We start from the raw sequence: 144,179 nt of genomic DNA, 5'->3' as shown, positions 1-144,179 counted from the left end.
CATCTTGTGGTTATGTGCCCCATCCAGGTCCCCATCTTGTGGCTATGTGCCCCATCCAGGTCCCCATGTTGTGGCTCTGGTCCCCATCTTGTGGCTCTGTGCCCCATCCAGGTCCCCATCTTGTGGCTATGTGCCCCATCCAGGTCCCCATCCTGTGGCTATGTGCCCCATCCAGGTCCCCATCTTGTGGCTATGTGCCCCATCCAGGTCCCCATCCTGTGGCTATGTGCCCCATCCAGGTCCCCATCCTGTGGCTATGTGCCCCATCCAGGTCCCCTCTTGTGGCTCTGTGCCCCATCCCGGTCCCCATGTTGTGGCTATGTGCCCCATCCAGGTCCCCTCTTGTGGCTCTGTGCCCCATCCCGGTCCCCATGTTGTGGCTATGTGCCCCCTGTGCTGTTCTTCACACACATAAAATAGAAAAAAAAAAAAGATGATTCTCACCTGTCCTCCGTTCCCTCGGCGGCCTTCCTGCAGATGTGGCCCGCAGGCACCACAGAGTCCGACCCCTTGACGATCCCGACCTGGTCCAGGAGGAGCCGCCGACAGCAGCGCTGCATTGCCGCACAGAGACTGTCTCCCAGCACAGCATTTTCAATGTCAGCCGCCGGCCAATCAGAGGCCAGCAGCTGACATCTGCATATGGCAATGACGTCATACTCGCTGCGCCGACACGCAGATATCAGCTGCTGGCCTCTGATTGGCCAGCGGCTGGCATTGGAAATGCAGTGCTGGGAAACAGTCTCTGTGTGGCAATGCAGCGCTGCTGTCGGCGGCTCCTCCTGGACCAGGTCGGGATCATCAAGGGGTCTGTGCCTGCGGGCCGCATAAAGCAGCCTCAGGGGCCGCATGCGGCCCGCGGGCCGCGTGTTTGAGACCCCTTATCTATAGTATAAATCCTTGTTATGGCATCACAGGATTTCAGTTTAATTATGTTAAAATAATAAATGATTTGTATACTTTCTGGCTAAAAGATGTTATTTGTTTGGAGAGGTATTCTTATTCAGGGAAAAGTATCCAGTATCCAGATCCAGAAAGACCATATAGAATAGTATTTCTTAAGAGAGCTGTTTCTTAACGCATAGGAATGTTCTAAAGAATTGTGAACTAACATTTTATCTATAATTTCTGAGATAGTAGGAACATTAACTGACTTCCATTTAGATTCAATAAGTAGCTTTGTTATAGCCAATATATGAATGGAAATATATTTTATCTTCTGTGGGAGTAAATTTGAGTCAAGAGATAGAAGGGCTAGTTGTGGTGAAATTTTAACTGTAGAGTTGTTGATTTTATTCAACAATTTAAAGATCTCTTTCCATATTAATGCAGCTTTAGAACATGTCCAAAAGATATGAAATACCATATTTTTCGGACTATAAGACGCACCGGACAATAAGACGCACCTAGGTTTTAGAGGAGGAAAAAAAAAAAAAAACTTAAGCAAAAAATGTGTTCATGATGCACTTTTAAGGGGGAGGGGGTCTTCTGCTGACACTGGTATAGGGGTAATGTTCCCCAATTCTGACAATATCCCCCATCCTGGTATATATGTCTCTCCCCTTCCTTTTATACGTGGTCCCCATCCCCATCCTGGTATGCCTGGCATCCCTCCATCCTGGTATGCATGGCACCCCTCATCCCTATCCTGGTATGCATGGCACCCCTCATCCCTGTCCTGGTATGCATGGCACCCCTCATCCCTGTCCTGGTATGCATGGCACCCCTAATCCCTATCCTGGTATGCATGGCACCCCTCATCCCTATCCTTGTATGCATGGCACCCCTCATCCCTATCCTTGTATGCATGGCACCCCTAATCCCTATCCTGGTATGAATGGCACAGCAATCCCCATCCTGGTATGCATGGCACCCCTAATCCCTATCCTGTTATGCATGGCACCCCTCATCCTTATCGTGGTATGTATGGCCCCTCATTCTAATCCTGGTATGTATTGCCCCCTCATCTTTATCCTGTTATGTATGCCGCCCTCAGCGTTATCCTGGTATGTATGGCCCCCTCATCTTTATCTTGTTATGTATGGCCCCCTCATCTTTATCCTGTTATGTATGCCCCCCTCAGCATTACCTTGGTATGTATGGCCCCCTCATCCTTACCCTGGTATGTATGGCCCCCTCATCCTTACCCTGGTATGTATGGCCCCCTCATCCTTATCCTAGTATGCATGGTCCCCCTAATCCCTATCATGCTGCACATTAAAAGAAAAACACTCCTACTTACCTTTCTTCTCTCCTCCAGCGCTTCGTCCTGCCTGCCCAAACTGATCTCTCCATGTGAGCCGCGCATGGCGTCACTACCATGCGCAAGGAGAGATCAGCTGCCGGAAGTCACTGCTCCCCACGCCGGTACTGTGTGCACGGGGAGCAGTGACTTCATGCTACTTCATAGCCGACACACAGCGTAGCCGCGCTGCGGCTCCTGCTGCTGCCGGGCTACCGCGTGTGCCCGCTTATTAAAGGACATGAATATTCACCCTCTCTCCATGCCCATGGGCGTGGAGAGAGGTTGAATATTCATGCCCTTTAACAGCGGGCACAGGCGATTCCGGCAACAGCAGGAGCCGCGCTGTGGCTACACTGTGTGCTGCTATTAAGGAGCGTGGGGAGCACTGAATATTCATTTTCTTTAGCAGCGGGGACAATGTAGGCTGCAGCGGGCGGCTGCTGCCTCCTGTTCCCCGCTCCTCCACTGCTACTGCTCCCCCCACACCCCACATATATATACACCCCCCCCCTCCAACATTCGGACTATAAGACGCACCCCCCATTTTCCTCCAAAATTTTGGAGGAAAAAAGGGCTTCTTATAGTCCGAAAAATACGGTAAGTTGGCTTTTTGTCCACAGTATCTCCAACATGAATCAGAGTAGTCCACCAAAGCTTTCTTTAGTCTGGCTGTACAATTCCTCTTCTGGAAGATTATGAAAAGTTTTTAGGGAGAGGAAGTTTATAATTGATTCGTTTTCTGCTATTTTCTGCTTTGAATAATAATATTAGCTTCAGAAGAAGCCTGGATATTTGGTAGGGCAATTCCCCCTTTTATTTTTGAATAGTAACATTTTTGCAATTCTCTGAAACTTTTTTTGCCATCTATAATTTGACAGTTGTTTATGAAGAGATTTAATCCATATTTCTGGGACTAGGATAGGAATTGTTCTGAAAATATACTGTAATTTAGGTAGTATAACAATTTTGTAGATAGTAATCCTACTCATCCACGAAGTGTTAGATTTATCAAAGTTACCAATGCTTATTTGGATTTGCTTTTGCAATATGTTTAAGTTCTCATCTAGGATTTTATGTAAAAGGTTAGTGAATTTGATTCCAAAATAGCGATTATGGGATTTTTCCATTAATTTTGTAAATTGATCATCTAAGAAAAAAATTAACATTTTTGATTTTTTTGCCATTTATTTTATAATTAGAAACCGCTGAAATTTCTTTGATATTTTGGGTAATAACTCTTAGTGAGTTGATAGGGTCAGTAATGGAAATGAACGTGTCAACCGCAAATAAACTAATTTTATGTTGTCTAAAATTAAGTGGGATTCCCTTTATGAGGTTGTTGGTTCTGGTAATTTCAGCAAAGGGTTCCATTATGAGATCAAATAAGGGTGGAGATAATGGACTTCCCTGACGTTTACCATTAGTAATAGTAAAGGTTTTAGAGAGTAAATTGTTAATTTGGATCTTTGCTGAAGGGCATGAATAAAGAGCAATAATAGTTTTAAGAATTTGTTCTTGAAATCCAAATTCGTTTAAAGTGGCGACCATGAAATCCCAGTTGATGCGAACAAATGCCTTTTCGGCTTCTAAAGATAGTAGTATGGAAGACAATTTTTGTTTTTCCACATATATAAGTAAATTTAAAAGTCTTCTTGTGTCATCTGAGGCTTGTCTTCCCTTAATAAAACCCTACTTTATCAGAATGAATTAGTATAGGCATAATTTTAATTAATCTTTCAGATATTAGCTTAGCGTATATTTTCAATGTCTGTATTTAGAAGAGATATCGGCCTTTGGTTCGACATCTCCTCAGAATTACTATTTTGTTTAGGTATAACAACAATGGTGGCTATTAGGGATTCATTTGAGAATAGGCCATTGTTGGTCGCTTGATATAACAGAAGTTAGGGGGTTAGAGAGATGATGTCTAAATAATTTATAATATTCGGTGGGTATTCATCAAGTCCGGGGGATTTATTTTCCTGTAATTTCTTGATGGCAATAACAGTTTTGTTAGTAGAGAAAGGGGAGTTTAATAATTTAATTTTCTCTGAGTTTAATTGCGGGAGTTCTTCTGAAAGGAAATTATTTATTCATTTAATATTTAATTGGGTAGTTTCTTTATCGTCTTTCAGATTGTATAGGGAAGAATAAAATGTAGCAAATTGTTCCACTATAGCTTGCTGGTGTATGTAGTTGATTCCATCTTGGATTTAAGTTCAGCTCTAAGATTTATTATGGCTAAGTGAGTTTTTTTCCGTCGGATTTTGTTGTTGTTTTGCCACTGCCTTGCTAATCTTTTGGGTGATTTTTTTAATATATTTTCTTTTGTTTTCCTTTTGTGTTGTGCATTGAGTTGGATAAGGATCCCTCTAAGTACTGCCTGATGGACATCTCAAATACTAGTATTTGCGGAATAAAATAATTATGTAACCACTTATGGTTAGACCTTTAAAATGAATTGACTCTGAGGGGTCTACTTTTCTTCCTTGTTCTGGATTATGACCATTCTCGGACATATTCCGTCCGTCCTTTGGGTCTTGAATAAGGTTGGCTTTTCCATTGAAGAAGACTATGAGTCTAGCAGAAAAACACCACTATACGAAATGTTATTCACTCTTAAGATGCTAGTTATGCCAGCAAAGGATTTTCCTAGCATATCTCTTTTGAGAAGTCCAGAAATATTTTTATTGACTGGTAAGGAGGAGGTAGATATTAATTTTTCTTTAGATAGTCCAGAAGGCGACCGGTCCTTAGTCTGGAAGAAATGTATTCTCGCAATCGCTTCTCTTGAAGTGTCTCCTGACAGAAAACGAGGTTTTGGTAGCCTATGGGCTCTGTCTGTTGTCAGTTCTGCATTAGGAACCGATGGTAGTGTTTTATATATTAAGTCTTTAATATATGGAGCCGGTTCTGACGGGGAAACATTCTCAAGTATTCCCCTAAATTTTAGATTGTTCCGCCTGTTGCGGTCCTCTAAATCTGTAAGTTTTAATTTTAGTGTTTTAACTTCGCTTTTAAGTAAACAATGATCCTTTTCCAAAGCGTATTGTCTGCCAGATATGGGGATTTTACTTTTTTATTTGTGTCATTGATTTTCTGATTAATATCTTTTCAGTATTGTATTTAGGCTTTGGAATCCATTGACCATAATTATGTTCAGTTGTTGAATGAAAGATGAATGGAGGTCTAGCAAGTATTTTTCTGATGGAGAAAGATTAACAGGTTTCTCTTTTATTATAATTGTGTTTGCGTTGTCACTATATCTATTAATGGGTATCAGAATAGGAGACATATCAGGAGAAGTTGTATGGTCCCTTTTAGGTCTATGTTTAGAGGGGGTCAAATTGGGAGATATGTCCTCTGAACCATCATCTGTTTCAGATGAGTGTAAGTCCTTTTTATTATCATTGTTACCCTTTATGCCACTTGCCTGCTTCTTTCTTTTATTCCTTGTATGAGATCCACCTAATGTGAACGATGTGTCCATATTAATAGGGGCAGTACGGGAAGTATATGTAATAATATTATCAGACAGTTCCTCATCTTTGCCTGTCATCATTTATCTTGGAGCTGCGCTGTATGCTCAGTATCCAGAAACTCTGCTATTAAACAGCGTGATTGCGGCCGTTGCTAGTGTCTGTCAAGAGGGATTCCCCAAGTGCAGGGACTTCTCCTGAGCTGGTAAGTAGCCCGGCTTCTGAATGACATTGGCGCTGCCCGCTCTATTGCTGGCACGGCGCTCCGTGTCATTAGTGAGGCGTGCGGTGCTGCGCCGGGGTAGAGGGAGTTTACTCTCTGCTGCTCTTCAGTGATTCCTGTCAGCGCTGGGCTTTTGCTTCCCACAGTGAGTTCCTTTCTTTTTACCTCAGGTGGAGGTAGTGGTCCCATTGGATCTTGATGGTGGGCCTCAGAGGTGGGTCCAGGAGTATCTTGAAGGTCCAGGGGGTTCTTCTTTTCTTTGTACAAGAAACAGTTGTTGCTCTAAACATTCTCTATCCATTTTTATTCCAGATGGATGTCAATGAAATTAAGAAATCTCTACAATCCAAATGAGAACAATGGATATGTCACAGCCCACATCAGAAGTCCTAGAATCATGGACTTTTCTTCCCTCCAAGGCCAAAATACTTTTGGTGCCAAATGATCTAAAATTTGCCTCAAACGCGACAAGCACAACAGCCGTTCACCTACCAAGGACGCCCTGGTGACTTTTCTAGCTCTCACCCACGTGAATATCGGTGGACTCCACGTTGTGCTCAAGTGTTCCTCCTCGAAACTGCGCATGAAGGAAACTCCGGCAGTTTTACTTCAGAGTGGCACTTTTTTATGATATTTTTCCATGAATAAAGAGTATTTCCAATTGTCTGTTTACAAGCTTTATAATTTTATGGTTGTTTTTTCTTTCCTTTTTTATTACGTCTTTTATCTTGGATTTTCTGAAATCTCTGTGCAGCTGAGTAACCCTTTCTTGTCCTTTCTGTTACCTTCTGAGACATACTATATGGATTTGGATCTCTGACTGGAAACGTTCATGTGCAAAGTACTGTTCATACAATGTGATGAAACGCTTTGCTTTTCACTGTACTTTACGAATGTGTTCCCTAAGAGAGAAAAGTATGGCGTTTACAGATAATTTGTGCCTTTTTTTAATGTTTGATTCCTGCAGAAACATAGTAGTTACAAGTTGGCCCTAACTACATTGGTGATCGGACCGGCCAGACGAAGCTTGTAGGGTAAGAACGCCCTTCTCCGGACGTCACCTGAGACAGGAGGTTAATAGGACTATTATAATAATAGAAAATGCAATAAAATAACTTAAAAAATAAACTTTATCATTTAGGTAGTACGGTTACATTTATTTTAAAGAGACAGGATGCAAATTAAAAATACAAAAAAAACGATTATCATTCTAGTAATGGAGGAGGAATTATAGATTTATGCTAAAAGTAAAATAAAGATGCAAATGGTTGGTGAGAAATAAGTGACCACATTGAATATTTCTTTAGATTCAGTAGTAATGGAATTCTAATTGGACAATACTTTACAATAGTTAAGTATGCATTACAAGGGATCGTAAATGTATTTTAAGATAGGGCTTTGGATTAGTTTACATTATCTTTCCAAGTAATGAAATAATAAGAAGCAATGAAGAAAGACAATGATTGTGAAAGCCAAGGCGTCCCTTGTTTACAAGCAGCTGAGATTTCTGAATTTCACTCTAGTGGTGACGTTTGGTACTGCGTGCAGCGTATTTGAAGCCACTGGATAGAGTACAACAGAGACCTCTAGTGGTACAAATTGTAAAAGACATGTTATACGAATGGCTATATTTTTAATTGCATGGTGCGCAAATGTTTAAATCAAAAACCGCAATATAAGTATATACTGTATTGATGTCCAACATGTTATAGAAAAAATGTATAACAAAGCCCAAAAATAAGCATTAATAATCATATTTGTAGACAAACTGGTTAAGATTCTACTCAAAATAGCTTCTTGTGTTGGAGGCGACAATTGTGTGGATTATTGGTGTTGCCATGAGGTCGGTGGCTGCACTTGTATTATTAGACTTGCCTCTTTAGGTTGCAAGAATGAAGAAGATGCTGAATATGTCTCATTTTCTGTCATCCTCGAGTGAACGCAAATGGGAAAGTATAGAAGATAAATCTAATGTGACATGTCTCTCCCATATTTATATGTGACGTTGCCCTTTCTCAAGCTGCACCCCACATGGGGTCTAAGAACCAGGACAAACACCTAGAAATCTGGGTGCTTGAGTGTTGTATGTATATATACAATAAAATGTCTTTAATTCAGCTTTGATGGGACCTGAGAGGTGACAGATGAACTAATACACTGGATTATTGGACTGCCATGTATATGTTGTGGATGAACTCTACCTAGAGAATCTCTAGGAAGAAAGTCCAATGTACAGGTCAGATGCCAGATAATCAGAACTTCTGGACTATCGGATGCCCGATTAAAGGGATTTTGCTGTATGTATTTATTTAATCATTTGTATGTAAAGTTAATGTGCAACCAAGTGATCTCAGTGAGAGCAGTGCATGGGGTTATAAGGAATTGGTGACATTTATATAGATGTAACCCATTTTGTATATCACGGTAAAACGACGCACTGGTTTCTGCCGTCACTCGCTGTTTCCGTAATTGGCAAATACCACAAGTCAGTGCAGACGATGTGAAGAGGTGGAAGATGACATTACTGCTGAGAGAGTTACGCTAGTTTCTCATAGCATGGAATGAATGTCCCATCATTACAACATGTTATACTTACAGGAACGTCATTGTGTTACCAGTGTATGTTCCTTATTATAAGTTACCACTTCACTGGAATTTATACTCATCACCCAAAACTAAGTGTGAATTATGTTTTACATTTTTTGCTCCCCTTCTCCTATTTTGAGCAAATAAAAATACAGTCTCTTGGCTCATACAATAGATTCCCTGCATATTTAGTGATGTTGTTTTTAACTTGGATTTTGATAATATCTCTGGTATTTATGTCTTGTCACTTGTCACTCTGTTGTAAGCTTCATAATGAAACAGAATGTTTTTTATATGGATGTGCTGTCATTGTGTGATTTATTTCTTCCATGAGCCGTGATGTGTCCAAATAGAATATCCAAACTATTCAGAAAGTGGCCGGACAAGGGGATTTGGAGGATGGTTACTAAAACAAAATGTAGATGATAGATAGATTAACAAAAAAAGGAGCTGGAAAAGCCTAAATATAGGCTCCAGCACACAGACTGCAACCCACCAAGCTATGGCACATAAGTAAGCGAAAAAGAGGGTAGCACTTTATAGAAAATTACTTAAAAAATGGTGTATTTATTGGCCCGTGTGAACAGGTGGAAATGCTTCAGCTCAAAAGCAAGTGGATTTTCAACGTAACTAAACAAGCCTCATCGGGTCTAAGAAATCTATTTAATAACTAGATGGTGGCCCGATTCTAATGCATCGGGTATTCTAGAATATGTATGCGTCCGACCGGGCGCGACTAATCAGCGAAGCAGTGTTTAAATGGGTTGTGCACTACTTTAAATTAACTGCCAAATGTATTCCCCCGGGGCCTCTAATGAATTTTGGAGGACCGGGGAGCGAAGCCGCCGGTGGGGGTACTTCTGCTGCCAGCAGCCGGGAGATGACCGGCTAGCACAGGGTGAGCGTGTGAGGGTGAGCATGTGAGGGTGAGCGTGGGAGCGTGTGAGGGTGAGCGTGGGAGCGGGTGAGCGTGGGAGGGTGAGAATGTGAGGGTGAACGGGTGAGGGTGAGCGTGTGAGGGTGAGCGTGGGAGCGTGTGAGGTTGAGTGTGGGAGCGTGAGAATGTGAGCGTGAGAAGGTGAGCGTGTGAGGGTGAGCGTGTGAGGGTGAGCATCAGAGCATGAGCATCAGAGCGTGAGCGTATGAGCATGAGCGCGAGCGTATGAGCGTGAGCGTATGAGCGTGAGCGTCCGAGGGTGAGCGTCCGAGGGTGAGCCGCTAACGGCCGCCATCTTGTTCTGAAATCCCGCGTCGCTGATTGGCCGTGGCCTGACCAATCAGCGACGTGGGATTTCCTGGACAGACAGACAGACAGACGGGATAAGACAATTATATATATTAGATGTGAACAGCTTGTATTGTGGAGTCTGCTCCACTTCAGAGTTATCACATATATTGGGAATAACCCTTTCCCGTCTAAGGTAGTTTTCACCTTCCTGACCAGGCCAAATTTTTTAAACCAATGTGCTATTTTATGTGGTAATAATTTTTTTCTTGACACATTGTATTTTATGTTAGTGGTAGATTTAGGTTAATATGATTGGCATTTATATTAAAGAAATAGAAATTTGATGCATATAGTTTGAAAAAATCTCCATTTTTGAACTTTGAAATTTTTATGTCCCTAAAAACTTTATTTTTGTGCCATACTGCAGAATTTTTTTAAATAAATAACATTTACCATATGTCTACTTTAAATAAGCTCTATTTTTAATTGATATTTTTTTGTTAGGGTTAAAAGTTTAGCAGTAATTTTTCTTTTTCTCAATGAGATTTCCAAACTCTCTTTTTTTAGGGGCCCTTTACACATTTGAAGTGATTTTGAGGGGCCTATGTCACGTGTACCCCTCAAGATATTCAAAACTGTATTGAGAAATTTTGTATACCCCACAGGGCTTCATGCTGTTAAATGAAAAATTACTTTTCATGCACAAAAATGTTATTTTAGCTCCCAATTTTGTCATTTCATTAACGGAGCAGAAGAAAATAGACAATTAATTTTGGGCCAACACCCCACATGTGGCTGGAAGATACTTTTTGGACAAACGGCAGGGCTTGAAAGGCAAGGAGCAAAATTTTACATTGGAGCACAATTTTGGCTGGAATAGATTCCATATGCCATGTCACATTTGCAGAGCTCCTGAGGTGCCCAAAGAACGGAAAGCCCCTATAAAAGGCCCCATGTTAGTTACTGCATTCCTCAAGGAATTCAACTAAGGCTATGCTGGCCATTTTAGATCCAAAGATGCTTCACAAAAGTTTATAACATTGGAACAAGAAAAATGTTTTCTATGTAAATGTTACTTTAGCCCCAAATGTCTCAGTACACTGAAATCCCATAAGAGGCTGAAACCTATTTTTGGGGCCCATAGCTGGGTTCAGAAGGAAAGGAGCGCTATTTGGCCTTTGTTAAGCTATTTTGGAAGAGATAGGCTATAAACATCATGTTACATTTGCGGAGCTCCTGAAGTGCTAAAATCCAAAACCTCCCACAATTACCCAAATTATAACAACTACACCCACTATGAATTCATTTAGGGGTGGGGTGAGCATCTTGAACCCACAGACATTTCAGAGAATTTTATAACACTAGGCCGTGAAAAAGAAAAAAACATTTTTTTCCACTGAGATGTTGAAGAAGCCACAAATTTTCATTTTTACAAGGGTAACGTTGAGTACATCAATACTCCATATGTGGTCGGAGACTACTCTTTGGGCTCAGAAGGGAAGAAGCGTTATAAAACTTTTGGCTCACAATTTTACCTGGAATAGATTGCAGATGACATGTCACATTTCAAGAGCCCATAAGGTGAGAAACCCACAAAAACTCCCATAATTTAACCCATTTTGGAAACTGTATCCCTCAAGGAATTAATTTCTGGGCGTAGTGAGCATCTTAAACCGGGTGACAAGTCACTAAACACTTGGAGGTGAAATTGAAGGATGACGTTTTTTCAACCAAAACGTTGGTTTAGCCCCAACGTTTTGCAAGGACAACAAGAAAAATTGGACCCTATAAATCATAATACAATTTTCTCCTGAAAATACAAATCTCCAGTATGTGGCCAGAATGGTTTGGGGTGCCATGTCACATCAGCAGAACGCCTGATGTACCAGAAAAGCAGAAACCCCCAAAGTGACCACATTAAAAAAAAAACTGTACCCTTCAATGAATTTAGAGGTATAGTGCACATGTTGACACCACATGTGTTTCACTGAATTTTATTAATTTATCAGCAGGAGATTATCACAGCCTGACTAGGTCTCATGTGCAGGCCAGTCAGGTTAATCTGTGTAACCCCGCCCCTACCACTGATTGGCAGTTTTCTGAAACTGTACAGTGTACATAGGAAGCTGCCAATCAGCGGTGGGGGAGGGGTTACATCGAGCTCAGCATTTATAGCGCTGCTATATCAACAGCAGATAAAGCATGGATTATATCAAAACTGTACCAAGCAGTCCAGTAAGTGATACATTGCTTGAATCAGGCTTTCTTGCCCTATATTATGCTGCTTTCAGATTACATAGCAAAAACCTGCCGTCAGATTCCCTTTAATAGTGTATATAAGTAATAAGTTGCTTGTAAACTAAAATTTGGCTATACTTTTTTGTTGGTGCCTTAAGTTTTATTCAGTTGAGGCTTCTCTGTGTACATTTAGAAGCACATTCATTTAGACTGGCGTTACGCACATAAGTTTTAATGAAGGGGCTTGCTGGAGTACAATGTGCCTTATTCATTAAGTAGAGTATGACTCTTAATGGACTAGGTGTATCTGATAACCAGCATGCGCTGTAGCCAAACGTGTCCTCCAATTAGTGACTGGAGTACACTTCTGGAGTAAGCTACACCACTAGAGTGGCATAATGTATCATGATTTGAGTAGCCGCGCCCCGTCTATATCCTGCACATTCTATCTCATAATAGTGGAGCTGGCGTTTATGCTAAACATTGCAACTTATTAAGGAGTAGTGATGAGCGAGCACTAAAATGCTCGGGTACTAGTTGCTCGAATCGAGCAATTTGGAATGCTCGAGTGCTCGACCCCAGCAACGAGCCCAATTTAAGTCTATGGGAAACTCGAGTATTTTTTCGGCGGCACCCCCCCCACCCCAGAGGTCTGCAGGGGGCCAAAAACTGTCCAAATCAATAGGAACAGTGCTCAAATGGCATGGGAACAGCATGGGGAAGACCCCTGGAAGCATCTCTGACTCCCAGGTCACTGCTGTGAACAATGTTGTCAGAGTATTACCCCACTTTTACGGATTCACAATGAAACATACAAAAACTAAACCAAAATGGATTTTCATGGGAAAAATGTCAAGGAACATCCTTTCCAAGGTAATGACTTGTATATCAGGCAAAATAAATAACCAAAAACAAAAATGCTCCTCAATGCGCCCTTGTGAATAGCTTCACTGACACACTGCTACAAACTGTAAATGGAAGACAATATTTTACACGCTCGCTACAAATGGCTGGATTTGTACCGCAGTTATATGTGATATGTCTGATGGACGCCTACTGTTTTAAATAGCGGGCTTGTAGTTTCCTATTATTCACAGCGACCATGTGTGAATAGCTTCACTGACACACTGCTACAAACTGTAAATGAAGGATAATATTTTCCACGTTCACTACACATTTCTGAATTTTTATCGCTGTAATATGGGATCACGTCTGATGATGGAAAAGATCTGGCTGTATTCTGCAGTGCTAACAAGCAAATGGAGAAATAAAATGGTGTACTCTGGATTGCTTTTTTAAGCAAATGATCAGGATTAACATAAAAAAAAATAGCTCTGGCCCCTGATATCTGGGGCTATGTCTACGGATATCTGTAACAGCAGGAGCAGACAGAACGTGCAGTGGACCCTCTTGTGCTGTGTACACTGCCACAAACCCTGCCTGCCTGCCTAACTCGTGCTATCAGGATTAATATATGCAGCTGGATTAGTTCTCAGAAGAACTGTTAGTTCAGATGGATATATATATATATATATACTCCTGGAGTACCACTACCTAGATGTAACTATTACACCGCCAATTCTCTCCCTCACACAGCAGGACCTCTCCTTACTCTGCCTGTTTCCGGGATAGACTTTGATGAGCATAGCGGCGCCCGGTCTTATATAGACTCGATGACGCTATTCGGCCAGCCAATCACTGTAAAGCCACAACCAACATGGCTACGACATTACAGTGTGTGGCAAACAATCCCTGCATGGTCATTGGCTCTCTAAAGAGAGCCAAACATGCAGGGCGGGGAACAGAGCTCCCGCCCGAGCAACCCCGAAAATACTCGCCGAGCAGGTCGAGCAGGGTGATGCTCGGGCGAGTACCGAGCAGTGGTGAGCACGCTCGCTCCAACATAAACCCCTTAATGAATCAAGCCCTTAGTCTATATAAGGGTTGTCCGCTACTAGGACCAACCCTTCTCAATTACTGTTTCCACGAAGTAAAGTAATAGCAGCTATACTCACCTCCGGTGGTGGCGCCATTCCAGCTGGATCACTGAGGGGCTCCCGCAGGAACTGAGCAGTCAATGTCTTTGATCCTAGCTGTTATCTTTAATTTCCCTCTTTGATGCCGCAACCTATAGTAACAGTGGCATCTAGGTTGTTAAATAAAGTTAGGGGGTTTCTTAGTCAATAAACCTACACAATGGCCCCCACAGCTGCAATGTTAAATCATGCCTCGCAGCATCGCGCAATGAAGCAACCAGGTTCACGTTCTGTATAGGGACTAAAATAAAAAAAGTAAAACAATAAAATAAAATGTTTATAAAAAAAAATAACATACATCCCTGTTCTTTGATGTGGACTTGGGAACTGAGCTGGCAGATGACGGCTGTGTTATTCAGCTATCATCTGCTTCTAACAGTAGTGAATGGAGGGAAGCTGCACCTGCGGCTGCTACACCCCCCCAGCATCTTAGTGCACGCTGCCTTAGATCTTATCTTTATGGCACAAGATAATGGAAATCTTTGACAATGATGATATCTTTTATAATGTAACCTCTGAATCTATTGTCTATTATTACCTTTTCTTGTCACATGTTATACCTACTATTGTCACTGACTTACCTTATAAGGTTATTACCTTGAAAGCCACATGTTATACCTACCTTTGCTATCAATGCTCCTTATGTGAAGGTACCTTTTGATACGATCTATGCTGGGTTTTTTACCATTATATTACCTGGCCGGCAGCTTACACTCACATTTGTGATACAATCTATGCTGGTTTAGGGATGTTAGTCTCCTTGCGGGATCTTTACCATCTCATCCTGCCTCTATAGCTGTCCTCTCCTATCCCCAACCCCTCCTCTCCTTTCCTTATTTATTGTCTTTGTATAACTTTAAATATCATTCAATAAAATTTATATTTTATGATACAAAATCCCTTTTATGTCATTTTGGGTCTACCAACAGGCGGATTGAGATACAAATAGGGGAGATTCTCCCCCTATATTTAACCTCTTCTTCCCAAAATAGATGACACGTAGGATTGCCATGACAGCCTTGGGTCTGCTGAACACGCCAGTGCTTGTCATGACAGTACTCCTTTGAACACCAGCCTATGGAGAGTAGGAGACTGTGATTTTTGATATATAAAGAACCAGGGCTGTCATCAGGAATTTCAACACCCCATTCTGGCAAAATTTTCGAGCCCCTTTGAAACTCCACCCCAGCTCCGCCTCCATCTCTTGAATCTTTCACACTCCCACCACCCAATCTTGGAAAAACTCCACTTCTGCACCACGTCCTTACCAATCACACATTAACAGTTCCCATCAAACACTATATCACATACATAGCCAGCAGCTTTTGTTTTGGCCAAAAGATTTTTTAAGCCTGCCACCACGACAAGGTACACTCCTTTGGCAGGGCCCTACTCTACTCTAACCTATTAAACATTTCTTAAAATATCCAATACTCTGTTTAGTGATATTTTTCTTTATTTTTCTTTAAGGGAATGTGTCACATACATTTTTAAACTAATTGAAATCATAGTTACATAGTTACATAGTTTATAAGGCTTAAAAAAGACAAGCGTCCATCCAGTTCAGCCTATTTCTTGTGCACTGCAGCTATTCCGCAGCGTTGATCCAGGGGAAGGCAAAAAAAAACCATGCGGTATAGGCCAATTTACATGATTGAGGAAAAATTCACTTCCCGACACCAATCTGGCAGTCAGACTAAATCCCTGGATTAATTAACTAAGCATAAGATGTAATTTTATTATTCTCAAGAAAGGCGTCCAGGCCTCTCTTAAACTCATTAAGTGAGTTGGACATCACCACTTCCTCTCCCAGAGAGTTCCAGAGTCTCACGGCTCTGACCGTAAAGAATCCCCTTCTATGCTGGTGCAGGAACCTCCTTTCCTCCAGACGCATAGTGTGCCCCCTCGTCTTTGTCACCATCCTTGGTATAAACAGGTCATGGGAGAGATCTCTGTACTGCCCCCTGATGTATTTATACATGTTTATGAGGTGTCCCCTAAGCCTTCTCTTTTCCAACGTAAATAGGCCTAATTTTGACAACCTCTCTGGGTATTCTAGTCCCTCCATTCCCTTTATTACCTTAGTCGCCCTCCTTTGTACCCTCTCTAGCTCCAATATGTCTTTCCTGAGCACCGGAGCCCAGAACTGTGCACAATATTCTAAGTGCGGCCTTACCAGCGCTTTATACAGAGGAAGAACAATGTTCTTATCAAATGCCCCTATTCCTCTTCTGATGCATGCCATGACTCTATTTGTCTTCGCAGCTGCTGCCTGACACTGGGCACTCCAATTTAATTTGCTATTAACCAAGACGCCCAGGTCCTTCTCCATGTCAGATTTCCCCAACGGTTTCCCATTTAATATGTATGGGTGACTGCTGTTTTTCTTTCCCATGTGCATGACCTTACATTTATCGGCATTGAACCCCATTTGCCATTTTTTGGCCCAACTCCCCAATTTATCTAAATCCTCCTGTAGCTGTGCCCTATCCTCATCTGTATTAACTACTTTACAAAGTTTAGTATCATCTGCAAATATTGCTATTTTACTATGCAACCCTTCCACTAGATCATTAATAAATATATTAAATAATATAGGGCCCAAGACAGACCCTTGAGGCACCCCGCTAGTAACCCTGACACACCCTGAGCTTACTCCATTGATAACCACCCTCTGCTTTCTATCACTCAGCCAGCTATTTACCCACTTGCACACATTATCCCCCAGACCAAGCATTCTCATTTTATATACCAACCTTTTGTGTGGCACGGTATCAAACGCTTTGGAGAAGTCAAGGTATACAACATCCACTGACTCTGCCCGGTCCAGCTGTGAGCTCACCTCCTCGTAGAAGGCCATCAGGTTTGTTTGGCAGGAGCGATCCCTCATGAATCCATGTTGATATGGAGTTAGACAGTTATTATCATTAAGATATTCTACAATAGCATCTCTAAGAAATCCTTCAAACAATTTACCCACAACAGACGTTAAGCTTACTGGTCTATAGTTCCCAGGGTCACTTTTAGACCCCTTTTTGAATATTGGTACCACATTTGCTTGGCGCCAGTCTAGTGGGGCAGTCCCTGTCCATAAAGAGTGCTTGAATATAAGATACAGCGGTCTGTCTATCACATTACTTAATTCTTTTAGTACCCGGGGGTGTATGCCATCTGGGCCTGGTGACTTGTCTATTTTGATATTATTTAGGCGTTTCTGAACTTACTCCTGGGTTAGGTGGGTGATATTTAGCGGAGGGTTTACTTTATCACTCTGCATTTCCTCCGATAAATTGTTTTCTTTTGTGAAAACAGTGGAGAAGAAGCTATTGAGTAGGTTTGCTTTACCCTCATCGCTCTCTATGATTTTACCCAGGTTATTTTTCAATGGACCAACTCCATCAGTTTTAATCCTTTTACTGTTTATAGAGTTAAAGAACAGTTTGGGATTCGTTTTACTTTCCTTGGCAATTAGTCTCTCTGTCTCCTCTTTTGCTATTCTTATTTGTTTCTTACAGATTTCGATTTTTTCCCTATAAGATATTAGCGCTTCCTCGCTGCCTTCTTGTTTAAGTTTACCGAAAGCCCTTTTTTTGTTTTTCATTGCCCTCCTGACTTCCTTATTTAGCCACATTGGCTTCCTCCTATTCCTAGCCCTTTAATTCCCATAAGGTATGTACCTTCTACAGTGACTGTCTAGGACTGTTTTGAAAATTTCCCATTTTCTATCCGTGCTCCTATTACTAAAGATACTATCCCAGTCTATAAGGTGAAGGGCATCTCTTAGCTGATCAAACTTTGCCCTCCTAAAGTTCAGTGTTTTTGTGACCCCCTTGCTGGGCACCCTACTGAAGCACATGTGGCATTTTATAATGTTGTGGTCACTATTTCCCAGGTGCCCCCCGACCTGCACCTCAGTTATTCTGTCTGGCCTGTTAGTTAATATTAAGTCTAAAAGGGCCGTCCCTCTAGTTGGTTCCTGCACAAGTTGTGACAAATAATTGTCTTTGATAATTGACAGAAACCTGTTTCCTTTCTGAGATCTACAGCTTTCGGTTTCCCAGTCTATGTCGGGGTAGTTGAAGTCCCCCATAATAATCACCTCGTTATTTTTTGGTACTTCGTCTATTTGTCTCATTAATAGACTTTCCGTGGCTTCTGCTATATTTGGTGGTTTATAACAGACTCCTATGATAATTTTATTATTGTTTTTTGCCCCATGTATCTCCACCCATAAGGACTCGACCTCCTCATTTCCCTCCCATACATCCTCCCGTATTGTAGGCTTTAGACACGTCTTTACATATAGACAGACTCCACCCCCTTTCCGATTTCTTCGATCCCTTCTAAACAGACTGTAACCCTGTCAGTTAACTGCCCAGTCATAGCTTTCATCTAACCATGTCTCGGTTATTCCCACTATGTCATAGTTACCTGTAGATATTTCTGCTTCCAGTTCATCCATCTTGTTTGTCAGGCTTCTGGCATTTGCTAGCACGCAGTTTACACGATTTTGTTTTGTTCCAATCTTCTCCCTGTGGATTGTATTAGAAATTTTCTTACCTCCTTTCCAAGTATCTTGTCTTGGAACTTCTTTGTCGCACTTCATATCTTTCATTAGTATGTTCTCTGGCTTCATGTTCGTGTCCGGCGTTTTTCTTCCCATCCCCTCTTCTTCTAGTTTAACGCCCTCCTGATGAGTGTTGCGAGTCTCCTGGCGAATGTGTGTTTCCCGGGTTTGTTGAGGTGTAGTCCGTCTCTGGCAAGGAGTCCGTCATAGAGGTAATTCACACCGTGGTCCAGGAATCCAAATCCTTGTTGTCTGCACCATCGTCTCAGCCAGTTGTTCACATCAAGGATCCTGTTCCATCTCCTGACGCCATGTCCGTCTACTGGAAGGATAGAAGAAAAAACTACCTGCGCATCCAGTTCTTTTACTTTCTTCCCCAATGCTTCAAAGTCCTTGCAGATTGTCGGTAGGTCCTTCTTTGCCGTGTCATTGGTGCCAACATGTATCAGAAGAAATGGGTGGACATCCTTGGAACTGATGAGCTTCGGTATCCTATCGGTAACATCCTTGATCTTAGCCCCTGGGAGGCAGCATACTTCTCTTGTGGTTATATCCGGTCTGCAGATATCTGCTTCTGTTCCTCTCAGTAGTGAATCTCCCACCACCACCACTCTTCTTCCCTTCTTGGCTGTCCTTTTTCTTGTCGCTTCTGGGTGTTTCTGGGTGCTCTTTTCTTTTTTGCTTGCTGGTAGTTCCTCATCCTTAGGTGTGCCATCTTCATCTTCATCCTCCACAAGTCCTTAAGCTGCCAGGATCAAGGTTGGCTCCACTGTGGGGAGCTGAGGCAGGAGCAGGACTGTGTTATACAGCCACACTTCTGCCGCAGATCTTGTAAGAGCCCTGACAGGACCTGCCTGATGATAATGTGTCCTATAGAGCAGGTCTTGGTACCGGACTGGCCTGTACATATTTACCACTAGCTGGGAACCAGTTACTTACTGTTACGGGTCTGGGTGGTGGAACCTCTGTGCCGAGGTGCAAGGAGGGACCCAGAGGGGCGTGACTAAGTATCCACCCGAACCGACCCTGGTCGCACGGCAGCAAACGACACCGTGACCAGGGAGGATCCGGGCTGAGGGACCAGGTGCTACTCTGGGGACGACCTTGTAAGAGAGCAGGTGGCTCCCACGGGTCAGATGGCTGGGACTGACCGGTATGGCGGATGGACACGGCAAGCAGGCGGAAGTCTCTGGTAGCAGACAGGTGGTCACAGTTCGAGGAAGCAGGGCAAGTAGCAGTCTTTAGGTTTACCAGGAAGGTGGTCACAGCAAGTGACGGCCGGGTCTCCAGGCAGGCTGGCAGGAAACAGGCAGGTGCTCCCAGGTGAGCAGGCAGACAGACGAGGCGGGTACCTGGCGGGTAACTGGTGGGCGCTCCTAGGTGAGCCGGCAGACAGACGAGGCAGGTAGCTGGCAGGTAACAGGTGGCCACGGCAAGTGACGGCTGAGCGGGTAAGAGTCTCTTGGCTGGCAGGCAGGTGGTCACGGCAAGTGACGGCTGAGCGGGTAAGAGTCTCTTGGCTGGCAGGCAGGTGGTCACGGCAAGTGATGGCAGAGCAGGTAAGAGTCTCTTGGCTGACAGGCAGGTGGTCACGGCAAGTGATGGCGTAGCCTCCAGGTAGGCTAGCAGGCGGGTAGCAGGTGAGTGCTCCCAGGTGAGCAGGCTAGCAAGTACGGCAGGTAGCAGGCAGGTAACTGGCAGGTGCTTCCTGGTCCGCAGGTGGACTTGCCCATAGACAGACTGGCGGATGCAGGAGACAGACTGTCGGGCTGAAGGGAAGACACGCAGGCAGACAGGACTGGTAGTCAGGCTGGAAACGGGACCTTAGGGCTGAAGCAGAGGTGAGTATGCTTTGCAAAAACTTTGCTCGGGCACCTCCATTTTGGAGAAGGTGCCTTATATATGGGAGGTCCTCCGCAAATTGGCCGGGGACTCCTTAGGACGGCGCGCGCGGTCCCTTTAAGAGAGGGGGAGTACGCGCGCGCGCCCTAAGCACACTGCCGGGGAAAGAGCGCGCGCCGGCAGCAGCGGGGAGAGAAGCGCTGGAGGACGCCGTGCCAGGAGTGGGGAGGTGAGAGGGAAGGCGTCTCTGCCTAGCAAGGGGCAGAGACGCCGATGCTACACTTACAAGGTCTAGTTTCGAATGTGTTTCCAGGATCTGTAGTTATCAGCATTTTATCCTTAAGGCCGAGTTATAATATCACTGTAACACTCTCGCCCTGTACCTGTATACCTGCCCTGTGTGCTGCACAAAAGTATATAACAAAATGTGTGTACACAGATATCTATCTCCTGAATGGTATTACTGCTAGATCTCCTGTACATAGAAATATGAGGTTCTTAGCGCACATTTTGAGCAAATTGTGCGAGCCCATCTGCCAACGTCAAGGCGACCTCTTCAGATGGGTCCCTACACTAACATTACACTAACTTACTAACTGGGACTAGTTTTTTGTATTATTATTATTACCACCATTTTTGCTATTTATTATTATTGCATTAATGCAATTAATTGTAACTGTTATAAAACTAATTAAAAAAATGTAATTCTAATTTTTTTTTATTATTCTTGTGATTCTAATAATGGTATTGCTAAAATCCCTATGCCTAAAGCTGTTGATCCAGAAGAAGGCAAAAACCCCAGGACACCTTCAGCCAATTTGTGTCACAGGGGAAAAATTCCTTCTTGACCCCGGGAAAAGGCGATCAGTCCTAGGACCTTGGATCAAACCTAATAATGTTATTACAAGTTATATAATATTACACTAATTATTGTACTACTGGAGTTATTTTAATTTGTTTTTATAAATCTATTTGATATGGTTATTATTACATTGTGCTATCTTATTACAGTATTATTCTTCTTTTCTATCACTACTAATACTGCCCTATACCTACAGTGTTGATCCAGAAGAAGGCAAAAACCCCAGGACACCTTCAGCCAATTTGTGTCGCAGGGGAAAAATTCCTTCTTGACCCCGGGAAAAGGCGATCAGTCCTAGGACCCTGGATCACACTGCTATTCTACCTACTACTATTACTACTGTTATTTTATTACTTTCTTACTATTATCACTAGTATTATTACTCATATTACACTAATACGGATATACTACCACTATATTACTACCATCCCTTTCCCCCTAGGGATCTTAAGGTGCAGTTCTGTCCTCCTCTTCCTATTCTGTCCTCCTCCTCTTCCATCCTCCTCCACTTCCATCCTCCTCCTCTTCCGTCCTCTTCCTCTTATGCCCTCCTCGTCTTCCGTCCTCCTTCTCTTCCGTCCTCCTCCTCTTCTGTCCGCCGCCTCTTCCGTCCTCCGCCTCTTCTGTCCTCCGCCTCTTCCGTCCTCCGCCTTTTCTGTCCTCCGCCTCTTCCGTCCTCCTCCTCTTACGTCCTCTTCCTCTTACGTCCTCCTCCTCTTACGTCCTCCTCCTCTTTCATCCTCCTCCTCTTCCGTCCTCCTTCTCTTCCGTCCTCCGCCTCTTCCGTCCTCCGCCTCTTCTGTCCTCTGCTTCTTCCATCCTCCGCCTCTTCCGTCCTCCGCCTCTTCCGTCCTCCTCCTCTTCCATCCTCCTCCTCTTCCGTCCTCCTCCTTTTCCGTCCTCCTCCTCTTCTGTCCTCCTCCTCTTCCATCCTCCGCCTCTTCCGTCCTCCGTCTCTTCCGTCCTCTTCCTCTTCCGTCCTCCTCCTGAGACGTAATAAATAGCATTAAAGCTGCAGTAATTGTTTATAATATATATATATATACACTGCTCAAAAAAATAAAGGGAACACTCAAATAACACATCCTAGATCTGAATGAATGAAATATCCTCATTGAATACTTTGTTCTGTACAAAGTTGAATGTGTTGACAACAAAATCACACAAAAATCATCAATGGAAATCAAATTTATTAATCAATGGAGGCCTGGATTCGGAGTCACCCCCAAAATTAAAGTGGAAAAACACACTACAGGCTGATCCAACTTTGATGTAATGTCCTTAAAACAAGTCAAAATGAGGCTCAGTATTGTGTGTGGCCTCCACGTGCCTGTATGACCTCCCTACAATGCCTGGACATGCTCCTGATGAGGTTGCGGATGGTCTCCTGTGGGATCTCCTCCCAGACCAGGACTAAAGCATCCGCCAACTCCTGGACAGTCTGTGGTGCAACATGACGTTGGTGGATGGAGTGAGACATGACGTCCCAGATGTGCTCAATGGGATTCAGGTCTGGGGAACGGGTGGGCCAGTCCATAGCTTCAATGCCTTCATCTTGCTGGAACTCCTGACACACTCCAGCCACATGAGGTCTGGAATTTGGCACAACCCCCATCTGTGGACGTCTGGCCCTCATCCCACTCTCATGGAGTCGGTTTCTAACCATTTGTGCAGACACATGCACATTTGTGGCCTGCTGGAGGTCATTTTGCATGGCTCTGGAAGTGCTCCTCCTGTTCCTCCTTGCACAAAGGCGGAGGTAGGGGTCCTGCTGCTGGGTTGTTGCCCTCCTATGGCCCCCTCCACGTCTCCTGGTGTACTGGCATGTCTCCTGGTAGCGCCTCCAGCCTCTGGACACTACGCTGACAGATGCAGCAAACCTTCTTGCCACAGCTCGCATTGATGTGCCATCCTGGATGAGCTGCACTACCTGAGCAACTTCTGTGGGTTGTAGAGTCCGTCTCATGCTACCACGAGTGTGAAAGCACAACCAACATTCAAAAGTGACCAAAACATCAGCCAGAAAGCATTGGTACTGAGATGTAGTCTGTGGTCCCCACCTGCAGAACCACTCCTTTATTGAGTGTGTCTTGATAATTGCCAATAATTTCCATCTATTGTCTATTCCATTTTCACAACAGCATGTGAAATTGATTGTCACTCAGTGTTGTTTCCTAAGTGGACAGTTTGATTTCACAGAAGTTTGATTTACTTGGAGTTATATTCTGTTGTTTAAGTGTTCCATTTATTTTTTTGAGCAGTGTGTATTTTCTCATGTCCATGTATTTACTACTAAAAGTAATTTTTTACATTTAGGTTTCATTAAGTGTTTTTCACTGGTTATTACAGACTTATTGTTTCCCTGCACATTCAAGTTTTGTGTTTTCTTTGGGCATAGATCAGCTAAAAGACACTCAGGAAAAAAAAAACAGATGAAAGATCTACACACTCTCCCTTAAGACTAAGGAGCTCACTGATAGATTCTCAGTTAGCTAATTTTGCAGCCAGGAATAGACAGTGCAGCACAGATGCTACAGAAGGCAACATTTTTAATAAAACTCAATAACGGAAATCAATTTTAGCCCCAAATACTTGCATTAAAGTAAAAAAAACAAATGGCCGCAAAGCAGGACAACCGCTTTAACTCCTTACCAACATCTGCTGTACATGTATGGTATAAGTCAGTAGCGGGTGTATGGAGAAGAGTCAGCTCGCCCCGTACATGGCAGATAATGGCTGTGACAAACAACCAGGACCTGCCTCTAAGAGCTGCGAGTGGAGCGAAGATCTGCCCACCACTGTTAACCTGTTCAGTGCTGCTGTCAATCTCTAACAGCAGCATTAACAGCGCGCCGGCATTGGGACGCATCGTTCCATGCGCCCACCGGCGCTCCTGTGACGCGATCACAGGCCGCAGATGGACTGCTATGACATCCGGGGGTCTGCTGAAGGCTCCGTGACTGTCATCATAAAGCTTCATTTGGGCTGTAAAGAAGACCGTGATTTTGCTATATGGAGCATTACTGTGGTATCGCTGTATATAGCACAAGCAATCAGATAATGTATACAAATGCAGTGAAAATTTAAAAAAAAAAAAGTTTAAAATATTAAAACCCCACACGTTCAGCTCACCTCCCACTAAAAATAAAGATAATAAAAATATACACATTTGTGGTATGGTCTCTTTCATAGAAATACAATCTATCCAAATATAAAAAACAAACGATCAGTGAACACAGAAAAAAATTCAAAAAGACAAAATTGCATTTTTTTCGTTCGCCACAATACTACAGAAACATGGGGAACAGTCAGCAGAGGGTTTGGTGATTGGCTCATATTGGCGATATACCCAGGGGCATTACTGGGCACAGGGAAGATTGGGAATGAATAGGATTGGCTGTTAGATATGTGATCTCTTCAATTAAAGGGGATGTCTAGTTGGAACAAGTTCTCACTGATCTCTGGATAGGTGATGACTCTTAGATCGGTGGGTTTGGCCGCTATGACCCAATCAGCAGAACAGCACTTATAGATAGAAGTGAGCGAAGTGCAAATGTTCAGCCGCCGGTCCGTTCATTCTCTATGGGGGGCGCTGTACTCAGCTTTCTCCTGCATAGAGAATGAATGGAGCGGTGGTCCGGGGAGGTACTAGCAGGGATTAGTTGGGTTCCCAGCAGATCTAGAAGTTGTCACTTATCATGTGTTGGGGAATAATGACTTCTCCTCTGATAAATGTGCTGATTCCTGTCAGTTGTGGTCGCTGAGTGCGTGTGATGGGATGTGGCTCCGTCCGTTATATTATATCACGTCTTATACCTATAATCTCGCTGATCGCAGGTGTCTGTCTTCACACTCAGATGAGATGGAACAAACTGACCATATAGGACTTTTTTTTTTTTCTTCAAATTCAAACCGAGCAATCCTATTGGCTGAGTATGAATGCAGTTACCATGGTGACAGAAGTAGCTGCAGATTTAAAGGGACAAGATACTAATATTGTACTAAAGTGTATGTTATTATATACTTCACATAACTGACTGGGTGCACCTTGGTGCTGGTGGGATGGCTTTTTTTTTTTAATCAAACAACATGTTTACTAAGTACCCTATATTATATATATTTCCTATTGCTTTTTACTTACTTATAGCAGGGTATATGTTCATATTGTTTCTATCCTAAGTTTGTCTATTTTCTAATAGATGGTGGCAAACTTCTTCCTGGCCTTTGAAGCACAGCTTTCAATTATTCCTGTCATAAACGAGGTAAAAAGCTTCGAGCCGAGCGCGATCAGACTCCTTCAGTCCCGCAGCAGGTAAATCTGTGAACATCGCCGGCACTCCTGCTGTTCCTAGTACCGATCCCTCTGAGCGGCTGTGCAGTAATGAAGGCAGGATTCACCCCAAACTTGCTCGTCTTTTTTTTCGATTTCCAGTTCTGGTAATTAGTGATACACATGTGTATATCCAGTGGTCAACTAAAAACCTGTGTATGGAAAATCAATTGTTTGCTGTATGCATCTCATTTGTAGGATGCACACTATTCATTTCAATATGGAGCGGAGTAGGAGGAGACTTTCATTACTGTCGCCCTTTACTTCCTCCCTGCTGATAGGAAATGCCATGCTGTTTGCTTGTGTCCTGTGATTACAGCAGCCTGCAACAGTTTTCAGCGTGCACTCCCCGGCTCAGGCATCAAGCAGTAAATGATAACATTAAAACGCTGCTACCCCTTTGTTAGTCACTTTTTTAACTTCTTCCCCCTTCTACGAATGCTATAGTCCGTTATTCTAGAACTGCTCTGAAAATGGTTCTCTCTGGAGTGTTGGGATTTGGGTTTAGGGTGGGTTATGGGAATTGAAGTTCAGATACTTTGTTCATATTTTTACTATGGAATTACTATGTCATGTATGTTATTTGAAAGATGAAATATTTGTAGTTGGAGTTTTTCAATAAAAATGATTTGATTAAAAATAAATATGAAATTAAAATTCCTCCCGTTCTTGAGAAAGCATAGGATTTTACTAAGAGGTAAATTGCACGTTCCTTGTTTTCCAGGCACTTTACATTTTTGCTAGTTTTGTGCGATTACACAATCCCTTTTATAGGCCAGTGCCAGTTGTACATCTCTCCCTAAACTCTTGTTCACACTATATTTTAAGCCAGTTTTCTTACATGGTTTCTAGATGTTGTCCAGCTTTGATAAATAATTAGTATTTATACTTTTGCTTTTAGATAGACTTGAAGAATGCAGATCCGGAAAGGGTGGAGAAACAAATTGAGAAGATGTTTGACGTTCCCGCTAGTGACTGTATCCGGGTACGATGCTCCAGATCAAAATCATTCCTGTAGGCAAATTTAACTCCGCTGTCTGCACCTTGTCTTTTTATTTTTTTCTACAAAATGTGGCTGGAAAAGGGGCAATGTAGCGAGGAATTTACATCAATTTTTGTGTTAAAAAAAAGCAAAAAACTTTTGTGACGCATCATTTTTGCGCAAAAATGTGCAGCTTCCTATTTTACAGCACTCTTGCAACTTTTAGAAATTGGGCTTGGTAAGCTACACAGGTCTAAGAACGACCCATTGGGGTTTTAGGTGTTAAAAAAATGATCATCTGAAAGATTTTGTGATCTGCGTTTACGTGATTGTAATAACAACATTAAAGCCCCATTCAGATGTACAGGTTTTATCTATGAGAAACTGAGCAGAACGATATATAGGTTTGTGGGAGAAGATTCAGTATAAATTGTAATTTATTCATTAGATTTGAGAGTCCTCAGTGGTTGATACCTTTAATGGCTAACTGAAAAGATGGTAACAAATTGCAAGCTTTCCAGACTACTCCGGCTTCTTCATCAGGCAGACCTGAGACCTGAGTAGTCTGGAAAGCCTGCAATTTGTTACCTTTTAATGGCTAACGGAAAAGATGGTATCAACCACTGAGGACTCTCAAATCTAAATACTCTTCTATCTACTGGCTAATACGGTACAAAGATAGATGTTTTTCCTGTATCAATTTATTCAGTGGAATCCTGCTGTTTGTACAGATGAGTCCAGTGGGCGGTCCTACTAGTGATTGACAGCTATCTTTGCCTGCATGGTCATACAGGGAACTGTCAATCACTTAGTAGGACCGCCCACTGGACTAGTGTACATACGGCAGGACTTTCACTGCATAAAATGCCAGTTTTGCTGACTCTCTTCCCACAGATTTGTCTATCAGTCTGATCAACTTCTCTGCTCTACAACATCCCCCTACAGATCTTATACCATTTCAACATGACAGGTTCCTTTAATCACCTGCAGATGACATAAGTAGCCATGTTCTGTGTGGCTTACGGAGGGGCTTGATTGCTTGTCAGCTTCAAACAGGTTTCATTTCTTCTGATTCGTTGTAGCCGAGTTCTAAACTGTATTAAGAAATTCATTTCTCTGTTTATTTCTATTAGATGTCGGGGAAGCTTGGAACAAACGTGGAAAGTGTTCTTCAAGAAGTTGTCAGGAGGCTTCCACCGTGAGTACGGACTAATGCGGCTCTATCCATCTTCTCTTTATTAAAGGGATCCTGTCACCTTGTAAAATGCTATGTACCTGCAGGTATAGGGTTAATCTGCAGATAAATATTGTTACAGTGCTGCCCGGCCGCCTTATTGATAGTGTAGGTACCGGGAGAAAATTAACTTCTTTCCTCCCTGCAGCCGCCGGCCTTCACTCATCGTTGTGCACGGAGCGGCTACAGTCTTGGATCACAGCACCGCTCGCTATATCAGGGGCGACGGCTGTAAACCCGGCCTGGATTTTGATTGACAGCTTGCTCCGCACAGATGCGCTGCAGAACCACTTAGAATCTGAGTGAAGGAGTAGTATGTTCACAGATAGAGAATATGGCTCATCCACGTGCAGATCCGCTCCACGTCCGATTACATATTTGTGGGAGAAACCCTAGTGGCAGCCTCATATTTCTGACATGGATCCTCTAGCACTATTTGTGAAACTGCGGCTCCCAGCATAACTTGATGAGAGACCGTCAGCCTGCTGGGACCTGTAGTTTCACTACAGCAGGAGTGTCACAAGCTGCGGACCTCTGCTCACCAGCACTGGTCGGCATTTTCAGCACGTGAACGTACGCTATGCTTTCTGGAGACACAAGGGTGTAGATAATTTTATCAAACCCTTGACTGTAAGTTTGCTGAACCCTAAGTGGATTATATTGTTCCCACAGTTTCAGTTTTGGACCATTTAAGGGGAATTTAAAGGGTTCTGGCCACTGATTTTCCTTAAAGGGGATCAGTATCCCTGTATGTCTTTGTATATACTTGATAAAGACCTATAACAGGTGGAAACGTTATGTGATGGCGGAATAAACTTTGTCTTTTGGAATTCATCACTCTGGACTGAACGCTGTTTACTTACCTTTATCCCCCTTAACAGGATGTCTTATTTTTGTGTTTTAGTCCCAAGATTGAAAAGGGCAGCCCTCTTAAAGCCCTGCTGTTTGACTCAACGTTTGATCACTACAGAGGCGTCGTAGCAGCATCGCCCTGTGTGGAGGTGACGTGTGTAAAGGCAATAAAATCGTGTCTGCCCACTCTGGCAAGTGCTATGAAGTCAATGAGGTTGGCATACTGACCACAGAGGAAGTGCCAGCCGAAAAACTAATTTTTTTTTAATAATTTTATTAGCCTTTCCCTCTGTCTTCACCAATCAGCCCTCTGTATTGATGATCAGATCAAAGATGTAGACAGGGATTGTCTCACGCTGCATCTCCTTCCTGATTGTATCACTGAGAAGACAGAAGCTGCCCCATCCCATTCTCCAAGAAATGCAGAACCCAATGCATCTGCTGTCTGTGATCCGCTTATTGTCAGAGGACATCATTAGGGACTGCATTTTCTCATTGCTTAAGAAATTGTTGGGGGATCCTGCTAATTGCTGAATATTAAAACTGCAGCACCGCTCCATTTAAAGCAGTGTTTCCCAAACTCCAGTCCTCATGGTCCCCAACAGGTCAGGTTTTCAGGATTTCCTCAGTATTACACATGTGATGAAAGTATCATCAAGGAATCAGGAATTCTCTCACCTGTGCAATACTATGGAAATCCTGAAGACATGACCTGTGGGGGGCCGTGAGGACTGGAGTTTGGGAAACACTGATTTTAAAGGGACTGTCAGCACAGAATGACTGTTGAAACCAAGTACAAGCGCTCCGTGAATCACGGCGTGGGCCAATCCTTTATATACACCTTCCCACCTGCTTGTTTTACTTCTGTCTCCTTCCTTCTCTGGTTCTATGAAGCCAGAGCTGTCAATCAAAGAAGAGGAGGGTGTGGATAGAGGGCAAACAAGCAGGTGGGAAGGTGTATATAAATGATTGGCCCCGTCATGAAGCACCAAGAGTTGGGACTTAGTTTGAACAGTCATTCTGTGCTGACAGTCCCTTTAGGTGGACGAGATCCAGATGCAGCTCATTTCACCGCGTAAGGCTGTGTGCCCACTATGCGTTTTTTAAGCGTTTCCGCAGTGGCAATTCCGCCGCAGGAACGCTTAAACGCTTGGTAGAAGGTCTGCAATGTTCCTCAATGATAATCCGCATGTGCTGTGCACATGCTGCGGAAATTTCCGCTGCGGATTATCATTGCGGAAAAATCCACAGCGCTACCAATTATTTTGCGTAAGCGCGGAGTTTTTGCCGCCATTGACTTGCATTGAATCGCTTAATATCCGCATGACTACATGTACACATGCGGATATTAAGCGATTCAATGTGCGGATGGTACCCGGGTCTGGAGAAGAGGAGACTCTCCTCCAGACCCGGGTACCATAGTTCCTGTTAAAAAACAAAGAATTTAAAATAAAAAATAAACCTTATACTCACCTTCTGATGGCCCCCGGTCTCCTTAGTGATGCGTCCTGGCTCCCCGGCGGCTCGCGATGGTCTAAAAGGACCTTTCATGACGTCATTTAGTCATGTGATGGGTCGCATCGGATAAGGAGACCGGGGGCCATTGGAAGGTGAGTGTAATGTTTTTTTTTATTTTTTACCATTTTTATTCTTTTTTTTAACTAACTTGGCCACACTATATAAAATCCATGACGGTTGCATGGATTTATATAGTGTGACCAAGTTGTCAAGCACTTTTCCATGTGATGCTAAAATCGTTTGGAAAGCGCTTGACAACCCGCATGCGAAATCGCATGTGCAAAACGCGTGACAAACGCTTGTCCCTGGCTGAAAAAAACGCATGTAAAATCCACATGCCAGGGAGATACAGAAACGTTCAGGAAAAAAACGGAGCATTTCTGCATCGTGGGCACACAGCCTTAGAGTGCCGCTGTGCAGGCAAAGACAACATCCCCCTCTTTCTGAGAATCAGTGGGGCTTGAAGGGGTACGGCTCCCCATCAGTTATAAAGCCATGTCATGTCATCAATCATATGAGTGTTATGTGGCAATGGCATTGTCTTGACAGCCAAGGATCCTACTGAAGGCCTCCATGTCTTCCATGATTGTACAACTATGAAGCCCGTCCCATAACTGGGATTAATATGAGATTGGTCATTTTACTCTACACTGTAGCGGTAAAGCGATTGGATGTTTTCGGTGACCTGAGCCTGCAAAGTTAAATTCTCCCGTTACATCATTTTTGGCTTCACCACATCTGTTCGTGTTAAAACTAAAAAAAATACCTTATAGAAATCCTATCGAGAGGATGATGGAATGAAAAAGAAAAAAAAAGATGAAACGGCAGAATCTCTGGAGTTTATTTTGTTCACTTTGCCTCACCAAGAAAAGTAATAAAAAGAGATCAGAAAATATTTATAAGAACTACAGCTCTAACTGCAAAAAAAGCCCAGATACAACGAATCTACTGGGAAAAAAAGCCCAGATACAACGAATCTACTGGGAAAAAAAGCCCAGATACAACGAATCTACTGAAAAAAAAGCCCAGATACAACGAATCTACTGGGAAAAAAGCCCAGATACAACGAATCTACTGGGAAAAAAGCCCAGATACAACGAATCTACTGGGAAAAAAGCCCAGATACAACGAATCTACTGGGAAAAAAGCCCAGATACAACGAATCTACTGGAAAAAAAAGTTTTATAGCTTTTAGAAGGCAAGGATAAAAAACAAATTGTAAAAGTGAAGATTATCCCACATGCACTTTGTCACCCAAGGATCTGCATAAACTGCAGCCGGCCCATCTCAGCACCACTTCTTTTGTTTCTTCTTTTTCCTTATTGCTTTCTGTGTCTTTTTAAAAGGGTTTTTCCATCATTTTTTTAAAGTAATTTTTTCCGATATCCAAAGCATTTAAAATTGTGTACGACCCTGTCATGGGCGTACCCAGGATCAAAACTAGGGGGGGCGCAAGCCATGGTCGTTCAGGTTGTAAAATTTTAAAACGAAAAAGGTGAATGAAATGAAAATTTTAAGAAAATTATCTGTAACTATAGAAGTGCTTTATTAGTTATTACAATTATTTGCTTGCAAAAAATTTTGATTTTTATTCTAATTACATGTCTTATACTAATATAATTTTTCTTGGGTTTGAAGAAAACTTGTTCAAAACTTTAGTTTCAGTCCAGTCCTGATTTTCCTTGAAGAATTTCCGATGGACGCTCATCAAACCCAATCCAGTCAGTCTGTCCTCTCCCTACTTCTGAGCCAGGTCTTTACCCTTCGAAGGGTACTGAAAGATCGTTCAACAATAGCTGTGGTGGACGGGAAAGCACTTAAAATGAAGAGTGCGTGCCTTGTTGCAGGGAAAAAAATATTAGCCTCCTCAAAAAGTGCAGCCACTTCAATGTCTTTAACCACCTATCCTTTCTCCAGGTCCGGACCGGTTCCTACTCCCAAGGCCCAGGCCCTTCCAAATTTCAATAATTACACAGTGAGGGGGTGTATTGTGTAATTTACACTGGCTGGCTGCCACAGTCACTGGCAGCCGGCCCACAGTAATAGGACAAGCCCTCCGCTCCGGCGGGATTCTCAGAGACAGGAAACAGGGGAGGCAGGCAGCGTGCTGTGTCAGCACGCCTCAGGAGTCAGGACCCTGATCAGGTGACATGCGGCGTGCTGTGTCACTCAGCATGCGTTAAAGGTAATCCCGGCCGGACCCCATGCAGTGACACTGTGCAGTTCCAACCGCCAGGTGCAGAGCAGAGCAGTCACCTGAAGCCGGCCGCAGAGGGAACTTTCGCTGGCCGCGACCGCCGGTGATCTAGGTGTGTGTGCGGCAGGGCCGGCTCCAGGTTTTTGTGGGCCCCGGCGAAAGAGTCTCAGTGGGCCCCTTTAACACATACCACGATTCATGATGCATAGATACCACAGAGAAATATATATATAGTACAATGCAAAGATTTCACTCCTTACATTACATGACAGATATCTATTGTAAATTCCACAATAGCTCAGAAACCAGCGAATCGCTCCACACAGTATACTGGCCCCCACAAAATGCTCCATACAGGATACTGGTCCCCATAAAATGCTCCATACAGGATACTGGCCCCCATATAATGCTCCATACAGAATACTGGCCCCCATATAACGCTCCATACAGAATACTGGCCCCCATATAACAGTCCATACAGAATACTGGCCCCCATATAACGCTCCATACAGAATACTGGCCCCCATAAAATGCTCCATACAGGATACTGGTTCCCATATAGTGCTCCATACAGGATACTGGCCCCCATATAACGATCCATACAGAATACTGGCCCCCATATAAAGTTCCATACAGAATACTGGCCCCCATATAACGCTCCAGACAGAATACTGGCTCCCATATAACTCTCCATACAGGATACTGGCCCCCATATAATGATCCATACAGGATATTGGTCCCCATATAACGCTCCATACAGAATACTGGCCCCCATATAACGCTCCATACAGAATACTGGCCCCCATATAACTCTCCATGCAGGCTGTTCCCCACACATAATGCCTCACGCAGGCTGTTACCCCCACATAATGCCCCACGCAGGCTGTTGCCCCCACATAATTCCCCATGCAGGCTGTTCCCCCCCCATATAATGCCCCATGTAGGATGTCACCCCCCTTATAATGCCCCATGCAGGATGACACACACCACCCTTCCTTATAATGCCCCATGCTAGATGTCACCCCCCCCCTCCCTTATAATGCCCCATGCAGGGTGACACACACACACCCTCCCTTATAATGCCCCATGCAGGATGTCACACACCACCTCCCTTATAATGCCCCATGCAGGATGTCACACACACCCCCTCCCTTACAATGCCCCATGCAGGATGTCACACACCCCCCTCCATTATACTGCCCCATGCAGGATGTCACACAACTACCCCATATAATGCCCCATGCAGGATGTCACACACCCACACCTCACCCCCCTACCTTACTGTATAATGCCCCATGCAGGATGTCACCCCCCCTCCCTTATAATGCCCCATGCAGGATGTCACACCCCCCTCCCTTATAATGCCTCCTGATGAAACTGTCGCAGCGGTGAAACGCGCGTCGAGGTAACAAGTGAGCCATCTAAGACCACATCCCTATGTCTACAGGTAATATACCTTTCCTTATTGTATACTCTGACATTGCCTTTATAATATTATCAATAGTATTATCTCTATTGGACCTAATATAGAGACTATAAGGAAGGAATTTACTAACTTTTCTATACTAAAAAATATTGTCTATTCCGAATTATAGATCTAGGGTAGAAACAAAATAGTGGTCTGGCTAATAGGTCCCTTCTAATAAACGTCTTGTACTAAAGTTTATGTCCTGTATCCATATGTATGAGAATATCTATACCATAACATATTTTAAAACTTTTGATAAAATAAACTTTTTCTGATATATAAATTACTGTTATCTATTGCTCCCTCCTTGCCTCTATAAGTACTTATAATGCCCCATGCAGGATGTCACCCCCCCTTATAATGCCCCATGCAGGATGTCACCCCCCCTCCCTTATAATGCCCCATGCAGGATGTCACACCCCCCGTCCTTATAATGCCCCATGCAGGATGTCACCCCCCCTTATAATGCCCCATGCAGGATGTCACACACACCCCCTCCCTTATAATGCCCCATGCAGGATGTCACCCCCCCTCCCTTATAATGCCCCATGCAGGATGTCACACACCCCCCTCCCTTATAATGCCTCATGCAGGATGACACACACCTCCCCTTCTTTATAATGCCCCATGCAGGATGTCACACCCCCCCTTATAATGCCCCATACAGGATGTCACACACACCCCTCCCTTATACTGCCCCATGCAGGATGTCACACAACTACCCCATGTAATATCCCATGCAGGATGTCACACACCCCCACCTCACCCCCATCCTTTATAATGCCCCATGCAGGATGTCACACACACCCCCCTCCCTTATCATGCCTCATGCAGGATGTCACACACACCCCCTCCCTTATAAAGCCCCATGCAGGATGTCACACACACAACCCCTCCCTTATAATGCCCCATGCAGGATGTCACACACACACCCCCTCCCTTATAATGCCCTATGCAGGATGACACCCCGCCTTCCTTATAATGCCCCATGCAGGATGTCACCCCCCCCTTATAATGCCCCATACAGGATGTCACACCCCCCCTCCCTTATACTGCCCCATGCAGGATGTCACTCAACTACCCCATATAATGCCCCATGCAGGATGTCACACACCCCCACCTCACCCCCTCCCTTATAATGCCCCATGCAGGATGTCACACACCCCCTCCCTTATAATTCCCCATGCAGGATGTCACACACAACCCCTCCCTTATAATGCCCCATGCAGGATGTCACACTCTGCCTGGCTTTAAGCCTGCGAAACCCATGGTGTTTGCAGGTGAGTTGAACCCTAATACAAATTAAATGGTCCCTGTACTTGATCTCATTCGATAGATAATGTGCAAAATCCCTTTATAAAGTTCAATTAAGTTGGAGTTACTTTTCAGGGGTTAGATAATCTAAAAGTGTCGGCCGCTAGGGTCTCCCTTCTGTCTAAGTGTAATTTGTCTCTAGCAGCAGAAACCCCCCTATATGGATTACCGGAAGTGGGGCTTGGCCTTTGTCTGTTTGCTCCTGCCTGTCAAGCTGTATATGCAGGCATAACAGAGATGCAGCCTTTCAGTTAATTGTAGGCATCTCATTAAGCAGTGTCGGAAGCAATGCATGCTGAGTAATGAGAGAAAGGATGTCCCGGGACCTATAGTATTGACAGAATGCTGATAACGAGAAATCGTCCACTCCAAAAGAGTGGATGGCAAGTTACAGAGCATGTGTATTGGTACTGTTCCAGGACATACTGTTTTATCTACAGTCCATTTAGAATCAAAACTCTGTTCTACATAATATTTTGCATGGAACAGAGTATTATGCCAATGTAACTACAACACGCATCGAAGTCAAAATCTAGGCAGAATTATACCTATAGCCCCCTCAGACTATGCAAAACACCAATTGAGCTTTAACAACTTCAGCTCAAGTGCTCAAAAACTGTGTAACGGGGTCGGAAAGCTATTGTACAGTATACAGTATATATTTTATTAGCGTAATATTAAAACCTGTATTACAAGAGCACTTAGTTCAAGATTCCGCCTCCAGATGGCGTGACATCAGAGATTAGACACATCTGCAAGAGCGTCCTCAACAATGAATATATAGTCAATCACAGGGACTAGACGTGTAATGTATTAGTACAACAGTATAACGAGTGTTGTGTAGAGATGAGCGAACCAGAACTGTAAAGTTTGGGGTTCATACCTAGTGTCCAATGCTGAACTCCGAACACTGACAAGTCCGTTTTAAGAGTGAGAGACCTCCTAGCCCTTACTACGACCATTTTACAGCATAAAAAAGTTTGTGTCTCTATTGACTTCTATGGGGTTTGGGTTCTGGTACCCGAACCGAACTTTGGACTAAAGTTTGGTCGAAACCGAACATCCACTGGGTTCGCTCATCCCTAGTGTAGTGTAAATTCTACATATTTTGCGCCTGAGTACCAGTAATGAGGAGATCCTTACCCATTATGTGCCTGCCACTCTCCTAAACACGCGTTTCACTTTTTTAGCTTCTTCAGAGGGACACAGTGAATAGAAAAGTCAACACACATTAAACTGGTAAACGAAAACTGCAACAGCCGGGGGCTGCTTTAGACCTCGGGCTCTCTCCTGGGAAAAGGCTTGTTCCTCAAGACGGAGGCTAACCGGTCCCCTGAGGCTGAGCGCGGGGTGGCGTCGCTCCCGGACACTTTGTGCACGTCCAGGGCGTACCACCCTCGCACCCCCTGGTGGCGAGAAAAGGTTACCGTATCGACGGGAAGAGTTTCCGGCCAGGGTGTCCTTTCTTCAGACGCGGCTCGACGTCCCGCCGGCTGACGAAGACGTCGTCCTGGTACTGGGGACATCAGATGAACCCCCACCCCGCATCATGGTGGAAGCGGACGACTTGGCCTTCCACTCAGGGACTGGGACGGGTGGCCTCTTCTTGACGAGCCCGGGATTTGGCAGCTTTGGTCCGTACCTCGAGGCGCTCGCAACGCTGCTCCCGTTGACGCTGCTCCCGAGCGAGCTGGAAAATCTGGTCGCTGCACCTCTGGCTCCTCCTCCGCACTTCAGCCCGGGTCTCCTGGGGGAAGCCCATCAGGTCACCCCCCTGATTTTCCCAGGCCCACTCTTCCGCCTCGGGCCTGGTTACTGCTGGTGCGGGTAGCAGGGTCAACACAGGTTGCTGCGGGTCCTCTACCAGGTTGGAGCCGGTGGATTCCTCTGCAGTTTCAGGCACCTCCGATTCAGGGTTTAGGCGGCATCGCAGATCCCCACTCATAGCTGCCGCTTGCAGCTCCGGAGCCAAAGCCTGCTCCCAGGTGGCCGCGTGGGGAATTACATACTCCGTCATGAGGTCCAGGATTGTCACGGTAGGCTCTGCAGCCGGGGCAGGGGTTGCACACTCACACGCCGCTGGGCCGCCCTCGACCTCTTTCACGGCGTCACTTTGTCCTGGGATCTCAACTCCTTGGCAGCGGTCCCGGATATGCAGCAGCATCTCCTCCCGCCACGCAGCCGTCGCCGCCTCCTGGGCCTCTCTCTGCCTTCTCAAGAGTCCCGGAGCTTCCTGCTGGAGAAATTCAAAATCTCCAGATGTGAGGATACTGCTGCCTCGTTCTCTGCCGGGTGAAGGGCCTGAACCGGGTTCAGAAGGTGCGTGGGTTTGCTCCCCAGAAGGGTCCATGTCTGCCTCTGACGAATGCCAAGCTCCGACTGCAATGGCCGCACCTTGTTGCTTTTCTTCTTCCTCCTCTTTCGGGGCGGTTCCTGGGCGGCATGCTAACAGGCCCGCCTTCGTTCAGACCATCCGGTTTGACGGGCATTACCCCGCGGACAGTCTCTGATGGAAGGGGCAGTCCACATTTTTGGCGCTAAGCGGGAGCCAAGCCCATGATGGGTGGCGTTCAAAGACAGTCTTTTCACAGCATTATGGAGCCTGTTCTTCTTGGGCGGTGTCATTTTAAGTGTAAAACAACAGTTCAAGGTGTAAGGCACACAGTACCCGGTAGCAATGGGTACTTCCTTCCTTTGCTGCGGGCACGATATCCTGCCGACTACGCCAGGTTGTGATGCCTCATGCTCGAAAAAAGCCCTTTAGTTTACCCTGGGTGATGGGGGACTCGGAGTCAGGTCCTGTGATGGAGAGATGGGGTGCAGCCGTGGCCCGAACCCGACCCGTGCTCAGGGCCGTCACATTAAAAAGGATGTTGTAGGCTCGTCCGGGTTGAGTGGCTGATTAACGACTACGCCACCTGTGGTGCCTGGTGAAGGGCCACCAGCGCCGCTGCAGTCCGCTGAGGCATGGTGTTATGGCGGCCAGAGTTATTACTACTCCCCACAGGCGGAGCAAGGCCTCAGGGCAGAGGGACAGGAGGATGGGAGTAGTAGTAGAGGGAGACGGGCGCCGCGTCTCGCGGTGTGGCGCAGAATAAACAGTCCGGAGGCCATAGGGGTGAACTTCCAAGGCTTTACTCACTTTAGAGATGGCAGAAGGAAGGCGACTCCCTGATCCCTGCGGAGTCCTGCGGTCTCCGAGTAAGTCCAGCATTCAGTCGGGACCCTACACCAGAGTGTTCCTGAACTACAGACCGAATCCTTTCCTGTCCGTGTGTGTGCAAATAGGCCGGGACTCCCTCTGAGCTCCTCTCAGAACAAGGGCACGGGTGGCAGCTCCGCTCCGTCCGATAACCGGTGGGATCCTCTGGGCCTACCGGGCTTTCCCGTCCAGGACGTAGAGTAGCAAGGTCGCTTGTCGGGGGCCGGTACCCCTCTTGCAGCCGGAGTCCCTCTGAATATATCAGCATGGCGAGGACAGGTGGTGTACACCGCTCCGTCTGCATCCTGCCTGGGATCCATTTGCTATGGAGCCACACTCTTTAGCTCCGGGCCTTCTTGGTCCTGGTCATTGGCCGGGTTGAGACATTCCTTGTCTACAACCTGCCCCTCGTCCCAAGGCTAAGGTACGAGGGCTGTGTCCCTTACCGATGCAGGCCCACACAGGATCTGCGCTCCGGGAGGGAGGTCACAGTTAGACACAGTATATGACAGCACAGAAGAACAGCCGAAAGACCAAGATGGCTTTTTATTAAATATGAAATTTAAAGTGTAACTAACTTGTAAGTCCTCCACCCTCACTCACTAACTGGTTCCCCTAACTCTTGGTTCCCCAGTCTCCCTGTAACCAGGGGAGCAGCACCTAGTGCATACTAGCTCCCTCTGGTGGAGAAATGTGGTGTTGGATGCAAAGGTTGGGTCACGACTATCACACTTTTCTTACCTCAGAGGAGGAACACTACACTCCATTAGAGAAGTGCAGCATCCCTGTGGCGGTCGAACCCTCAGGGGCGCCACAATACCAAACACTGCCCCCCAGGCACCAGATGTAACCCACTGTATCAATTCCTTTAAGGCTAAAGTTACAGCTATAGAATAGATTGACCTTGACAATTCAAGTGCTTTCTTGTGGGAAGTATGTGCACCTCCCGATCATTTCAGTGGAGAGCGACCATTCCCAGCCACCTCTATTGAGAATCCATGACAGACACAGGCGCTGTACACTCGCCTGTCACACTTTAGAAATCCTACTAATTCCTTGTAACAGCCAGGAACGCCTCCACGATTGGATTAGGAACGGTGATCACAGAGTAGATAAATGCCAGAGAAACTTTATTCTGCAGCTGCATTTTTCATCCCACTAGACTCGGCCTATTTTACAGAAGCCGAGATAATTGAGGAGAGATGTAAGGAAGGAACCTCACGATCCTCCAGGACTAGTCAGCTCAGAGCCGTGACGTGTGGACAATTCAGCTGCATACAAGCTGTATACAGGATACACACAAGCTGTATACAGGATACATACAAAACATATACAAGCTATATACAGGATACACACAAGCTGTATACAGGATACATACAAGCTGTATATAGGATACATACAAGCTGTAGACAGGATTCATACAAGCTATATACAGGATACACACAAGCTGTATACAGGATACATACAAGCTGTATACAGGATACACACAAGCTGTATACAGGATACACACAAGCTGTATACAGGATACATACAAAACATATACAAGCTATATACAGGATACACACAAGCTGTATACAGGATACATACAAGCTGTATACAGGATACACACAAGCTGTATACAGGATACACACAAGCTGTATACAGGATACACACAAGCTGTATACAGGATACATACAAAACATATACAAGCTATATACAGGATACACACAAGCTGTATACAGGATACATACAAGCTGTATACAGGATACACACAAGCTGTATACAGGATACACAGAAGCTGTATACAGGATACATACAAAACATATACAAGCTATATACAGGATACACACAAGCTGTATACAGGATACATACAAGCTGTATACAGGATACACACAAGCTGTATACAGAATACACACAAGCTGTATACAGGATACATACAAAACATATACAAGCTATATACAGGATACACACAAGCTGTATACAGGATACACACAAGCAGTATACAGGATACATACAAGACAAATACAAGCTATATACAGGATACACACAAGCTGTATACAGGATACATACAAGCTGTATACAGGATACACACAAGCTGTATACAGGATACACACAAGCTGTATACAGGATACATACAAAACATATACAAGCTGTATACAGGATACACACAAGCTGTATACAGGATACACACAAGACACATACAAGCTATATACAGGATACACACAAGCTGTATACAGGATACACACAAGCTGTATACAGGATACACACAAGCAGTATACAGGATACATACAAGACAAATACAAGCTATATACAGGATACACACAAGCTGTATACAGGATACATACAAGCTGTATACAGGATACACACAAGCTGTATACAGGATACACACAAGCTGTATACAGGATACATACAAAACATATACAAGCTATATACAGGATACACACAAGCTGTATACAGGATACACACAAGCTGTATACAGGATACACACAAGCTGTATACAGGATACATACAAAACATTTACAAGCTATATACAGGATACACACAAGCTGTATACAGGATGCACACAAGCTGTATACAGGATACACACAAGCTGTATACAGGATACATACAAGCTGTATACAGGATACACACAAGCTGCATACAGGATACACACAAGCTGTATACAGGATACATACAAAACATATACAAGCTATATACAGGATACACACAAGCTGTATACAGGATACACACAAGCTGTATACAGGATACACACAAGCAGTATACAGGATACATACAAGACAAATACAAGCTATATACAGGATACACACAAGCTGTATACAGGATACATACAAGCTGTATACAGGATACACACAAGCTGTATACAGGATACACACAAGCTGTATACAGGATACATACAAAACATATACAAGCTATATACAGGATACACACAAGCTGTATACAGGATACACACAAGCTGTATACAGGATACATACAAAACATATACAAGCTATATACAGGATACACACAAGCTGTATACAGGATGCACACAAGCTGTATACAGGATACACACAAGCTGTATACAGGATACATACAAGCTGTATACAGGATACATACAAGCTGTATACAGGATACACACAAGCTGTATACAGGATACACACAAGCTATATACAGGATATACACAAGCTGTATACAGGATGCACACAAGCTGTATACAGGATACATACAAGCTGTATACAGGATACATACAAGCTGTATACAGGATACACACAATCTGTATACAGGATATATTGAGGAGGAAACTAAAACCATGTCAGCGAGACTGAGGTCTAGGGGATATAAAAAATGGATGATCGATAGGGCTATATCTATAGCTACATCTAAAGATAGAGAGGGTTTGTTGACACAATCAGTAAAACATAGTTCCAACAAGGCGAAATCTTCATTAACTTTCTCTACGCCATATAGTGATCATTTTTACAACATTAAACAAATCTTTCTCAAGAACTTACCCATATTATATCAGGATGACAAATTGTCTAATATATTGGAAGCAGGCTGCAGGGTGGTTTCAAGGAAAGGTCAGGATCTACGCAATATGTTGTCACCCAGCGTATTTTTGGATAATAAAGTACAAAGTCCCACCTGGCTGAAATATGTCGGCATGTATAAATGTGGTGAAAATAGATGCTGTATGTGCAAATATGTCGCTATGGGTTCAAGTTTCTCTGATTTACATACAGGTAGAAAATATGACATAGAGTCTTATATACATTGTAACACCTCCCATGTTGTCTATATGGCAACTTGTGCCAGCTGTTCAGAATATTCTATAGGCCGCACTACCAGAGCCCTTAAGGCAAGAATATCAGAACATATTACAGGAGCAAATCCTGCCTCAAAATCCAAAAGGTTATCAGGTCTCTCCAAACATTTCAGAGAGGTACATGCGGGCAATATAAGCACATTAAATATTAGAGGCATAGAGAGAGTACCACGTCCCCATCGTGGCGGTAATTGGGAGAAAATGCTCCATAACAAAGAAAAATTGTGGATATTGAAATTAAATGCACGGATACTGCAAGGTATGAATTATAGATCAGATTTAATTTTTTTTATTGAATTATATATATACTTGCATTTATAATATTATATGCATATTCTGTTCTGTGCATCTATATGGCAAATTATTTACATAAAAGTTTTTTTGTTTTTTTTTCCTAAGTCTATGTCTGTATATTCTATGAGAATTTGTTGCACGCAAATCTTGTCTAAGTAGGAGTTAATATCCTAATGTGTATACTAATCTATCAAACATGCTTAGGGGTGGTCACAGTTTTTATTATAAATGTGTTGTTTTTTAATTCATTTGTATACTGACGATTAAGGGGCTGTGTCCTCGAAACGCGTCCAGTTGTTCCCCTCCTAGGGACATGTGATTTTTAATTTTTGGAATAAAGGATTTATCGCTTGTGGCACCGGATTTTACTTTTTCTATATATATACATGATACACACAAGCTGTATACAGGATACACACAAGCTGTATACAGGATACACACAAGCTGTATACAGGATACATACAAGACACATACAAGCTATATACAGGATACACACAAGCTGTATATAGGATACACACAACTTGTATACAGAATACACACAGGCTGTATACAGGATACACACAAGCTGTATACAGGATACACACAAGCTGTATACAGGATACATACAAGCTGTATACAGGATACACACAAGCTGTATACAGGATACACACAAGCAGTATACAGGATACATACAAGACACATACAAGCTATATACAGGATACACACAAGCTGTATACAGGATACACACAAGCTGTATACAGGATACACACAAGCTGTATACAGGATACACACAAGCAGTATACAGGATACATACAAGACACATACAAGCTATATACAGGATACACACAAGCTGTATACAGGATACACACAAGCTGTATACAGGATACACACAAGCTGTATACAGGATACACACAAGCAGTATACAGGATACATACAAGACACATACAAGCTATATACAGAATACACACAAGCTGTATACAGGATACACACAAGCTGTATACAGTATACACACAAGCTATATACACGATACACACAAGCAGCATACAGGATACATACAAGCTGTATACAGGATACACACAAGCTGTATACAGGATACACACAAGCTGTATACAGGATACACACAAGCTGTATACAGGATATACACAAGCTGTATACAGGATACACACAAGCTGTATACAGGATACACACAAGCTGTATACAGGATACATACAAGCTGTATACAGGATATACACAAGCTGTATACAGGATACACACAAGCTGTATACAGGATACACACAAGCAGCATACAGGATACATACAAGCTGTATACAGGATACACACAAGCTGTATACAGGATACACACAAGCTGTATACAGGATACATACAAGCTGTATACAGGATACACACAAGCTGTATACAGGATACACACAAGCTGTATACAGGATGCACACAAGCTGTATACAGGATACATAAGGCTGTATACAAGATACACACAAGCTGTATACAGGATACACACAAGCTGTATACAGGATACACACAAGCTATATACAAGCTATATACAGGATACACACAAGCTGTATACAGGATATACACAAGCTGTATACAGGATACATACAAGCTGTATACAGGATACATACAAGCTGTATACAGGATATACACAAGCTGTATACAGGATACATACAAGCTGTATACAGGATATACACAAGCTGTATACAGGATACATACAAGCTGTATACAGGATACACACAAGCTGTATACAGGATACATACAAGCTGTATACAGGATACACACAAGCTGTATACAGGATACATACAAGACACATACAAGCTATATACAGGATACACACAAGCTGTATACAGGATATACACAAGCTGTATACAGGATACATACAAGCTGTATACAGGATACATACAAGCTGTATACAGGATACACACAAGCTGTATACAGGATACACACAAGCTGTATATAGGATACATACAAGCTGTATACAGGATACACACGAGCTATATACAGGATACACACAAGCTATATACAGGATACATACAAAACATATACAAGCTATATACAGGATATACACAAGCTGTACACAGGATACACACAAGCTGTATACAGGATACACACAAGCTGTATACAGGATACACACAAGCTATATACAGGATACATACAAGATACATACAAGCTGTATACAGGATACACACAAGCTGTATACAGGACACACATAAGCTATATACAGGATACACACAAGCTGTATACAGGATACACACAAGCTGTATACAGGATACACACAAGCTGTATACAGGATACATACAAGCTGTATACAGGATACACACAAGCTGTATACAGGACACACACAAGCTGTACACAGGATACACACAAGCTGTATACAGGATACACACAAGCTATATACAGGATATACACAAGCTGTATACAGGATACATACAAGCTGTATACAGGATACACACAAGCTGTATACAGGATACACACAAGCTGCATACAGGATATACACAAGCTGTATACAGGATACATACAAGCTGTACACAGGATACACACAAGCTGTATACAGGATACACACAAGCTATATACAGGATATACACAAGCTGTATACAGGATACATACAAGCTGTATACAGGATACACACAAGCTGTATACAGGATACACACAAGCTGTATACAGGATACACACAAGCTGCATACAGGATACACACAAGCTGCATACAGGATACATACAAGCTGTATACAGGATACATACAAGCTGTATACAGGATACACACAAGCTATATACAGGATATACACAAGCTGTATACAGGATACACACAAGCTGTATAGAGGATACACACAAGCTGTATACAGGATACAAACAAGCTGTAGACAGGATATACACAAGCTGTAGACAGGATACACACAAGCTGTATACAGGATACATACAAGCTGTATACAGGATATACACAAGCTGTATACAGGATATACACAAGCTGTATACAGGATACACACAAGCTGTATACAGGATACATACAAGCTGTATACAGGATACACACAAGCTGTATACAGGATACATACAAGCTGTATACAGGATATACACAAGCTGTATACAGGATACACACAAGCTGTATACATGATACACACAAGCTGTATACAGGATTCATACAAGCTGTATATAGGATTCATACAAGCTGTATATAGGATACATACAAGCTGTATACAGGATACACACAAGCTGTATACAGGATACACACAAGCTGCATATAGGACACATACAAGTTGTATACAGGATACACACAAGCTGTACACAGGATACACACAAGCTGTATACAGGATACACACAAAGCTGTATACAAGATACACACAAGCTGTATACAGGATACACACAAGCTGTATACAGGATACATACAAGCTGTATACAGGATACACACAAGCTGTATACAGGATTCATACAAGCTGTATACAGGATACATACAAGCTGTATATAGGATACATACAAGCTGTAGACAGGATACACACAAGCTGTATACAGGATACATACAAGCTGTATATAGGACACATACAAGTTGTATACAGGATACACACAAGCTGTACACAGGATACACACAAGCTGTATACAGGATACACACAAGCTGTATACAGGATACACACAAGCTGTATACAGGATACATACAAGCTGTATACAGGATACACACAAGCTGTATACAGCATACATACAAAACACATACAAGCTATATACAGGATACACACAAGCTATATACAGGATACATAAAGCTGTATACAGGATACACACAAGCTGTATACAGGATACACACAAGCTATATACAGGATACACACAAGCTGTATACAGGATACATACAAGCTGTATACAGGATACACACAAGCTGTATACAGGATACACACAAGCTGTATATAGGATACACACAACTTGTATACAGAATACACACAGGCTGTATACAGGATACACACAAGCTGTATACAGGATACATACAAGACACATACAAGCTATATACAGGATACACACAAGCTGTATACAGGATACATACAAGTTGTATATAGGACACATACAAGTTGTATACAGGATACACACAAGCTGTACACAGGATACACACAAGCTGTACACAGGATACACACAAGCTGTATACAGGATACACACAAGCTGTATACAGGATACACACAAGCTGTATACAGCATACATACAAAACACATACAAGCTATATACAGGATACACACAAGCTGTATATAGGATACACACAACTTGTATACAGAATACACACAGGCTGTATACAGGATACACACAAGCTGTATACAGGATACATACAAGCTATATACAGGATACACACAAGCTGTATACAGGATACACACAAGCTGTATACAGGATACACACAAGCTGTATACAGGATATATACAATCTGCCTACAATTCACATATAAGCTGCATACAAGCTGTATACAGGATATACACAAGCTGTATACAGTATACACACAAGCTGTATACAGGATATACACAATCTGTATACAGGATACACACAAGCTGTATACAGGATATACACAAGCTGTATACAGGATTAGAGATGAGCGTTGTTCTACTCGAACTGTTCGCCAATCTCAAATTCGAGCTGTTTTGGGCGGTGTTCGAGCCGTTCGGCGAACACGAACAATTTGAGAAAAATTCGGCTGTTCGAGGTTATGTTCGATAACTGTTCGTGCACCAAAATCATAACTGGATTTTTTCTCAGTAATGATGAAAATTAATGTTAATACGCAGTTTGAGTGTACAGCGGGGTGGGGGGAGGGGCAGGGGATGGATCTCTGCAGGAACAATGAAGATCTTCATTTTTTTTTCTCTTTCCCGCATTTACAGTGGGGAGGTGCAATCTGTCAGCCTATCAGCAGCGCACACACGGAGCGAAGTGCTTTTTTTCACACAAGCAAGGGCATGTGTCATTGGCAGTGTATGTCACATGTCCTTGCCCTATAAGACCAAGCCATTTTCCCCGTCGCCACCATTTTCTCACTGCTGCAGCTGCGTGTTAGACGGCACCGCTGTTGCTGTGTGCGCTATACCTTGTTAATTTCAAGCCAATTTTCGCACAAATCTACAGATAGCTTGGGAGTAGGGAATAGTTGTGATTGCAGTCCTTTTAAGGACTAGGTTACAGCATTTCCTACGACTTTTATCAGGCAGGTCTGTGCTCTTAAATAGATAGGTTGTGGGAGTAAAGACTAATTGTAATTGGAGTCCTTTTCAGGACTAGGTTACATCAGTTCCTATCAGTTTTTGCCAGGCAGGTCTGTGCCAGTGCTGTGCAAGTTTTTTTCACAGCATTTGGCTGAATCTAGCAAAGCTAATCCTTTTTGGCCTATTGCAGAGTGTGTTAGTCAGTGGAGTAGCCTATCTGTGTTGCAAGATATGCCACCTGTGTATAGAATACCAATTTTTTTACTGCACCTAGTGAAGTAAAATCTTTTGGGCATATCATCATTCTATTAGTCCATCTATACTGACCTCCATCAGGTTGCAAACTGCATATATTTTTTTCTTCATCTACCTCTGAAAAAATATTGGGCTTCTAGCTGTGTGTGGGACTTGTTCTATTAATCCATCTATACAGACCTCCATCAGGTTGCAAACTGAATATATTTTTTTCTGCATCTACCTCTGAAAAAATATTGGGCTTCTAGCTGTGTGTGGGACTTGTTGTATTAGTCCATCTATACTGACCTCCATCAGGTTGCAAACTGAATATATTTTTTTCTGCATCTACCTCTGAAAAAATATTGGGCTTCTAGCTGTGTGTGGGACTTGTTCTATTAATCCATCTATACAGACCTCCATCAGGTTGCAAACTGAATATATTTTTTTCTGCATCTACCTCTGAAAAAATATTGGGCTTCTAGCTGTGTGTGGGACTTGTTGTATTAGTCCATCTATACTGACCTCCATCAGGTTGCAAACTGAATATATTTTTTTCTGCATCTACCCCTGAAAAAATATTGGGCTTCTAGCTGTGTGTGGGACTTGTTCTATTAATCCATCTATACAGACCTCCATCAGGTTGCAAACTGAATATATTTTTTTCTGCATCTACCTCTGAAAAAATATTGGGCTTCTAGCTGTGTGTGGGACTTGTTGTATTAGTCCATCTATACTGACCTCCATCAGGTTGCAAACTGAATATATTTTTTTCTGCATCTACCTCTGAAAAAATATTGGGCTTCTAGCTGTGTGTGGGACTTGTTCTATTAATCCATCTATACAGACCTCCATCAGGTTGCAAACTGAATATATTTTTTTCTGCATCTACCTCTGAAAAAATATTGGGCTTCTAGCTGTGTGTGGGACTTGTTGTATTAGTCCATCTATACTGACCTCCATCAGGTTGCAAACTGAATATATTTTTTTCTGCATCTACCTCTGAAAAAATATTGGGCTTCTAGCTGTGTGTGGGACTTGTTCTATTAATCCATCTATACAGACCTCCATCAGGTTGCAAACTGAATATATTTTTTTCTGCATCTACCTCTGAAAAAATATTGGGCTTCTAGCTGTGTGTGGGACTTGTTCTATTAATCCATCTATACAGACCTCCATCAGGTTGCAAACTGAATATATTTTTTTCTGCATCTACCTCTGAAAAAATATTGGGCTTCTAGCTATGTGTGGGACTTGTTCTATTAATCCATCTATACAGATCTCCATCAGGTTGCAAACTGAATATATTTTTTTCTGCATCTACCTCTGAAAAAATATTTGGCCTTTTAGCAGTGTGTGGGACTTTCTCTATTAGTCCATCTATACTGACCTCCATCAGGTTGCAAATTAAAAATAATTTTTATCTGCATCTAGCTCTGAAAAAATATTTGGCCTTCTAGCAGTGTGTGGGACTTTCTCTATTAGTCCATCTATACTGACCTCCATCAGGTTGCAAATTGAATATAATTTTTTTCTGCATCTAACCCAGCCAATAGTTTTGGCCTAATACCACAGTTTGGCCACTCAGCTCTGCTCGGTTCCCATCCATTGTTTTTTTGTGCAAACAACTCCAGAGTTGTGAATTAGTTAACCACCAAAATGAGTGGAAAAAGGCCTGCTGCTGGTGGAAAGGGGAATAGGCGTGTTGGGAAGGGGAAAAAAGGTTGTGTCCGTGGGGTAGGTGTTAAAGCAACAGTAACATCTGCAGAAGAAAGACCATCTTCCAGCCAAACTAAAATGTCTACTTCTTTTAGCGGACAATGTGATAAGATCCCTTTCTTACGGCCACGCCAATCGCTACAAATTCCAGATGAGGCACAAAAACAGCAGGTGCTTCAACGGATATCAAGTGCTCATTTAAGTGGGCTCTCCTCCACATCAACTTCAACATCACAAATACTCCAGTCCTCAAAGGTGTCACCCCAATCGCACTTGCTTCCTCACAGCTCCCAAATCTCCAGCTGCCCGTCTGAGTATGAGGTAGAGCAGATGGTTGAGTCTGCAGAGCTGTTTACTCATACTATAGCCTGGGAATCAGAGGTCGACTCCAGCGCTTCTGTGAATCCAGACGAGGAAATGATCTGCACTGATGCCCAGAATCTTTATGAGTCGGATCCAGGACCAGACGCAGAAGGTTCTGACCATAATGTAGACCCTCATTCCCAAACTGTAACTCCTGTTGGTGGAGACAATGAGGAAGACGATGATAAGACTCAAATACCTGATTGGAGCGACAACTTTAGTTTTTTGTCAGGGCAGGAACAGGTTGGCTCTGAGGACGACGGGTGTGATAACGCACAGGGTAATGATGATGAGGTTGGAGATCCCACTTACTGTCAACCCACAGTCAGCCAAGAGATGAGGTCAGCAGAGGAGGTGGAGGAAGATGCTAGTGACGACGAGGTCAGGTTGCGCCTTCCTGGACAGAGACGTAGTACTGGAAGCACGTCAACAACTGCATCCTCAAACACAACTCTGCCTCTCACCACAAGTCGTGGTGGCTCTTCAGGTCGCATGGGTGCTAAGCCTTGCATAGCCTGGGCATTTTTTCAGATCGATAAAGATGACCCAACTCGTGTTATCTGTAACATTTGTCAGCAAAAGCTAAGTAGAGGCCAAAAAATACATAGTTTGAGTACTTCATGCATGAACCGACACATGGACATGAAGCATAAGTTGCAGTGGGAAGCTCAGTGTGCTACAATGCGGCCTAGCCGGCCGGGCCAACCACCGTCTGCCATATCTTGTGCATCCGCGGCCTCTTCATCCTCTGTGACTGGGGGGACAGCAGTCACACCTGTTTTGGGGCGCAGACCTGCCACCTCTTTACCCGCAACAGCCAGCGTGATTGGCAGGTCATCATTTTCTTTGGAGGTGGTAACACCAGCTGGTGTTGAGCGCTGTCCGACATCGATAGCACCACCTTTGGATCAAGGCAACCTAACATGTCCGCCTGCATCTTCCTCACAGACCGGCAGTTTGCCGGGGACACCCTTATCAACCCCGTCTAAGCACAATAGCCAGCCCTCGGTCCCTCAGATGTGGACAAGTAAAAGACCATTTCCTCCTAGCCATGAGAAAGCTAAGAGGTTGAATTTCACCATCTGCAAGTTCTTGGCTACAGAAATGCTGCCTTTCCGCCTGGTGGACACAGAGGATTTTCGAGACCTTATGTCCGTCGCAGTGCCCCAGTACCAGATGCCCAGTCGGCACTACTTCTCAAAGAAAGGTGTGCCTGCGCTCCACCAGCATGTCGCACACAACATCACCGCTTCTTTGAGAAACTCTGTGTGTGACAGGGTGCATTTCACCACAGACACTTGGACGAGTAGGCATGGACAGGGGCGTTACATGTCGCTGACTGGGCACTGGGTAACTATGGTGACAGCAGGACAAGGGGCTGCTGTCCAAGTCTTGCCGTCCCCACGAGTTGTGCGTCAATCCTCTTTATGTCAAAGTTCCTCCACTGCTTCTGCCTCCTCAACCTCCTCTCGGTCTTCCACCTGCACCCAAAGCCTGTCTGGTCATGCCACAAGCTTTCTAACTGTGCAGAAGGGATCCTGCACACCTCCTTATTATGCTGGCAGTAGGGCTCAACGTCATCAGGCGGTTTTTACATTGAAATGTCTGGGAAATGTGAGTCACACAGCTGAGGAGTTGTGGTCAGCTCTGGAGAACCAATTTCATGAATGGTTGTCTCCACTGGACCTGAAACCAGGGAAGACCGTGTGCGACAATGCTGCAAACCTGGGTGCGGCCCTTCGCCGGGGCAATGTCACACACGTGCCTTGTATGGCTCACGTGTTGAACCTGGTTGTCCAGCAATTTTTAGCCCACTATCCCAGACTAGATGGCCTTCTGCAGAGGGCACGGTCGCTGTGTGCTCACTTTTGCCTTTCGCATCCCGCAGCTCAGCGACTTACATCTCTACAGAAGTCGTTGGGCCTGCCACTTCACCGGCTAAAATGCGATGTGCCTACCCGGTGGAATTCAACTCTGCACATGTTGCAGCGACTGTGGCAGCACCGACAAGCCCTGGTGCAATACGTTCTGACGTATAGCCTGGGCCAACGAGATCCAGAGGTGGGGCAAATCACGCTGGAGGAGTGGTCTCAGATCAGGGACCTATGCACCCTTCTGCACAGTTTTGAAATGGCGACGAAGATGTTTAGTGCTGACGATGCCATTATCAGCATGACTATTCCGGTGATTTACATGCTGGAGCACATGTTAAACAGAATTCGGAGTCAGGTGGTGGCACAAGAGGAGGTGGAGGAAGTAGAGGAGGAGGAGTTGTATGCGGAAGGGCTAACATCTGCAAGGTCCAGATGGTCGGCAGCACCAAGGCGGCAGGCATGTGAGGGTGGGGGAGATGGTTTTACCAGGGCGCATGGTAGCAGCCAAACTAGTGAGGAAGGTGCAGGAGCCCAGGAAGAAGTGGAGGACGAACTGATGGAAGACTCATCAGATGAGGGAGACCTTGATCACATTTCTGTTGTGCGAGGTTGGGAGGAGAGGACAGAGGAAGGAAGCATGATTGTTACCTCGCCACCAACTCAACAGGGACTTGGTGCTCCTGGATGCGCAACACACATGAGTGCCTTCTTGCTGCACTACCTGCAACATGACCCTCGAATTGTGAGAATTAGAAATAATCCTGACTACTGGGTTGCCACACTGTTAGATCCCCGGTACAAAAGTAAATTTGCAGAAATTATTCCTGCCATAGAAAGGGATGCACGCATGCAGGAGTATCAGCAGAGACTGTTGCAGAATCTTACATGTGCTTTTCCACAAAATACCAGTGGTGCACGTAGTGAATCTCACAGTTCCAACTTGCCAACCGTGGGACCGTCAAGTGTTCAGCACTCAAACCGTAACAGAACCACAGTATCTGCTGGTAACATCAATTTTGCGGAATCATTTCACCACTTTTTTAGCCCATCCTTTGCAAGGCCACAGGAGACAAGAAGTCTGACACATAGTCAACGCCTAGAGACGATGGTACAGGAGTATCTCCAAGTAAACAATGAAGCCACGACTGTGTCACTGGACCCTTGCTCTTTTTGGGCTTCCAATCTGGATAAATGGCCGGAGCTAGCCACTTACGCCTTGGAGATCTTGTCATGCCCCGCAGCCAGCGTTCTGTCTGAACGTGTGTTCAGCGCTGCTGGTGGTGTGCTGACAGATAAGCGCACGCGGCTCTCCACTGATAATGTAGACAGACTCACGTTCATAAAGATGAACAAATCATGGATCCGAAATGACTTTTCAACCCCTGTGTCATCCTGGGGAGAGTAAAAGCTTGATGATTGGTTAAAATCACCCTACCAACCGTTTTAAGCTTTCAAATTACTAATCATGTTTATCTGTATCTTGGCTGGAAAATAATTTGGGCTTTGTAGCAGTGTGCAGCACTGATTCTATTAGGCCATCTATAATAAGCTCCACCAGATTTAAAATTACTAATCATGTTTATCTGTATCTTGACTGGAAAATAATTTGGGCTTTGTAGCAGTGTGCAGTACTGATCCTATTAGGCCATCTATACTAAAGCTTCACCAGATTTAAAATTAATAATAATTTTTAGCTGCATCTAGCCCGGAAAATAATTTTGGGACTCCGAGATGCGCAAGACACATAAGTGCCTTCTTGCTGCACTACCTGCAGCATGACCCTCATATTGTCAGAATTCGAAGTAATCATGACTACTGGGTTGCCACACTCTTAGATCCCCCAAACTTTTCGATCAACCTTTTAATTTTAATAAAGACCAAAAAAATGGTCATTTTTGAAATTATAAGCATTAGCAGGTTGTTAGAAACTGAAATCAAACAGTTTTCCACTCAAAACTTTATTCTAGGTGATGTTACATTTTCACATAGGACCCCTTGTTCGAAAGGAGCTTCTGAACTCTCTCGTCCATTGAATTTGTCAGGTTTTGGATGGTTTCTGCTTCAATTGTTTTGCATGAGGACAGAATACCCTCCCAGAGCTGTTGCTTAGATGTGAACTGCCTCCCGCCATCATAGACACTCCTTTTAATGATGCTCCAAAGGTTCTGAATGGGGTAGAGGTCAGGGGAGCATGGGGGTCACACCATAAGTTTGTCCCCTTTTATGCCCATATCAGCCAGAGATGCAGATGTTTTATGTGCAGCATGAGATGGTGCATTATCATGCAGAAAAATGATCTTGCTGTGAAATACACGGTTCTTCTTCTTGAACCATGGCAGGAAGTGCTGTTTGAGAAAATCCACATACATTATGGAGTTCATCTTTAGCGCCTTCAGGGATCCTAAAGGGGCCGACAATCTCTCTCCCCATGATTCCAGCCCAAAACATTACTCCACCTCCTCCTTGTTGGCGCTGTAGCCGTGTTTGCGTGGGGTGTCCATCAACCAGCCATCCTCCACTCCATCCATCTGGACCATCGAGCGCTGCACTGCACTCATCCGTGAACAAAACAGTTTTGAAATCAGTCTTCATGTAATGTTTGGCCCACTGGAGCCATTTCTGCTTGTGTGAAGTGGATAGAGGAGGTCGACAGGATGGCGTATGCACAGCTGCAAACCTCTGAAGGACCCTGCATCTTGTTGTTCGGGGGACGTTGGAGGCACAAGCAGCTTCAAAAACTTGTCTGCTGCTATGACAAGGCTTTTTTGCCGCTGCTCTTTCAACCTGACGTAATTGCCTGTAGGAAAGAGTCCTCAATTTGCCCTTATCAGCACGCACACGTGTGTACTGTGAATCAGCTACATACTTCTTGATTGCCAAGACACTTCATCCTGATCATCGCACAATGTTGATTGTAGTCATGCCTTGACCTAAACACTCCACAATTTGTTGCTTCTCAGCAGCCGACACATCCTTTTTCTTTCCCATTTTGGCAGAAAATGTAGGCTGCTTAATAATGTGAGACAGCCTTCTTAAGTAGTCTTGCCTTTCATTGGACACACCTGCCAAACTAATTAGCACAGGTGTCTGCAATTGCTTACAGTGATATAAAGAGCCCTGATACACATCACCATCAATGAGTTTAACTGACAAACAAACAAATTCTTCCCTTATCACTCCTAAACACTTTTTGCATAATAATTTGGAACACAGTGTACATGTGCTTTTCCACAAAACACCAGTGGTTCACGTAGTGAATCTTACAGTTCTAACTTGCCAACCGTGGTCTGTATGGAGTTGTTCAATAAAGGGCCCAAAATTAAGATAACATAGATGGGAGAGGTCTCTATGAATAGGAATTCCTAAGTATTTGATACCCTGTGAGGGCCAGGCAAAGGGAAAGTTGGACTGGATGGAATCCTATATGGATTTGGGGAGGAAGACATCGAGGGCCTCAGACTTCGCTGCATTAATTTTAAAATTTGACCATGTAACAAAGTGATCTATTTCAGCCATAACAGCATGGATGGATATATGTGATTGAGTGATATATACTAGAACATCATCAGCAAATAGAGAGCACTTGTACTCGGTGCCTCCCACCTCAATCCACCTAATATTGGGGTTATGGCGAATTGATGAGAGCAGGTGCTCCGTCACTAGGATGTATAAGAGAGGGGACAGAGAACATCCCTGCCTTGTCCCATTGGTGATTGTGAAAGGTGATGAAAATGTTCTGACGCGCACCCTGGGCCTTGGGACACCCGGAGCCGGACCCTTTTTGGTGGATGCTGGTGGTTGTAGTCTCCGTGGCGGCAACCCGGTTCCGTGGCTCAGGGCGGTCAAACCAGTGGCGGAACTATTTATGTGGTTTTGATGTTTAAATGTCCGACTACGCCACCCGTGGATTGCGGTCAGAGTGAACCGCCGCTCCAGGGCAGACCGCTGAGGCTGGTGTTGTGGGTGCAGCAGAGCGTAGCATAACTCCCCACGGGAGGAGTATAGCCTCAGGGCAGTGTATGCGGAGGATGGGGGTGATGGTGCAGGGCAGCAGCAGTAATGACACGGAGTCAGTGATGCAGTCCAGGGCCTTTACTCACAGTTCTTATTATCCAGACCACGTCTGCAGGTAACGGCTGCCCACGTCGTACTGTGCTCACCAGGTGAGGGGCTCAGACAACTCCCAGATAACTTTGGAGTGCTTCACAGGACCCCCTTTGTGTGTCCTTTGTCTGGCCTTTCTTACCAACCCTTCTGTCCGGCTGCCTCGGGCCTCCTCTTGGTAAACTTGGCGCCAGTTTCCCTGACCCTATGTGGTGCCTTCCTAGCGGGTGTAGCGAGGGGCTGCGCCACATAAAATGTCACAGCCTCCTGTTTCTAGCTGAGGGTCGTTTCCTGCCTCCACTAGTTTCGGGGACCGGTCTCCCCTTTGGCCTGACCCCTCCACGCAGGTGGATTCGGGCGTGCGGTGGCGACTCGCCCGTCCGCACCCCTGAGATCCCTTCGTTCCTCGTTCCTGGAGCCTTCTCCGCTCCTCTTCCTTCCTTCTCCCTCTTCCAGGCCTGGGCCTCTGTTACTAGGCCCGCCTCCGGAGCAGAGCTCATGCAGAGCCCCTGCTCCCTGCCACTTCTGCTCAGACTTCTCTGCACTGAACTAAGATGGTGCCCACCTTTTATACTCCCTTCTCAATGCACCCAAGAACTGCTTCCTCCCTGCTCCTGCACTACAGGGTTCCCCTTCCTCAGTGTTCCCTCCCCCCACTCCAGCCAGGGACAGGGACTGTCGTGCCCATCTCAGGGGCATATTGGTCGCCCTGCCCCACGGCAATGTGGTGTAATGCATGCAGGTGTCGGGTCCTGATCCACACTACATCCTTACCTGAGAGTGAGATATCACACCTCTGGGTGAGGTGCAATACCTCTGTAGCAACCGAGCCCTCAGGGTGCTACAGTTCCATTTATCTTCAGCCTAGGTGACGTATTGCGATACAGGGCCGTGATTTTGGCTATAAAGGGGTCCCCTAGACCCCTACCCCAAGCTTTTTAAGAGAATCATATATGGCGTGCCAGGAGACTCTATGGAATGCTTTCTCAGCATCCAACGAGAGTATCTAATTACAAATTTTTAACTGCATCTAGCCCAGGAAATACTTTGTGCCTAGTAGCAGGGTCTGCTAGTCAGCGGATTATCCCAGCTGTTAAGCAAGCTACACCACCTGTAGTTTGGACACTTCATTTTTTCAAAGGAAATGCTTCGGGACCACGGGATACTCAGTGAAGAGCATCAGGAGGCACCCCAAGGCATAGGGGCTCGGACTGGCAGTAGGATGCCTTGCGGTGGACAGCCGAGCTCGATCCTTATAAAAGCTTTTTAACTGCAGCAGCTTTAGTGGACGCTACTGGAGCTGGAATTACGCGGCTGCTGGCATGAGACTTGCCCTCCAATAGATCCTTGTAAATGGATTTAAAGTGTATTTATTCAAATTAGAGAGACAATTTAAATTAAAAAGCTTAGAGCTGCCTCCACCACAGGGGGGCTCGCTCGACCCACCAGCGGACAGGCACCAGTATTGGGAGAGGGGGGCTGGCCGTCAGGGTTCACCGCGGCTCAGGCACAAACCCGGCGACATGGAGGTGGCACGGGCAGGAGCGGACTGAACGTGTCGGCTTCTCACTCTTTGGATTTTAGAAGGGCATGACATGCCTATATCTGTGTCTCCCCCTCATTTTACTCCTCCACCTCTTTTCTTTTCGCATGACTATATGTACTTGTCACTTTTCCATGTGTTAGTTGTGTCTTCTGAGCAGTTTGTCAGCTTTTGGACACCTTTGAAGGTGTTTTCTATGTGTTTCTATGTGTTTTTGTTTGCCTGCCATTGGTTTTAACGGTGTTCGAAGGTGTTCGACGAACAGTTCGACGAACAGTTCGGCGAACACACGGGTGTTCGACGAACCGAACCGAACTCGAACACTACGGGGGTGGCTCAACACTATACAGGATACATACAAGCTGTATACAGAATATATACAAGCTGTATACAAGCAGAGCTGAAGTGCAGGTTTATGTGGATTTTGCTGCCGTGAGTTTAGCTGGAAGAGCCCAGTATAATCCTCAGTGTCTCCGGCCTCAGGTCTATGTTCACACCACGTTCCTTAGACTCTCTGACATGTTGTTACCTGAAGCTTCTTTTGGGTGTTTTTCGGTCGTCTCCTGAGCATTTTCCCTTTAGTGTTTTTCCAGCAGTTTTTTTTATGGTTTTTCTCATGGTTTTTGTGGCGTTTTCTTTATTGTGGTTTTTCGGTCTCGTTCCACTGAAGAATGAAAAGACACTTGTGGTTTATTAACAATGAGAAAAGCCCAACCCCCCCGACATCTTCTGCTCCTTCTCCTGCCTTGTCCCGTATAGGCCGGAGCGGAGGACAGAGGAGCGGAGGACAGAGCGGAGGACGAGCTGAGGACGGAGCGGAAGACAGAAGAGCGGAGGCCGGAGCGGAGGACAGAGGAGCGGAGGACGGAGCGGAGGATGGAGGGGAGGCCGGAGCGGAGGATGGAGCGGAGGCCGGAGCGGAGGGCGGAGAGGAGGGCGGAGCGGAGGACGTAGAGGAGGGCGGAGAGGAGGACGTAGAGGAGGACGGAGCGGAGCCTGGAGGGGAGGCTGGAGCGGAGGACAGAAGAGCAGAGGCCGGAGCGGAGGACAGAGGAGCGGAGGACGGAGGGGAGGCCGGAGGGGAGGCCGGAGCGGAGGACAGAAGAGCGGAGGCCGGAGCGGAGGACAGAGGAGCGGAGGACGGAGCGGAGGACGGAGGGGAGGCCAGAGCGGAGGCCGGAGCGGAGGACAGAGGGGAGGCCAGACAGTAGGACGGAGGGGAGGAAGGAACGGAGGGCGGAGCGGAGGGCGGAGCTGAGGACGGAGGGGAGGCCGGAGGGGAGAACGGAGGGGAGGCCGGAGCGGAGGACAGAAGAGGGGAGGCCAGAGCGGAGGCCGGAGCGGAGGACGGAGGGGAGGCCGGAGCAGAGGAAAGAGCAGAGGACGGAGGGGAGGACGGAGCAGAGGCCGGAGGGGAGGCCGGAGGGAAGAACGGAGGGGAGAACGGAGGGGAGGCCGGAGCGGAGGACAGAAGAGGGGAGGCCGGAGCAGAGGACGGAGGGGAGGCCAGAGCGGAGGCCGGAGGGGAGGCCGGAGGGGAGGACGGAGCGGAGGCCGGAGGGGAGGCCGGAGGGGAGGCTGGAGCGGAGGACGGAGCGGAGGACGGAGGGGAGGACGGAGGGGAGGACGGAGGGGAGGACGGAGGGGAGGGCGGAGCGGAGGGCGGAGGGGAGGGCAGAGCGGAGGGCGGAGGGGAGGACAGAAGAGCGGAGGCCGGAGCGGAGGCCGGAGGGGAGGCCGGAGCGGAGGCCGGAGGGGAGGACAGAACGGAGGACGGAGGGGAGGAAGGAACGGAGGACGGAGGGGAGGAAGGAACGGAGGGCGGAGCGGAGGCCGGAGGGGAGGCCGGAGCGGAGGGCGGAGCGGAGGGCGGAGAGGAGGGCGGAGTGGAGGACGTAGAGGAGGACGTAGAGGAGGACGGAGGGGAGGCTGGAGGGGAGGACGAGTAGAGGACGGAGGGGAGGTCGGAACGGAGGACGTAGAGGAGGACGGAGGGGAGGCTGGAGTGGAGGACGGAGCGGAGGACGGAGGGGAGGACGGAGGGGAGGCCGGAGCGGAGGATGGAGGGGAGGCCAAAGTGGAGGACAGAAGAGCGGAGGACGGAGGGGAGGCCGGAGCGGAGGACGGAGCGGAGGACGGAGCGGAGGCCGGAGGGGAGGACGGAGGGGAGGACGGAGGGCGGAGCGGAGGGCGGAGGGGACACTTCTCTGATAAGAGACGTGTCTGAGCCGCCATGGGCCCCGCGAGGGAGTACAGAGACGCCGTCTATTCCTGGCAGCGGCCTCCGGCTTCCTCAGGGGCTTTCTGTGGCGGAATCCGCCTGTGAGAGGCGCAGTGTGAACACAGCCTTACTGGCAGACACTGCGAGACTCTGTGCCGGACACCACAATGTAACACGGGTATCCCCCGCTGAGAATAACCACAAGAGCCCAGCAGGGACACAGGAAACCCCGTGCTTTTATGTATCTTGGAGCCTACAGATTTACGTTACATAAGATAAAACAGATGAGACCCCCCAGGGATGAAATCCTATAACCCCCCCTATAAAGCGCAGCCAAGCTCCTCCCCTGTACAGTGATATCAGGACTATTATAGCGCTATTACAGGCGAGTAGGTAACGTGTCTCCAGCCAATAAGAGCGGCCCGTCCATTATCCAGATTACAGAGGTGCCGGGGCAGCGACCAATCAGGACGCGCTGATGACAGTTCTGGATCGGCGGTCCCGGCTTCCCGTCCGTGCTCTTTATCGGTGCCCGCTCCGCTCTCAGGAGCGGCTGTCAGGCGGTGTCTAGTAACCGTCTGTGAATACGTTCCCGGCTTCCCTGCCTGTTACGCTGCTGGTGGAGGGCGGTTTGTGTTATGGCGTCTTATTACCTCCGTTACATGACAAGCGCTGGTTTGTCAGCTGCCGTGAGACTACAACTCCCAGCATGCCCGCCTATGTCCTGATGGTGCTGGTGTGCCGGGAGCTGTAATGTCGCCATGTTGGCTCTCCTGTGGCTTACTCTAGTCTTGCGCTGCTGCTAGACACCAGTAGGGGGAGCCCTGTGCATAGGATTTCATATATGGGCTCTATAACCCAAGTCTGTTCCCCGGGCTCCCCCTGGTGGTGGATGCAGGTATAGCATGGGGCTGAATGATGAGCTGCTCTTCGCCCGGCTTCTGTAGTTAGAGAGAAACCTCCCTACTAATTCTCTGGGGTTTCCTCTTCTCCTTGTCTCTACAGTCTGTGGTAGTGCAGATGAATCATGTACTGCTAAATACATGGACCTGATGCATGAAGACTAGTGATGAGCGAGCATGCTCTCTACTGCTCGGTGCTCGCCCCAGCATCTCACTGCTCGAGATGCTCCACGCTCCCCGAGTATTTCCGGGGTTGCTCGGCGGGAGCTCGAGTCCCCTCCCTGCATGTTTGTTGCTCTTTACCGAGCTAATGAACATGCAGGGATTGCCTGTCACTCATTGTAATGCCGCGGCCATGTTGGTTGTGGCATTACAGTGATTGGCTGGCCGCACAGAGTCATCAGGTCTATATCAGACCTGGGGCCGCTGTGCTCGTCAGTCACTCCGGAATCAGACAGTGGAGGGAGAGCAGGTAGATCTGTGGCTCACACCGCCGAGCCTAAAGCCAGGCATGGACGTGTGTGACAATGGCCGGACCCTGGTGGCAGCTCTGAGGCGAGCTCACACACGTACCATGCCTGGCCCATGTGCTTAACCTCGTGGTTCAGCGCTGTCTCAAATCCTACCTGGAGCTGCCGGATCTGCTTGTTAAAGTGCGCCGCCTGTGTGCCCATTTTAGAAAATCACCTCCAGCTTCCGCCACCCTTGCCGTGTTTCCGCAGCGTTTGCAGCTTCCGGCTCATAGACTGGTGTGTGATGTCCCTACGCGTTGGAACTCTACACTGCAGATGTTGGGAAGGATTTGTGAGCAGAAGAGGGCAGTTGTTGACTACCAGCATCAACAAGGCCGTCGGTATTCAGTTCAGACTCCACGTAACACCTCAGGAGTGGACATGGATGTCAGACATATCCTCCAAAACTTTGAGGACTCCACCAAGATGGTGAGTGGCGATGACGCCATAATTAGGCTATGTGCCCACGATGCAGAAATGAAGCAGAAAATTTCTACATCATTTCTGCATCTTCCTGGCAGATTATGCATGCATTTTTCCTGCCAGGGACATGCGGATGTGAAGCGTTCTTCACATGCATTTCCGCATGCGGATTGACAAGCGCTTTCCAGGCGATTTTAGCATCACTTGGAAAGTGCTTGACAACTTGGTCACACTAAATAAATCCATGCAACCGGCATGGATTTATATAGTGTGACTGTAAGAATGTTTAAAAATAAAGAAATAAACCTATACTTACCCTCCGATGGCCCGGCGTGTGTAGCTGCGCTCGCTTCTGTCTGCTAGCTGATCGCGGGACACTGCACTGAAGGGCCTGCGGTCACATGACTGTGACGTCACCGCAGGTCCTTCAGTCCTGCCCGCAAGCAAAGGGAAGGAGACCGGGGGCCGTCGAAAGGTGAATATAAACTTTATTTTTTATTTTATTCTTTTTTTTACAGGTACAATGGTACCCAGGTCTGGATGAGAGTCTCCTCTCCTCCAGAACTGGGTACCATCCGCACATTGAAACGCATATAATCCGTGAGTACAAATGTACTGACATGGATTATGTGCGTCTCAATGCAAGTCAATGGCGGCGATTACGCTGCGCTTCCGCAAAATTAATGGACATGCTGCGGATTTTTGAGCGCAGCATAAACGCTGCAGAAACATCTGCAGCATGGGCATAGAACTTGCGGAATCCCCTTGGGGACCATGGGGGGTGAATTAACAAGCGTTTATGCTGCGGAAATTCCACAGCATATACGCTTGAAAAACGCTACGTGGGCACTTAGCCTTAGCGTCACCATCCTGCTTCTGTCTTCTGAAATGCTCTCTGCTCACAATAAGAGTATGCACTGCTGGCGGAGCACGATGAGATGGAGCAAGGAACCATACAGGGTGATTACACACAGCCCAGCCTCATCTCATCCCAATGTGGATTGGGTGACAATGAGGAAGAGGAGGAGTAAGAACAGGAGCTAGTTTCCTGCGCTATAGATGGTACTATCTGCACTACTGTCATACTGTCTGTTCAGCGTGGATGGCCTGAGGACAGAGAGGAGGAGAGCATGGTCAGTGGTCCTATTGGTGAGGACACAGAAGTATTGCCTGTTAGCAGTCTGGCATGCATGGCTGAGTTTGTTACGCTGCCTTTCCCATGACCCTCGCGTTCTCAAAATTTTGGGTGACCGTCATTACTGGTTGGTGACACTTCTAGACCCACTCTACAAGTAGAACTTTCTATCTCTTATTCCTGAGGCGGACAGGTCTACAAAAATGGGGCAGTACCAGAAGGCCCTTGTTGCGGAACTATTAAAAATCTGAAAACGCTGGTGGCAGAGGTCACAGTTCGTTGGACAACCAAGCAGCAGAGGCGAGAGACACAACTCCAATCCAGCAGAGGCAGTGGAACACTGTCCAAGTTCTGGGAGAATTTTCTCAGCCCCTCCCAGGCCCTGAGGCTCGGGGTACTCTCACAAGGAGAGCAAAGTTTGGGAAGATGCTGAGGGAGTACCTTGCCGACCGTACCAACGTCCTCTGTAATTCCTCTGTGCCTTATAATTGTTTGGTATCCAAGCTGGATACGTGGAAAAAACTGGCTCTCTACGCCTTGGAGGTCCTGGCCTGCCCTGCCGCTAGTGTTTTATCAGAGCGGGTTTTTAGTGACGTTGGTGGAATTATAACTGATAAGCAAATCCACCTGTCAACTGAAAATGCTGACAGGCTGACTCTGATAAAAATGAACAAGGGCTGGATTGGGCCAGACTTCTCAACACCACAGAATGAAAGCAGGGTAACATAAACTCAAATCCAGTGTCTTTTTTTGGGCGGTGTATTCACATGCACCTTTTCACACCCACACATGGGTATACGCTTCCTGATTTTGGTGGCTATTTGCTCTTGTCCTCCTCCTTCTCCTCATCATCCACCACCATATCACCAGGGTGACCGTGGTCCGTGATGCAACACCCACAAATTTTTTTAAAGGGTGTTTATGATGCCCATAAAAAATTTTTTTTATGTTGTATGTTATCTGTCAGGACCCTGTAATGGGTAATTGCTGCAGTGTAGACATGGCGGCTGATCAGTGCTGCTCATAGCACTATGGATCTGTCAGGTCCCTGTAATGGGTAATTGCTGCAGTGTAGACATGGCTGCTGATCAGTGCTGCTCATAGCACTACGGATCTGTCAGGACCCTGTAATGGGTAATTGCTGCAGTGTAGACATGGCTACTGATCAGTGCTGCTCATAGCAGAATGGATCTGTGAGGACCCTGTAATGGGTAATTGCTGCAGTGTAGACATGGCTGCTGATCAGTGCTGCTCATAGCAGAATGGATCTGTCAGGACCCTGTAATGGGTAATTGGTGCAGTGTAGACATGGCGGCTGATCAGTGCTGCTCATAGCACTATGGATCTGTCAGGACCCTGTAAGGGTAATTGCTGAAGTGTAGACATGGCTGCTGATCAGTGCTGCTCATAGCACTATGGATCTGTCAGGTCACTGTAATGGGTAATTGCTGCAGTGTAGACATGGCTGCTGATCAGTGCTGCCCATAGCACTATGGATCTGTCAGGACCCTGTAATGGGTAATTGCTGCAGTGTAGACATGGCTGCTGATCAGTGCTGCTCATAGCACTATGGATCTGTCAGGACCCTGTAAAGGGTAACTGCTGCAGTGTAGACATGGCAGCTGATCAGTGCTGCTCATAGCACTATGGATCTGTCAGGACCCTGTAATGGGTAATTGCTGCAGTGTAGACATGGCAGCTGATCAGTGCTGCTCATAGCACTATGGATCTGTCAGGACCCTGTAATGGGTAATTGCTGCAGTGTAGACATGGCTGCTGATCAGTGCTGGTCATAACACTATGGATCTGTCAGGACGCTGTAATGGGTAATTGCTGCAGTGTAGACATGGCTGCTGATCAGTGCTGCTCATAACACTATGGATCTGTCAGGACCCTGTAATGGGTAATTGCTGCAGTGTAGACATGGCTGCTGATCAGTGCTGCCCATAGCACTATGGATCTGTCAGGTCCCTGTAATGGGTAATTACTTCAGTGTAGACATGGCTGCTGATCAGTGTTGCTCATAGCACTATGGATCTGTCAGGACCCTGTAATGGGTAATTGCTGCAGTGTAGACATGGCTGCTGATCAGTGCTGCTCATAGCACTATGGATCTGTCAGGTCCCTGTAATGGGTAATTGCTGCAGTGTAGACATGGCTGCTGATCAGTGCTGCTCATGGCACTATGGATCTGTCAGGACCCTGTAATGGGTAATTGCTGCAGTGTAGACAAGGCTGCTGATCAGTGTTGCTCATAGCACTATGAATCTGTCAGGTCCCTGTAATGGGTAATTGCTGCAGTGTAGACATGGCTGCTGATCAGTGCTGCTCATAGCACTATGAATCTGTCAGGACCCTGTAATGGGTAATTGCTGCAGTGCAGACATGGCTGCTGATCAGTGCTGCTCATAGCAGAATGGATCTTTCAGGACCCTGTAATGGGTAATTGCTGCAGTGTAGACATGGCTGCTGATCAGTGCTGCTCATAGCACTATGGATCTGTCAGGACCCTGTAATGGGTAATTGCTGCAGTGTAGACATGGCTGCTGATCAGTGCTGCTCATAGCACTATGGATCTGTCAGGTCCCTGTAATGAGTAATTGCTGCAGTGTAGACATGGCTGCTGATCAGTGCTGCTCATAGCACTATGGATCTGTCAAGACCCTGTAATGGGTAATTGCTGCAGTGTAGACATGGCTGCTGATCAGTGCTGCTCATAGCACTATGGATCTGTCAGGACCCTGTAATGGGTAATTGCTGCAGTGTAGACATGGCTGCTGATCAGTGCTGCTTATAGCACTATGGATCTGTCAGGACCCTGTAATGGGTAATTGCTGCAGTGTAGACATGGCTGCTGATCAGTGCTGCTCATAGCACTATGGATCGGTCAGGACCCTGTAAAGGGTAATTGCTGCAGTGTAGACATGGCTGCTGATCAGTGCTGCTCATAGCACTATGGATCGGTCAGGACCCTGTAATGGGTAATTGCTACAGTGTAGACATGGCTGCTGATCAGTGCTGCTCATAGCACTATGGATCTGTCAGGACCCTGTAATGGGTAATTGCTGCAGTGTAGACATGGCTGCTGATCAGTGCTGCTCATAGCACTATGGATCTGTCAGGACCCTGTAATGGGTAATTGCTGCAGTGTAGACATGGCTGCTGATCAGTGCTGCTCATAACACTATAGATCTGTCAGGACCCTGTAATGGGTAATTGCTGCAGTGTAGACATGGCTGCTGATCAGTGCTGCTCATAGCACTATGGATCTGTCAGGACCCTGTAATGGGTAATTGCTGCAGTGTAGACATGGCTGCTGATCAGTGCTGCTCATAGCACTATGGATCTGTGAGGACCCTGTAATGGGTAATTGCTGCAGTGTAGACATGGCTGCTGATCAGTGCTGCTCATAGCACTATGGATTGGTCAGGACCCTGTAATGGGTAATTGCTGCAGTGTAAACATGGCGGCTGATCAGTGCTGCTCATAACACTATGGATCTGTCAGGTCCCTGTAATGGGTAATTGCTGCAGTGTAGACATGGCTGCTGATCAGTGCTGCCCATAGCACTATGGATCTGTCAGGACCCTGTAATGGGTAATTGCTGCAGTGTAGACATGGCTGCTGATCAGTGCTGCTCATAGCACTATGGATTTGTCAGGACCCTGTAATGGGTAATTGCTGCAGTGTAGACATGGCTGCTGATCAGTGCTGCTCATAGCACTATGGATCTGTCAGGACCCTGTAATGGGTAATTGCTGCAGTGTAGACATGGCTGCTGATCAGTGCTGCTCATAGCACTATGGATCTGTCAGGACCCTGTAATGGGTAATTGCTGCAGTGTAGACATGGCTGCTGATCAGTGCTGCTCATAGCACTATGGATCTGTGAGGACCCTGTAATGGGTAATTGCTGCAGTGTAGACATGGCTGCTGATCAGTGCTGCTCATAGCACTATGGATCGGTCAGGACCCTGTAATGGGTAATTGCTGCAGTGCAGACATGGCGGCTGATCAGTGCTGCTCATAACACTATGGATCTGTCAGGTCCCTGTAATGGGTAATTGCTGCAGTGTAGACATGGCTGCTGATCAGTGCTGCCCATAGCACTATGGATCTGTCAGGACCCTGTAATGGGTAATTGCTGCAGTGTAGACATGGCTGCTGATCAGTGCTGCTCATAACACTATGGATCTGTCAGGACCCTGTAATGGGTAATTGCTGCAGTGTAGACATGGCTGCTGATCAGTGCTGCCCATAGCACTATGGATCTGTCAGGACCCTGTAATGGGTAATTGCTGCAGTGTAGACATGGCTGCTGATCAGTGCTGCTCATAGCACTATGGATCTGTCAAGACCCTGTAATGGGTAATTGCTGCAGTGTAGACATGGCTGCTGATCAGTGCTGCTCATAGCACTATGGATCTGTCAGGACCCTGTAATGGGTAATTGCTGCAGTGTAGACATGGCTGCTGATCAGTGCTGCTCATAGCACTATGGATCTGTCAGGATACTGTAATGGGTAATTGGTGCAGTGTAGACATGGCTGCGGATCAGTGCTGCTCATAGCACTATGGATCTGTGAGGACCCTGTAATGGGTAATTGCTGCAGTGTAGACATGGCTGCTGAGCAGTGCTGCTCATAGCAGAATGGATCTGTCAGGACCCTGTAATGGGTAATTGGTGCAGTGTAGACATGGCGGCTGATCAGTGCTGCTCATAGCACTATGGATCTGTCAGGACCCTGTAAGGGTAATTGCTGAAGTGTAGACATGGCTGCTGATCAGTGCTGCTCATAGCACTATGGATCTGTCAGGTCCCTGTAATGGGTAATTGCTGCAGTGTAGACATGGCTGCTGATCAGTGCTGCCCATAGCACTATGGATCTGTCAGGACCCTGTAATGGGTAATTGCTGCAGTGTAGACATGGCTGCTGATCAGTGCTGCTCATAGCACTATGGATCTGTCAGGACCCTGTAAAGGGTAATTGCTGCAGTGTAGACATGGCAGCTGATCAGTGCTGCTCATAGCACTATGGATCTGTCAGGACCCTGTAATGGGTAATTGCTGCAGTGTAGACATGGCAGCTGATCAGTGCTGCTCATAGCACTATGGATCTGTCAGGACCCTGTAATGGGTAATTGCTGCAGTGTAGACATGGCTGCTGATCAGTGCTGGTCATAACACTATGGATCTGTCAGGACGCTGTAATGGGTAATTGCTGCAGTGTAGACATGGCTGCTGATCAGTGCTGCTCATAACACTATGGATCTGTCAGGACCCTGTAATGGGTAATTGCTGCAGTGTAGACATGGCTGCTGATCAGTGCTGCCCATAGCACTATGGATCTGTCAGGTCCCTGTAATGGGTAATTACTTCAGTGTAGACATGGCTGCTGATCAGTGTTGCTCATAGCACTATGGATCTGTCAGGACCCTGTAATGGGTAAATGCTGCAGTGTAGACAAGGCTGCTGATCAGTGTTGCTCATAGCACTATGAATCTGTCAGGTCCCTGTAATGGGTAATTACTGCAGTGTAGACACGGCTGCTGATCAGTGCTGCTCATAGCACTATGAATCTGTCAGGACCCTGTAATGGGTAATTGCTGCAGTGCAGACATGGCTGCTGATCAGTGCTGCTCATAGCAGAATGGATCTTTCAGGACCCTGTAATGGGTAATTGCTGCAGTGTAGACATGGCTGCTGATCAGTGCTGCTCATAGCACTATGGATCTGTCAGGACCCTGTAATGGGTAATTGCTGCAGTGTAGACATGGCTGCTGATCAGTGCTGCTCATAGCACTATGGATCTGTCAGGTCCCTGTAATGAGTAATTGCTGCAGTGTAGACATGGCTGCTGATCAGTGCTGCTCATAGCACTATGGATCTGTCAGGACCCTGTAATGGGTAATTGCTGCAGTGTAGACATGGCTGCTGATCAGTGCTGCTCATAGCACTATGGATCTGTCAGGACCCTGTAATGGGTAATTGCTGCAGTGTAGACATGGCTGCTGATCAGTGCTGCTTATAGCACTATGGATCTGTCAGGACCCTGTAATGGGTAATTGCTGCAGTGTAGACATGGCTGCTGATCAGTGCTGCTCATAGCACTATGGATCGGTCAGGACCCTGTAAAGGGTATTTGCTGCAGTGTAGACATGGCTGCTGATCAGTGCTGCTCATAGCACTATGGATCGGTCAGGACCCTGTAATGGGTAATTGCTACAGTGTAGACATGGCTGCTGATCAGTGCTGCTCATAGCACTATGGATCTGTCAGGACCCTGTAATGGGTAATTGCTGCAGTGTAGACATGGCTGCTGATCAGTGCTGCTCATAGCACTATGGATCTGTCAGGACCCTGTAATGGGTAATTGCTGCAGTGTAGACATGGCTGCTGATCAGTGCTGCTCATAACACTATAGATCTGTCAGGACCCTGTAATGGGTAATTGCTGCAGTGTAGACATGGCTGCTGATCAGTGCTGCTCATAGCACTATGGATCTGTCAGGACCCTGTAATGGGTAATTGCTGCAGTGTAGACATGGCTGCTGATCAGTGCTGCTTATAGCACTATGGATCTGTGAGGACCCTGTAATGGGTAATTGCTGCAGTGTAGACATGGCTGCTGATCAGTGCTGCTCATAGCACTATTGATCGATCAAGACCCTGTAATGGGTAATTGCTGCAGTGTAGACATGGCTGCTGATCAGTGCTGCTCATAGCACTATGGATTGGTCAGGACCCTGTAATGGGTAATTGCTGCAGTGTAGACATGGCGGCTGATCAGTGCTGCTCATAACACTATGGATCTGTCAGGTCCCTGTAATGGGTAATTGCTGCAGTGTAGACATGGCTGCTGATCAGTGCTGCCCATAGCACTATGGATCTGTCAGGACCCTGTAATGGGTAATTACTTCAGTGTAGACATGGCGGCTGATCAGTGTTGCTCATAGCACTATGGATCTGTCAGGACCCTGTAATGGGTAATTGCTGCAGTGTAGACATGGCTGCTGATCAGTGCTGCTCATAGCACTATGGATCTGTCAGGTCCCTGTAATGGGTAATTGCTGCAGTGTAGACATGGCTGCTGATCAGTGCTGCTCATGGCACTATGGATCTGTCAGGACTCTGTAATGGGTAATTGCTGCAGTGTAGACAAGGCTGCTGATCAGTGTTGCTCATAGCACTATGAATCTGTCAGGTCCCTGTAATGGGTAATTGCTGCAGTGTAGACACGGCTGCTGATCAGTGCTGCTCATAGCACTATGAATCTGTCAGGACCCTGTATTGGGTAATTGCTGCAGTGCAGACATGGCTGCTGATCAGTGCTGCTCATAGCAGAATGGATCTTTCAGGACCCTGTAATGGGTAATTGCTGCAGTGTAGACATGGCTGCTGATCAGTGCTGCTCATAGCACTATGGATCTGTCAGGACCCTGTAATGGGTAATTGCTGCAGTGTAGACATGGCTGCTGATCAGTGCTGCTCATAGCACTATGGATCTGTCAGGTCCCTGTAATGAGTAATTGCTGCAGTGTAGACATGGCTGCTGATCAGTGCTGCTCATAGCACTATGGATCTGTCAGGACCCTGTAATGGGTAATTGCTGCAGTGTAGACATGGCTGCTGATCAGTGCTGCTCATAGCACTATGGATCTGTCAGGACCCTGTAATGGGTAATTGCTGCAGTGTAGACATGGGTGCTGATCAGTGCTGCTTATAGCACTATAGATCTGTCAGGACCCTGTAATGGGTAATTGCTGCAGTGTAGACATGGCTGCTGATCAGTGCTGCTCATAGCACTATGGATCGGTCAGGACCCTGTAAAGGGTATTTGCTGCAGTGTAGACATGGCTGCTGATCAGTGCTGCTCATAGCACTATGGATCGGTCAGGACCCTGTAATGGGTAATTGCTACAGTGTAGACATGGCTGCTGATCAGTGCTGCTCATAGCACTATGGATCTGTCAGGACCCTGTAATGGGTAATTGCTGCAGTGTAGACATGGCTGCTGATCAGTGCTGCTCATAGCACTATGGATCTGTCAGGACCCTGTAATGGGTAATTGCTGCAGTGTAGACATGGCTGCTGATCAGTGCTGCTCATAACACTTTAGATCTGTCAGGACCCTGTAATGGGTAATTGCTGCAGTGTAGACATGGCTGCTGATCAGTGCTGCTCATAGCACTATGGATCTGTCAGGACCCTGTAATAGGTAATTGCTGCAGTGTAGACATGGCTGCTGATCAGTGCTGCTCATAGCACTATGGATCTGTGAGGACCCTGTAATGGGTAATTGCTGCAGTGTAGACATGGCTGCTGATCAGTGCTGCTCATAGCACTATTGATCGATCAAGACCCTGTAATGGGTAATTGCTGCAGTGTAGACATGGCTGCTGATCAGTGCTGCTCATAGCACTATGGATTGGTCAGGACCCTGTAATGGGTAATTGCTGCAGTGTAGACATGGCGGCTGATCAGTGCTGCTCATAACACTATGGATCTGTCAGGTCCCTGTAATGGGTAATTGCTGCAGTGTAGACATGGCTGCTGATCAGTGCTGCCCATAGCACTATGGATCTGTCAGGACCCTGTAATGGGTAATTGCTGCAGTGTAGACATGGCTGCTGATCAGTGCTGCTCATAGCACTATGGATCTGTCAGGTCCCTGTAATGGGTAATTGCTGCAGTGTAGACATGGCTGCTGATCAGTGCTGCTCATGGCACTATGGATCTGTCAGGACCCTGTAATGCGTAATTGCTGCAGTGTAGACAAGGCTGCTGATCAGTGTTGCTCATAGCACTATGAATCTGTCAGGTCCCTGTAATGGGTAATTGCTGCAGTGTAGACACGGCTGCTGATCAGTGCTGCTCATAGCACTATGAATCTGTTAGGACCCTGTATTGGGTAATTGCTGCAGTGCAGACATGGCTGCTGATCAGTGCTGCTCATAGCAGAATGGATCTTTCAGGACCCTGTAATGGGTAATTGCTGCAGTGTAGACATGGCTGCTGATCAGTGCTGCTCATAGCACTATGGATCTGTCAGGACCCTGTAATGGGTAATTGCTGCAGTGTAGACATGGCTGCTGATCAGTGCTGCTCATAGCACTATGGATCTGTCAGGTTCCTGTAATGAGTAATTGCTGCAGTGTAGACATGGCTGCTCATCAGTGCTGCTCATAGCACTATGGATCTGTCAGGACCCTGTAATGGGTAATTGCTGCAGTGTAGACATGGCTGCTGATCAGTGCTGCTCATAGCACTATGGATCTGTCAGGACCCTGTAACGGGTAATTGCTGCAGTGTAGACATGGCTGCTGATCAGTGCTGCTTATAGCACTATGGATCTGTCAGGACCCTGTAATGGGTAATTGCTGCAGTGTAGACATGGCTGCTGATCAGTGCTGCTCATAGCACTATGGATCGGTCAGGACCCTGTAAAGTGTAATTGCTGCAGTGTAGACATGGCTGCTGATCAGTGCTGCTCATAGCACTATGGATCGGTCAGGACCCTGTAATGGGTAATTGCTACAGTGTAGACATGGCTGCTGATCAGTGCTGCTCATAGCACTATGGATCTGTCAGGACCCTGTAATGGGTAATTGCTGCAGTGTAGACATGGCTGCTGATCAGTGCTGCTCATAGCACTATGGATCTGTCAGGACCCTGTAATGGGTAATTGCTGCAGTGTAGACATGGCTGCTGATCAGTGCTGCTTATAACACTATAGATCTGTCAGGACCCTGTAATGGGTAATTGCTGCAGTGTAGACATGGCTGCTGATCAGTGCTGCTCATAGCACTATGGATCTGTCAGGACCCTGTAATGGGTAATTGCTGCAGTGTAGACATGGCTGCTGATCAGTGCTGCTCATAGCACTATGGATCTGTGAGGACCCTGTAATGGGTAATTGCTGCAGTGTAGACATGGCTGCTGATCAGTGCTGCTCATAGCACTATTGATCGATCAAGACCCTGTAATGGGTAATTGCTGCAGTGTAGACATGGCTGCTGATCAGTGCTGCTCATAGCACTATGGATTGGTCAGGACCCTGTAATGGGTAATTGCTGCAGTGTAGACATGGCGGCTGATCAGTGCTGCTCATAACACTATGGATCTGTCAGGTCCCTGTAATGGGTAATTGCTGCAGTGTAGACATGGCTGCTGATCAGTGCTGCCCATAGCACTATGGATCTGTCAGGACCCTGTAATGGGTAATTGCTGCAGTGTAGACATGGCTGCTGATCAGTGCTGCTCATAGCACTATGGATCTGTCAGGACCCTGTAATGGGTAATTGCTGCAGTGTAGACATGGCTGCTGATCAGTGCTGCTCATAGCACTATGGATCTGTCAGGACCCTGTAATGGGTAATTGCTGCAGTGTAGACATGGCTGCTGATCAGTGCTGCTCATAGCACTATGGATCTGTCAGGACCCTGTAATGGGTAATTGCTGCAGTGTAGACATGGCTGCTGATCAGTGCTGCTCATAGCACTATGGATCTGTGAGGACCCTGTAATGGGTAATTGCTGCAGTGTAGACATGGCTGCTGATCAGTGCTGCTCATAGCACTATGGATCGGTCAGGACCCTGTAATGGGTAATTGCTGCAGTGCAGACATGGCGGCTGATCAGTGCTGCTCATAACACTATGGATCTGTCAGGTCCCTGTAATGGGTAATTGCTGCAGTGTAGACGTGGCTGCTGATCAGTGCTGCCCATAGCACTATGGATCTGTCAGGACCCTGTAATGGGTAATTGCTGCAGTGTAGACATGGCTGCTGATCAGTGCTGCTCATAACACTATGGATCTGTCAGGACCCTGTAATGGGTAATTGCTGCAGTGTAGACATGGCTGCTGATCAGTGCTGCTTATAGCACTATGGATCGGTCAGGACCCTGTAATGGGTAATTGCTGCAGTGTAGACATGGCTGCTGATCAGTGCTGCTCATAGCACTATGGATCTGTCAGGACCCTGTAATGGGTAATTGGTGCAGTGTAGACATGGCTACGGATCAGTGCTGCTCATAGCACTATGGATCTGTGAGGACCCTGTAATGGGTAATTGCTGCAGTGTAGACATGGCTGCTGATCAGTGCTGCTCATAGCAATATGGATTGGTCAGGACCTTGTAATGGGTAATTGCTGCAGTGCAGACATGGCGGCTGATCAGTGCTGCTCATAACACTATGGATCTGTCAGGACCCTGTAATGGGTATTTGCTGCAGTGTAGACATGGCTGCTGATCAGTGCTGCTCATAGCACTATGGATCTGTCAGGACCCTGTAATGGGTAATTGCTGCAGTGTAGACATGGCTGCTGATCAGTGCTGCTCATAGCACTATGGATCTGTGAGGACCCTGTAATGGGTAATTGTTGCAGTGTAGACATGGCTGCTGATCAGTGCTGCTCATAGCACTATTGATCGATCAAGACCCTGTAATGGGTAATTGCTGCAGTGTAGACATGGCGGCTGATCAGTGCTGCTCATAAAACTATGGATCTGTCAGGTCCCTGTAATGGGTAATTGCTGCAGTGTAGACATGGCTGCTGCTCAGTGCTGCTCATAGCAGAATGGATCTGTCAGGACCCTGTAATGGGTAATTGCTGCAGTGTAGACATGGCTACTGATCAGTGCTGCTTATAGCACTATGGATCGGTCAGGACCCTGTAATGGGTAATTGCTGCAGTGTAGACATGGCTGCTGATCAGTGCTGCTCATAGCACTATGGATCTGTCAGGACCCTGTAATGGGTAATTGCTTCAGTGTAGACATGGCTGCTGATCAGTGCTGCTCATAGCACTATAGATCTGTGAGGACCCTGTAATGGGTAATTGCTGCAGTGTAGACATGGCTGCTGATCAGTGCTGCTCATAGCACTATGGATTGGTCAGGACCCTGTAATGGGTAATTGCTGCAGTGCAGACATGGCGGCTGATCAGTGCTGCTCATAACACTATGGATCTGTCAGGTCCCTGAAATGGGTAATTGCTGCAGTGTAGACATGGCTGCTGATCAGTGCTGCTCATAGCACTATGGATTGGTCAGGACCTTGTAATGGGTAATTGCTGCAGTGCAGACATGGCGGCTGATCAGTGCTGCTCATAACACTATGGATCTGTCAGGACCCTGTAATGGGTATTTGCTGCAGTGTAGACATGGCTGCTGATCAGTGCTGCTCATAGCACTATGGATCTGTCAGGACCCTGTAATGGGTAATTGCTGCAGTGTAGACATGGCTGCTGATCAGTGCTGCTCATAGCACTATGGATCTGTGAGGACCCTGTAATGGGTAATTGCTGCAGTGTAGACATGGCTGCTGATCAGTGCTGCTCATAGCACTATTGATCGATCAAGACCCTGTAATGGGTAATTGCTGCAGTGTAGACATGGCGGCTGATCAGTGCTGATCATAGCAGAATGGATCTGTCAGGACCCTGTAATGGGTAATTGCTGCAGTGTAGACATGGCTACTGATCAGTGCTGCTTATAGCACTATGGATCGGTCACGACCCTGTAATGGGTAATTGCTGCAGTGTAGACATGGCTGCTGATCAGTGCTGCTCATAGCACTTTGGATCTGTCAGGTCCCTGTAATGGGTAATTGCTGCAGTGTAGACATGGCTGCTGCTCAGTGCTGCCCATAGCAGAATGGATCTGTCAGGACCCTGTAATGGGTAATTGCTGCAGTGTAGACATGGCTACTGATCAGTGCTGCTTATAGCACTATGGATCGGTCACGACCCTGTAATTGGTAATTGCTGCAGTGTAGACATGGCTGCTGATCAGTGCTGCTCATAGCACTATGGATCTGTCAGGACCCTGTAATGGGTACTTGCTTCAGTGTAGACATGGCTGCTGATCAGTGCTGCTCATAGCACTATAGATCTGTGAGGACCCTGTAATGGGTAATTGCTGCAGTGTACACATGGCTGCTGATCAGTGCTGCTCATAGCACTATGGATTGGTCAGGACCCTGTAATGGGTAATTGCTGCAGTGCAGACATGGCGGCTGATCAGTGCTGCTCATAACACTATGGATCTGTCAGGTCCCTGAAATGGGTAATTGATGCAGTGTAGACATGGCTGCTGATCAGTGCTGCCCATAGCACTATGGATCTGTCAGGACCCTGTAATGGGTAATTGCTGCAGTGTAGACATGGCTGCTGATCAGTGCTGCTCATAGCACTATGGATCTGTCAGGACCCTGTAATGCGTAATTGCTGCAGTGTAGACATGGCTGCTGATCAGTGCTGCTCATAGCACTATGGATCTGTCAGGACCCTGTAATGGGTAATTGCTGCAGTGTAGACATGGCTGCTGATCAGTGCTGCTCATAGCACTATGGATCTGTGAGGACCCTGTAATGGGTAATTGCTGCAGTGTAGACATGGCTGCTGATCAGTGCTGCTCATAGCACTATGGATCGGTCAGGACCCTGTAATGGGTAATTGCTGCAGTGCAGATATAGCGGCTGATCAGTGCTGCTCATAACACTATGGATCTGTCAGGTCCCTGTAATGGGTAATTGCTGCAGTGTAGACATGGCTGCTGATCAGTTCTGCCCATAGCACTATGGATCTGTCAGGACCCTGTAATGGGTAATTGCTGCAGTGTAGACATGGCTGCTGATCAGTGCTGATCATAACACTATGGATCTGTCAGGACCCTGTAATGGGTAATTGCTGCAGTGTAGACATGGCGGCTGATCAGTGCTGCTCATAACACTATGGATCTGTCAGGTCCCTTTAATGGGTAATTGCTGCAGTGTAGACATGGCTGCTGCTCAGTGCTGCTCATAGCAGATTGGATCTGTCAGGACCCTGTAATGGGTAATTGCTGCAGTGTAGACATGGCTGCTGATCAGTGCTGCTCATAGCACTATGGATCTGTCAGGACCCTGTAATTGGTAATTGCTGCAGTGTAGACATGGCTGGTGAACAGTGCTGCTCATAGCACTATAGATCTGTGAGGACCCTGTAATGGGTAATTGCTGCAGTGTAGACATGGCTGCTGAGCAGTGCTGCTCATAGCACTATGGATTGGTCAGGACCCTGTAATGGGTAATTGCTGCAGTGCAGACATGGCGGCTGATCAATGCTGCTCATAACACTATGGATTTGTCAGGTCCCTGTAATGGGTAATTGCTGCAGTGTATACATGGCTGCTGATCAGTGCTGCCCATAGCACTATGGATCTGTCAGGACCCTGTAATGGGTAACTGCTGCAGTGTAGACATGGCTGCTGATCAGTGCTGCTCATAGCACTATGGATCTGTCAGGACCCTGTAAAGGGTAATTGCTGCAGTGTAGACATGGCTGCTGATCAGTGCTGCTCATAGCACTATGGATCTGTGAGGACCCTGTAATGGGTAATTGCTGCAGTGTAGACATGGCTGCTGATCAGTGCTGCTCATAGCACTATGGATTGGTCAGGACCCTGTAATGGGTAATTGCTGCAGTGCAGACATGGCGGCTGATCAGTGCTGCTCATAACACTATGGATCTGTCAGGTCCCTGTAATGGGTAATTGCTGCAGTGTAGACATGGCTGCTGATCAGTGCTGCCCGTAGCACTATGGATCTGTCAGGACCCTGTAATGGGTAATTGCTGCAGTGTAGACATGGCTGCTGATCAGTGCTGCTCATAGCACTATGGATCTGTCAGGACCCTGTAATGCGTAATTGCTGCAGTGTAGACATGGCTGCTGAGCAGTGCTGCTCATAGCACTATGGATTGGTCAGGACCCTGTAATTGGTAATTGCTGCAGTGCAGACATGGCGGCTGATCAATGCTGCTCATAACACTATGGATCTGTCAGGTCCCTGTAATGGGTAATTGCTGCAGTGTATACATGGCTGCTGATCAGTGCTGCCCATAGCACTATGGATCTGTCAGGACCCTGTAATGGGTAATTGCTGCAGTGTAGACATTGCTGCTGATCAGTGCTGCTCATAGCACTATGGATCTGTCAGGACCCTGTAATGGGTAATTGCTGCAGTGTAGACATGGCTGCTGATCAGTGCTGCTCATAGCACTATGGATCTGTGAGGACCCTGTAATGGGTAATTGCTGCAGTGTAGACATGGCTGCTGATCAGTGCTGCTCATAGCACTATGGATTGGTCAGGACCCTGTAATGGGTAATTGCTGCAGTGTAGACATGGCTGCTGATCAGTGCTGCCCGTAGCACTATGGATCTGTCAGGACCCTGTAATGGGTAATTGCTGCAGTGTAGACATGGCTGCTGATCAGTGCTGCTCATAGCACTATGGATCTGTCAGGACCCTGTAATGCGTAATTGCTGCAGTGTAGACATGGCTGCTGATCAGTGCTGCTCATAGCACTATGGATCTGTCAGGACCCTGTAATGGGTAATTGCTGCAGTGTAGACATGGCTGCTGATCAGTGCTGCTCATAGCACTATGGATCTGTCAGGACCCTGTAATGGGTAATTGCTGCAGTGTAGACATGGCTGCTGATCAGTGCTGCTCATAGCACTATGGATCTGTGAGGACCCTGTAATGGGTAATTGCTGCAGTGTAGACATGGCTGCTGATCAGTGCTGCTCATAGCACTATGGATCGGTCAGGACCCTGTAATGAGTAATTGCTGCAGTGCAGACATAGCGGCTGATCAGTGCTGCTCATAACACTATAGATCTGTCAGGTCCCTGTAATGGGTAATTGCTGCAGTGTAGACATGGCTGCTGATCAGTGCTGCCCATAGCACTATGGATCTGTCAGAACCCTGTAATGGGTAATTGCTGCAGTGTAGACATTACTGCTGATCAGTGCTGCTCATAACACTATGGATCTCTCAGGACCCTGTAATGGGTAATTGCTGCAGTGTAGACATGGCTGCTGATCAGTGCTGCTTATAGCACTATGGATCTGTCAGGACCCTGTAATGGGTAATTGCTGCAGTGTAGACATGGCTGCTGATCAGTGCTGCTCATAGCACTATGGATCTGTCAGGACCCTGTAATGGGTAATTGCTGCAGTGTAGACATTGGTTGCTGATCAGTGCTGCTCATAGCACTATGGATCTGTGAGGACCCTGTAATGGGTAATTGCTGCAGTGTAGATATGGCTGCTGATCAGTGCTGCTCATAGCACTATGGATTGGTCAGGACCCTGTAATGGGTAATTGCTGCAGTGCAGACATGGCTGCTGATCAGTGCTGCTCATAGCACTATGGATCTGTCAGGACCCTGTAATGGGTAATTGCTGCAGTGTAGACATGGCTGCTGATCAGTGCTGCTCATAGCACTATGGATCTGTCAGGACCCTGTAATGCGTAATTGCTGCAGTGTAGACATGGCTGCTGATCAGTGCTGCTCATAGCACTATGGATCTGTCAGGACCCTGTAATGGGTAATTGCTGCAGTATAGACATGGCTGTTGATCAGTGCTGCTCATAGCACTATGGATCTGTCAGGACCCTGTAATGGGTAATTGCTGCAGTGTAGACATGGCTGCTGATCAGTGCTGCTCATAGCACTATGGATCTGTGAGGACCCTGTAATGGGTAATTGCTGCAGTGTAGACATGGCTGCTGATCAGTGCTGCTCATAGCACTATGGATCGGTCAGGACCCTGTAATGGGTAATTGCTGCAGTGTAGACATTACTGCTGATCAGTGCTGCTCATAACACTATGGATCTCTCAGGACCCTGTAATGGGTAATTGCTGCAGTGTAGACATGGCTGCTGATCAGTGCTGCCCATAGCACTATGGATCTGTCAGGACCCTGTAATGGGTAATTGCTGCAGTGTAGACATTACTGCTGATCAGTGCTACTCATAACACTATGGATCTCTCAGGACCCTGTAATGGGTAATTGCTGCAGTGCAGACATGGCGGCTGATCAGTGCTGCTCATAACACTATGGATCTGTTAGGTCCCTGTAATGGGTAATTGCAGTGTAGACATGGCTGCTGATCAGTGCTGCCCATAGCACTATGGATCTGTCAGGACCCTGTAATGGGTAATTGCTGCAGTGTAGACATGGCTGCTGATCAGTGCTGCTAATAGCAGTATGTATCTGTCAGGACCCTGTAATGGGTAATTGCTGCAGTGTAGACATGGCTGCTGATCAGTGCTGCTTATAGCACTATGGATCTGTCAGGACCCTGTAATGGGTAATTGCTGCAGTGTAGACATGGCTGCTGATCAGTGCTGCTCATAGCACTATGGATCTGTCAGGACCCTGTAATGGGTAATTGCTGCAGTGTAGACATGGCTGCTGATCAGTGCTGCTCATAGCACTATGGATCTGTGAGGACCCTGTAATGGGTAATTGCTGCAGTGTAGACATGGCTGCTGATCAGTGCTGCTCATAGCACTATGGATTGGTCAGGACCCTGTAATGGGTAATTGCTGCAGTGCAGACATGGCGGCTGATCAGTGCTGTTCATAACACTATGGATCTGTCAGGTCCCTGTAATGGGTAATTGCTGCAGTGTAGACATGGCTGCTGATCAGTGCTGCCCATAGCACTATGGATCTGTCAGGACCCTGTAATGGGTAATTGCTGCAGTGTAGACATGGCTGCTGATCAGTGCTGCTCATAGCACTATGGATCTGTCAGGACCCTGTAATGCGTAATTGCTGCAGTGTAGACATGGCTGCTGATCAGTGCTGCTCATAGCACTATGGATCTGTCAGGACCCTGTAATGGGTAATTGCTGCAGTATAGACATGGCTGTTGATCACTGCTGCTCATAGCACTATGGATCTGTCAGGACCCTGTAATGGGTAATTGCTGCAGTGTAGACATGGCTGCTGATCAGTGCTGCTCATAGCACTATGGATCTGTGAGGACCCTGTAATGGGTAATTGCTGCAGTGTAGACATGGCTGCTGATCAGTGCTGATCATAGCACTATGGATCGGTCAGGACCCTGTAATGGGTAATTGCTGCAGTGCAGACATGGCCGCTGATCAGTGCTGCTCATAACACTATGGATCTGTCAGGTCCCTGTAATGGGTAATTGCTGCAGTGTAGACATGGCTGCTGATCAGTGCTGCCCATAGCACTATGTATCTGTCAGGACCCTGTAATGGGTAATTGCTGCAGTGTAGACATGGCTGCTGATCAGTGCTGCTCATAGCACTATGGATCTGTCAGGTCCCTGTAATAGGTAATTGCTGCAGTGTAGACATGGCTGCTGATCAGTGCTGCTCATAGCACTATGGATCTGTCAGGACCCTGTAATGGGTAATTGCTGCAGTGTAGACATGGCTGCTGATCAGTGCTGCTCATAGCACTATGGATCTGTCAGGACCCTGTAATGCGTAATTGCTGCAGTGTAGACATGGCTGCTGATCAGTGCTGCTCATAGCAATATGGATCTGTCAGGACCCTGTAATGGGTAATTGCTGCAGTGTAGACATGGCTGCTGATCAGTGCTGCTCATAGCACTATGGATCTGTCAGGTCCCTGAAATGGGTAATTGCTGCAGTGTAAACATGGCTGCTGATCAGTGCTGCTCATAGCAGTATGGATCTGTCAGGACCCTGTAATGCGTAATTGCTGCAGTGTAGACATGGCTGCTGATCAGTGCTGCTCATAGCACTATGGATCTGTCAGGACCCTGTAATGGGTAATTGCTGCAGTGTAGACATGGCTGCTGATCAGTGCTGCTCATATCACTATGGATCTGTCAGGACCCTGTAATGGGTAATTGCTGCAGTGTAGACATGGCTGCTGATCAGTGCTGCTCATAGCACTATGGATCTGTGAGGACCCTGTAATGGGTAATTGCTGCAGTGTAGACATGGCTGCTGATCAGTGCTGCTCATAGCACTATGGATCGGTCTGGACCCTGTAATGGGTAATTGCTGCAGTACAGACATGGCGGCTGATCAGTGCTGCTCATAACACTATGGATCTGTCAGGTCCCTGTAATGGTTAATTGCTGTAGTGTAGACATGGCTGCTGATCAGTGCTGCCCATAGCACTATGGATCTGTCAAGACCCTGTAATGGGTAATTGCTGCAGTGTAGACATGGCTGCTGATCAGTGCTGCTCATAGCACTATGGATCTGTCAGGTCCCTGTAATGGGTAATTGCTTCAGTGTAGACATGGCTGCTGATCAGTGCTGCTCATAGCACTATGGATCTGTCAGGACCCTGTAATGGGTAATTGCTGCAGTGTAGACATGGCTGCTGATCAGTGCTGCTCATAGCACTATGGATCTGTCAGGACCCTGTAATGCGTAATTGCTGCAGTGTAGACATGGCTGCTGATCAGTGCTGCTCATAGCAATATGGATCTGTCAGGACCCTGTAATGGGTAATTGCTGCAGTGTAGACATGGCTGCTGATCAGTGCTGCTCATAACACTATGGATCTGTCAGGTCCCTGTAATGGGTAATTGCTGCAGTGTAAACATGGCTGCTGATCAGTGCTGCTCATAGCAGTATGGATCTGTCAGGACCCTGTAATGCGTAATTGCTGCAGTGTAGACATGGCTGCTGATCAGTGCTGCTCATAGCACTATGGATCTGTCAGGACCCTGTAATGGGTAATTGCTGCAGTGCAGACATAGCGGCTGATCAGTGCTGCTCATAACACTATAGATCTGTCAGGTCCCTGTAATGGGTAATTGCTGCAGTGTAGACATGGCTGCTGATCAGTGCTGCCCATAGCACTATGGATCTGTCAGAACCCTGTAATGGGTAATTGCTGCAGTGTAGACATTACTGCTGATCAGTGCTGCTCATAACACTATGGATCTCTCAGGACCCTGTAATGGGTAATTGCTGCAGTGTAGACTTGGCTGCTGATCAGTGCTGCTTATAGCACTATGGATCTGTCAGGACCCTGTAATGGGTAATTGCTGCAGTGTAGACATGGCTGCTGATCAGTGCTGCTCATAGCACTATGGATCTGTCAGGACCCTGTAATGGGTAATTGCTGCAGTGTAGACATTGGTTGCTGATCAGTGCTGCTCATAGCACTATGGATCTGTGAGGACCCTGTAATGGGTAATTGCTGCAGTGTAGACATGGCTGCTGATCAGTGCTGCTCATAGCACCATGGATTGGTCAGGACCCTGTAATGGGTAATTGCTGCAGTGCAGACATGGCTGCTGATCAGTGCTGCTCATAGCACTATGGATCTGTCAGGACCCTGTAATGGGTAATTGCTGCAGTGTAGACATGGCTGCTGATCAGTGCTGCTCATAGCACTATGGATCTGTCAGGACCCTGTAATGCGTAATTGCTGCAGTGTAGACATGGCTGCTGATCAGTGCTGCTCATAGCACTATGGATCTGTCAGGACCCTGTAATGGGTAATTGCTGCAGTATAGACATGGCTGTTGATCAGTGCTGCTCATAGCACTATGGATCTGTCAGGACCCTGTAATGGGTAATTGCTGCAGTGTAGACATGGCTGCTGATCAGTGCTGCTCATAGCACTATGGATCTGTGAGGACCCTGTAATGGGTAATTGCTGCAGTGTAGACATGGCTGCTGATCAGTGCTGCTCATAGCACTATGGATCGGTCAGGACCCTGTAATGGGTAATTGCTGCAGTGTAGACATTACTGCTGATCAGTGCTGCTCATAACACTATGGATCTCTCAGGACCCTGTAATGGGTAATTGCTGCAGTGTAGACATGGCTGCTGATCAGTGCTGCCCATAGCACTATGGATCTGTCAGGACCCTGTAATGGGTAATTGCTGCAGTGTAGACATTACTGCTGATCAGTGCTACTCATAACACTATGGATCTCTCAGGACCCTGTAATGGGTAATTGCTGCAGTGCAGACATGGCGGCTGATCAGTGCTGCTCATAACACTATGGATCTGTTAGGTCCCTGTAATGGGTAATTGCAGTGTAGACATGGCTGCTGATCAGTGCTGCCCATAGCACTATGGATCTCTCAGGACCCTGTAATGGGTAATTGCTGCAGTGTAGACATGGCTGCTGATCAGTGCTGCTAATAGCACTATGGATCTGTCAGGACCCTGTAATGGGTAATTGCTGCAGTGTAGACATGGCTGCTGATCAGTGCTGCTTATAGCACTATGGATCTGTCAGGACCCTGTAATGGGTAATTGCTGCAGTGTAGACATGGCTGCTGATCAGTGCTGCCCATAGCACTATGGATCTGTCAGGACCCTGTAATGGGTAATTGCTGCAGTGTAGACATGGCTGCTGATCAGTGCTGCTCATAGCACTATGGATCTGTCAGGACCCTGTAATGCGTAATTGCTGCAGTGTAGACATGGCTGCTGATCAGTGCTGCTCATAGCACTATGGATCTGTCAGGACCCTGTAATGGGTAATTGCTGCAGTATAGACATGGCTGTTGATCACTGCTGCTCATAGCACTATGGATCTGTCAGGACCCTGTAATGGGTAATTGCTGCAGTGTAGACATGGCTGCTGATCAGTGCTGCTCATAGCACTATGGATCTGTGAGGACCCTGTAATGGGTAATTGCTGCAGTGTAGACATGGCTGCTGATCAGTGCTGATCATAGCACTATGGATCGGTCAGGACCCTGTAATGGGTAATTGCTGCAGTGCAGACATGGCGGCTGATCAGTGCTGCTCATAACACTATGGATCTGTCAGGTCCCTGTAATGGGTAATTGCTGCAGTGTAGACATGGCTGCTGATCAGTGCTGCCCATAGCACTATGTATCTGTCAGGACCCTGTAATGGGTAATTGCTGCAGTGTAGACATGGCTGCTGATCAGTGCTGCTCATAGCACTATGGATCTGTCAGGTCCCTGTAATAGGTAATTGCTGCAGTGTAGACATGGCTGCTGATCAGTGCTGCTCATAGCACTATGGATCTGTCAGGACCCTGTAATGGGTAATTGCTGCAGTGTAGACATGGCTGCTGATCAGTGCTGCTCATAGCACTATGGATCTGTCAGGACCCTGTAATGCGTAATTGCTGCAGTGTAGACATGGCTGCTGATCAGTGCTGCTCATAGCAATATGGATCTGTCAGGACCCTGTAATGGGTAATTGCTGCAGTGTAGACATGGCTGCTGATCAGTGCTGCTCATAGCACTATGGATCTGTCAGGTCCCTGTAATGGGTAATTGCTGCAGTGTAAACATGGCTGGTGATCAGTGCTGCTCATAGCAGTATGGATCTGTCAGGACCCTGTAATGCGTAATTGCTGCAGTGTAGACATGGCTGCTGATCAGTGCTGCTCATAGCACTATGGATCTGTCAGGACCCTGTAATGGGTAATTGCTGCAGTATAGACATGGCTGCTGATCAGTGCTGCTCATATCACTATGGATCTGTCAGGACCCTGTAATGGGTAATTGCTGCAGTGTAGACATGGCTGCTGATCAGTGCTGCTCATAGCACTATGGATCTGTGAGGACCCTGTAATGGGTAATTGCTGCAGTGTAGACATGGCTGCTGATCAGTGCTGCTCATAGCACTATGGATCGGTCTGGACCCTGTAATGGGTAATTGCTGCAGTACAGACATGGCGGCTGATCAGTGCTGCTCATAACACTATGGATCTGTCAGGTCCCTGTAATGGTTAATTGCTGTAGTGTAGACATGGCTGCTGATCAGTGCTGCCCATAGCACTATGGATCTGTCAAGACCCTGTAATGGGTAATTGCTGCAGTGTAGACATGGCTGCTGATCAGTGCTGCTCATAGCACTATGGATCTGTCAGGTCCCTGTAATGGGTAATTGCTTCAGTGTAGACATGGCTGCTGATCAGTGCTGCTCATAGCACTATGGATCTGTCAGGACCCTGTAATGGGTAATTGCTGCAGTGTAGACATGGCTGCTGATCAGTGCTGCTCATAGCACTATGGATCTGTCAGGACCCTGTAATGCGTAATTGCTGCAGTGTAGACATGGCTGCTGATCAGTGCTGCTCATAGCAATATGGATCTGTCAGGACCCTGTAATGGGTAATTGCTGCAGTGTAGACATGGCTGCTGATCAGTGCTGCTCATAGCACTATGGATCTGTCAGGTCCCTGTAATGGGTAATTGCTGCAGTGTAAACATGGCTGCTGATCAGTGCTGCTCATAGCAGTATGGATCTGTCAGGACCCTGTAATGCGTAATTGCTGCAGTGTAGACATGGCTGCTGATCAGTGCTGCTCATAGCACTATGGATCTGTCAGGACCCTGTAATGGGTAATTGCTGCAGTGTAGACATGGCTGCTGATCAGTGCTGCTCATATCACTATGGATCTGTCAGGACCCTGTAATGGGTAATTGCTGCAGTGTAGACATGGCTGCTGATCAGTGCTGCTCATAGCACTATGGATCTGTGAGGACCCTGTAATGGGTAATTGCTGCAGTGTAGACATGGCTGCTGATCAGTGCTGCTCATAGCACTATGGATCGGTCAGGACCCTGTAATGGGTAATTGCTGCAGTGCAGACATGGCGGCTGATCAGTGCTGCTCATAACACTATGGATCTGTCAGGTCCCTGTAATGGTTAATTGCTGCAGTGTAGACATGGCTGCTGATCAGTGCTGCCCATAGCACTATGGATCTGTCATGACCCTGTAATGGGTAATTGCTGCAGTGTAGACATGGCTGCTGATCAGTGCTGCTCATAGCACTATGGATCTGTCAGGACCCTGTAATGGGTAATTGCTGCAGTGTAGACATGGCTGCTGATCAGTGCTGCTCATAGCACTATGGATCTGTCAGGTCCCTGTAATGGGTAATTGCTGCAGTGTAGTAATGGCTGCTGATCAGTGCTGCTCATAGCACTATGGATCGGTCAGGACCCTGTAATGGGTAATTGCTGCAGTGTAGACATGGCTGTTGATCAGTGCTGCTCATAGCACTATGGATCGGTCAGGACCCTGTAATGGGTAATTGCTGCAGTGTAGACATGGCTGCTGATCAGTGCTGCTCATAGCACTATGGATCTGTCAGGACCCTGTAATGCGTAATTGCTGCAGTGTAGACATGGCTGCTGATCAGTGCTGCTCATAGCAATATGGATCTGTCAGGACCCTGTAATGGGTAATTGCTGCAGTGTAGACATGGCTGCTGATCAGTGCTGCTCATAGCACTATGGATCTGTCAGGTCCCTGTAATGGGTAATTGCTGCAGTATAGACATGGCTGCTGATCAGTGCTGCTCATAGCACTATTGATCGATCAAGACCCTGTAATGGGTAATTGCTGCAGTGTAGACATGGCGGCTGATCAGTGCTGCTCATAACACTATGGATCTGTCAGGTCCCTGTAATGGGTAATTGCTGCAGTGTAGACATGGCTGCTGCTCAGTGCTGCTCATAGCAGAATGGATCTGTCAGGACCCTGTAATGGGTAATTGCTGCAGTGTAGACATGGCTACTGATCAGTGCTGCTCATAGCACTATGGATCTGTCAGGTCCCTGTAATGGGTAATTGCTTCAGTGTAGACATGGCTGCTGATCAGTGCTGCTCATAGCACTATGGATCTGTCAGGACCCTGTAATGGGTAATTGCTGCAGTGTAGACATGGCTGCTGATCAGTGCTGCTCATAGCACTATGGATCTGTCAGGACCCTGTAATGCGTAATTGCTGCAGTGTAGACATGGCTGCTGATCAGTGCTGCTCATAGCAATATGGATCTGTCAGGACCCTGTAATGGGTAATTGCTGCAGTGTAGACATGGCTGCTGATCAGTGCTGCTCATAGCACTATGGATCTGTCAGGTCCCTGTAATGGGTAATTGCTGCAGTGTAAACATGGCTGCTGATCAGTGCTGCTCATAGCAGTATGGATCTGTCAGGACCCTGTAATGCGTAATTGCTGCAGTGTAGACATGGCAGCTGATCAGTGCTGCTCATAGCACTATGGATCTGTCAGGACCCTGTAATGGGTAATTGCTGCAGTGTAGACATGGCTGCTGATCAGTGCTGCTCATATCACTATGGATCTGTCAGGACCCTGTAATGGGTAATTGCTGCAGTGTAGACATGGCTGCTGATCAGTGCTGCTCATAGCACTATGGATCTGTGAGGACCCTGTAATGGGTAATTGCTGCAGTGTAGACATGGCTGCTGATCAGTGCTGCTCATAGCACTATGGATCGGTCAGGACCCTGTAATGGGTAATTGCTGCAGTGCAGACATGGCGGCTGATCAGTGCTGCTCATAACACTATGGATCTGTCAGGTCCCTGTAATGGTTAATTGCTGCAGTGTAGACATGGCTGCTGATCAGTGCTGCCCATAGCACTATGGATCTGTCATGACCCTGTAATGGGTAATTGCTGCAGTGTAGACATGGCTGCTGATCAGTGCTGCTCATAGCACTATGGATCTGTCAGGTCCCTGTAATGGGTAATTGCTGCAGTGTAGTAATGGCTGCTGATCAGTGCTGCTCATAGCACTATGGATCGGTCAGGACCCTGTAATGGGTAATTGCTGCAGTGTAGACATGGCTGTTGATCAGTGCTGCTCATAGCACTATGGATCGGTCAGGACCCTGTAATGGGTAATTGCTGCAGTGTAGACATGGCTGCTGATCAGTGCTGCTCATAGCACTATGGATCTGTCAGGTCCCTGTAATGGGTAATTGCTGCAGTGTAAACATGGCTGCTGATCAGTGCTGCTCATAGCAGTATGGATCTGTCAGGACCCTGTAATGCGTAATTGCTGCAGTGTAGACATGGCTGCTGATCAGTGCTGCTCATAGCACTATGGATCTGTCAGGACCCTGTAATGGGTAATTGCTGCAGTGTAGACATGGCTGCTGATCAGTGCTGCTCATATCACTATGGATCTGTCAGGACCCTGTAATGGGTAATTGCTGCAGTGTAGACATGGCTGCTGATCAGTGCTGCTCATAGCACTATGGATCTGTGAGGACCCTGTAATGGGTAATTGCTGCAGTGTAGACATGGCTGCTGATCAGTGCTGCTCATAGCACTATGGATCGGTCAGGACCCTGTAATGGGTAATTGCTGCAGTGCAGACATGGCGGCTGATCAGTGCTGCTCATAACACTATGGATCTGTCAGGTCCCTGTAATGGTTAATTGCTGCAGTGTAGACATGGCTGCTGATCAGTGCTGCCCATAGCACTATGGATCTGTCATGACCCTGTAATGGGTAATTGCTGCAGTGTAGACATGGCTGCTGATCAGTGCTGCTCATAGCACTATGGATCTGTCAGGTCCCTGTAATGGGTAATTGCTGCAGTGTAGTAATGGCTGCTGATCAGTGCTGCTCATAGCACTATGGATCGGTCAGGACCCTGTAATGGGTAATTGCTGCAGTGTAGACATGGCTGTTGATCAGTGCTGCTCATAGCACTATGGATCGGTCAGGACCCTGTAATGGGTAATTGCTGCAGTGTAGACATGGCTGCTGATCAGTGCTGCTCATAGCACTATGGATCTGTCAGGACCCTGTAATGCGTAATTGCTGCAGTGTAGACATGGCTGCTGATCAGTGCTGCTCATAGCAATATGGATCTGTCAGGACCCTGTAATGGGTAATTGCTGCAGTGTAGACATGGCTGCTGATCAGTGCTGCTCATAGCACTATGGATCTGTCAGGTCCCTGTAATGGGTAATTGCTGCAGTATAGACATGGCTGCTGATCAGTGCTGCTCATAGCACTATTGATCGATCAAGACCCTGTAATGGGTAATTGCTGCAGTGTAGACATGGCGGCTGATCAGTGCTGCTCATAACACTATGGATCTGTCAGGTCCCTGTAATGGGTAATTGCTGCAGTGTAGACATGGCTGCTGCTCAGTGCTGCTCATAGCAGAATGGATCTGTCAGGACCCTGTAATGGGTAATTGCTGCAGTGTAGACATGGCTACTGATCAGTGCTGCTCATAGCACTATGGATCTGTCAGGTCCCTGTAATGGGTAATTGCTGCAGTGTAGACATAGCTGCTGATCAGTGCTGCTCATAGCACTATGGATCTGTCAGGTCCCTGTAATGGGTAATTGCTGCAGTGTAGACATGGCTGCTGATCAGTGCTGCTCATAGCACTATGAATCTGTCAGGACCCTGTAATGGGTAATTGCTGCAGTGTAGACATGGCTGCTGATCAGTGCTGCTCATAGCACTATGGATCGATCAAGACCCTGTAATGGGTAATTGCTGCAGTGTAGACATGGCGGCTGATCAGTGCTGCTCATAACACTATGGATCTGTCAGGTCCCTGTAATGGGTAATTGCTGCAGTGTAGACATGACTGCTGCTCAGTGCTGCTCATAGCAGAATGGATCTGTCAGGACCCTGTGTAATGGGTAATTGCTGCAGTGTAGACATGGCTACTGATCAGTGCTGCTCATAGCACTATGGATCTGTCAGGTCCCTGTAATGAGTAATTGCTGCAGTGTAGACATGGCTGCTGAGCAGTGCTGCTCATAACACTATGGATCTGTCAGGTCCCTGTAATGGGTAATTGCTGCAGTGTAGACATGGCTGCTGATCAGTGCTGCTCATAGCACTATGGATCTGTCAGGTCCCTGTAATGGTTAATTGCTGCAGTGTAGACATGGCTGCTGATCAGTGCTGCTCATAGCACTGTGGATCTGTCAGGACCCTGTAATGGGTAATTGCTGCAGTGTAGACATGGCTGCTGATCAGTGCTGCTCATAACACTATGGATCTGTCAGGTCCCTGTAATGGGTAATTGCTGCAGTGTAAACATGGCTGCTGATCAGTGCTGCTCATAGCAGTATGGATCTGTCAGGACCCTGTAATGCGTAATTGCTGCAGTGTAGACATGGCTGCTGATCAGTGCTGCTCATAGCACTATGGATCTGTCAGGACCCTGTAATGGGTAATTGCTGCAGTGTAGACATGGCTGCTGATCAGTGCTGCTCATATCACTATGGATCTGTCAGGACCCTGTAATGGGTAATTGCTGCAGTGTAGACATGGCTGCTGATCAGTGCTGCTCATAGCACTATGGATCTGTGAGGACCCTGTAATGGGTAATTGCTGCAGTGTAGACATGGCTGCTGATCAGTGCTGCTCATAGCACTATGGATCGGTCAGGACCCTGTAATGGGTAATTGCTGCAGTGTAGACATGGCTGCTGATCAGTGCTGCTCATAGCACTATGGATCTGTCAGGTCCCTGTAATGGGTAATTGCTGCAGTATAGACATGGCTGCTGATCAGTGCTGCTCATAGCACTATTGATCGATCAAGACCCTGTAATGGGTAATTGCTGCAGTGTAGACATGGCGGCTGATCAGTGCTGCTCATAACACTATGGATCTGTCAGGTCCCTGTAATGGGTAATTGCTGCAGTGTAGACATGGCTGCTGCTCAGTGCTGCTCATAGCAGAATGGATCTGTCAGGACCCTGTAATGGGTAATTGCTGCAGTGTAGACATGGCTACTGATCAGTGCTGCTCATAGCACTATGGATCTGTCAGGTCCCTGTAATGGGTAATTGCTTCAGTGTAGACATGGCTGCTGATCAGTGCTGCTCATAGCACTATGGATCTGTCAGGACCCTGTAATGGGTAATTGCTGCAGTGTAGACATGGCTGCTGATCAGTGCTGCTCATAGCACTATGGATCTGTCAGGACCCTGTAATGCGTAATTGCTGCAGTGTAGACATGGCTGCTGATCAGTGCTGCTCATAGCAATATGGATCTGTCAGGACCCTGTAATGGGTAATTGCTGCAGTGTAGACATGGCTGCTGATCAGTGCTGCTCATAGCACTATGGATCTGTCAGGTCCCTGTAATGGGTAATTGCTGCAGTGTAAACATGGCTGCTGATCAGTGCTGCTCATAGCAGTATGGATCTGTCAGGACCCTGTAATGCGTAATTGCTGCAGTGTAGACATGGCTGCTGATCAGTGCTGCTCATAGCACTATGGATCTGTCAGGACCCTGTAATGGGTAATTGCTGCAGTGTAGACATGGCTGCTGATCAGTGCTGCTCATATCACTATGGATCTGTCAGGACCCTGTAATGGGTAATTGCTGCAGTGTAGACATGGCTGCTGATCAGTGCTGCTCATAGCACTATGGATCTGTGAGGACCCTGTAATGGGTAATTGCTGCAGTGTAGACATGGCTGCTGATCAGTGCTGCTCATAGCACTATGGATCGGTCAGGACCCTGTAATGGGTAATTGCTGCAGTGCAGACATGGCGGCTGATCAGTGCTGCTCATAACACTATGGATCTGTCAGGTCCCTGTAATGGTTAATTGCTGCAGTGTAGACATGGCTGCTGATCAGTGCTGCCCATAGCACTATGGATCTGTCATGACCCTGTAATGGGTAATTGCTGCAGTGTAGACATGGCTGCTGATCAGTGCTGCTCATAGCACTATGGATCTGTCAGGACCCTGTAATGGGTAATTGCTGCAGTGTAGACATGGCTGCTGATCAGTGCTGCTCATAGCACTATGGATCTGTCAGGTCCCTGTAATGGGTAATTGCTGCAGTGTAGTAATGGCTGCTGATCAGTGCTGCTCATAGCACTATGGATCGGTCAGGACCCTGTAATGGGTAATTGCTGCAGTGTAGACATGGCTGTTGATCAGTGCTGCTCATAGCACTATGGATCGGTCAGGACCCTGTAATGGGTAATTGCTGCAGTGTAGACATGGCTGCTGATCAGTGCTGCTCATAGCACTATGGATCTGTCAGGACCCTGTAATGCGTAATTGCTGCAGTGTAGACATGGCTGCTGATCAGTGCTGCTCATAGCAATATGGATCTGTCAGGACCCTGTAATGGGTAATTGCTGCAGTGTAGACATGGCTGCTGATCAGTGCTGCTCATAGCACTATGGATCTGTCAGGTCCCTGTAATGGGTAATTGCTGCAGTATAGACATGGCTGCTGATCAGTGCTGCTCATAGCACTATTGATCGATCAAGATCCTGTAATGGGTAATTGCTGCAGTGTAGACATGGCGGCTGATCAGTGCTGCTCATAACACTATGGATCTGTCAGGTCCCTGTAATGGGTAATTGCTGCAGTGTAGACATGGCTGCTGCTCAGTGCTGCTCATAGCAGAATGGATCTGTCAGGACCCTGTAATGGGTAATTGCTGCAGTGTAGACATGGCTACTGATCAGTGCTGCTCATAGCACTATGGATCTGTCAGGTCCCTGTAATGGGTAATTGCTGCAGTGTAGACATAGCTGCTGATCAGTGCTGCTCATAGCACTATGGATCTGTCAGGTCCCTGTAATGGGTAATTGCTGCAGTGTAGACATGGCTGCTGATCAGTGCTGCTCATAGCACTATGAATCTGTCAGGACCCTGTAATGGGTAATTGCTGCAGTGTAGACATGGCTGCTGATCAGTGCTGCTCATAGCACTATGGATCTGTGAGGACCCTGTAATGGGTAATTGCTGCAGTGTAGACATGGCTGCTGATCAGTGCTGCTCATAGCACTATGGATCGGTCAGGACCCTGTAATGGGTAATTGCTGCAGTGCAGACATGGCGGCTGATCAGTGCTGCTCATAACACTATGGATCTGTCAGGTCCCTGTAATGGTTAATTGCTGCAGTGTAGACATGGCTGCTGATCAGTGCTGCCCATAGCACTATGGATCTGTCATGACCCTGTAATGGGTAATTGCTGCAGTGTAGACATGGCTGCTGATCAGTGCTGCTCATAGCACTATGGATCTGTCAGGTCCCTGTAATGGGTAATTGCTGCAGTGTAGTAATGGCTGCTGATCAGTGCTGCTCATAGCACTATGGATCGGTCAGGACCCTGTAATGGGTAATTGCTGCAGTGTAGACATGGCTGTTGATCAGTGCTGCTCATAGCACTATGGATCGGTCAGGACCCTGTAATGGGTAATTGCTGCAGTGTAGACATGGCTGCTGATCAGTGCTGCTCATAGCACTATGGATCTGTCAGGTCCCTGTAATGGGTAATTGCTGCAGTGTAAACATGGCTGCTGATCAGTGCTGCTCATAGCAGTATGGATCTGTCAGGACCCTGTAATGCGTAATTGCTGCAGTGTAGACATGGCTGCTGATCAGTGCTGCTCATAGCACTATGGATCTGTCAGGACCCTGTAATGGGTAATTGCTGCAGTGTAGACATGGCTGCTGATCAGTGCTGCTCATATCACTATGGATCTGTCAGGACCCTGTAATGGGTAATTGCTGCAGTGTAGACATGGCTGCTGATCAGTGCTGCTCATAGCACTATGGATCTGTGAGGACCCTGTAATGGGTAATTGCTGCAGTGTAGACATGGCTGCTGATCAGTGCTGCTCATAGCACTATGGATCGGTCAGGACCCTGTAATGGGTAATTGCTGCAGTGCAGACATGGCGGCTGATCAGTGCTGCTCATAACACTATGGATCTGTCAGGTCCCTGTAATGGTTAATTGCTGCAGTGTAGACATGGCTGCTGATCAGTGCTGCCCATAGCACTATGGATCTGTCATGACCCTGTAATGGGTAATTGCTGCAGTGTAGACATGGCTGCTGATCAGTGCTGCTCATAGCACTATGGATCTGTCAGGTCCCTGTAATGGGTAATTGCTGCAGTGTAGTAATGGCTGCTGATCAGTGCTGCTCATAGCACTATGGATCGGTCAGGACCCTGTAATGGGTAATTGCTGCAGTGTAGACATGGCTGTTGATCAGTGCTGCTCATAGCACTATGGATCGGTCAGGACCCTGTAATGGGTAATTGCTGCAGTGTAGACATGGCTGCTGATCAGTGCTGCTCATAGCACTATGGATCTGTCAGGACCCTGTAATGCGTAATTGCTGCAGTGTAGACATGGCTGCTGATCAGTGCTGCTCATAGCAATATGGATCTGTCAGGACCCTGTAATGGGTAATTGCTGCAGTGTAGACATGGCTGCTGATCAGTGCTGCTCATAGCACTATGGATCTGTCAGGTCCCTGTAATGGGTAATTGCTGCAGTATAGACATGGCTGCTGATCAGTGCTGCTCATAGCACTATTGATCGATCAAGACCCTGTAATGGGTAATTGCTGCAGTGTAGACATGGCGGCTGATCAGTGCTGCTCATAACACTATGGATCTGTCAGGTCCCTGTAATGGGTAATTGCTGCAGTGTAGACATGGCTGCTGCTCAGTGCTGCTCATAGCAGAATGGATCTGTCAGGACCCTGTAATGGGTAATTGCTGCAGTGTAGACATGGCTACTGATCAGTGCTGCTCATAGCACTATGGATCTGTCAGGTCCCTGTAATGGGTAATTGCTGCAGTGTAGACATAGCTGCTGATCAGTGCTGCTCATAGCACTATGGATCTGTCAGGTCCCTGTAATGGGTAATTGCTGCAGTGTAGACATGGCTGCTGATCAGTGCTGCTCATAGCACTATGAATCTGTCAGGACCCTGTAATGGGTAATTGCTGCAGTGTAGACATGGCTGCTGATCAGTGCTGCTCATAGCACTATGGATCGATCAAGACCCTGTAATGGGTAATTGCTGCAGTGTAGACATGGCGGCTGATCAGTGCTGCTCATAACACTATGGATCTGTCAGGTCCCTGTAATGGGTAATTGCTGCAGTGTAGACATGACTGCTGCTCAGTGCTGCTCATAGCAGAATGGATCTGTCAGGACCCTGTGTAATGGGTAATTGCTGCAGTGTAGACATGGCTACTGATCAGTGCTGCTCATAGCACTATGGATCTGTCAGGTCCCTGTAATGAGTAATTGCTGCAGTGTAGACATGGCTGCTGAGCAGTGCTGCTCATAACACTATGGATCTGTCAGGTCCCTGTAATGGGTAATTGCTGCAGTGTAGACATGGCTGCTGATCAGTGCTGCTCATAGCACTATGGATCTGTCAGGTCCCTGTAATGGTTAATTGCTGCAGTGTAGACATGGCTGCTGATCAGTGCTGCTCATAGCACTGTGGATCTGTCAGGACCCTGTAATGGGTAATTGCTGCAGTGTAGACATGGCTGCTGATCAGTGCTGCTCATAACACTATGGATCTGTCAGGTCCCTGTAATGGGTAATTGCTGCAGTGTAAACATGGCTGCTGATCAGTGCTGCTCATAGCAGTATGGATCTGTCAGGACCCTGTAATGCGTAATTGCTGCAGTGTAGACATGGCTGCTGATCAGTGCTGCTCATAGCACTATGGATCTGTCAGGACCCTGTAATGGGTAATTGCTGCAGTGTAGACATGGCTGCTGATCAGTGCTGCTCATATCACTATGGATCTGTCAGGACCCTGTAATGGGTAATTGCTGCAGTGTAGACATGGCTGCTGATCAGTGCTGCTCATAGCACTATGGATCTGTGAGGACCCTGTAATGGGTAATTGCTGCAGTGTAGACATGGCTGCTGATCAGTGCTGCTCATAGCACTATGGATCGGTCAGGACCCTGTAATGGGTAATTGCTGCAGTGTAGACATGGCTGCTGATCAGTGCTGCTCATAGCACTATGGATCTGTCAGGTCCCTGTAATGGGTAATTGCTGCAGTATAGACATGGCTGCTGATCAGTGCTGCTCATAGCACTATTGATCGATCAAGACCCTGTAATGGGTAATTGCTGCAGTGTAGACATGGCGGCTGATCAGTGCTGCTCATAACACTATGGATCTGTCAGGTCCCTGTAATGGGTAATTGCTGCAGTGTAGACATGGCTGCTGCTCAGTGCTGCTCATAGCAGAATGGATCTGTCAGGACCCTGTAATGGGTAATTGCTGCAGTGTAGACATGGCTACTGATCAGTGCTGCTCATAGCACTATGGATCTGTCAGGTCCCTGTAATGGGTAATTGCTTCAGTGTAGACATGGCTGCTGATCAGTGCTGCTCATAGCACTATGGATCTGTCAGGACCCTGTAATGGGTAATTGCTGCAGTGTAGACATGGCTGCTGATCAGTGCTGCTCATAGCACTATGGATCTGTCAGGACCCTGTAATGCGTAATTGCTGCAGTGTAGACATGGCTGCTGATCAGTGCTGCTCATAGCAATATGGATCTGTCAGGACCCTGTAATGGGTAATTGCTGCAGTGTAGACATGGCTGCTGATCAGTGCTGCTCATAGCACTATGGATCTGTCAGGTCCCTGTAATGGGTAATTGCTGCAGTGTAAACATGGCTGCTGATCAGTGCTGCTCATAGCAGTATGGATCTGTCAGGACCCTGTAATGCGTAATTGCTGCAGTGTAGACATGGCTGCTGATCAGTGCTGCTCATAGCACTATGGATCTGTCAGGACCCTGTAATGGGTAATTGCTGCAGTGTAGACATGGCTGCTGATCAGTGCTGCTCATATCACTATGGATCTGTCAGGACCCTGTAATGGGTAATTGCTGCAGTGTAGACATGGCTGCTGATCAGTGCTGCTCATAGCACTATGGATCTGTGAGGACCCTGTAATGGGTAATTGCTGCAGTGTAGACATGGCTGCTGATCAGTGCTGCTCATAGCACTATGGATCGGTCAGGACCCTGTAATGGGTAATTGCTGCAGTGCAGACATGGCGGCTGATCAGTGCTGCTCATAACACTATGGATCTGTCAGGTCCCTGTAATGGTTAATTGCTGCAGTGTAGACATGGCTGCTGATCAGTGCTGCCCATAGCACTATGGATCTGTCATGACCCTGTAATGGGTAATTGCTGCAGTGTAGACATGGCTGCTGATCAGTGCTGCTCATAGCACTATGGATCTGTCAGGACCCTGTAATGGGTAATTGCTGCAGTGTAGACATGGCTGCTGATCAGTGCTGCTCATAGCACTATGGATCTGTCAGGTCCCTGTAATGGGTAATTGCTGCAGTGTAGTAATGGCTGCTGATCAGTGCTGCTCATAGCACTATGGATCGGTCAGGACCCTGTAATGGGTAATTGCTGCAGTGTAGACATGGCTGTTGATCAGTGCTGCTCATAGCACTATGGATCGGTCAGGACCCTGTAATGGGTAATTGCTGCAGTGTAGACATGGCTGCTGATCAGTGCTGCTCATAGCACTATGGATCTGTCAGGACCCTGTAATGCGTAATTGCTGCAGTGTAGACATGGCTGCTGATCAGTGCTGCTCATAGCAATATGGATCTGTCAGGACCCTGTAATGGGTAATTGCTGCAGTGTAGACATGGCTGCTGATCAGTGCTGCTCATAGCACTATGGATCTGTCAGGTCCCTGTAATGGGTAATTGCTGCAGTATAGACATGGCTGCTGATCAGTGCTGCTCATAGCACTATTGATCGATCAAGATCCTGTAATGGGTAATTGCTGCAGTGTAGACATGGCGGCTGATCAGTGCTGCTCATAACACTATGGATCTGTCAGGTCCCTGTAATGGGTAATTGCTGCAGTGTAGACATGGCTGCTGCTCAGTGCTGCTCATAGCAGAATGGATCTGTCAGGACCCTGTAATGGGTAATTGCTGCAGTGTAGACATGGCTACTGATCAGTGCTGCTCATAGCACTATGGATCTGTCAGGTCCCTGTAATGGGTAATTGCTGCAGTGTAGACATAGCTGCTGATCAGTGCTGCTCATAGCACTATGGATCTGTCAGGTCCCTGTAATGGGTAATTGCTGCAATGTAGACATGGCTGCTGATCAGTGCTGCTCATAGCACTATGAATCTGTCAGGACCCTGTAATGGGTAATTGCTGCAGTGTAGACATGGCTGCTGATCAGTGCTGCTCATAGCACTATGGATCGATCAAGACCCTGTAATGGGTAATTGCTGCAGTGTAGACATGGCGGCTGATCAGTGCTGCTCATAACACTATGGATCTGTCAGGTCCCTGTAATGGGTAATTGCTGCAGTGTAGACATGACTGCTGCTCAGTGCTGCTCATAGCAGAATGGATCTGTCAGGACCCTGTGTAATGGGTAATTGCTGCAGTGTAGACATGGCTACTGATCAGTGCTGCTCATAGCACTATGGATCTGTCAGGTCCCTGTAATGAGTAATTGCTGCAGTGTAGACATGGCTGCTGAGCAGTGCTGCTCATAACACTATGGATCTGTCAGGTCCCTGTAATGGGTAATTGCTGCAGTGTAGACATGGCTGCTGATCAGTGCTGCTCATAGCACTATGGATCTGTCAGGTCCCTGTAATGGTTAATTGCTGCAGTGTAGACATGGCTGCTGATCAGTGCTGCTCATAGCACTGTGGATCTGTCAGGACCCTGTAATGGGTAATTGCTGCAGTGTAGACATGGCTGCTGATCAGTGCTGCTCATAACACTATGGATCTGTCAGGTCCCTGTAATGGGTAATTGCTGCAGTGTAGACATGGCTGCTGATCAGTGCTGCTCATAGCACTATGGATCTGTCAGGTCCCTGTAATGGGCAATTGCTGCAGTGTACACATGGCTCCTGATCAGTGCAGCTCATAGCACTATGGATCTGTCAGGTCCCTGTAATGGGTAATTGCTGCAGTGTAGACATGGCAGCTGATCAGTGCTGCTCATAGCACTATGGATCTGTCAGGTCCCTGTAATGGGCAATTGCTGCAGTGTACACATGGCTCCTGATCAGTGCAGCTCATAGCCCTATGGATCTGTCAGGACCCTGTAATGGGTAATTGCTGCAGTATAGACATGGCTGCTGATCAGTGCTGCTCATAGCACTATTGATCGATCAAGACCCTGTAATGGGTAATTGCTGCAGTGTAGACATGGCGGCTGATCAGTGCTGCTCATAACACTATGGATCTGTCAGGTCCCTGTAATGGGTAATTGCTGCAGTGTAGACATGGCTGCTGCTCAGTGCTGCTCATAGCAGAATGGATCTGTCAGGACCCTGTAATGGGTAATTGCTGCAGTGTAGACATGGCTACTGATCAGTGCTGCTCATAGCACTATGGATCTGTCAGGTCCCTGTAATGGGTAATTGCTTCAGTGTAGACATGGCTGCTGATCAGTGCTGCTCATAGCACTATGGATCTGTCAGGACCCTGTAATGGGTAATTGCTGCAGTGTAGACATGGCTGCTGATCAGTGCTGCTCATAGCACTATGGATCTGTCAGGACCCTGTAATGCGTAATTGCTGCAGTGTAGACATGGCTGCTGATCAGTGCTGCTCATAGCAATATGGATCTGTCAGGACCCTGTAATGGGTAATTGCTGCAGTGTAGACATGGCTGCTGATCAGTGCTGCTCATAGCACTATGGATCTGTCAGGTCCCTGTAATGGGTAATTGCTGCAGTGTAAACATGGCTGCTGATCAGTGCTGCTCATAGCAGTATGGATCTGTCAGGACCCTGTAATGCGTAATTGCTGCAGTGTAGACATGGCTGCTGATCAGTGCTGCTCATAGCACTATGGATCTGTCAGGACCCTGTAATGGGTAATTGCTGCAGTGTAGACATGGCTGCTGATCAGTGCTGCTCATATCACTATGGATCTGTCAGGACCCTGTAATGGGTAATTGCTGCAGTGTAGACATGGCTGCTGATCAGTGCTGCTCATAGCACTATGGATCTGTGAGGACCCTGTAATGGGTAATTGCTGCAGTGTAGACATGGCTGCTGATCAGTGCTGCTCATAGCACTATGGATCGGTCAGGACCCTGTAATGGGTAATTGCTGCAGTGCAGACATGGCGGCTGATCAGTGCTGCTCATAACACTATGGATCTGTCAGGTCCCTGTAATGGTTAATTGCTGCAGTGTAGACATGGCTGCTGATCAGTGCTGCCCATAGCACTATGGATCTGTCATGACCCTGTAATGGGTAATTGCTGCAGTGTAGACATGGCTGCTGATCAGTGCTGCTCATAGCACTATGGATCTGTCAGGTCCCTGTAATGGGTAATTGCTGCAGTGTAGTAATGGCTGCTGATCAGTGCTGCTCATAGCACTATGGATCGGTCAGGACCCTGTAATGGGTAATTGCTGCAGTGTAGACATGGCTGTTGATCAGTGCTGCTCATAGCACTATGGATCGGTCAGGACCCTGTAATGGGTAATTGCTGCAGTGTAGACATGGCTGCTGATCAGTGCTGCTCATAGCACTATGGATCTGTCAGGACCCTGTAATGCGTAATTGCTGCAGTGTAGACATGGCTGCTGATCAGTGCTGCTCATAGCAATATGGATCTGTCAGGACCCTGTAATGGGTAATTGCTGCAGTGTAGACATGGCTGCTGATCAGTGCTGCTCATAGCACTATGGATCTGTCAGGTCCCTGTAATGGGTAATTGCTGCAGTATAGACATGGCTGCTGATCAGTGCTGCTCATAGCACTATTGATCGATCAAGACCCTGTAATGGGTAATTGCTGCAGTGTAGACATGGCGGCTGATCAGTGCTGCTCATAACACTATGGATCTGTCAGGTCCCTGTAATGGGTAATTGCTGCAGTGTAGACATGGCTGCTGCTCAGTGCTGCTCATAGCAGAATGGATCTGTCAGGACCCTGTAATGGGTAATTGCTGCAGTGTAGACATGGCTACTGATCAGTGCTGCTCATAGCACTATGGATCTGTCAGGTCCCTGTAATGGGTAATTGCTGCAGTGTAGACATAGCTGCTGATCAGTGCTGCTCATAGCACTATGGATCTGTCAGGTCCCTGTAATGGGTAATTGCTGCAGTGTAGACATGGCTGCTGATCAGTGCTGCTCATAGCACTATGAATCTGTCAGGACCCTGTAATGGGTAATTGCTGCAGTGTAGACATGGCTGCTGATCAGTGCTGCTCATAGCACTATGGATCGATCAAGACCCTGTAATGGGTAATTGCTGCAGTGTAGACATGGCGGCTGATCAGTGCTGCTCATAACACTATGGATCTGTCAGGTCCCTGTAATGGGTAATTGCTGCAGTGTAGACATGACTGCTGCTCAGTGCTGCTCATAGCAGAATGGATCTGTCAGGACCCTGTGTAATGGGTAATTGCTGCAGTGTAGACATGGCTACTGATCAGTGCTGCTCATAGCACTATGGATCTGTCAGGTCCCTGTAATGAGTAATTGCTGCAGTGTAGACATGGCTGCTGAGCAGTGCTGCTCATAACACTATGGATCTGTCAGGTCCCTGTAATGGGTAATTGCTGCAGTGTAGACATGGCTGCTGATCAGTGCTGCTCATAGCACTATGGATCTGTCAGGTCCCTGTAATGGTTAATTGCTGCAGTGTAGACATGGCTGCTGATCAGTGCTGCTCATAGCACTGTGGATCTGTCAGGACACTGTAATGGGTAATTGCTGCAGTGTAGACATGGCTGCTGATCAGTGCTGCTCATAACACTATGGATCTGTCAGGTCCCTGTAATGGGTAATTGCTGCAGTGTAGACATGGCTGCTGATCAGTGCTGCTCATAGCACTATGGATCTGTCAGGTCCCTGTAATGGGCAATTGCTGCAGTGTACACATGGCTCCTGATCAGTGCAGCTCATAGCACTATGGATCTGTCAGGTCCCTGTAATGGGTAATTGCTGCAGTGTAGACATGGCAGCTGATCAGTGCTGCTCATAGCACTATGGATCTGTCAGGTCCCTGTAATGGGCAATTGCTGCAGTGTACACATGGCTCCTGATCAGTGCAGCTCATAGCCCTATGGATCTGTCAGGACCCTGTAATGGGTAATTGCTGCAGTATAGACATGGCTGCTGATCAGTGCTGCTCATAGCACTATTGATCGATCAAGACCCTGTAATGGGTAATTGCTGCAGTGTAGACATGGCGGCTGATCAGTGCTGCTCATAACACTATGGATCTGTCAGGTCCCTGTAATGGGTAATTGCTGCAGTGTAGACATGGCTGCTGCTCAGTGCTGCTCATAGCAGAATGGATCTGTAAGGACCCTGTAATGGGTAATTGCTGCAGTGTAGACATGGCTACTGATCAGTGCTGCTCATAGCACTATGGATCTGTCAGGTCCCTGTAATGGGTAATTGCTGCAGTGTAGACATGGCTGCTGATCAGTGCTGCTCATAACACTATGGATCTGTCAGGTCCCTGTAATGGGTAATTGCTGCAGTGTAAACATGGCTGCTGATCAGTGCTGCTCATAGCAGTATGGATCTGTCAGGACCCTGTAATGCGTAATTGCTGCAGTGTAGACATGGCTGCTGATCAGTGCTGCTCATAGCACTATGGATCTGTCAGGACCCTGTAATGGGTAATTGCTGCAGTGTAGACATGGCTGCTGATCAGTGCTGCTCATATCACTATGGATCTGTCAGGACCCTGTAATGGGTAATTGCTGCAGTGTAGACATGGCTGCTGATCAGTGCTGCTCATAGCACTATGGATCTGTGAGGACCCTGTAATGGGTAATTGCTGCAGTGTAGACATGGCTGCTGATCAGTGCTGCTCATAGCACTATGGATCGGTCAGGACCCTGTAATGGGTAATTGCTGCAGTGTAGACATGGCTGCTGATCAGTGCTGCTCATAGCACTATGGATCTGTCAGGTCCCTGTAATGGGTAATTGCTGCAGTATAGACATGGCTGCTGATCAGTGCTGCTCATAGCACTATTGATCGATCAAGACCCTGTAATGGGTAATTGCTGCAGTGTAGACATGGCGGCTGATCAGTGCTGCTCATAACACTATGGATCTGTCAGGTCCCTGTAATGGGTAATTGCTGCAGTGTAGACATGGCTGCTGCTCAGTGCTGCTCATAGCAGAATGGATCTGTCAGGACCCTGTAATGGGTAATTGCTGCAGTGTAGACATGGCTACTGATCAGTGCTGCTCATAGCACTATGGATCTGTCAGGTCCCTGTAATGGGTAATTGCTTCAGTGTAGACATGGCTGCTGATCAGTGCTGCTCATAGCACTATGGATCTGTCAGGACCCTGTAATGGGTAATTGCTGCAGTGTAGACATGGCTGCTGATCAGTGCTGCTCATAGCACTATGGATCTGTCAGGACCCTGTAATGCGTAATTGCTGCAGTGTAGACATGGCTGCTGATCAGTGCTGCTCATAGCAATATGGATCTGTCAGGACCCTGTAATGGGTAATTGCTGCAGTGTAGACATGGCTGCTGATCAGTGCTGCTCATAGCACTATGGATCTGTCAGGTCCCTGTAATGGGTAATTGCTGCAGTGTAAACATGGCTGCTGATCAGTGCTGCTCATAGCAGTATGGATCTGTCAGGACCCTGTAATGCGTAATTGCTGCAGTGTAGACATGGCTGCTGATCAGTGCTGCTCATAGCACTATGGATCTGTCAGGACCCTGTAATGGGTAATTGCTGCAGTGTAGACATGGCTGCTGATCAGTGCTGCTCATATCACTATGGATCTGTCAGGACCCTGTAATGGGTAATTGCTGCAGTGTAGACATGGCTGCTGATCAGTGCTGCTCATAGCACTATGGATCTGTCAGGTCCCTGTAATGGTTAATTGCTGCAGTGTAGACATGGCTGCTGATCAGTGCTGCCCATAGCACTATGGATCTGTCATGACCCTGTAATGGGTAATTGCTGCAGTGTAGACATGGCTGCTGATCAGTGCTGCTCATAGCACTATGGATCTGTCAGGACCCTGTAATTGGTAATTGCTGCAGTGTAGACATGGCTGCTGATCAGTGCTGCTCATAGCACTATGGATCTGTCAGGTCCCTGTAATGGGTAATTGCTGCAGTGTAGTAATGGCTGCTGATCAGTGCTGCTCATAGCACTATGGATCGGTCAGGACCCTGTAATGGGTAATTGCTGCAGTGTAGACATGGCTGTTGATCAGTGCTGCTCATAGCACTATGGATCGGTCAGGACCCTGTAATGGGTAATTGCTGCAGTGTAGACATGGCTGCTGATCAGTGCTGCTCATAGCACTATGGATCTGTCAGGACCCTGTAATGCGTAATTGCTGCAGTGTAGACATGGCTGCTGATCAGTGCTGCTCATAGCAATATGGATCTGTCAGGACCCTGTAATGGGTAATTGCTGCAGTGTAGACATGGCTGCTGATCAGTGCTGCTCATAGCACTATGGATCTGTCAGGTCCCTGTAATGGGTAATTGCTGCAGTATAGACATGGCTGCTGATCAGTGCTGCTCATAGCACTATTGATCGATCAAGACCCTGTAATGGGTAATTGCTGCAGTGTAGACATGGCGGCTGATCAGTGCTGCTCATAACACTATGGATCTGTCAGGTCCCTGTAATGGGTAATTGCTGCAGTGTAGACATGGCTGCTGCTCAGTGCTGCTCATAGCAGAATGGATCTGTCAGGACCCTGTAATGGGTAATTGCTGCAGTGTAGACATGGCTACTGATCAGTGCTGCTCATAGCACTATGGATCTGTCAGGTCCCTGTAATGGGTAATTGCTGCAGTGTAGACATAGCTGCTGATCAGTGCTGCTCATAGCACTATGGATCTGTCAGGTCCCTGTAATGGGTAATTGCTGCAGTGTAGACATGGCTGCTGATCAGTGCTGCTCATAGCACTATGAATCTGTCAGGACCCTGTAATGGGTAATTGCTGCAGTGTAGACATGGCTGCTGATCAGTGCTGCTCATAGCACTATGGATCGATCAAGACCCTGTAATGGGTAATTGCTGCAGTGTAGACATGGCGGCTGATCAGTGCTGCTCATAACACTATGGATCTGTCAGGTCCCTGTAATGGGTAATTGCTGCAGTGTAGACATGACTGCTGCTCGGTGCTGCTCATAGCAGAATGGATCTGTCAGGACCCTGTGTAATGGGTAATTGCTGCAGTGTAGACATGGCTACTGATCAGTGCTGCTCATAGCACTATGGATCTGTCAGGTCCCTGTAATGAGTAATTGCTGCAGTGTAGACATGGCTGCTGAGCAGTGCTGCTCATAACACTATGGATCTGTCAGGTCCCTGTAATGGGTAATTGCTGCAGTGTAGACATGGCTGCTGATCAGTGCTGCTCATAGCACTATGGATCTGTCAGGTCCCTGTAATGGTTAATTGCTGCAGTGTAGACATGGCTGCTGATCAGTGCTGCTCATAGCACTGTGGATCTGTCAGGACCCTGTAATGGGTAATTGCTGCAGTGTAGACATGGCTGCTGATCAGTGCTGCTCATAACACTATGGATCTGTCAGGTCCCTGTAATGGGTAATTGCTGCAGTGTAGACATGGCTGCTGATCAGTGCTGCTCATAGCACTATGGATCTGTCAGGTCCCTGTAATGGGCAATTGCTGCAGTGTACACATGGCTCCTGATCAGTGCAGCTCATAGCACTATGGATCTGTCAGGTCCCTGTAATGGGTAATTGCTGCAGTGTAGACATGGCAGCTGATCAGTGCTGCTCATAGCACTATGGATCTGTCAGGTCCCTGTAATGGGCAATTGCTGCAGTGTACACATGGCTCCTGATCAGTGCAGCTCATAGCCCTATGGATCTGTCAGGACCCTGTAATGGGTAATTGCTGCAGTGTAGACATGGCGGCTGATCAGTGCTGCTCATAGCACTATGGATCTGTCAGGTCCCTGTAATGGGTAATTGCTGCAGTGTAGACATGGCTGCTGATCAGTGCTGCTCATAGCACTATGGATCTGTCAGGTCCCTGTAATGGGTAATTGCTGCAGTGTAGACATGGCTACTGATCAGTGCTGCTCATGGCTCTATGGATCTGTCCGGTTCCTGTAATGGGTTGTTGCTGTGGTTGGAGGCACAGTCCTCTATTCTCTGGTCCTGGCATCTGTAGGAGGATCATCGCTATAACACTGGGCACCTGCTTACCAGGAATGGCTTCCTCTCCTGAGCTCACGCTATACTCCTCCTGACAAGGACCAGCATTATGAAGGGCTCCTCTAATATTCCTGAGTTGTGGTGTCAGGAGATTGTCCAGGGGTTGGTGAGGAGGACACTACTTGTTGGTGTGTTCTAAAATGAAACGTGGCTCATTCTTATATTTTGCCTGCAGAATCTGACTATAGTGGCGACCGTGATCTACACTGACCAGGAGAACGGTGATGTTAATGCTGCCCTGTTGTCCAGAGATCGTGCACAACTATCAGGTGCCGGTAAGTGGTTTCTAAAGGTAACGGCCGATCTGGCCCCAATTCATCAAGGGGTTTAATAGATTTCTAGCAGAACTCTGACAGGTCAAAACTTTTATGCAACTAGATGTTAATTTTTTTATATAATATATATATATATATAATTGGTTAGTATATGGGTACAGGAGGCGCTGTGGGCTCGTCACTACTAGTGGCAGCAAATTTGTGGACAGGGAACCAGGGTTGTCCAAATAAGTGTTGATATAGCCGAGAAGAAGTAAATTTGCGCTAGTGGTAGTGAACAGAAGGACGGCACGAGAGATTTTGAGTGCAAGGGATAATTTTATTTAATCGAACATGTGCTTAAAAATAGCTAGTTAAAATGATTCAGACTCAGTGAGGTCACTGGGTCGGATATAAGAATAGTTATTAAAAGTATTAAAAGTTATAAAATCGATAAATAGATCGGTGTCCACTGATACAAGGTAATCACTGATTGATAAAAATAGGCCTTTTTCCCTCATAGTCTGAGGATGTTCGGTTGCAGTAGATGTATAAGGAGGCAAAGGCTTGTAGACCTGGTGGGATAGAATAGGAATGTATAAATATGGTATACTAATGAGCGATGGGGGAAGGGGTAGGTATCTGTTTGTCTGTGGTTACCTGATACTGGTGCCTCGTATGGGGTATGGAGGTTCACTGGTGGCACGTGTTGGTGCCTGGGAGGGAGGACGAGGGGTACCTAGAGTGGGGTACACAAAAAAAATGTATGGATAAGTGGGGGTGGAACTCGACAGAGATGTCTCTGCTGGACTCTGAGTTGGGTCGTGAGTTACCTGTTCTTGGTATGGTACTCAATAGACTGTGGTAGTAGTTAGCTGTTGATCCACAGTAGCACTGCTACTGGTATGACAGTCAGCAGGCTGTGTAGATAATACTGGATTCACCGGAGTAGTACTATAGGGAGTGAGAGGAGGCAAGTATTAAGAATAGGGCGCAGGGCTCAAGGGTTAAGGTACGGGGTTCAAAGAGGGTAGTTTTGGATTAGTTACCTTCTAGAGGGTAGCGGGGGGTGTCCTGATTATTTTGGATGACTAGGAGGTATCGGTCCTGGTCCTTCTTGGAGAGAGGTAGAGGATATGTCACACACGGCTGTGGGTTGATGATCTGAGTTAGATCTGCAGGGGGAAGGAATAGGGATAGATCATAAATTAACTGATGTAGCTGTGGTACAAGCCTTGGAGACAAGAGGTTTTGGGTTACCTGTTGGTAGGTACAAGGGGCATCCAGGGACGTCTTAGAATGAGCTGGAGGTAGTAGTCCTGGTCCCTTGTTGAGTGGAGGTAGCACGAGGAGGTCAGAAGTAGGATGCAGCAAGAGGCTTGTACTAGCATGTAATGCCTCTGTTCGCTGTATAGAGATCTGTAGGGAGGGGGAGGGGTGTATCTGTTAAGGTATCACTGGATTGTGGCTGTAGCCTCCAGTTTTTACCCAGAGATCGTGATTTACCTGCTTCGTAGGGATTAGGGTGTCAATAGTAGATGCTGGTTCAGGTCTCCATAATGTAGATACAGCAGGGTGCTGTAGTAGGAGGCTATAGTTATGTCAGAGGTAACCAGAGATAGGATACAGTAGGAGGCTTATGTTTTCCTATGTTGGGTGCACCAGGAGGCTCTGGCTGGAAACAGTGGGTGCCAGATTCAGCAATAGGGAGGGTGGCTGGTGCAGAGCCCAACTGAAGGGGTTGATAGCAAGTACTGCGGGGAACAGGGAAAAACCGTTAGAGGGTCAGCTGCGTACAGTATGGACTTGGTGGGGCAGGGGCCCGTTGTTACTTACGGTCTGTAGAGGGCTTCACCGTCTGGGGGTGGTCGAGGTCCGGAGCGAGAGCGGAGTCCTGGCCGGTGACTGCCGCGTGCTCGCTACTTCCGGGTAGGAGGAGGAGAGAGAGAGTATGTGGAGAGCGCACGAGAGGGGGGCAGCGTGACGTGGGGTCACGTGGTGTGCAGCGTGCACAAGGTACGGAGGCCTGTAGGCGCCTCTTTAGCTGTGTTAAGGGTCAGTCCGACGCGTTTCAACAACTGCGGCTGTCTTCCTCAGGGATGGCTTAACCCAGTCAAATGGTGTCCTTATATATGCAGGGCTGGTGACGTCATAGGTCAATTTGTTAGTCATTAAATGCAAAGAGCTCTATTTCGCTGTTCAATCCTCTTGGTCTTAAGGTGTTCAGTTTAAAAATCCACTCACTTTCTTTCCTGGACATGCTCTTAATAAAATCTCCTTGTCTCCAGTTCTTGTGGACGATTTGTATACCTACTATTTTAATTCCTTTTATTGACCCATTGTGTTTTTTTATAAAGTGTTTTGAGAGAGGGTGGCCCATGTATTTATTTTTGATGTTCCTTAAATGTTCGTTGATCCTGATGTTCATAGGTCTTTTTGTTCTGCCTATATATAATTTGCCACATGGGCAATATAGCCCGTATATGACCCCTGTGGTGTTGCATGTTATAAAATCTGTGATGGGGTATATTTCTTTTTGGTGGCTGACAGTGTGTTGTTTTGGTGTGTTTAGGGTTTTGCATGTCTTACATTTTTTGCATGGAAAGAAGCCTTTTAGTTTTTGATGGAATGGGGTTTGAGGTTTTTGAGAACTGGTGTGTATCCTTACTGTGGGGGCTATAATTGATCCTAGGTTACGTGCCTTTTTGAAGATGAATTTGGGTCGGTTTGGGATTTTGTCATCGTGTTCGATTAAATAAAATTATCCCTTGCACTCAATATATATATATTTATTTATTTAAGCACTTTCACTCCAGCTCTGCCAAGTGGACGGAGCATGGTGAAGCCACCTGAGTCACAACTTTCCATAAATTAAGTGCACCCCATCACTATGGTGCGCCTCACCAGAAGTGTTAAGTGGAGTCCACCTCATAATAAACTTTGCTTTTACTTTTGCCCACCCATCTTTAAAGAATCTCTCCCATCAGTTTTTATTCTCTATATATTGCAGTCATCATATTATATAGCACTGTGTACTTACAATTGCTCATTTTGCCTTTCTACCCAGCTTATTGTCATTTACCTAATGGAAAAGAGATGTGATTAAAAACTGACTAGCTGAATCCTTCTAATCTCTATGTTACCACAAGGTGAACTTTTCCTGCATGTGTCATAAGTCCCTGCAGAGGAGGAGGGAGCAGCTGGGTCAGGAGGTGAAGAGGAGAATGATTTTTGCAGGGAAGAGGCTTCCTGATGCTTCCTGTTTCTACATAGAAAAGAATTTACTGGGTAGAAAGGTAAAGTGAGCAATTGTTAGTACACAGTTCTATATAATTACAATATACTAAGAGGATAAGCTCTGATGGGAGAGGCTCTTTAAGACTGTCATGTATTGGGTAATGAGTTGGGGTGTCAGTCTCCATCAGTGCTGGCTGAACACTGACTATCCTGCTCAGATTACTACACATGGCGCTGCTCCTCCCTGTAGTATGGGCTACGCAGGACGGTGCCGAGGCTCCAGATTCTACCTGCACAGCAACAAGGTCCCAACACTTCTACCTCTATAACTTGCCTAATGCAGACGCAAACCTGCAGCCTTTCCACTGAGATCTTGTCGGCCTTCTACACTGCCATGGCTTTGTCTGCACAATGTAGCTTAAAGGGAATGTCCACTTCTTAAGCATCCTAGAAGTCTACAATATAAGGTCAGTATTCCTCTAACCCTCTGCCTTATTTGGCTGCCATTGAAGGCAGTCAGCGAAATGGGTTCAATTTTCTATAGAAGTGGCAGAATTTAACCCCTTCCTGACCGTGTTATTTCCCATCTCTGCATTTTTCTTATTCTTCTAAGAGCAGTAACTTTATCTTTCTGTCAATACAGCCATATGAGGGTTTTTGTTTTTATGCCGTTCACTGATCAGGTAAATTATTTTTATATTTTGATTGGACTTTTACAGAAGTAACGCCCATATGTTTTATTTTAAAATGGGTCATAGAGGGGCAGGGGTGATTTGAAGGTTCAGATTATACTTTTTCCTTTTTGTCCCCTTAGGCTGTGTGCCCACGATGCATTTTTTAAGCATTTCCGCAGCGGCAAAAATGCTGCAGAAACGCTTAAAAAACACATGGTAGAAGGCCTGCCATGTTCCCCAATGATAACCCGCATGTGCTGTGCACATGCTGCGGAAATTTCTGCTGCGGATTATCATTGCGGAAAAAAACGCAGCACTACCAATTATTTTGCGGAAGTGCTGCTTTTTCGCCGCCACTTACTTGCATTAGAACGCATGGATTACGCATCACTGTATATGTAGATGCGCAATCCACGCGTTCCAATGTGCGGATGGTTCCCAGGTCTAGAGGAGAGGACCCCGTCCTCCGGACCCGGTTACTATAGAAACTGTGAAAAAAAGAATAAAATAAAAACTAAATATGATACTTAGCTTCTGGCGGCCCCCGCTGCGCCCCTCCTCTCATGCCGGCAAATCGCGATGGACTGAAGGACCTGCGCTGATGTCATAGTCATGTGATGGGTCACGCGACGCTGACGTCGGCAGGTCCTTCAGTGCAGTGTACCGCGATCTGCCTGCAGTCAGCACCGAGTGAAGCAAGACTCTGGGGTCTATCGGAAGGTAAGTATAGATTTATTTTTTATTTTTTGACATTCTCTCGGGTCACACTATATAAATCCATGCCGTTTGCATGGATTTATATAGTGTGACCAAGTTGACAAGCACTTTCCAAGTGATGCTAAAATCGCTTGGAAAGCGCTTGACAACCCGCATGCGGAAATGCATGTTAAGAACTCTTCATTTCCGCATGTCCCTGGCAGGAAAATGCATGTACAATCCGCATGTACAATCCGCATGTACAATCCGCATGTACAATCCACATGTACAATCCACATGCGTTTTTTCTGCCAGGGGAGATGCAGAAACGCTCAGGAAAAATCCGGAGTATTTCTGCATCGTGGGCACATAGCCTTAGGGGACTTGAACATGCAATCATCTGATTTCTTGTTACGTACAGCAATACTGCAGTATATAGCCAGCATTCACAGATCTGTCATGACAGGCATGGGTCTTTTCAGCAGACTCCTTTCTGGCAGTGATGGCATCCCACGATCGTGTTACAGGAGCACAGATGGGCACATGGCATGACTCCCTTCTCAGTTCGCTGTTAATGCCGCTGTCCGTCTCTAACAGGTGGAGCTCTGCCCTACATGTGGCTATTAGAGGTTGATGATGGCTAAATATCACAGCTGGCATATGATGTAACTGCAAATCATGTTGGTAAGGGGTTAAAGTGCCACTCCAGTGGGTTTTTTTTCTTTCACTTTTAGTGCAGAAATGATTTTCAAGTATGTGCTCAGATTGGGCATGGGTGCTGGGATTACTAGTACACCTGACATCCAGGTGGGCATAATTCTGTTCCTTGCGTATTGGAAGACTCTGCCACTGCTGCTTTGGTGTTGGCAATCTTTCAGTTTCTTGCCCATTGATGCTCGGGAACAGTCCTCAAAGTATCTATTTATCGGTCGACCATGACTGCACCACGAGAGAGGGAATCCGCCCACCAAGTACAAGAAACCTACAGGCTTAAAAGGGGCGGCACCTCTCGCCTCAGTTTGGTTTCCTATCCTTGATGAAGGGAACCTGTGGCAGGCTTACCTGTTGAAGATGTACGGATTCTGAAGAATCGAGCTGTCGAGCAGCGCCCACAGCCTGGGGTCGGCAGCTCCAGCATCGCTCTGCGTCAGTGGCTGTGGAGCGGCGCCTATGTCTGGGGTTGGCAGCCCCAGCATCAAATGGGCGCTGGATGGCAGCAGGGGCTGTGCCCCTGTCTGGGGTTGGCAGCCCCAACATCATGCTGGTGCCAGATGGTAAGGGGGAGCTGCGCCCCTGTCTGGGGTGGGCCGCCCCAGTGTCGTTCTGGCGCCAGGCAGTGGTGTCCCTGTGGGAAGTTGCAGCTTCAGTGCCGCATGATACGGCGGGGCCACACGCTTCCGGTCTCTCTATGTAGCCGGAGGCGTGGCATGATGCTGCTGTGCGCCCCGGTGGTCACGTGACCGGACCAGGAAGTTCCGGCCACATGTGTGCCGACTCCAAAGGGAGTGCTGCAATAACCTCTACGGCCAGCAGGTGGCACGCCCAGTGGTAGAATTAGCAACCCTTAAATCCCTCTCCCTTAAAACAGCACTACTAATAGCTTTAACCTCTGCTAGGAGGATTGGTCACATTCAGGCTCTGTCTACGGCCTTACCATTTACTCAAATCCTGGATGATAGGCAGGATCAGGTTTAAGAATTACTCTATCTCCCTAAGGTAGCTACTCATTTCCACTGACTTCAGGAAGTAGTACTACCCTCTTTCTGTCCTAATCCGAGTAACCAGAAGGAAGCAGAGTTGCATACATTAGACGTAAGGAGTTGTGTGGTTAGGTACCTCTCGGTTACCAAAGACTTTAGGAAAGAGAGCTCATTGTTTATATCCTACCAAGGGGTTAGGAAAGGGTTTAAAGTCAAGGTCCCCGTAGCTAGATGGATGAGGGAGGCTATTTCTCTAGCTTATGCGTTTAGTGACGAAGAAGTATCACAAGGGTTGAACGCTCACTCCACCCGGGCTGTCTATCTCCTGGGCAGAGAAGACGGGTGTCTCGATAGACATATGTAAGGCTGCTACCTGGTCTTCTCCCTCTACATTCTATAGGCACTATAGACTGGATATGGGTGTTTCATCTGACCTCACCTTTGGGAGATGGGTGCTCCAAGCTGTGGACCCTCCCAAGACTTCTTAATCTCTACAATTCTCTCGTGGTGCTGTCATGGTCAACCGATGGTCATAAGTTACTTACCGGTAACGGGATTTTTCTGAGACCATGACAGCACCCTTATATTTCCTCCCTTCATGTTTGTGGGAGCACTCTGTTTGTTAGAATTTCACACTTAATGGGTGGTGTATGAGTAATTTTGTGATTGTTTGCTATGTTTATCCTGGCAGTCCTCTCAATACTCTGTAATCCAAACTGAGGCGAGAAGTGGCACCCCTTGTTAAGCCTGTAGGTTTGCTGTCCTTGGTGGGCTGACCCCCCCCCCCCCATGGTGCTGTCATGGTCTCCGAAAGATCCTGTTACCGGTAAGTAACTTGACTTTTTCCCTATAGGAAAGTCGCTTGTCAAAAGCCACCAGGGCAAAGTGCGCAGTTCTGCATCAAGTGGGAAAACATCAAGAAAAGCTCTGGGAAATGTCAACAAGCAAGTAATGACCCAGAAGAACGGGCAGCCTCTGAAAGGAGACCGGAAAGTGCCAAAGCCTGCGCCAGCTGTTATACAGGTATAATGTATTACCGCAGCTCTGATCATACACCGCTCTTGTGTTCTGCCCTGTACTGATGTACAGACTTGTATCTACATAATCCTAAAATGCCACAGGAACATCTGCAAGAAGATCACATGGCATGTTCTACTATTACAAGTCCCATTATTATCTGTTGGATTAAAGTGGGCTAATATCTGGCTAATCTAGCTGTGTAATGTGTATGGGGGTCTCCTGGCTGCCCTAACAAATGTTCAGTTCAAATACCCGCTCCTTGTTCTCTAGGCACAAATTGCTTAGAGGCAGCAGATTACCCTCCTCCCCACAGAACACATGAGAGCTCATCTGTATGTTGGGAGAGATGGCTGCTAGCCAAACAGTGTATGGCCAGGCCACAGCTATGCCACAGGGGCTTGGCTGACTCCTTTTCAGATCATATATGGAGAACCTAATGGCAAACACTGGATAAATGAAGCTTGTGACCTGGTTCCTGTTCCCCTCTAGGTTTCTGGCTCTTCTGATAAGACAGACGAGCAGCAGTACCCCGACATTGAGAAGTTTGTTCCCTACAATCCTGCAGGTAACTCTTCCACACCTTGCTGTACCTATTGCCTGCCATTAGCCACTTGCCTTTACATTTAATTTTGAGCATGAGAATCAATTCTAATACTTGCACCTGAATCTGGATGGGGTTAGTGAATTTGTCACCAGGATTTTGCTGCCCCATCTGAGAGCAGCATGACTTAGGGGCAGAGACCCTGATTACAGTGATGGATCACTTGGTGCAGTTCAGAGTAACTGTGTCTGTTGCAGATCTACAAATGCTCTGAATGCTGGGCTCTGTATAACCCCACCCACATCACTGATTGGTAGCTTTCTGCCTATGCACAGTGTACAGAACTATCCATCCATTGTGGGGACAGGGTTGGACTACATGGCAGAAGCTTTACTAGTCATCTGGTGGCAGTCTCCTGCTTGTGGAGGATCTCTTATCAAAACTACAGCAATCAGCCCAGAAAGCAACACGTCACTGGAATTGGGGATCTTTGTCCCCACGTTGTGCTGCTCTCAGATCAGGTGGCAATAAACCTGGTGACAGATTCCCTTTAAATGCAGTTTAGGGCCATCTCTGTTACACTCTTACTCTCTATTAGCTGCAATGTCCCATCTGCCTAATGCAGCCACAGATCTCATGGCTGCAGTATCCGGATCTTCAGAAACTCGCTGACATCGTGTCAGTTAATCCAATGAGTGTTTGCAGTGACAGCAATGTCTGTTAGCTGGGCTTCTGCTGCTGCTCAGTTGTGGAGGAGAGCAGACAGATGTCAGTGTGGTGTTCGGAGGCTCCTGGGGCCCCTGCACGTGACATTAGGAGTGCCAGAGATCCAGAGTGTGGTCTTGGGCTCCACTATACAGGTGGGACTTTGCAGCTATTTGGGGGTGGGGAGAGGAGGGCACAACACTGACGTGTGCAGTGAAGGTGGTTAAAGTTCATTGACGCTAGATGACTCATTTTGTTGCATTGAGCCCATAGACAAACTAGGAATGCCAAAGAACCAATCAAGAACAACCGAACTAAATAGTCAAATTCTGCAAAAATAGGAAATTTAAAAAACGTATAATGAATACACGGTTAAGTAAGTGACACCGTAGAGACAGGCACTCACACCAATGTACATACAATAGTTAAAATAGAAAAATATAGAATAGATGTATACTACCAGGAGTAGTTCTAGAACGCACACCAGGGGTAGGTGTAGAACCGCCCGCCAGGGTTAGTACTGGAACCGCCCACTGGCACCAGGGGTAGTACTGGAACCGCCCACTGGCGCCAGGGGTAGTACTGGAACCGCCCACTGGTGCCAGGGGTAGTACTGGGACCGCCCACTGGCGCCAAGGGTAGTACTGGGACCGCCCACTGGCGCCAAGGGTAGTACTGGGACCGCCTACTGGCGCCAAGGGTAGTACTGGAACCGCCCACTGGCGCCAGGGGTAGTACTGGAACCGCCCACTGGCGCCAGGGGTCGTACTGGAACCGCCCACTGGCGCCAGGGGTCGTACTGGAACCGCCCACTGGCGCCAGGGGTCGTACTGGAACCGCCCACTGGCGCCAGGGGTCGTACTGGAACCGCCCACTGGCGCCAGGGGTCGTACTGGAACCGCCCACTGGCGCCAGGGGTCGTACTGGAACCGCCCACTGGCGCCAGGGGTCGTACTGGGACCGCCCACTGGCGCCAAGGGTAGTACTGGGACCGCCCACTGGCGCCAAGGGTAGTACTGGAACCGCCCACTGGCTCCAGGGGTAGTACTGGAACCGCCCACTGGCGCCAGGGGTCGTACTGGAACCGCCCACTGGCGCCAGGGGTCATACAGGAACCGCCCACTGGCGCCAGGGGTCGTACTGGAACCGCCCACTGGCACCAGGGGTCGTACTGGAACCGCCCACTGGCGCCAGGGGTCATACTGGAACCGCCCACTGGCACCAGGGGTCGTACTGGAACCGCCCACTGGCGCCAGGGGTCGTACTGGAACCGCCCACTGGCGCCAGGGGTAGTTCTTGAACCGCCCACCTGGAGCATACCAGGAACAGTACTAGAACCGCCCACGAGGACTTGCACGCTAGGAGTAATTCTAGAACCGCCCACCGGCACCAGGTGTTGTTCAGGAACCGCCCGCCAGGGGTAGATCTAGAACCGCCCTCCAGCACCAGGAGTAATTCTAGAACCGCCCACCATCACCAGGGGTTGTTCTGGAACCGCCCACCAGGGGTAGTTCTAGAACCGCCCACCAAAACTAGGGGTAGTTCTAGAACCAACCACCAGGGGTAATTCTAGAACCGCCCACCATCACCAGGGGTTGTTCAGGAACCACCCGCCAGGGGTAGATCTAGAACCGCCCTCCAGCACCAGGAGTAATTCTAGAACCACCCACCATCACCAGGGGTTGTTCTGGAACCGCCCACCAGGGTAGTTCTAGAACCGCCCACCAAAACTAGGAGTAGTTATATAACCGCCCACCAGGAGCAGTACTAGAACTGCACACTAGGAGTACTTCTAAAACCGCCCATCAGCACCAGGGGTTGTTCCAGAACCACCAGCACCAGGAGCAGTACTAGAACTGCCAACACCAGGAGCAGTACTAGAACTGCCAGCACCAGGAGCAGTACTACAGTAGAACCGGCAGCACCAGGAGCAGTACTAGAACCGCCATCACCAGGAGCAGTACTAGAACCGCCCCGCCAGGAGCAGTACTAGAACCGCCAGCACCAGTACTAGACCCGCCCCGCCAGGAGCAGTACTAGACCCGCCATCACCAGGAGCAGTACTAGACCCGCCCCGCCAGGAGCAGTACTAGACCCGCCCCACCAGGAGCAGTACTAGACCCGCCCCGCCAGGAGCAGTACTAGACCCGCCCCGCCAGGAGCAGTAGTAGACCCGCCCCGCCAGGAGCAGTACTAGACCCGCCCCGCCAGCACCAGGAGCAGTACTAGAACCGACAGCACCAGGAGCAGGACTAGAACCGCCAGCACCAGGAGCAGGACTAGAACCGCCAGCACCAGGAGCAGGACTAGAACCGCCAGCACCAGGAGCAGGACTAGAACCGCCAGCACCAGGTGCAGTACTAGACCCGCCCCGCCAGGAGCAGTACTAGACCCGCCCCGCCAGGAGCAGTACTAGACCCGCCCCGCCAGGAGCAGTACTAGACCCGCCCCGCCAGGAGCAGTACTAGACCCGCCCCGCCAGGAGCAGTACTAGACCCGCCCCGCCAGGAGCAGTACTAGACCCGCCCCACCAGGAGCAGTACTAGACCCGCCCCACCAGGAGCAGTACTAGACCCGCCCCGCCAGGAGCAGTACTAGACCCGCCCCGCCAGGAGCAGTACTAGACCCGCCCACCAGCAGCAGGAGCAGGACTAGAACCGCCAGCACCAGGAGCAGTACTAGAACCGCCAGCACCAGGAGCAGTACTAGAACCGCCCCGCCAGGAGCAGTACTAGAACCACCCCGCCAGGAGCAGTACTAGAGCCGCCCCGCCAGGAGCAGTACTAGAGCCGCCCCGCCAGAAGCAGTACTAGAGCCGCCCCGCCAGGAGCAGTACTAGAGCCGCCCCGCCAGGAGCAGTACTAGAGCCGCCCCGCCAGGAGCAGTACTAGAGCCGCCCCGCCAGGAGCAGTACTAGAGCCGCCCCGCCAGGAGCAGTACTAGAGCCGCCCCGCCAGGAGCAGTACTAGAGCCGCCCCGCCAGGAGCAGTACTAGAGCCGCCCCGCCAGGAGCAGTACTAGAGCCGCCCCGCCAGGAGCAGTACTAGAGCCGCCCCGCCAGGAGCAGTACTAGAACCGCCCCGCCAGGAGCAGTACTAGAACCCGCCCGCCAGCACTAGGAGTAGTTTGAGAACCGCCCACAGTCAGCAGAGGGTAGTTTTTTGACCGCCCCACAGTCAGCAGAGGGTAGTTTTTTGACCGCCCCACAGTCAGCCGAGGGGGTAGTTTTTTGACCGCCCCACAGTCAGCCGAGGGGGTAGTTTTTTGACCGCCCCACAGTCAGCCGAGGGGGTAGTTTTTTGACCGCCCCACAGTCAGCCGAGGGGGTAGGTTTTTGACCGCCCCACAGTCAGCCGAGGGGGTAGCTTTTTGACCGCCCCACAGTCAGCCGAGGGGGTAGCTTTTTGACCGCCCCACAGTCAGCCGAGGGGGTAGCTTTTTGACCGCCCCACAGTCAGCCGAGGGGGTAGCTTTTTGACCGCCCCACAGTCAGCCGAGGGGGTAGCTTTTTGACCGCCCCACAGTCAGCCGAGGGGGTAGCTTTTTGACCGCCCCACAGTCAGCCGAGGGGGTAGCTTTTTGACCGCCCCACAGTCAGCCGAGGGGGTAGCTTTTTGACCGCCCCACAGTCAGCCGAGGGGGTAGCTTTTTGACCGCCCCACAGTCAGCCGAGGGGGTAGCTTTTTGACCGCCCCACAGTCAGCCGAGGGGGTAGCTTTTTGACCGCCCCACAGTCAGCCGAGGGGGTAGCTTTTTGACCGCCCCACAGTCAGCCGAGGGGGTAGCTTTTTGACCGCCCAACAGTCAGCCGAGGGGGTAGCTTTTTGACCGCCCCACAGTCAGCCGAGGGGGTAGCTTTTTGACCGCCCCACAGTCAGCCGAGGGGGTAGCTTTTTGACCGCCCCACAGTCAGCCGAGGGGGTAGCTTTTTGACCGCCCCACAGTCAGCCGAGGGGGTAGCTTTTTGACCGCCCCACAGTCAGCCGAGGGGGTAGCTTTTTGACCGCCCCACAGTCAGCCGAGGGGGTAGCTTTTTGACCGCCCCACAGTCAGCCGAGGGGGTAGCTTTTTGACCGCCCCACAGTCAGCCGAGGGGGTAGCTTTTTGACCTCCCCACAGTCAGCCGAGGGGATAGCTTTTTGACCGCCCCACAGTCAGCCGAGGGGGTAGCTTTTTGACCGCCCCACAGTCAGCCGAGGGGGTAGCTTTTTGACCGCCCCACAGTCAGCCGAGGGAGTAGTTTATTGACCGCCCCACAGTCAGCCGAGGGGGTAGTTTATTGACCGCCCCACAGTCAGCCGAGGGGGTAGTTTTCTGACCGCCCCACAGTCAGCCGAGGGGGTAGTTTTCTGACCGCCCCACAGTCAGCCGAGGGGGTAGTTTTCTGACCGCCCCACAGTCAGCCGAGGGGGTAGTTTTCTGACCGCCCCACAGTCAGCCGAGGGGGTAGTTTTTTGACCGCCCCACAGTCAGCCGAGGGGGTAGTTTTATGACCGCCCCACAGTCACCAGAGGGTAGTTTTATGACCGCCCCACAGTCACCAGAGGGTAGTTTTATGACCGCCCCACAGTCACCAGAGGGTAGCCCCTAACCTATTAGTCCCCTGTGCAGCTGCACTGGTTGCACCAGTGATATCCACTTAGCCTAGTAAAATCTATCATCCCTTATCAAAGCTGAGCAACAAAAAACTCTCCTAGTTACCCATAGCAATCAGAAATTAAAAGGGTATTCCCATCTCCAAGATCCTATCGCAATATATAGTAGGTGTAATAATAATAATATTAGCAAATACCTCCAATAAGAAATGTAGAATACTTTTTCTGATTCGCTATGTTTCTTTCCTCATGTGCAGGCATTGCAGGACCTTAGGTATCTATGGTTACGACCACTAGCAACTAGATAACTATCGCTATAAGTGGTTTGTAAGCATGGATAGCTAAGGTCCTGCAATGCCTGCACATGAGGGAAGAGACATGGCGAATCAGAAAAACTATTCTACATTTCTAATTGGAGGTATTTGCTAACATTATTATTATTACACCTACTCCATATTCCACAGTGATATAAAAAAAGAATAAAAGGGGAGACAAGGGGCGCAGAGTCTAAGTGTAGATGAATATGTGCATTTGCCACAACAATATTTGTTTTTTGCACTCACCCTTTAGATGTCTTGTATTTTCACTCAAATGATCTGTATAGTGGATCAGCTCTTTGCAATCCTCTGGTCTGCAGCACAAATGCGGGAACTATGTCAGCCCTGGTATAAGGCTTGCATGTTGGATATTGTAGTGGAGAGAAGATTTCCCTTTTTCGGCGCTTCCAGAGGATAAGGATCGTTACAGATGAATTCTTTTTCTCAAAATCAGATTTATTCGGACACTATATTAAGAACAAACAACGTGTTTCTGCCAGCAACGGCCTTCATCAGGTATAAAATGCACTTGTAAGGACTTTAAGGGAAGACAATCTTTATAGACTATTTACTCTTAAGATGTCGTGTTTTTTTTTTTTTTTTCTTTCCTTGACTTGGTTGAATTGATTAGGATTGACACCACACCCCAATTAAGTTAGGAGAGTGGGTAGTTGTTCAGCATTACATTCTAGCACCATTCTGTGTACTAGAATGGTAGATTTTTTTATATTAGAATGAACATATATATAATAAAATTCCTTTCTCTTATCATTTCCTTCACTTTCCCCTCCTTATATATATAGAAAGAGAAAGTGATATATAATAGTAATTTTAGAATACATAGTTGTGATTAAAATATACCTGGTGATGGTTATATTTATATATAAAAAAATAATAATAAATAAATTACATAGTACTGATCATAAAAATACATAATTGTTTGTCTAGTATGTAAAAAAATTCATAAAATATAAGTTATTTTTACAGGAATGAGATCTTACAATAAAACAAATATTATTTTCAGTATTGGTAAATAGGGCTGTGCATTATTAAATATACATTTTTTTTCTTCTTTTTCCCCCTCACACATTTTCCACTATATCATTAAGACCATCTGGATATAGGGTTTTCAATCTAAAGATCCAAAAAGACTCTTTTCTGTTTAGTTTCTGGAGTTACCTTTATGTCAAATTGTTTGTGGTGTTTAACTAAAAGGTGTCTGGACAAACTGTGTTTTAAAAAACCTTTTTTGGTGTTGTGTCTGTGGCCATTCATACGCGACCGCAGTGTCTGTGTAGTGCGGCCAACGTATTGAAGACCACAGGCACAATTGATCACGTAGATAGCGTGATCACTCTCACAAGTAAGGTGCTGGTTTATATTTATTGTCTTTCCTGTGCTTCTTGATGTGATACATTTTTGTTTGTGACTAATGATATTGCAGCAATGACATTTTTTTGATCCACATCTAGAAACTCCAAGGGGATTTTGTATAGGAGTCTTTTTTGGTCTTAAAGGAGAGAGGGGTTTCCCTAAGACACTAGGCGCAATAATGTTCCCAATAGTAACCCCCCTCCGGAATGTGATACCAGGATTCTCCGGTAGCCACTTTTTGAGAAAGGAATCCCTTCGTAGAATGTACCAATACTTTTTTTAAAAATAATAAATACAAAAATACTGAAAAAATATCATTCAATACCAAAGACAATATTTCAAAATCAGAGAAGTTAGCTCTCAAACAATTGAAAAATAATAAAAAAAAATAGTCATCAGACAAGCTGATAAAGGAGGTGGAGTGGTCATTCAGGACAGGGAAACATATCTGCAGGAAGCTCACAATATCCTAGCAGATAAAAAATACTATAAAAAATTAGATGCAGATCCTGCAAAAACATTTAAATCAGAATACCACATGTTCATAAATGTAGCATATTCACAAAATATTATCAATAAAAAAGAAAAACGTTTCCTGACAAACAAAAACCCAAACACAGCAATTTTTTATCATTTACCAAAGGTCCACAGAAACCCTGTAGTACCACCAGGTAGACCGATTATTTCTGGTATTGGATCTCTAACTAGTCAGTTATCTCACTATATAGACTTACATCTTCAGGACCTTGTAAAAAAGCTACCGTCTTTCCTCCATGATTCTTACCAACTTATAAAGGAATGTAGTTCTTTAAACTGGGAAAATGATTATCTTTTCATTACACTGGACGTGAATGCTCTGTACTCCAATATAGAACATAATATGGGAGTTGAAGCAGTATCACACTATTTATCTGAGATTCCAAATATGCCGTCGGCCCAGAGAGATTTCCTTCTATCAGGCTTAAAGTTTATATTGGAGCATAATGTTTTTGAATTCCAGGGTGAATTGTTCCTGCAGCAGTTTGGCACCGCGATGGGGACTCGGGTCGTGCCAAGTTTTGCTAATCTTTTTATGGGGCGATTCGAGTCCTCATCGCCCATCAGCCAAACACCATATAAGGAACACATATTGCTATATAGGCGCTATATAGATGATTTAATCGTCTTCTGGAAGGGCACAGAAAAACAAGCTATTTCTCTTATAGAGGAACTTAACAAAAATAGTTGTTGTATTTCATTCACATATAACATGGATAAAGAAAAAATCCATTATCTGGACCTGGAAATCAGTCACTCTAATAATAAAATTATAACTAAAACCTTTTTTAAAAACAACGGATTCTAATGGATTTTTGGACTTTCGGAGCGCACATTATCCAAAATGGAAGCAGAACATACTGTTCAGCCAATACCTGCGCATCCGAAAGAACAATACGAAAGACAAAGATTATGTGGAACAATCCAAAATTCTGACTAAAAAATTCTTGGATAAAAAATACCCCAAAAAATTGATAGCAGAAGCCTATGAAACCAACCTGAAAAAAACTCAAAATGAATGTCTGTATGAAAAACTCACAGAAAAAAAACAGTGCTCTGTTATAGACAATGAACAAACAAATACGTACAAAAAGAGAGATAAAGAAAATAATAAAAGATGGCAATATAATTTTATTACTGCTTTTAATCAGGGAAGTGTGAAAGTAAGACAGATTTTAAAAAAGTATTGGTACATTCTAAGAAGGGATTCCTTTCTCAAAAAGTGGCTACCGGAGAATCCTGGTATCACATTCCGGAGGGGGGTTACTATTGGGAACATTATTGCGCCTAGTGTCTTAGGGAAACCCCTCTCTCCTTTAAGACCAAAAAAGACTCCTATACAAAATCCCCTTGGAGTTTTTAGATGTGGATCAAAAAAATGTCATTGCTGCAATATCATTAGTCACAAACAAAAATGTATCACATCAAGAAGCACAGGAGAGACAATAAATATAAACCAGCACCTTACTTGTGAGAGTGATCACGTTATCTACGTGATCAATTGTGCCTGTGGTCTTCAATACGTGGGCCGCACTACACAGACACTGCGGTCGCGTATGAATGGCCACAGACACAACACCAAAAAAGGTTTTTTAAAACACAGTTTGTCCAGACACCTTTTAGTTAAACACCACAAACAATTTGACATAAAGGTAACTCCAGAAACTAAACAGAAAAGAGTCTTATTGGATCTTTAGATTGAAAACCCTATATCCAGATGGTCTTAATGATATAGTGGAAAATGTGTGAGGGGGAAAAAGAAGAGGGGAAGAAGAAAAAAAATGTATATTTAATAATGCACAGCCCTATTTACCAATACTGAAAATAATATTTGTTTTATTGTAAGATCTCATTCCTGTAAAAATAACTGTTATATTTTATGATTTTTTTTTATATACTAGACTAACAATTATGTATTTTTATGATCAGTACTATGTAATTTATTTATTTATTTTTTATATATATAAATATAACCATCACCAGGTATATTTTAATCACAACTATGTATTCTAAAATTACTATTATATATCACTTTCTCTTTCTATATATATAAGGAGGGGAAAGTGAAGGAAATGATAAGAGAAAGGAATTTTATTATATATATGTTCATTCTAATATCAAAAAATATACCATTCTAGTACACAGAATGGTGTTAGAATGTAATGCTGAACAACTACCCACTCTCCTAACTTAATTGGGGTGTGGTGTCAATCCTAATCAATTCAACCAAGTCAAGGAAAGAAGAAAAAAAAAAACACGACATCTTAAGAGTAACTAGTCTATAAAGATTGTCTTCGCTTAAAGTCCTTACAAGTGCATATTATACCTGATGAAGGCCGTTGCTGGCAGAAACGCGTTGTTTGTTCTTAATATAGTGTCCGAATAAATCTGATTTTGAGAAAAAAAATTCATCTGTAACGATCCTTATCCTCTGGAAGCGCCGAAAAAGGGAAATCTTCTCTCCACTACGACCTACTCCATATTGGGAGAGGATTTTGGAGATGGGAATACCCCTGTAATAAAAGCTGAACTCTGACTGGTTGCTATGGGTAACGAGAATAGTTGTAATTCTGCTCCATAATCTACATAATTTCTCCCCTTTCTCATCATTCAGGTGGATGTGACGGGGTCCTGGGTCTCCTCCTCCGCTTCCATCCGGTCAGTCTTGTCATGGCTCAGTGAAGGCTAAGAAGCGGGTTATTCTGTTCTTCTTGGCTTTCTCCTGTCCCTATTCTCCAATCGATTCTTCTTGCCTTCCTTGTGGTTTGTGAGCTCCCGTGTGTCTCCTCTCACCTGCGCTCCTGTGTATGCAGGCACCTGCCATTGTGATGTCATCGCTATGTCATAGATTCCACATTCCGGCACCTGCCATTGTGATGTCATCGCTATGTCGCCATGCTTCCACATGCTGGTATGTGCCTCTGTGATATCACAGCTTTGGCCAATATGGCTGTAGTCCTGGGGCAGCATAAGTCACATGACTGGTACCAGTCGTATGGTTCAGGACATTGCAGTCCAATTGAAGAAATCATTGCTTGATTACAATCCGGTTTTCCACACAATTTACCTCACACACATTATTTACACCAGTGCATTATTAATGGCCGTACAGAACTAGCCCTCAAAAAGGCTTGGTTTATTGAGGTCCTGACAAGACCAGGTAATGAAGGGTTTATTACAGGGTTTGATATGGAGGTTGGATGTGGAACTAGGAATGTGATAGGCTGGTGGTGGAGTTCTAGTGAGATTTATATAATAGGAGGGCAGCCATATTTGGCGTGACATTCAGTGCTGGCTTCACTTTCCTCTCCTACAGACATCATTGACATCTGGAGGAGGTGGGAGAGAAGCTGCAGCGGTCAATTCCTCCAAAGTACGAGAGAGTGACGACACCTCTGATTGGCTGCAGGGATCGCGGGGCCCCGGGAGAACCAGTGCTGACACTGCTGGAATGGCCAAACCAGGTCTTCATAGGTAATTGAATAAAATGGAGGTTTATTTAGAATAAAGTTACAAGTAAAGGTATAGATAAGGATAAGATATAAAAACCTTATCCAGAAACCCCTATGAATGAGAAGTGGGTCTGCCTTCTTGCAAAAGGGTGCAGTATTTAAATGTAAACTTCTCTCATGCTTGGAGTTTCCACGCACGCCCAGACAATATAATGAAATGACATGGAAATCTGTATTCCAAGCAAAACATCCATATTCACAGGTGATTAGAATGAGAGAAAAATGTATTTTGAATAATAGTTACAGTTCAGAGATGGAGATGAGACATAAAATGCGTATACAGGACCCCTATGAATGAGAGAGGGACCTACTCTGTTACAGAAGAGTGCAGGATCTAAACCAAAGTTCTGGCTCACAGTAACAAAGTTTCCATGCATGTTCAGATTAAACATTACAATTCTTAGTTCTCAAGGATAAGTCTGTTGCAGGAGACCTCCAGACGCCTGGTTTCTGTGAGTACATTTTATCTATAGAATAACATGGTACAGAACTTTCTAACAATATCTGCAGGCTCAGCCTTGATTTCCCTTACAGAAACAAAACATGATTTAATAAAGCTAGACTATATCAGACGTATCACAAGTAATAGAACATATTGGAAAATTATGGATTATAATTACTGTATTGATTATTTTCTTTATTAGAAATATTTAAAGTAAAATATAATTAGTACTTAAGCATAAATCTGACAAGGAGGCTTCCAGGCGGTTTGTTTCTGAAAGAATATCTGATCTATAGTGCAATGTCTTACAGAACCTTCTGACCATATCGGAAGCTTAGCACAGAGGCAGATCTGTTTTCCGGCACCCGGAGCAAGAATTCAGTTTGGCGCCCCCCACACACACCGCTCATGCAGTTTGAATAGTAGTCATGTGATCGCTCATATACGATTTGCTTTTTGACAGTCACGTGACTAGCTGTTCTTCCTAATTCTCTCAATTTCAGTGAAAAACGACAGCCCCTATTTCATGAAGAGAAGCAGGATTAAAGGCTAGTTGTCACATAACCGTAAGTATGAAAATCACATACGAGTGGTCATGTGGTGTCTGCTGGACCCAGCTAGCAGAGCTGAATCCTGACATTGAGTATATTGCACGCTGTTAAGGTTGGGCATGCTACAGTACTTAATTTTATAATTAAAAGGGTTGTCCAGGTTTGTGATTAAAGTCGGCAGTAACTCTAGGTGGCTGCAGACTTCTGAATACTCGCAGCGCATGCACTGTACACTTTCACCTTTCCTCCAGCACAGGAGAATCCTGAAAGGTCATGTGAGTGCAAGTATGAGATTTTCATACTTCTGGCCACATTCCAACTAAACGTGACCAGCCTCACTCAAGTCATTTGTATAGAATGAGGCCACGCATGTCTAGTTGGCATGTGACCAAGTGTATGCAAATCGCATAATTGTGGTTTCAAGATTTCCTGCTCTCACCACTAGCGCCAGAGAATCCTGACCGCATGCAGTGCACATGCGCACGGTGAAAATTCAGAGGTCTGCTGTCAGTGATTGCAGACTTTCATCACAAATTTGAACAACCCTTTTAATTTTCCTAAAACAAATAAAAACAGAGTAACTCTTGTCAGACAGCACAACACTTTATTAATATGGCCATGTATCATGTAATTTTATAAGTTATGGACTGTTCAATGTGTACAGGATCAGAACCAATAACTGCACAATAATACATCAACATAACTACCAGCAGTATGCAAAAATACAGCATCACAACCCTCATCAGTACAGTACAACACCAGAACCACCATCAGTACATGTACTGTCTCCTCCTTGGTATGTCCTCACACTGTCTCTTCATGTTACCCCTTTCCCCACATTACCCAGTCTCTATTATGTGCCCGCACAAGCTTTTCTCCTCCTATACTGTCTCCTGACACCCCCCCCACCATTCCTTATACTATTTCTGCACACATCCCCCCCCCGTTCCTCATTATTTCCACACACCCATTCACGCTTGCTCCTCGCACATTCCCTCCCCGCAGTGTTTCCACACCCATTCCTCACCCCCGCTCACTATTCTGTTTCCTCACACATTCTCCCCTCGCTCTCCGTACTGTTTCTTCACACATTCTCTCCATACTGTCTCCTCAAATTCACCCAGCATTACAATAATTCTTTGGTTCCTTCAGCTTAATTGGAGCGCTTGCCACACCAACAGACATTCTTCACGCCTATGTGTCGCTGAAGAGTGTCATTAGCAGTGTAATCAGATGACCTGATGACGCTGCTGACGTCGCCCTGACCCAGAAGTGCGGGAAGTCAGTGCTTGAATTGTTCTTGTGCATGAAAGACGTGAGTAAAGTTGATTGCTGGGAGCCGTTGTTGCACCTTCTCTGAGCCGGCCATCAAGCTAATAGCTGAATCCCACTATGGGGGCGGCAGAGACACGTCTGACCGTGACTTTAGGTGGCCCGATGACGCCCCCTGGCCGGCTGCACTGAAGTTTAATGCCACACCTGCACCCCCTTAGATATGCCCCTGATTAGAATTGGTTTCTTTTAGCTGAAACAAAACATCACTTTATAAAGCTGACATATAATCCATCATTTGCCAATATGTTATATTACTCGTTATAATAGCTATACGGATTATTTTCATCAGTTCCCACCTTTGTTTTGCACGTAAACAACTCTATGAATCACAAAATTAAAAGCAATAGCTACTTTTTCAAGCTTAAAAGTACAGTTTCTATTTTGAATCTTCATGTGTATTTGCAATGTCTAGAATTATAATAACACAAATTGCAACAATAGGTTTTGAGGAATGAAACAAAGAACTCAATCAACTGAGCTCCTAGGGAACCTATTTTGGATGCTATCACTTGGAGCTCTTTTACATTCTTGAGATGCTCAATCACAACTTCAGAGCTATCAAAGATACAACATTAATCCTCCACGAATGAACACACAACCTTGAGCTGCCAGTAAGAAATCTGCTACTCTACATGTCTGTTCTAATTCTAAAGAGATTTCTGCCAGAGCATCAGAAGTCTCATTGATAACCTGGTCCATAATATTACTATACAGATTTAGCTTTTTCATAATGAGGATACCCCAACCTATCAAAATTGGGGCCATTGAATAGAATCATAGATTCGTAGCTGTAAGTGACCTCCAGGTTCATCGTGTTCAACCCCCTGCTCAATGCAAGATTCAATAAACCATCTCCGGACAGATGTCTGTCCAGCCTCTGTTTGAAGACTTCTATTGAAGGCGAACTCGCCACCTCTCGTGGCAGCCTGTTCCACTCATTGATCACCCTGTCAAAATGTTTTTTCTAATATCTAATCTGTATCTGCTCCCTTTTCAGTTTTATTCCATTGCTTCTCTTGTTTCCATGTGCAAATTAGAATAAAGATGATCCCTCTACACTGTCCCATCCCTTCAGATATTTGTAGACAGCTATTAAGTCTCCTCTTGGCCTTCTTTTTGCAAGCTAAACATTCTCAGATCCTTTAACAGTTCCTCGTTGGACATAGTTTGCAGTCCGCTCAATATCCTCGTGGATCTTCTCTGAACTTGTTCCAGTTTTTCGATGTCTTTTTCAAATGTGGTGCCCAGAAGTGGACACAGTATTTCAGATGAGGTCTGACCATGGAGGAGTAGAGGGGGATAATTACTTCCCTTTATCTAGATTCTATGCTTCTATTAATACATCCCAGAACTGTTTGCCTTTATTTCTGCTGCATCACACTGTTGACTTATGTGCAGTCTGTGATCTATTATTATACCCAAGTCTTTTTCACATGTGCTGTTGCTTGGTTCTATTCTTCCCATTCTGTAGATGTCCTTTTCGCTTTTTTCTTGCCCAATGAATGTAATTTTAAAACTGGTAAAAATATCCCTTCTGATAATGATAGCCATGTGATGTGAAGAGCTAATCAGTTCTTTAACCCCTTCACCCTTGTTTCACCTTCATGACTAGGCCAACTTGTACAATTTAGACCACTGCCACTTTATATTGTAGTAACTCTGAACGCTTCAAATCCCAATGATTGAGATTGGGTTTTTTTTTTTGACACATTGTACTTTTAGTAGTAAACTTACAGTTAGGTCCATATATATTTGGACAGAGACAAAATTTTTCTAATTTTGTTTCACAATATTTTTATTGAATTTTATCAACATTTAAACACGAACTCGAACATGGTTCGTATGGGGGGGGGTGGGGAGGGATGGAAAGGGGGGGGGAGGGGAAAGAATTTGTGAAAGGGGAAGGAGGGTAATCAGGTACATTAGCATTGTTTATCCAAGATAATATAAATCAAAACAAAACAGAACAAGTAAAAGCGAATACGCTTAGCAATGACACATTGGAACAACATGTTAAACCTGTGTGAAAGGTTTGGGAATGACTATTGTCTGTCTATGGTTTCTTTTTAATCGGGGAATTTTTTTGACCATAATGACCATTTTTTTAAGTTTCTTGTTGAGCCATTTATGCTGGAAGCATATCTGAACTCGTACGATTTATGGAGTGAGATTCTGCCTAGAAGTTCGAAGAAACGAGGGGGATCTGGTTTCTTCAAGTTATATGCGATTGAATTTTTTATTACCAAACATATGTGGATGATAAGGTATCTAGTGTGTGAGGTCAGTGATTCCAACTCTAAGGACCAGAGAGCCTTCTGGGGTGTGAGGGCGATTTCTTGGTTGGTTAGGTTATTAATTAGTTTAGACGTCTGAGCCCAGATTTTTTTAATTTTGGGGCAGTTCCAGAAAATGTGGATCAGATCTCCGTATTGCCCACAATTTCTCCAACAGAGAGGGGAATTGTTGGGGTCTATATGCGAGGGCCTTAAAGGGGTATAGTACCAACGTGATAACGTTTTATAGTATCCCTCATGTAACGCCATGCAAATGTTGGAGGAATATGATGAGCAGAGGGCGTTTTCCCACATCTCCATTGTGAAGGATGTATTTAAGTCTACTTCCCATTTTTTCATGAATGTAGTTTTTTTTAAAAATGCGTCTTTGTTAAAACTTGAGTAAATATATTTCAGACTCCAGAAGATGTTATGGTTTGTATTACGAAGTAAGTTTATAGAGGCCTCAGACATTGATTTCCTGCTGGATAGAAATATTCCAATCATGTCCTTAGTCATTGAGTAGTAGAAGAACTCGTCGGATGTCAATTTAAATTTGGATTTTAGTTCTGCGAAGGGAATAAAATTGCTACTGTTAAAAATGTCTTTGATTTTGCTTATGCCTATGATGGGCCAATGAGAGGGGAATGGGTGATTGTAGATTGCTGCGATATATGAAAGAGGAAAATTCAGTGAGTTATTTGAATTGTTTTTGCTTCTATTGAGAGTAATGAACTTTCCCCAAGCAAATAAAGCAGCTTGGAAGATAGGGTGGGATGGAGTATACCGGGATTTTTTGAAAAGATTATTAAGGAGTAGATTTTGGGGAAGAAGGTTACCATTGAGCAATGTCTCCAATTCAATCCATGCTGGAGGGTGTTTTGAATGTAACCAGTATTGGCTTTGTTTAATTAAATTTGCTAAATAGTAAGTGTTCACATTGATGAGACCAATGCCACCGTTAACTTTGCTTTTATATAGCAAAGCTGTCGGGGTCCTCGCTTTTTTACCGCTCCAAATGAATGTATTGATAAGGCATTGCATCTTGGTTATGTATGGGGCGGGAATAATTAAGGGAAGGTTTCTTAGTACGTATAAGATTTTAGGAAGTGCAAATGCTTTCAGGATTAGCGACTTGCCTAGCCACGATAGGTCTTTGTCGTTAAAGTATTGTAAGTCTTTATTGTTTCTGTAATTGAAACCATATTTTTGGTGATAATTGAGTTTATATTTTTTGTGATGATGATTCCTAGGTATGTGAATTCTTCCTCTTCCCAATCGTAGTTAAAGTCTTTTTTTATTTTATTTATTATGCAGTTGCTTAGGTTGATTTGGATTATTTTTGATTTTTTGTTGTTTATTTTGAAATACGATATTTCCGAGAATTTTTCCAGGGTGTTTGTTACCTCTTTGACCGAATTGAGGGGGTCAGCTAGTGTAAGGAGAATATCGTCTGCAAACAGACTAATTGTAAATTGTCGGGAGCCTGCCTGTATCCCTTTGATATTTTGATTTTCCCTGATTTTTTGTGCGAGGGGTTCAATTGCCAAAGCAAACAAAAGAGGTGATAGGGGGCAACCCTGCCTGGTTCCGTTATTTATTTTTATTGGGCTAGATAAGTGATTGTTGGTGTATATTTTGGCAGAGGGGTTAGAGTATAACGCGAGGATGGAAGACAAAATTTTTTCGCCAAAACCAAATTTCATTAGTGCAAGTTTTAAATATAGCAAGTTGAGACGATCGAACGCTTTTTCAGCGTCAAGAGTCAGGAGGATTGATGGGGTTTTGGATAAATTCAATAATTTGATAATATTAATGAGGCGTCTCGTTCCATCTGTAGATTGTCTTTTTTCGACAAAGCCAATTTGATCGTTGTTTATTAAGGTAGGTAATATAGATTTTAATCTATTTGCCAACACTTTGGAGTATAGTTTGACATCGGTGTTTATAAGGGAGATGGGCCTGAAGTTTTTGCCATCCTCCGGATTTCCTTTGGGTTTGGGTATAAGTATGATTATGGCTTCCAGCATTTCGTCTGGGAATGAGCCCTGAGACGCTGCCTTATTAAATACTTGGGTGAGGTGAGGGGTAAGAATAGATTTGAACGTTTTGAAATATTCGTTGGTGAATCCGTCGGGGCCTGGGGATTTATAGGGTTTTAGTTGTGTTATTGCCTCGACGACCTCTTTTTCTGTAAAGGGGGATGATAAGGTTTCTAAGTCATGTTTACTGGCTTTTGGTAGATTAATTGAGGAAAGGAATTTGTTGATGAGTTCTTTGTTAGGCTTTGGTATGGAATCATTTGTGTTAATATTATATAGTTTATGATAGTCTCCACTTTTGAGAAATACTATCTCTTTTGGGTGATGTCTAAGTGTGCCATCCTCCGATAGAACTTTATTAATCCTGTTTTGTATCCTCTTTTTCTTAATATGGTTCATCATAAATTTAGTCGGTTTGTTCAAGGATGCATATACTTTAAATTGTGAGTTCTTGACTAGAGATTCGAAGGGGGCAAATAATTCTTTTTTGAGTTCTACTCTTAAATTATTAATTTCTTGGCCAATTTTTCGAGAGGGTGGGTAAGTGTTGGTTTGGATCTCCTCCTTAGATCTAATTAAGGCTTGGAGTTCTATAATTTTAGCCCTATTCTTCTTTTTGATGGAGGATGACAGTTTCAGCAATGTCCCTCTGAGGACTGCCTTATGAGCATTCCAGAGAGTAAATGGACTAATGGTTTCATCTTCATTTTCATTGAAGTATTGTTTTAAATTTTCCTCAATTATAGATCTGTACTCTGGTGAATAAAGGAGGGACGGGTTGCATTTCCAAAGAAAGCTATTAGTGAGGGGTGGGCCTAACCTAATTTCTCCCAGCAAAGGGGAGTGGTCAGAGATAGTTTTTGGGAGAATTTCAATTTTTTCAATTTTTGAGATGGAAAAGACATCAGTTAGAATAAGGTCTATTCTGGATGCAGTCTGGTGGACGTCTGAAAAAAACGTGTACTCTTTTGAGGTAGTGTTGATACACCTAAATGCGTCAAACAGCTCGTTTTTTATTAGCCACGGGTTTAGGGAAGCAGATAGACATCTTCTGGGGGATGAGGAGTCCATATGACCATCAGGAACCATATTGAAATCACCCACTATAAACAGTTCTCCCTTCTTGATTTTGGAAATCTTTTTCATCACCTTGTTAAGAAAGCTGATTTGTCTTTTGTTGGGAGCATAAATGTTTACAATTGTACAAATCTTGTTATTAACCCCACAAACAAGAATGTGATATCTGCCATTAGGGTCAGAAACCTCTTCTTCAAGTTTAAAGGGGACGGTATTTTTGATTATAGTGGCGACCCCCGCTTTTTTTTTATTCTTGTTTGTAGACTCAAAAATGTTTGTAAAGTTTTTGTGGCCGAATTTGGGATGATTGGATTCAGAGAATTTTGTCTCTTGTAGACAGATAATGTCCGCTTTTTGGGAGTTAATTTCTTTCCAGAGGGAGAATCTTTTATTCGGGCTATTTAGTCCCTTAACATTATATGATGATATTTTAATACTCAAGTTGGAGAATGCTTATATTCAATTGGGAAAGGTGGAGAGATTTAGGAGTTGGAATCAGGTAGTATGTTAAAGCTTTTTAGATGACTACACAGGTGAGTTATTATAAATGTGTCATAAAATGTGTGAACAATTCACAATGCAAACAACAAACAAATGAGAACAATAACACAACTTTAGGATTGTACGTGATAAGCGAAGTGAATATTTGTGTAATAAAATCACGACTTCTAGACAAACCTCCAGGGGATACCTACTAGTCCGTAGGGTTTTTTTTCTGGGGGAAAAAAGTTTGTGAAATTGTCCGATGTAGAACAACCAAGTTGTTAGAAGAGAAAATCCCAGTGTGAAGAGGTCCAGTTAGGATTGCATACAGTTGGTATATAACACACTACGAAACTCATAATACCTGTATGATGAAAAGGTTATATAATTATAACATAACATTAAATCCTTCATCAACGTGGGGGGAAACTGCAGCTTTAAGCAGTAAACAAATTTTTAGAAAAGGTAATGGTTAGCCGGAAGTTCAACGATTGTCCCTTTGGGAGAGAGGAGGGACTTTAAATGAGGAATCGTCCTTCAGCGAGGCAATAAATTTACGCCTTTCCTCGGGGGAGAAAAGAACGATGGTTTTTCCTTTGTGAAAAACTAATAGTTTTAGCGGGAAGCCCCATCTGTAGGGCACTCCCGATTCTCTCAAATATGTCGTGGTGTCTCTGAAGGATTTTCTGGCATCTATTGTTTCCTTAGACAGGTCTGTGTAGATTTTGAGATCTTTAAATGGTTCAGGAAAGGTTTTTTCTACCTTGATAAAGTTTTGAATTTTTTCTTTTGTTTGGTAGAAGTGAATTCGTAAGATTGTATCTCTTGGGGTGTCGGCTGCAACTGAGTTGGGACTGCGTAGTCTGTGGATCCTGTCTATAGTGAGTTCTTGATTGGATAATAAGGGCAGAGATTTTTTGAACACTGATTTAGCGTATTCAGATAGATCTTGTGGTGGGATCGTCTCCGGGATACCTCGTATTTTGAGGTTCCTGCAGTTACGGTCCTCCAAATCTGCAAGTTTTGCTCTGAGCTTGTTGATCTCTGCGTGGGTATTATACTGGTCGTTTGTTGTTTTTTCGGTTTTGACTTCTACTAGAGTAAGTCTTTTTTCATAATTCTCCAGTCTTTTATTGAAAACTTGGAAAGTGGAATTTATTGTTTCTGTTTGTTTGTCCAGAGTAATTTTCATATTATCGTTGATCACTCTGGCCAATTCTAACATGTAAGATTCAGTGTTATTTGAGGGAGGTGGAAATTCCTTGAAAATGCCTGAATTGTAAGAAGCTTTATCGGGGGTCTTGGGCCCGTGATCTGTTTTCTGCTTATTTTTTTCCGGGCTATGATTTGGGGATGAGTCTGTGAAGTCAGAGTCTGAGTCAGACTCAGCGTGATCCTGGCACACTGTGCCCTTGTGACCCCAGCTTTCAGGTTTCGATCTTTTATGAGATATTGAGGTGTCCATTCCTTCGAAGTTCAGATTCTTAGGTGCGATTGAAGGAGGATGGTCCTTGTTTATGACTGTTGGAGGGGATAGGATAGAGGAAGAGGGATTTTGGAAAGAAGTTTGTGACACTTCTTTTTGGGAATTTTTTCTGGAGGTTGATTTTTCTTCCCTTTTGAGGGGAGATCTGGACTTGAGAGGGCTTGCTGTATTTGGAGAGTCCTCCAGGGTATTACAGTATGTGTGGTAATGAGGATTTTTCTCGGCAGGATTTTTAGATTTATTTGTAGAATTAGAGGATTTGCTACTTGCAGTAGCACTTTTTTTTAGTAGAGCTCATGTTTGACTGTGTCAGTTAGAGCAAAATTAGAAATTTTTAGACAGGATTTGATTTTGAAATGAATTTATCCGACACCTCTGTAGTTTATAGGTTTTTGTAAAGAAAAAAAAAATGTTATTGGATATTAAATGATATCAACCAAGCAGAGGTAATCTGTCAGAGATATAATTAACCTGTATTACTAAGTGAGAAAAATACAAGTTAGACGGTTGGAAATAAGTCCGTGGGACTCTGTAATCCTAACGTTTAATATGATTTTCCTTCTTTTCCAGTGACAGGTTGAGACCTATTGCCTGAACATAGGAGAGTTTTGTAGGGGATCCAAGTAAATGATACGAGAATTGAACCTTAAGAGATCAGTAGCACTGATTTATTGTGCCAAAATTGAGGAAGTCACAACTTTGTCGTGTTATATGTGTCATAGATTTTGCATTCAGATGTGATCTATGCTCAAGATTGGCAGTTGGCAGAAGTAATTCTGTAGATTCAAGTAGGGAACAGTGTTACGTTTTGCAATTCCAATTAGTGCTGCGAGATGCACTTAGATTCTGCTGTTGAGGCAGTTGACTGTCAGGTGTAACACTGTAGGTGTTAGGGGAGTTGTAGCTGTGATATGCAGATGGCAATCTGTATTCACACTCTGAGTTCCAAAAGAGACAGAACTGCAATGTATAGATGCAATGTGCCACAAGGTCCAGTTAATATTTAAATGCCGAGCAGTCAGCAGTCTGTATTCACACTGTGGGAGCTGAGAAGGACGCGATGATTCCTTCGTTCGCCGGGTAGTAGGGGGGGACGGGACGGGGGAGTATGTACTAGCCTGTACTATGTCTCCGCTGATCCGGTGTCCTCTTCGCTCCCTCCGTGCAGTCCGCGCTGTCCTCCTCACCGTGGTGCTGGATCTTCTCCTCCGTGCCTTCCTGTGTGGGACCTCGGTCGGCCTTTTCGTGATCCAAGGGTGTCAGGAAGGATGTGGGTTTGTGATGAGGCACAGCTTGTTAATGGTGCCTGAGGTGCTGTCGCCTTCCCTCTTCTCCCTTGGGAACTTGAGCTGTGCTTCTGATGGTGGGAAAGTGCAGCCGCCGGCTTCAAGTAGCTGGAACAACTTCAATTTTGGTGCGATTTCTTCAGGGAAGGTCTCAAAATACTCCTGAGAAGTTCCCCAGACGGATTTTGTAGGAGCATTTGGGATTTCCTCATTTAAATTGCTTTGAGGTAGCTTTGATTTGGCTGCCTGTACGGAGCTCAGCTCTTCTGCAACCTACATCAGCCAAGCCCAGGCCACGTCCCCCACTTCTACTTTTTAAACCATTTTCACTATGCAGCATTTTTCCACACCTGCCTGTCTAGTTGATTGGAGGGGTTTCGGTCCTGAGGAAAGGTCTTGGGAGCCTGCCGACAACATCGTTCTCCCCCCTGTGATTTTTGAGCAGTTTCTCCGTCGGGTTGGCCTAAAGAACAGTGGGGCGTAAGGGGGGTGCTGTCACAGCAGTAACTCACCTGCCTCCTCAGCGTCGTCCTACTCTCCATCGTCAGCGTTCGGCGTCTCCTCCCATCAGGTCGGCTCGCTGAGGTTTGCCTCTTGCCTCTCTCCTCTGCACAGCTGCAACAGCATGGTGTTTTCCATTTGGCCTTAGGGGGCGTGGCCGGTCTCTGCAGGAATTTAACCCTGCTTTGTCCTGCAGAGATCAGGAGTGGTACCTGGCGACTACCTGCGGCCAAGACTATCCTCGCCACCAGAGGCTCTAGTGAAAACCAGTTAGTTGCTTAGTCACGCCACTCCAGGGTAAGCCTGGCCCCAGGAGCAGTGGGTCCACACCCAGCCGTGTTACACGAAGTTTCAGCAGTTTTTATTTTAAGTACATTAAGACTTTTTCTGTTGAACAACTTCCTTTGTAGAGAAGCTGTCACTTGACATAAATGTGTAATTTTTTCCGTTCTCATGAATCTGCGTCATTTTGTTTTTCTTTCCTGTGCCCCTTCGTTTCTAAAATATGGCACTTACGCCTTGTGTAAAGTAGTCTTTTTAGCCAACTCGGAGTGGTCTTTAACCCCTTACTGGCCAGGGGCGCATTAGTACGCCCCAGGCCATCACCCCCAGTTCAGCACTGGCTCCGGCGCTGAGCCCGCACTGAACCAGGCACATGTCAGCTGATTCTTACAGCTGACATGTGGCTGCAACAGCCGTTGGTGGAATTGCGATCCACCCGCAGCTGTTAACCACTTAAATGCCGCTGTCAATCTCCGACAGCGGCATTAGCCCCGCCCATCGGTGACCTGTCACGTGATCGCGGGTTACCGATGCGTGGGCATGTCAATCCGGGGTCTGCAGCAGACCCCTGTGGTTGTCATGTCTTGCTTGCTATGAGCGCCACCTAGTGGTTGGCGCTCATAGCACATGAGCATTTCTGCTACATAGAGACAATCTGCTCATCGCCTTTCTGAAGCCGAGCCGATCAGGTAACTGCAGCTTCTGGTCTCCTGTGGAGACTATTGAAGCATGCAGAATGTGGAAAAAAATGTTTTTAAAAATCTGAAAAAGGTAAAACAATATATAAAAGCTTAAATCGCCCCCTTTCACCCCATTCAAAATAAATAATAATAATAAAGAAAAAACACATACACATATTTGGTATTGCTGCGTTCACAATCGCCCATTCTATCAATATAAAAAAAAGAATTAATCCGATCGGTAAACGGCGTAACGAGAAATTCTAAACGCCAGAATTATGTTTTTTGGTCGTCACAACATTGAAATAAAATGAAATAACGGGCGATCAGCTCAACACGCAAAAAATAAGCCCTCACTTGGCCCCAGATCCCGAAAAATGGAGACTCTACGGGTCTCGGAAAATGGCGCCATTTTTAGCAAACGTTGGATTTTTTTTTCACCACTTAAATAAAAAAGAACCTATACATGTTTGGTGTCTACAAACTCGTAATGACCTGGAGAGTCATAATTGCAGGTCAGTTATAGCATTCAGTGAACGTGGTAAAAAAAAACAACCGTGGAATTGCATTTCATTTGCAATTTCACCGCGCTTGGAATTTTTGTCCCCGTTCTCCAGTACATGATATGGTAAAACCAGTGATGGCGTTTAAAAGTACAACTTGTCCCGCAAAAAATAAGCCCTCACATGGCAATATTGACCTAAAAATAAAAAGGCTATGGGTCTGGGAAGAAGGGGAGCAAAAAATGAAAATGCAAAAATGGAAAATGCTCCGGTCATTAAGGGGTTAAAAAGACCCCCATGTAGAGGAGTTTTGTATCACTACCACTTAGCTAAAGGGACAAGATGAATCTATAAGTAAGAGGAGTGGAGTGGTAGATGAAAAAGGGAATAAACCAATCCCAGATCCAGAAGAACAGCGGCATTTACACCAAATAAATGTTCTAGATTTATGACAAGTGACAGATCCTATTTAATGTGATTGTTTCTGTGACAAAACAGACATTTTCTGCTATTCTAGAACTCCTTTCCATATAAATGTATTGTGGCTCTAGATGGTACCGTGTCTGCTATCATTGTAATCTCCATTACTGGATAGAATTAGAGAAGAAAGACTAAGGCTCGAAGCTGTGACCAAAAATTATCAAAAGTGACTGCAGATTTTATTTGTATCTTTTTAGGCAAAAGGAGTTAATAACAGCGATCACCTGACCGGGGTCTTACATCTTCAAGCAACTATTCCCAATCATCTGGGGAATCTACAAGAAGAAATGTCTTGTTTGCAGCCACTGATTTCTCTGCCTCCATTCAGTCCACAGTTGTGGATTTGTCCGGCTGAATCTTCCATGAGGCTTTTCCTCCATCACTGACTGCGAGGATCCATCACAGAACTGCCATAGATTCAGCTTATGTGCTCAGACATCACTGGGAGCCCCCCAGCAATGTATATGTAGCACCCTGAGGATTCGGCTGCTACAGGGGTATTGCACCTCAACCCAGAGGTGTGATATTCCACTCCCGGGTAAGGATGGAGTGTGGAACTGAGCTCAGATAGACTGCATGCACTACATACATCCCATTTCCGGGGAGCAGGCCGACGGCACTCCCACTTAGAAATGTGCAGGTGCGACCGAGCCTGTTCCTGGCTGGAGTGGGAGGGGGGAGGAACATCCCGTGTAGTGTAGGGGCAGATAGGGGGAGCAGTCTGGGTAGTGATAGGAGCTCATTGGGTGCTGGTCACCTGAGCTCACACATAGAGGGATATATAAGGAGGGCACCAACTAGAATCAGGGTCAGACGCAGAGGAGCCTGTCAGACGCAGAGAGTCAGTCAGTGCAGAGGACAAGTCAGCAGAAGAGGAGGAGCGGAAGCTGGCAGAGGAGCAGCTGAAAGAAAGAGAGGCCCTGAAGAGAGAGAGTGGAGTGAAGAAAGACCCAGAGGGAGACAAAGAAGGGACCCAAGAACCCAAATTAGAGCACCGGGTGAGGAGTCAGCAAGAGGGTACCGGAACCCAAGCTGGTGGGGGTAAAGACATTCCCCAGCCAGAGACCGGAGACCGTGGGCAGTGTCTGTCACGGTCACCCACTACATTCACCCTGAAGGCACACCACAGGAAGGGTCAGGGAACCTAAGGCCAAAGGTTGCCCAACAGAAGGCCCGAGGGAGCTGGACTTAGGTGAATCACTGGTGGGGACGGCTGAAGAAAGGACAGAGGGAGAGCTCAGGGCCATGCTCCGGACTTGTTTGGGGGTTGGCCGGATCCAGGACCTGGTGGACGCAGCACGGCTCGGGTGGTCACTAACAGCTGGAGTGACCGAAACATCAGCAGTAAGTAAACTACCTTAACTGCACAACCCGAGTCTGTCTTCATTGCCGGCTGCACCGCACCACCACAACCCCCATCCTCTGCGCCTGTCCCCTCTGAGGCTATACCCCTCCCGTTGGGGGTTATCCCACCAAGCTGCACATCCACCATCAGCCTCAGCGGACCCTGCTGCAGCGGCGGCCACAGTGACCGCATTACAACGGGTGGCGTAGTCGACACAAAAGAACTCTTATAACATCAGTAAGGACTGCCACATAACACTTAGCTTGACGCCCTGGGCACGGGACCGGGTCACAGCCGCTCGGAGACTACAACCCCCCCCATCTGATCCGGTGCCGGGTATTCCCCTCAAAAAGGAATATGTCCCAGGGGGCGCGTCAACTTTGGCGTAGTCGGCAGGATTACGTGCCCGCAACACCCGGGTACTGCGTGCCTGAAGAAAAGTGCAAGTTTACCTCAGAAAGAAGACTCCTGCCGGTTCCGGAGGGTCCACGCCATCGGACTCCATCACCAGTCGTTTCCCGCCGATTGTCCGCCATTTCCAGCTTGTTCCCGCCATCTGCAGAGTTTCCCGCCACTGGGAAGCGATTCCCGCCAAAACCGCAGATTTCCCGCCTTGGAAGAGCAGCGGACGCCATTATGGGCGTGCCAAAGGAGGGCAAGAGGCCACCTCCCATCGTGGGCCGGGACAGAAAATGGCGCCAAAAGTGGAAACCGCCCCCACCAACAGAGACTGTGATGCTGGAGGTGTCAGTCAGCGTGAAAGAACTACCCCTGGAGCTGACAGTCACCGAGTTGCCCCGGGACCGCCCTCGAAGTGGGAGGAGACGAAAGAAAAGAGCAAAGATGGGTGTCGCTTGGAGCGGTCTAGAACGAGCGCACCCGGAGGCGAGGTGTCCAGAGCAAGAGCACCCGGAGTCGAGGAGAGAAAGAGTAGACCCGGGAATGGAGCGGCAGCAGTGCAGCACCGGCCCGCTGGCCAGGAGCCTGCAAAAGGAAGAAAGAGGAGAGCAGAGCAGCACCGGCCCGCTGGCCAGGAGCCTGCCGGAAGAAGAGCAGAGCAGCACCGACCCGATGGTCAGGAGCCTGCTAGAGTCAACAACCCCGCTAGGCTTAGCGGAGATCCTGGCGCAGCTTCCCCGAGATCGGGAGTGCGCGCGGAGTGCCCTGGAGGGCCTCGCGGGAAGGATGGCCCGAGTGCAGAGGGAGATCCTGGCGGAGTGGGGCCGGGAGATGGCCCAGCAAGCTGGAACCCGTCCACGGAACCCGCTCCCTTGGAAGAAGACACCGACTACCTCTGCGGATGACGCGGGAGGACCCAAGGCCGGAGACGGCGCAGAAGAGGGAGCGAGACGCATGGCAGCAGGTAAGGGGGACGCCTATACCCCATACCGGAAGACCACTTACCTGCCCCAGCTCCCCGTCGCAGAGCCCGAAAGTCCCCCTGCCGTACCCGAGACCGCCATGACACCGCCACCGACTAGGCCCCGACCGGAAGCCGCCGTCGCGACCCCGGTGACGTCACGCGTCGTGACCCGGAGCGTGGCGAAGGAAGGGAAGCCTCCGGCCTGGTCGCAAGGCCTAGCGTTTCCGGGCGCCGCATCCCCAGCAGAGCCATCTACCTCCGCGGAGCCTCCGGCCTGGTCGCAAGGCCAGGTGGCCCAGGGTGCCGCCGTGTTAACAGTTCCATTTACCTTCCAGATGCCCCCGGCCTGGCCGCAAGGCCTGGGCAACCTGGGCGCCCCCACCATCGCGCCCGCACCCGTAACATCAAGGGTGCCAAATCTGGGAGAGGACCCCTTCAGCCAGCTAATGTGGCCGGACGGGCGGCCCTTCATCTGGCCCGAAGAATTCTTGGAACTGGAGCGACAAAAGAAGTTAGGTCCCCTGTGTGAGCCCCTGATCCCGGCTCCAAAGCCCGTGACTCGGGTCTCGCCTCCACTAGAAGAAGCCCAATTCGTGTGGGACCCCACGGGAGAAGATTTGATGGGGTTCACCGGAGAGACTCGGGCAGCTGCAGCTGAACGCACCGAGTGTTGCCGTCAACAGCTGGCAGAGTTTAAGAGAGAACGGGAGGAGAGGCGGGTCAGAGAGCAATGGGCCCGGACCCGCAGCGCGGAGCAAAAGAGTCGGACCAGAAGGGACCCCTATGCAGCAGATCGTCCCCGTACCATCGGGACGGTAATAAAGTTTAATGCGCAGCATGGGTGGGGCTTCATAAAGGACCGGAACACCATGGGTGACGTCTTCGTTACCCGACGGGATGTCGAGTCCCACCTGCCAGAGGGTCACAAAGGCCGTGACCTCTACGTCGGTGACGAGGTAACGTTCACCCGGCACAAGTGTGCCAAGGGACCTTATGCCCTCCACGTGCATCGCCTGACAGAGGAGGAGTTGCGGTGTAGGGAGGAGGAGCCAGAAGACCCGGACGGGTTCAAGGCTAGAAGGTACTATGACTGAAATAGTACAAAGGACTGTATATAGTTACCTGTCGGGGTACCCAAGTAACCGTGGCTGCTTTAAAGTTTAGTCCCCGTTGGGACCAGTGAACAGTTTAACCCGTGTGTCCCCTACCCAAACCAGGCTGAGGACTGTGAGCAGCCATCCCTTTACTTGGCCGGGGACTGAGAACGGCCAAATTCCCCTGTACATAGTTGCGCTTTCTAAGGCGCCCCCTACTGGTTTTATGAGAAACTGCTTTTCGGTCGCACTTCACCTGGTCACGAGTTGCACGGTGACCAGAGGAGGAAGAAAGAAAGAGACGACGAGAATGTTATTTATATATATATATCTACTGTTTTATATAATGTTTTATATGTTTTATATGTTTAAATGAAAAAAAAAAAAAAAATTTTTGTATGTTATGGTGTTTTATGTCTTTACAGCCCGAGGACGTGCTGTGATTTACCAGGGGGGAATGTAGCACCCTGAGGATTCGGCTGCTACAGGGGTATTGCACCTCAACCCAGAGGTGTGATATTCCACTCCCGGGTAAGGATGGAGTGTGGAACTGAGCTCAGATAGACTGCATGCACTACATACATCCCATTTCCGGGGAGCAGGCCGACGGCACTCCCACTTAGAAATGTGCAGGTGCGACCGAGCCTGTTCCTGGCTGGAGTGGGAGGGGGGAGGAACATCCCGTGTAGTGTAGGGGCAGATAGGGGGAGCAGTCTGGGTAGTGATAGGAGCTCATTGGGTGCTGGTCACCTGAGCTCACACATAGAGGGATATATAAGGAGGGCACCAACTAGAATCAGGGTCAGACGCAGAGGAGCCTGTCAGACGCAGAGAGTCAGTCAGTGCAGAGGACAAGTCAGCAGAAGAGGAGGAGCGGAAGCTGGCAGAGGAGCAGCTGAAAGAAAGAGAGGCCCTGAAGAGAGAGAGTGGAGTGAAGAAAGACCCAGAGGGAGACAAAGAAGGGACCCAAGAACCCAAATTAGAGCACCGGGTGAGGAGTCAGCAAGAGGGTACCGGAACCCAAGCTGGTGGGGGTAAAGACATTCCCCAGCCAGAGACCGGAGACCGTGGGCAGTGTCTGTCACGGTCACCCACTACATTCACCCTGAAGGCACACCACAGGAAGGGTCAGGGAACCTAAGGCCAAAGGTTGCCCAACAGAAGGCCCGAGGGAGCTGGACTTAGGTGAATCACTGGTGGGGACGGCTGAAGAAAGGACAGAGGGAGAGCTCAGGGCCATGCTCCGGACTTGTTTGGGGGTTGGCCGGATCCAGGACCTGGTGGACGCAGCACGGCTCGGGTGGTCACTAACAGCTGGAGTGACTGAAACATCAGCAGTAAGTAAACTACCTTAACTGCACAACCCGAGTCTGTCTTCATTGCCGGCTGCACCGCACCACCACAACCCCCATCCTCTGCGCCTGTCCCCTCTGAGGCTATACCCCTCCCGTTGGGGGTTATCCCACCAAGCTGCACATCCACCATCAGCCTCAGCGGACCCTGCTGCAGCGGCGGCCACAGTGACCGCATTACAACGGGTGGCGTAGTCGACACAAAAGAACTCTTATAACATCAGTAAGGA

At 46.6% G+C, this 144,179-nt stretch overlaps 2 long non-coding RNA genes across 2 annotated transcripts; one reads left to right on the top strand and one right to left on the bottom strand.

The window, feature by feature from the left end:
- Positions 1-32,298: 32,298 nt before the first annotated feature.
- Positions 32,299-113,759, top strand: LOC141196861 (uncharacterized). The gene is made up of 3 exons (XR_012269252.1): positions 32,299-32,407; positions 106,388-106,487; positions 113,627-113,759. It is a non-coding gene; the product is annotated as an uncharacterized lncRNA (long non-coding RNA).
- Positions 107,733-108,410, bottom strand: LOC141196860 (uncharacterized). The gene is made up of 3 exons (XR_012269251.1): positions 108,303-108,410; positions 107,973-108,220; positions 107,733-107,885 (listed from the first exon to the last, which is right to left on the bottom strand). It is a non-coding gene; the product is annotated as an uncharacterized lncRNA (long non-coding RNA).
- Positions 113,760-144,179: the final 30,420 nt, after the last annotated feature.

This window comes from Phyllobates terribilis, unplaced genomic scaffold (assembly GCF_046119375.1).
Source record: "Phyllobates terribilis strain yellow unplaced genomic scaffold, ASM4611937v1 Scaffold_76__1_contigs__length_6945272, whole genome shotgun sequence".
Lineage (NCBI taxonomy): Eukaryota > Metazoa > Chordata > Amphibia > Anura > Dendrobatidae > Phyllobates > Phyllobates terribilis.
Note: the sequence above shows the minus strand (reverse complement) of the source record. Positions and strands in the feature narration are given on the sequence as shown.